The 142,012-nt window shown below is 47.1% G+C and overlaps 7 protein-coding genes across 13 annotated transcripts; 5 read left to right on the top strand and 2 right to left on the bottom strand.

Moving 5' to 3' along the window:
• The first annotated feature begins 4,692 nt into the window (after positions 1–4,692).
• itga6a (integrin, alpha 6a) lies at positions 4,693–22,295 on the top strand. 2 transcript variants are annotated; one of them, XM_084478387.1, is made up of 26 exons: positions 4,693–5,061; positions 11,236–11,363; positions 11,552–11,631; positions 12,055–12,316; positions 12,897–13,028; positions 13,512–13,725; positions 14,855–15,048; positions 15,140–15,234; positions 15,423–15,550; positions 15,636–15,725; positions 15,811–15,872; positions 15,999–16,168; positions 16,561–16,704; positions 17,324–17,442; positions 18,035–18,197; positions 18,386–18,472; positions 18,566–18,645; positions 18,961–19,038; positions 19,167–19,269; positions 19,410–19,583; positions 19,678–19,770; positions 19,878–19,994; positions 20,138–20,236; positions 20,539–20,664; positions 20,968–21,102; positions 21,577–21,703. In XM_084478387.1, exons 1-25 carry the CDS (start codon positions 4,880–4,882, stop codon positions 21,073–21,075), a joined length of 3,228 nt encoding a protein of 1,075 aa, XP_084334513.1. In that variant the 5' UTR covers positions 4,693–4,879; the 3' UTR covers positions 21,076–21,102; positions 21,577–21,703. The 2 variants fall into 2 exon arrangements, with proteins under 2 accessions (XP_084334513.1, XP_084334514.1); XM_084478388.1 differs by lacking the exon at positions 20,968–21,102 and having other exon boundaries at positions 21,577–22,295.
• A 379-nt stretch (positions 22,296–22,674) lies between these two features.
• On the bottom strand, positions 22,675–25,373 carry nup62l (nucleoporin 62 like). The gene is made up of 2 exons (XM_084478360.1): positions 23,530–25,373; positions 22,675–23,257 (listed from the first exon to the last, which is right to left on the bottom strand). Exons 1-2 carry the CDS (start codon positions 25,078–25,080, stop codon positions 23,099–23,101), a joined length of 1,710 nt encoding a protein of 569 aa, XP_084334486.1. The 5' UTR covers positions 25,081–25,373; the 3' UTR covers positions 22,675–23,098.
• A 591-nt stretch (positions 25,374–25,964) lies between these two features.
• Positions 25,965–32,072, top strand: pdk1 (pyruvate dehydrogenase kinase, isozyme 1). Of its 2 annotated transcripts, XR_014637961.1 has the most exons (12): positions 25,965–26,396; positions 26,531–26,672; positions 26,813–26,884; positions 27,004–27,188; positions 27,887–27,982; positions 28,298–28,375; positions 28,494–28,570; positions 28,701–28,799; positions 29,262–29,369; positions 29,971–30,084; positions 30,543–30,904; positions 31,003–32,072. XR_014637961.1 is itself a non-coding variant. In XM_084477963.1 (11 exons), the coding sequence occupies exons 1-11, from the start codon at positions 26,288–26,290 to the stop codon at positions 30,681–30,683; spliced, it is 1,221 nt and encodes a 406-aa protein (XP_084334089.1). In that variant the 5' UTR covers positions 25,965–26,287; the 3' UTR covers positions 30,684–32,072. The 2 variants fall into 2 exon arrangements, 1 of the variants encoding a protein (XP_084334089.1); XM_084477963.1 differs by having other exon boundaries at positions 30,543–32,072.
• Positions 32,073–32,235: 163 nt separating this feature from the next.
• On the bottom strand, positions 32,236–60,458 carry ppp1r9ala (protein phosphatase 1 regulatory subunit 9A-like A). 5 transcript variants are annotated; one of them, XM_084478778.1, is made up of 20 exons: positions 60,320–60,458; positions 57,774–59,844; positions 44,283–44,415; positions 43,692–43,812; positions 43,251–43,355; positions 42,370–42,502; positions 41,551–41,730; positions 41,348–41,401; positions 40,848–41,077; positions 40,185–40,281; positions 39,835–39,964; positions 38,983–39,134; positions 38,423–38,741; positions 37,935–37,992; positions 37,743–37,814; positions 37,274–37,469; positions 36,130–36,174; positions 35,083–35,199; positions 33,935–34,123; positions 32,236–33,561 (listed from the first exon to the last, which is right to left on the bottom strand). In XM_084478778.1, exons 2-20 carry the CDS (start codon positions 59,676–59,678, stop codon positions 33,403–33,405), a joined length of 4,395 nt encoding a protein of 1,464 aa, XP_084334904.1. In that variant the 5' UTR covers positions 59,679–59,844; positions 60,320–60,458; the 3' UTR covers positions 32,236–33,402. The 5 variants fall into 5 exon arrangements, with proteins under 5 accessions (XP_084334904.1, XP_084334900.1, XP_084334902.1 ...); XM_084478774.1 differs by lacking the exon at positions 36,130–36,174; XM_084478776.1 differs by lacking the exon at positions 36,130–36,174 and having other exon boundaries at positions 37,935–37,989.
• A 5,170-nt stretch (positions 60,459–65,628) lies between these two features.
• rapgef4a (Rap guanine nucleotide exchange factor 4a) lies at positions 65,629–99,066 on the top strand (the record flags this gene model as incomplete). The annotated part of the gene is made up of 30 exons (XM_084478944.1): positions 65,629–65,702; positions 67,068–67,210; positions 68,844–68,932; positions 69,870–70,016; positions 81,871–81,943; positions 83,075–83,139; positions 85,127–85,236; positions 85,745–85,863; positions 86,310–86,493; positions 88,028–88,112; positions 88,604–88,664; positions 88,973–89,049; positions 89,290–89,436; positions 90,402–90,511; positions 91,467–91,552; positions 91,872–91,960; positions 92,676–92,839; positions 93,165–93,179; positions 93,742–93,772; positions 93,856–93,934; positions 94,370–94,519; positions 95,797–95,894; positions 96,344–96,469; positions 97,043–97,221; positions 97,669–97,759; positions 97,910–97,960; positions 98,138–98,225; positions 98,435–98,499; positions 98,592–98,646; positions 98,939–99,066. The coding sequence occupies exons 1-30, from the start codon at positions 65,635–65,637 to the stop codon at positions 99,064–99,066; spliced, it is 2,973 nt and encodes a 990-aa protein (XP_084335070.1). The 5' UTR covers positions 65,629–65,634.
• Positions 99,067–100,722: 1,656 nt separating this feature from the next.
• Positions 100,723–119,784, top strand: map3k20a (mitogen-activated protein kinase kinase kinase 20a). The gene is made up of 12 exons (XM_084478421.1): positions 100,723–100,819; positions 104,172–104,420; positions 105,788–105,875; positions 109,064–109,165; positions 109,734–109,799; positions 110,266–110,294; positions 111,451–111,588; positions 112,552–112,638; positions 113,321–113,395; positions 113,615–113,721; positions 116,438–116,573; positions 117,945–119,784. Exons 1-12 carry the CDS (start codon positions 100,787–100,789, stop codon positions 118,335–118,337), a joined length of 1,503 nt encoding a protein of 500 aa, XP_084334547.1. The 5' UTR covers positions 100,723–100,786; the 3' UTR covers positions 118,338–119,784.
• Positions 119,785–127,630: 7,846 nt separating this feature from the next.
• cdca7a (cell division cycle associated 7a) lies at positions 127,631–132,213 on the top strand. The gene is made up of 10 exons (XM_084478090.1): positions 127,631–127,736; positions 128,306–128,467; positions 128,550–128,663; positions 129,021–129,206; positions 129,310–129,387; positions 129,522–129,707; positions 130,201–130,335; positions 130,554–130,703; positions 130,927–131,063; positions 131,639–132,213. The coding sequence occupies exons 1-10, from the start codon at positions 127,716–127,718 to the stop codon at positions 131,670–131,672; spliced, it is 1,203 nt and encodes a 400-aa protein (XP_084334216.1). The 5' UTR covers positions 127,631–127,715; the 3' UTR covers positions 131,673–132,213.
• The last annotated feature ends 9,799 nt before the right edge of the window (positions 132,214–142,012 follow it).

Below are 142,012 nucleotides of genomic sequence, written 5' to 3'. Positions count from 1 at the left end.
AGCTTCCCAGTAACACAGACACCCCTCTGCAGTGCACCCCGCGCTCTGAAACCAGTAGAACTACGTGTGAAGCATAGTGTGTTCACATGGCTCCGTTTAGAACCATGCACTAAGTGTTTGGCATCGCTCCATCATTTCACACTTGCTAAGTTGCTTTCGAGATAATTTCCACTTTACGCAGAGAGAGTGGAACACACCGCATAAGGTTGATTCTAACAGCAATACCGTAGTCCATTCCTAATCGTCTATTGTCTTACCTAATCAGTGGACAGGCTTACATACAGCGGGGTGTGTAGTAGGCCTATCATACATATGTGGAGGAACCCAGCGACTTCCAGCTTAGAATAAACATAGAGTTAAAACACTCTTCCTCCACCGCAGTGTCCACATGATTTGGAGGGCTAATTGTAACACTCAATCACTCACTCTCCATGTGTCCCGTCACGATCTCCTGGCGGTGTGTTCGGCTTCACGCCACTCTACACTGCCGACGGGCATGCATGGAGATACAACCTAACAAACGTGGCCGCCTAGCATTGCTACAGGCCATGAACGTATGTGGGGCTGAGGTGAATAACTCGTCCATGTTGAGATAAAACCGACGCAGTGTCTTAATCTTAATACATTTTTTATAGTTATGCTTTTATATCGAGCGATCTATTGAAACAATGCAAGCGCTTTATTTTTAGTGAGTGGTTAAAGATGGGGAAAATGCAGTCTGTGATTTATTGAGATGGAATGATGATTCAATCGGTTCCTAGTGTGGAAATGTGTGAGAAGGCTGACGGGGTCGGCAGCGAGTTGTCTGCTGGCTCCGTGTTTGCCCACACCCCATGACATCAGAATCACACGTAGGCCTACTGTTGTGTTGCTGAGGACAGAATGAATGGCTTTTCTAACCAGTGGCCACTCAAAGCGCTTTACAATTATGATCTCATAAATGTCATTTCATGAGCACTAACTTAGACAACTTCTATGGATATAAAGTATGGGCAAACCCATGTTGGGCGGGTGATGATGGCAACACACCCACCGATGGCAACACACCCACCGATGGGCAGTCTGTCACTGCCCATCGGTGCTGTGAGACGTCCCCAGCTCCTTATGGAGATTCATCTGCTGTGGGATTCTCCGTGTTGCCGTGGCAACCTGCTTCTGCGTCAAATCGTCGCAGTTTGTCTCAACTGCTGTCAACTACTGTCTGAAGTCGTTTCTTGTGGAGCGAAACCAGTGTAGACCCAAATCAATCATTTGGTGTCTCTGTTTTCTATTCGGTGGTATCGTCAGATAATATTCTCCATTTAAAAAAAGTACTTTAACCGTGATACTACACTACAATATAAACATGTGTCTGTGCAATGTTTTTGTTTGTTTGTGCCAATTCTTGTATGGGACTTCCTGTGATGATGAGGTAAAGATACTGATAACAGTATCTTGTTTGTTTAGGGTTCATATTCTGATCCCCAGTTGTTGTCGCTCAACCGTTCTCTGACTTGCGGCTCCATATTCTGGACACGTGGTCACTAGCAACAACTGTCGTTAGAGGTCATCTCCACAGAGCAGAGGGAAGAGGGAGGGTGCCAGCGTTGTGCTCTGATCCTTAGAGTTCCTTACAGAGGATTACGTGGGTGCCTGTTGCTATCCTCCTAACAAGCCTGTGCTTCCCCAGCATTGGTCACAGTGTTCTCCCACCCGTGGAGTAGATATATTTTAAACTACAAGCCGACAAAAGAGACAATTCAAACCTTGCCACTATTATCGCGTGACAAAGCCGTCCCCATTCGGGGTTTCAGAAGTGGTGAGGCCATCAAATAAATAGTAAATTCCCTCAGTGACTTTGTGTGGATCGCTGCCAGGCTGAGAAGGAATTCCCTGAGGTCCAGCGAGGTCTAACTCTCTCTATTGTTGATTCACAGACCTACCCCCCACCACCCCCACCATCAGCACCCACCCCCACCCAGGGACCATAAAGGGGTGGAGGGGGAGTCCTTTGTGAAAGGGAGCAGGGTAGATTTACTGCGACGGCGCTGCCGACAAAAGAGCTATGCCACTGTCACAACAGGCCAGGGTCCGGTCGCTCTCCCTTTCACTCCGCTGTGATTTAATACCACGCTTCACACACTCACTGGGGCAAACGCAACTCATACAGAGTGACTTGTCATTCATGAGCGTCCACTGTAAAACACACAGGGGGAGAGCAAGACAGAGAGAAAGAGAGAGAGAAAGGCATCCCCCTTACACTAAATAAGGATTACTGCTGGGGCAGTATTTGAATGGTTTAGAAACGGCAGGTTTTACTGCTTAGTGTTTCGGGAGAGACTCTGAGGTTTAGGTAACATGTAAATTATGTGCTTCATTATGGCTCATTATCATCCAAACTGTATGCAGATACTTTTATATGAATACAACTGTATGGTTGCCAGTGTAATTCCTGACATTGCTAGGGTGGGGCAAACAACGTGCTCATGTGATGTGTAACACTAGGATAACACTAGGATTGTGTGTTTCTCGGATTTCAGAGTGAACTTATTTATTGAACCATTATGATCACTGCAATAGATCACTTTAAACTGTGTATTGGAATGCCATCGTACCAAGGAACTTCACCCAACACTCATAACACCAGGGGTGAAACTAATGAAAGGTTTAAGCTTTGCCAACGACGGAGCGTCACCAACGACTAAACAGTTGCTAATGATGAATCACGACCACAGATTAAACTCTGGCCCGTGACCTCGCCAACAGTCTAACGAATCTGGACGACCCAAAAAAAAGGGCGGAACATGCAGGGTTCAGTCGACGGAGGCGCTGGTATGCGTCAGGATGCCTGAGACACAAGTCATCCCAGGAGGGGCCCGAACATCTGTCTCTGTTCGATGGCAGCGCGGCAGTGACTGCTGCGCGGCGTGGGTTAAGTCCTCGCTGCAACAGCTGCGCGCAGTCCTTGCTGCTCCGGGGCACGGAGGTATGATCAGCGGCCTGGGTTCGGGTTCCATCTCGGTTGCCGCTAATGATCGTGTCCTGACCGACCGCAGAACCAAGCGGCCTTAACCGCCATATGGACCGGGCGGACATTTCTCAAGTCAATGTGTGTGATTTTGTTTTTTTTTGTGTCTCCAACAAAAGTGCAGCCAATTAGCGGGAAGGAATGTGTGTGTGTGTGTGTGTGTGTTTGTGGGCATGGCAGTGTGTGTATATGGCAGAGTGTATATGCATGGCAGTGTGTGTGTGTGTGTGTGTGTGTGTGTGTGTGTGTGTGTGTGTGTGTGTGCGTGTGTGTGTGCGTGTGTGTGTGTGTGTGTGTGTGTGTGTGTGTGTCCCCACCTAGGTCCCCCCCCCCAGGTCTCAGGTTTCTGCTGGTCCTCTCCCCTCGACGGGAGACAATACGGGGCCAGACGGACTCACCTTCCCGGGCCGGCTCATGTTGCGGGGCCCTGGGGCCCCACCAGACTGCAGCACTCCAGCACGCTGTATGTGGGGCCCTGAGCACCATGCAGGTTCCTACACTCTAGGTCTTAGTGTGTGTACCAGCGTTGGGTATGTTCACACCTCTGTGTGTGTGTGTGTGTTGTGTTGTGTTGTGTGTGTGTGTTGGGATGTCTAGTGTGTGTGTGTGTGTGTGTGTGTGTTGGGATGTCTAGTGTGTGTGTGTGTGTGTGTGTGTGTATGTATGTGTGTGGTCGTGTTGACTGTTATGTGTGTCTGTGTGTGTGTGTGTGTGTGTGTGTGTGTGTGTGCAAATCCGAACACACTAAGTGCTTGATAGACTAAGTGCTAGATAGAATAGATTGTAGTCCTTAAAGATTGTGTTAACTCCAGACCCACGTTTGTGGGTCCGGAGTTAGCACAATCTTTAAGGACTACAATCTATTCATAACCCAAATAATGCTACCCCCAATATTAAACACTATAGCTCTCTGTGTGATGAAAGGATAATAAGTGACATTAAATGAAGCATCAATCTATTATTGGACTTTAAATGTAGGTAGGCCTACGCTGAAGAAACTGCATGGGCCGTTGAAAGTGTTGGTAACAGGCTACACATGGGATGCTATAAAAAATATTTTTCGAAGGAGGACTTGCCTTTTTTCCCCCCAGATCGTGCATACCGATGCACGCACAAACAATGGCTTTTGTTCTTAGATATCAAGGGATGTAGATGTTTTCCACAGTAAAAGAAACGGAAATCCCTTTCCACAACTCTGTAGGCTAAAGTGAAAAACACACAATGAAAAAACGCCTTGCTGTCAGTGTCCCCACTGTGTTTCTAGAAGATGTTCTTTACTTATTAATAAGCTGGGGTTTCCCCGGGCGTTATTAATGACACGGGTAGGCTATTAATATTTGATTTCGTCAGGGATGAATGATCACGTCAAAACAAATCGACGTTGATGGACACAATTTCGTTTATCTATGAACATAACCGCAACGAACTGGATACACAAGTGACTGAACTGATCGATTCGCAGTAAGGTTTAGCTGAATGGTTGTTTTGTCCGACTTCAGAGAGAAATGTCTCACTCAGTTCTGATAAAGAAGCCTCCGACAAGAAACGCGACTAAAGGAAAAGTCTATAAGAGTATGAATAGCCCAATGAGGTTGGACCACTTCCGAAGAGCCTTCTACAGTGACGTAGGCTGAAGCGCGAGGGTATCCAGGAGGGGCGCTTCTCTTTGAGCAGGACCCCCGTGGAGAGCAGCGGCTGCAGAGCACTGGTCAGTGATCACGACTTCAGTCTGCAGCGAGCAGGTCCCGCCACTCACACTCTCAGTCCCAGTCACCACTCAGCCTGCAGCGACAGAGTAAGCGGGGAGCGGGGAGCGGGGATAGGGTACCCGCACAGCGACAGGATACCTTCATATCGTAGGTTGCAGGGGCCATGGAGCACCGCGGAAGTTTACTGGCACTTTACGTCGCATTCGCTAGTTTTTGGTTGCAGCTGCCCGGTGCACTTGCGTTCAACCTGGACGTCCACAATGTGATCAGGAAACAAGGGGAACCGGGGAGCCTGTTCGGCTTCTCTCTGGCCATGCACCGGCAACTCAACCCGGATAAGAGAATGTAAGTTGGATGTTTTTTGGTTTTCTTACTTTTTATCTTTCCTTCTTCCAACTACATCTTCACTAAAGCGTGCTCCGAGTTAAGAGTGTTTAAGTGCTCGCTGCGGAGCACCTGACCCGACAGGTTCACGATGTTGTTCCTACAGCCGCACACACAACTGTTCTACACGTATTCAACGTTCCCACATGGGTTTCAAATAATTGCTCGAAATGCGTTTTACAATACTTCGACACACATTGCACATATGCATTGTGTGCATTATTCCAGAGAGCATCTCGATAGCTATAGAGGTAGTGTGTGTGTGTGTGTGTGTGTGTGTGTGTGTGTGTGTGTGTGTGTGTGTGTGTGTGTGTGTGCGCGCGCGCGCGTGCCTGTGCGTGTGTACGTGCGCGTGCGTGCGTATGTGTGTGTGTGTGTGTGTGTGTGTGTGTGTGTGTGTATTATTTATTTATATCCGTATATATCCTCTGCCGGCCCCATGTAAGACATCAGTGCGTTCAAACGGAATGCAGCCTTTAGACGACAGTTGAACCAACAATGGTTATAATTGTCATGCAAATACAGTATAGGGCCAGGCGTTTAATAAAAGCACCGCCGGTGACCCCCTTTAACCCCCTTTAACCTTTTTGCCTCCACGACTGGTGACTTTGTTCCTGTAAAGTCAGCAGGATTGTCGTCTTCTTCCCCTTTTGGTTTTGACGCACTGATGGTGAAACGTTTGCAGGGTAAAGTGGAGCCACATCATGCGGTAAAAGCGGTCCTACTGCGATGCCTTCAGGATGTAGTTAGAAATGTGTTGTAACATAGAGTGCTGATGGTATTTATTCATTTAGAAAAGTTAAGATTGAATAATTGGCTCTATTGGTCCACTATGATTCATATTGAGGCGCTGATGATGAAGGAATCCTACATTAATCTGATTAATCTGACAACTTGTTTGAGCTTTTCTTCACTTCAGTCTTCTTCCTCAGGGGTGCTGAGTGGTGGTGGTGGTGGTGAGTGGAGGAGTCGGTGGTGGTGGTGCTACGTGGAGGGGTGGGGGTTTTGCTGTGCAGTGAGCCAATGAGCCATTCTGTGGAGCCCCTCATCCGTCCAGCCTGGCGGTTCAGGACAGTCTATAGTTTCAGGGGGGGAGAGGCGGGGGTAGGTGCTGCTTGTTTAAGCCTGCGAGCCGCTCAGAGGGTGGGGTGGGGCGGGGTGGGGTGGGGTAAATACTAGACCACCGCACATGGGTGCCCCACCCCGCTGGGGTGCCCCGGGAGGAGCAACGCGTGGGGAGCCGATGAGATGGGGGACTCCGATAACGGGGTTGCTAGTTTTACGCCGGCTGAGGAATTTTATCTGTTGTAAGTGTTTTGGCTACAGCAGGGGACGAGAGAGAGAGAGAGAGGGGGGGAGAGAGAGAGGGGGAGAGGGAGAGCGAGAGAGAGGGGGCGAGAGAGGGAGAGAGAGAGAGAGAGAGGGGGGGGGGGGAGAGGAAGAGAGAGAGACGGCTTTTGTTGTCGTATAAACAGGGTTGCTTGTTAACGTGCGTGGCCTTGATTGGAGATGCTTGTTGTCGCCTAAAGCACACTAGCCTTTGGTTATTGTGATGATCCGATGGACCTACATGTGATACACAATCAAAGGCAACCCAAGAGTCTGGAGGGGCTGAGAAGCGTTGCCCGAAAGCGATGACATTTGACAGTGTTTGGCTGTCAAACTGCTTGAATGCTTGGAATTTGACAGTGGTGTGATATGTGGGCTCTGGCCAATAAAGTGGCGAGAGAGTAAAGAAAGCTGGCCTAAATACAGCACAGACGATACACACTTTGTTCTTGGATGTTATGGCAACACACCAACACAAGCGTGTATTTCATTTGCGGCTAACTTTGACAGAGTTAGCAACTTCATTGTAGTTGGCCGAACATGAAGGATGAAGAATAACGATAACATTGTAAAGATGTTGTGTGGTCCCCGACAGCTGTTGGGTCCATCCATCTGCCTTATCACGTCAATCCGACTGACAGGCCTCTTGAGTCCAGATCAACCTCGTGTGCCTAAGCTCTCCATATGGTGCTGGAGGTAAAGTTTCTATTCTTTCTAGAAAACCACCTGATAGTGGGCAAGCTCATTGCAAACCCTCCCACTTCTCCTAAATCCCCACGTGACCCCTGGATAATCAGCTGACCCATTGGAGCCCGGTTGAACGAACACACACACCGCCACACAGCCTCACACACACACACACACACACACACACACACACACACACACACACACACACACACACACACACACACACACACACACACACAGTGACACAGCCACACACACACACACACACACACACACACACACACACACACACACACACACACATTCAGCCACACACACACACACACACACACACACACACACACACACACACACACACACACACACACACTTTCAGCCACAGACACACACACACACACACACACACACACACACACACACACACACACACACACACACACACACACACACATTCAGCCACACACACACACACACACACACACACACACACACACACTTTCAGCCACAGACACACACACACACACACACACACACACACACACACACACACACACACACACACACACACACACACACACACACTTCCAGCCACATTCACATACACACACACACACACACACACACACCTCTCTGGCCTTTTGCTATCTGCGGTACATCAGCCAGGTGACACCCCAGGCAGGTGAACCATGGGGGGGGGGGGGCTCTCCTTTAAAGCCCTAGTGGTGGAGTGGTCCTCAACCTTTTATTCATATACCCCTTTAATGAAATATGATTTAATGTCTATTTTCTTAATTAATATTGATTATGCTATGAGTTGTAGTAGTATTGTTTTTATTAGGAGATAATACCAAACTAGTAATTATAATTTTATTGATCCAGTGAGGATCCCTTTATTTGGTTTACTCAATCGTTTTCATGGAAAGTTTCCATGGTGAGAAGTATTTGTACGGGTCGCCATGTGTTGGTGTGAGGGCAGCGAGTCAGAGACCTTGCGCAAGAGGAATCAAGGCTGAACAACAGAACTGAGAGTAGACTGGCAGACTGATAAAAGCTCCTGTTGTTACATGTCTCCACCGTGGAACTGGAGGAAAGGCTGTTTGGGTGGGCAGGGCACCGCAGGCCATCTGGGCTGTGAGACCATGCAGGAGACTCCTCTGGCCAGGAACTCAATCCAAACTGTTAAATAGGTAGAAGACAACACATTTTACGACATAATAAAGAATTTATGGTTTTTAATTGACGATCACTGCATTTAATAGCTGTAAACATGTGAGTCTTGCGGATATATTTCTCTGATCGTTTTATTAAGATGTAATTGCAATGAGAGTGGCAAGCAATGTGTGTATGTCTTACTCACAGCTGAACATACATGAATTCATGGTATAAATAAATGAATACTAATTCACACCCGTGTATACCACCATATAAGGTAATGCCCAGCCCATGTGTGTGTGTGTGTGTGTTTGAGTTTATCTGTGTGTGTGTGAGAACTCACAACAGTTGGAACAGCTGCAGGGGGTTCTTGTGTCTTGTGAGTGCACAGCTGTGGGGACAGTGAGGCACATCTGTTCACAAACACCAGTGAGGTCACTCACACACTCACAATGCTGCCCGTCCCTCCACGTTTACACCGCAGTGACAGACGCACGGACCGCACCGCAGCCTGGTGGACAACGGCAGATGACTGGCTGCGGTGGACTGACTGTTAGCTGGCGGGGAACAGCTGTGTGTGTGTGTGTGTGTGTGTGTGTGTGTGTGTGTGTGTGTGTGTGTGTGTGTGTGTGTGTGTGTGTGTGTGTGTGTGTGTGTGTGTGTGTGTGTGTGTGTGTGTGTGTGCCGTATTTTGTGTGTTGTGTATTCTTTACGTAACCTTAAAGTAAGTTCTTGAATAAACTGATAATGCATCTTTGCAAAGACAAGACAGGTTCCCCTTATCTCTAGTCTTCTAAGAAGAAGTGCAGTCAAGGGGGGATGAAATGAGGACCTCATTGAAGGCTGTGTGTCCGTCAGACGGCAAAGACAAACACCTGCGGCGTGGCGTGTGAATGTCATGTGTCATGTTGTCATGTGAATGTTAACCGTCGGATGCTCGCTACATTCTACATCTACCCCTGAGGAGCTGCAGGTGTTCTCCTCTTACAGGCTCCCTTTGGACTCCACCGCTGTAGGGGGCTTGTTTTCCCTCGGGTTAGAGTTCTACACTACGCTGGTGTGTGTGTGTGTGTGCGTGGATGTGGTTCCTCTGGTTGTGTTGTCCATGGTTGCGGAGTTGGTGGAGTTGATGGAGTGGACTTAAGTAGCTCAGGAGGTAGAGCAGGTTGACTAGTACCGGAAGGTTGCTAGTTCGATCCCCGGCTCCTCCTAGCTGAGTGTCGAGGTGTCCCTGAGCAAGACACCTCACAAGCAAGACTGCTCCTGACGAGCTGGCAGTCACACTGCGTGGTAGACTCTGCCATCGGTGTGTGAATGTGTGAATGAATTACTTTGGTTGTAAGACGCTTTGGATGAAAGCTTCTGGTTGTGTTTTCCATGGATGTAGTTCTCCTGGTTGTGTTTTCCATGGGTATCGTTGTGTGAAATTGACCTAAAGTCCACATTATGGTTTAAAAATCCCCATGGCTCTTCATCTCCATGTTTGCTGGCTGGCCGAGCATGAAAGGAGGATTATGGCATGAGACCAGTCAGCCTGGGCTGACTCTCTCTCCCCTCTCCACCATTCTGGGTAACCAGAATGGGGGGGTGGGCTAGGGTTTTATTAATCATCTGCCTTAGTGCTTTTCGTGTGTGTGTGTGTGACTGTTTGTGTGTGTGTGTGTGTGTGTGTGTGTGTGTGTGTGTGTGTGTGTGTGTGTGTGTGTGTGTGTGTGTGTGCGTGCACGCACGCACACGCGCGCGCGTTGGGAGAGGAGCAAGGCAATCAGCCAAAGGCCCATCCTAGAGGATCTTAAAACAACTCCCAGCCAGCCGGGCCTGCTGCCCCCTGACAGCGTCTTGGATGGAAACGCCGGAGTCTGCTTCCCTTGTTTAACAACAGGGAAATACAGGAGGCCCCGTGGCCGTCTGCAGAGCCTAAAATAATCCTGACGCATCCCCCCCCGGGAGGATGCAGGCATTGTTTAGCGTGAGGCGGCCGGCGGACACAATGATGTGTGACCCCTCTCTTGGTTTAAAGTCTCCCGTCTTCCCCTGACTCATTGATATTCACACCTACTGAAGGCTTGAAGGGAGTTCTGGGGCTTCAGAGTCGGACCCGTCCAGCAGACTTTGCTGCTGCTGCTGCTGCTCAGCAAACACAGAGCCCCGGTTCTGTCCGGCCGGTCTGGGACACGGTGGATGTGGCCGAGGGTTCATCACCTGCACACCTGTACATCGCTGCAGATGTTGATCCGGTTAGCTTTCCCTAATGTCAGCGTGGAAAGCACAGACCGAGATATAGGCGATATGTCTGTCCTGGTGACTAAACAGGAAGAATTCAGCCGAGATTCGGTTCAGTTGTATTCTGCGTTGTTGTGGAATGCCTGACATCCCTTCCCTACTGGGCCGATGAGAGATTTATTGTTTCCTTGTTTCAAAAACATGTGTTTGAGTTTGTCCATGAACCTCGCCCTGTGAAGCTCCACATGTCCCCACCGGTGGTTTGATGGGAGAGGGTGTGAGAGGGCGTGGCTGCGTGGGGGCCACAAAGCCAGGGTGAATGAGCTGTTATGTTGTACAGAAGAATTATATTATTGGAAATGCTAAATGGGTCCGCTCCAGGGCTCTGTCTGCTGTGAGCGCCAGAACAGTAGTCTGCTGTCCACAGCCCTGCGGAACCATTCAATGTGTCATAGTTTCCTTGTTTCCCCTTCAAAGAGAAATTAAATGCTTTTATGGCCCTTTTCTTTAATTTTGTCAAAGTAAAAAAAATAATTTGAATCACAATCTCAGCCTTGACATGGGTATAATATAATCATCCATTCATTTCTATTCCAAACATCTAAAAGTGGTTTCAAATTTGGTTGATTGTATTGAGGGATTCTATTCAAACCCTGTTTCAACTCTTTCTAATCATTAATCACTACCCATGACACTCTTCACAAAGCGTGTGGATAACCTCCTGACCTCTCCATGTTCCAGGCTACTGATCGGGGCTCCGAGGGCCAGAGCTCTGAGCAACCAGAGAGCCAACATCACCGGGGGCCTGTACAAGTGTGAGCTGACCCTCGCCCCGCAGGACTGCGAGCGCATCCAGTTTGACAACGAAGGTGAGGAACTGATCCAGCTTTCTGTGAGACCCCTGATCACACAATGTAACCGCTGGGGGTGGGGGGGGGGGAGCTAGTCGTTATCAACGGGACCCGAGCGTTTTGCTCACTGCCTCGCTGCGTTGCCGAGTGCCATGGTCCCATACAGGACCTTGCTGATCTGCAGCGCGTCCATTTTCTTTTTTCAGAGGATGTACGCACGGAGAACAAGGAGAACCAGTGGATGGGGGTGACGGTGCAAAGCCAGGGTCCCGGTGGGAAGATCGTGGTACGTGTCAGTCCTGATGCTGGGGTGTCAAACTCCCCCTGGGGAAATCCCTTGTGTCCATGATAATAACATTGAATAACATGGGAATTAAACAATAACATGCTTCTACAACATGGGAATAAAACAATAACATGCTTCTTAATCATGGGAATAAGGCAATAACATACATCCATAACATGGGAATAAAACAATGACATCCTTCTATAACATGGGAATAAAACAATGACATGCTTCTATAACAATAACATGGTTCTATAACATGTGAATAAAACAATAACATGCTTCTATAACATGGGAATAAAACCATTACATACTTCTATAACATGGGGATGCGACCATAACATGATTCTATAACATGGGAATAAAACGATGACATGCCTCCATAACACACAGTAACCTCCCCTCTCGTCTCCGCCCCCCCAGACCTGCGCCCACCGGTACCAGCGGCGTCTGTTCGTCAACACGCTGCAGGAGTCCCGGGACATCACAGGCCGCTGCTACATGCTCAGTCAGGACCTGACCATCGACACGTCCAACGACGAGGATGGGGGCAACTGGAAGTTCTGCGAGGGCCGGGCCCGTGGCCACGAGAGGTTCGGGTCCTGCCAGCAGGGCCTGGCCGCCACCTTTACCAAGGACTACCACTATGTGGTCTTCGGAGCCCCAGGCGCCTACAACTGGAAGGGTAAGGAAGGGCCTCATGTTGAACCCTCTGAGGTTGGGTTCGGTCGGTTGAGTCCAGGTCGTTTTTTTCGTTTGGTGCTAGTTAAAGCTGGGGTAGGTGATTTATTTTTGGGAGAATTTGCTGTCATTTTGTTGAAATTCTCTTTACATCCTGACAATAATCAATGAATTGAATGCTCGGACAAGAATAAAGAAAGAACTCCGGTATCTGTGGCGGTCTCAGGTCTGTAATAAGATCGTCCGGTCAAGCAATCAATTGGAGGCCTGCCTGTCTGTCTATCTGTCTGTCTACCTGTCTGTCTACCTACCTACCTGGCTCCGCACACTCTGCCTGTGCACTCATTGTGCGTGAACAGAGTCTTCCACAAGGCTAGGCTGACCTTCTGCTGAAGCTAGCAAGCTAGTCTTGTGATTTGGGGGAGTGGCTTTGTAGGGAGGTCTGAAGGGAGGGCTGGGATTTTTCCGGTATGATACTATGATAAAACTAGCCTAAGTCTGGTGGTGTCTCCAACTTGCGTACCCTAGCTTTAACATCATCATTATCACTTTGTTTGACCTCTAACCCTAACCCATCTCTCCAGGCATCGTGAGGATGGAGCAGAAGAACAACACTCTGCTGGAGATGGGTGTCTACGACGACGGGCCCTTTGAAGTAGGAGACGAGAACCTGTTGGATCCGGATCTGGTCCCAGTGCCCGCTAACAGCTACCTGGGTGGGTGTCTCTCCAGCGAGCCCAGACGGGGCCTGCTGGTTTCGGTCTTTGTAATGTTAATCAAATCAAGATAGCCAATCAGGACACACCTTGATAGGTTGACCAGTATGTCTTCAAAGACTTGAATCAGTGCAGTTTTTAACATAGTGTGAGTCAACATACAAACTGTTCTACTTTTTATTTACTTTTATTTACTACATGTACATAATGTGCACCATCTATATATTATTATTAAACAAAACCTTCACTATATTATAAATTATATAGTGAGTTTATACTAATTTATTTATTATAAATAAATTAGAATAATACTAATGGCCACTTTTAAGACCACTTATCCGGTTTAATTAACATAGTGATAAATTAATTAATTAATATTACGATTAATTAGTATTAAAGCAATGATCATGTCATATTATCCCATCGGACCGGGTGTGCTGATATCTGACCATCTCCATCCGTCTCGTCTCTCCCGGTCTCTAGGATTCTCCCTGGACTCGGGCCACACCATCACCAAGGGCCCGGGGGTGACCATCGTGGCTGGGGCCCCCAGGGCCCATCACTCCGGGGCCGTGGTCCTGCTGAGGAAGGAGAGTGAGGGGTCCACCCGTCTGTCCCAGGAGTTCACCCTGCAGGGCCCGGGCCTGGCCTCCTCCTTTGGATACGACGTGACGGTGGTGGACCTGAACGGAGACGGGTGAGGAGCCTCTCCTGACCCTTACGTCTTTCACCACAAAGGGACATTTGATACATTTACATTTACTAACATTTACTTTATTGACATTTACATTAGCATTTAGGGCATTTAGCAGATGCTTTCATCCAAAGTGAATTACAATAAGTACATTTGTAGGTTACAGACTAATATACATTTGCGACTTGGTCCGGCGATGTCAGGCTGACCCTTGCTAGTCCTTTATGGACAGTGTTTGGCTAAACCGAGACACAACCAGACAACACATAAAACGTAAAAGTCCCTAAAAGTCCAAGGTCACTTTGCAGTGGAATCTTTGTAGTGTGTTTGCCCTCGCCAGAGATTTCATTCTCACGTACGAGGTTGGCTCTTGTTTAGTACCCTTCACCGATTAGACCTCTAGCCCAGACACTTTTCTACAACAAGACAGTTTCTTTATGTCATGAATGTGCAGTTTGACCCCAGAATGTTCCAGTTTTAGCCACTACTAGACTATCCAGACTATCCGATACTATATATCTCCAAGATATTTATCCATGTTATCCAGTACTAATATATCTCCTAAATATCAATCCAGATCATCTAGTACTCGTATATCTCCTATTTCTTTATCCAAATGTCATATCTCCTATATCTTTACCCAGTACTCAAAAGTCTCCTGTATCTTTACCAGTACTCATAAGTCTCGTATATCTTTATCCAGTACTAATAAGTCTCCTATATATTAATCCAGTACTCATAAGTCTCCTATATATCTATCCAGTATTGTATGTCTCCTATACTTTTATCTAGTACTTATGTCTTGTATATATTGATAATAATAATAGATTAAGCTTATAAAGTGCTTTTCTAAATACTTAAAGTCGCTTAACAGAGTGCACACAGAATAAAATCATTTAATAATAACATATAAATACAAAGATAAAATAGGATAAAAATAGGTTGCTAAAAAACTGAAATAGGTATATAGGACTAGGAATAGTTAAAAGGAGGGAGGGGAGAGAAGGGAAGGTTGAAAGCGATCTTGAAAAGGTGGGTTTTGAGGGCCTGTTTAAATGATGGGAGTGTGCTAGCCTGTGGGATTACTCATGAGTCTCCTATACACCCCTCTCCTTGTCTTGGTGGGCGGCAGGTGGCAGGACATTGTGGTGGGAGCCCCCCAGTTCTTCCTGAAGGACGGAGACGTGGGTGGGGCCGCCTACGTCTACATCAACCAGGCGGGCAAGTGGAACCGCGTCACGCCCGTCCGCCTCAACGGAACCAAGGACTCCATGTTCGGGCTGGCCGTGGAGAACATCGGAGACATCAACCAGGACTTGTACCAAGGTAGGAGAACCTGGAGCTGTCTCTGAAGGTCTTCAGTGGAACGCTGTCTGTGGGACGGTTTGTATTGAACTGCTTCCTGTCTCCATCGTAGACATCGCAGTGGGAGCTCCGTACGACGATGCGGGGGTGGGGAAGGTGTACATCTTCCATGGTGCCGCCCACGGAGTCAACACCAAGCCTGCACAGGTGGGTGGCGTTGGGCCTGGATTACATTGATGGAGACTGAGGATTGTGAGGATGTGATATAGCCTAGATTACATTTAACTGTGTAAGAGGATGTGATTTAGCAAGGATTAAGTGTATTAGTTGTCTGTCTAGAAACCCTGTATAGAATTTTTTTGTTTTGTTTTTAATGATTTTATGCTTTGTTACAGATCCTTTCAGGAAAGCCAAACGACATCCAGTTATTTGGATACTCTCTGGCAGGGAATATGGACCTGGATGGAAACTCCTACCCTGACCTGGCCATTGGTTCGCTCTCTGACACAGCTCTCATCTTTAGGTCTTTAATTTTACTACTAAAAATATATGAACATTTTAACAAAACATCTTTAATTTTGATATTAATGTATCAATCTTTCTTTCAGAGCAAGGCCTGTTGTTAGCATCAAGACTGACCTCAAGATAACACCGAAGGAAATCGACTTTTCAAAGAAAACCTGTGGCAACAATGTTTGGTAGGTTTTATGAGCTAAAGCATTGCCCTTTATCAGTCTGTGATTATAAGTTATTAGTCATGATAACCGTGTCTCTTCTCCACAGTTTCACCATAGAGGCATGCTTCACTTACAAAGCAAACCCGGCCACTTACAGCCCCAAACTAAGTAAGCCACCATTTCAAACACAATTTCTTATATCATTATTATTATAACATTATATCATTTCTTATTTATTTATCCAAGACAGAACCCATCTTCTATGTTTATGAATTTCTGTCTCTCTCCCCACAGCCATCAGCTATGCTATTGAGGCAGAGGGCTATCGGAGGAAGCAGGGCCTGCTGTCCAGGGTGGTGTTCCTGGATCGGTCCCCCTCGGACCAGGACCACCAGTCCTCTGGAACCCTGGACCTCCGCGGCCAGAACAAGAGAACCTGCTTCAAGGCCAAGGTCAAACTCCAGGTAAGCTTCGAGCCAGCAACAGGACACAGCAAACGGGCGGCATTTGACCATTAAAAAAGTTACAAGGCTATGATTAGGGTCAAATTCAACGATCAAAAGTGATATACAAATGAGTCTATATTTTCTCAAGAGAAATTGTGGAAAAGACATTTCAAAGGAAATTCCCCAAAATAAAACTGTCCCAAAATGTGTTAAAACAAACCAACACAGCAGAGGAGATTAACATAATCACATTCCTTTTGTCTTCCTGAACCCGAAATACTAAACATCCTCGTTCCTGTGTGTGTGTGTGTGTGTGCGTGTGTGTGTGTGTGTGTGTGTGTGTGTGTGTGTGTGTCTATGCGTGTGTATGTGTGTGTGTGTGTGTGGGTATGTGTTCTGCTGCTCTCCAGGAGAACATTAAGGACAAGCTCCGAGGGATCCCTGTGGAGGTCTCTGTGGGCGTGGTGGGCACCAAGCGCCACAAGAGACAGCACGAGCTGCCCTCCCTGGTGCCCATCGTGGACCCCTCTCAGCCCAGCAGGGTGGCCTCCGAGGTAAACACTGGTACAGCTAGTGATCATCACTGGATTATTGGTCTTGGATTATTGGTCTCTTTACTTTTGGTATGTTTTTGTGTTTATCACTAATGTGTGTGTTTGAGGTATGATGATGCAACAAAAGCAATGGTCTACATACTGTGTAAACACTGATACACCTAGTGAACACTGGATTATTGATCTTGGATTATTGGGCTGACCTTTGATACTTTTTTGTATTTGTGTTTTTGTAGTATGTAGTCTGTTGCATTGGATGTACAACATGGTCAAGATGTTGTTAATCAAACGCAACGGTCTACATACTATTTATACAATGCTACATTAAGAAAATATTGGATTATTTATCTTGGATTATTGGTCTCCTCACCTTTTTGATACTGTGTTTTTTATCAATAATATGTGTTTTTATAGTATGTAGTCCGTTGCGTTGGATGTATAACATGGTCAAGATGTTGTTTATCGAACGCAACGGTCTACATACTATGTAAATACTTAAACACTTTTCTCATCAGTAATGTGTGTTTTTATAGCTTGTGGCGTTCGATGAACAACAGGGCCACCTATCTGCTAATGAAACACTGACTTGTTTGGATGTGTCCTGTGCTGTGGATGGTAGATTAACTTCCTGAAGGAGGGCTGTGGCCGGGACAACATCTGCCAGAGCAACCTGCAGCTGCACTTCAAGCTCTGCTCCAAGGAGGTCTACAACCAGGAGGTCTTCACACCGCTGCCAATGTAACGTACACACGCAACAACATTTTTAGAAAACGACTCCTGAAATCACAAGTTGTTTCAGAACAAAACTAAATAGGAGCTAATTAGAAAGCAAGGGGCAGGAGAGTGTAGTGGCTACAGGGTGAATGACTACAAGCCAGCAGGTACTGGGTTCGATCCCCAACGTCCACAGCCTACCTGTTGGCCTCCTTGAGCAAGATGCAAGATTAAAAGTAGTACTTAGCATTGTGTAGCATCTTATCCTAGCTATCTTGTTGTATACGGGAATGGGTTAACCTAGTCATTGTTAGTGTTTGGCACTTGGTTCTATGAACATCCTTATTGTACCAACAGGGATATATTGTTTCTCTTTCTTCTGACAAATGTACTTATTGTAAGTCACTTTGGATAAAAGCGTCTGCTTAATGCCCTAAATGTAAATGTAATGTAAAAGTAATGCTTCATAATGACCAGTAATTGAATTCACTGTTGGTCACTTTGGATAATGGCGTCTGCTAACTAGTCATAGTTAATAGCTAACAGATAATGGCGTCTGACTAGTCATAGTTAATAGATAATCTTATGTTTTAAACGGTTTGTCTCCTACTGCCAGTGAGAACGGGACGCCGGTGTTCTCGGTGAGCGAGCAGAGGAAGGACCTGGCTCTGCAGGTGACCGTGAAGAACCGGAACGGAGACGACGCCCACGAGGCCAAGCTGGTGGGGAACTTCCCCGACTCACTCTCCTACTCGGGGTTCCGCTCCCACAAACCCACGGTGAGAGAAGAGGCCGTATGTCTATGTCTGGCGGATGTGGGGGGGGTCCCCAGCTCCTGACGAGTTGGCTGGCGGTGTATGAATATGTGGGTGAATGGGTGAATGTTGGGCAATATTGCAAAGCGCTTTAAGTGGCCAGTGGTTGGGAAAGCGCTGTATAAATGCAGTCCATTTGTTGTCGTTCCCAGAGTGAAAAACAAGTCATCTGCATCGCCAATCAGAATGGCTCCCAGTCAGAGTGTGATCTGGGGAATCCTCTGAAGAGGGACTCTGAGGTACGGATATGAATTTAAAATGTTGGTGCTCTTTGTTCTTGTGTTGTAAGACCTGTTGAATTGACGACATGTTTCCGGTTTATTTCCTCCAAGGCAACGTTCTACATAATCCTGAGCACGGCGGGAATCTCCTTCGACACCACGGAGATTAGCATCGGCCTGCAGCTCCAGACGTTAGTCCCACTGCTGATCATGTTTTAGATGCACTTTGCGTGACCAAGTGGATAACACTGGCATTTGTAACCAAGCCCAAAGTTGTGTGTTATGTCGAATGATTATATAATCGGTTATTAAGTTTTTTTTCCTGTGCAATTTGCAATTCAATTAAGATGATTATCTTTGTAGATTTCCACTTTAATAAAAATAAATCCCAGAGAATCATAATATATTTTGAATATTGGTGAGTCAGTGAGTAAATAAGTAATTGTGTGTGTGTGTGTGTGTGTGTGTGTGTGTGTGTGTGTGGGTGTGTGTGTGTGTGTGTTCAGAACCAGTACACAAGAGGGTATCGCCAAAGTGAGTGCGAAGGCCAAAGTGGTCATTGAGCTGTCGCTGTCAGTCACTGGGTGAGTACTGACCCTCCCACGTACAGCTCTGAGTTTGGTTGGAACCCTTATGAAGTGCAATCTTAAACTCATCCAAGCACAGCGCCTCCATCAGCAGGTCGTAAAGCAGGTGTTGCATTCCTCCCCAGCGTGGCGAGGCCCTCCCAGGTCTACTTTGGGGGCGTGGTGAAAGGAGAGAGTGCCGTAAAGACAGAGGAGGAGATCGGCAGTTTGATCAACTATGAGTTCAGTGTGAGGCAATCAAAACTTTTTTGAAAGTTTAGAAGATTTTTTTCCAAATGCCATTTTAAAATTACAATGTTTTCAAAGATAACTTTGAAATCGAATCACATAAAACAATCTAAAATGGAAACTGAATCCTTCCACATCAGATCACCAATCTGGGAAAGCCTCTGAAGTCCTTTGGCTCGGCCTCGCTCAACATCCAGTGGCCAAAGGAGAACTTTGATGGCAAGTGGCTTCTCTACCTGGTGAAGATCAGCTCCACGGGCCTGGCTGAGGTCCCCTGTTCCCCCAAGACGGAGATCAATGCTCTCCACATTCAGGTAAGGAGCTCTGCTATCGCCTTTCAATTTCACTTTCACTTTCAATTTCACTTTCAGTTTCAATTTGCATTTATGGTTGTCCATGCTCTTCCAGGAGTCCTCTGTATCCAGGGCCAAGCGTTCGACTGGAGAAAGTCCAGGGGGTCAAATTTCTTTATTACTGGACCAGAGAAAGCGTAAAGTTTTGGTAAGTTATTTTCATATATTCCATTATTAGCATCCAAATTTGTTTTATTGTTCACTGAAGCTCATGTGCCTACTAATGCACCTACTGATGTACCTTTTCCATTGTAGATGTGTGGGAATGGCTACGACGCCCGATGTGTGGTGATTAAGTGCCCCCTGCAGGGCTTGGACAGTACTGCAGTGATCTCGCTGAGGTCTCGGTTATGGAACTCGACGTTCCTGGAGGTAAAATACCTACGTGTTTCTGTCTTCTGTCAGTGGTGAATCTTGTTCTCAAGAGTGAAAACCTATTTATGGCAGGTGCGTCTAATTAAAAGGAAGTGTCTTATTGTGGTGTCTTATGTGTGTTGTTGATTTCTTTGAACCAGAACTACGCTTCTCTCAGCTACCTGGACATCATTGTGAAGGCCTCTCTCAAGCTTGACAGTCCTGCTAAGAACATGATCCTGAGAAATGCGGACACCCAGGTAAGATCCATCCATCTCGCCACATCTTTAAAATACTTCTCATGGAAGCCTGGTCATCGCCATCTTAAAGGAAAAAACACATTAACACATTTAACCCATAGAGGGCAATTTGAGCCAATGTTTACATCTTATCCGTTTTTTTTAACTTTGTGCATTTAAGGATAGATTTAGACCAGGATCATCCAAGATAGGTTGCGTGATCGTTTGTTTTTCCTTTAATGTGGCGGTGGGTTTCAGGCGAGGGTGATGGTGTTAAGGTGTGTGATTGTTTGATTTTCCTTTAACGTGGTGGTGTGTTTCAGGTGAGGGTGACGGTGTTTCCAGAGAAGGCGGTGGCCCAGTACGGAGGAGTCCCCTGGTGGATCATACTGGTATCTGTCCTTGCTGGTATTTTGATGCTAGCCTTGCTGGTGTTCCTGCTCTGGAAGGTACGTCCGCACCAGGACTATGAAAAATCAATCACAAAAAAATCTATAACCCTAACCCTCATTTAACAAGAGAATAAATGTACTTTTATCAATCACCTACAGGGAAGGTTGCATTAAGCAACAAGGTAAAGTTAAAATGTGTGATGACAAAGGATCAGGTGTAGAGAAAGTATAAAGTCTATAAAACATTATTTTAATTGACTAGACTATTTTTGGTGAGATGCTGGGGAACCAGGACTAGGGGGATAGACTAGAGATACGGGTGTCTCTGCGTGATATTCAACCCCCCTTGCTCTCCCTCAGTGTGGTTTCTTCAAGAGAGCCCCTAAAGACCAGTACGATGCGGCCTATCACAAGGCACACATCCATGTTCAGCCCTCTGACAAAGACAAGCTCTCCACAGACGCGTAGGGCCACATTTGTGCTCACAGATCCAGGGTAAACACAACCAGAAACAAACAAAATGTTACGGGCATGGTGTGGCTAAGAAAGCGACTAATAATCCAACTTTTCCCCTGTCTGTCACGTAAATTCTTCACAGAACAAACCAGCAGACTCAAAACTAATTCAGTTTGACACATACTGAGTTGAAGCCAATTCAACTCTTTGGAAAATTAATCTGAAACTCTTTCTGTAGTCTTAAACCCTAATCAGTTTAGTCTGAAGTATGTGTCAACAGAATTTTTGCAAGCAACTTTTCTATGCAAACCTGATCCACTTTTTCATCTCTTTCAACAACACCAAATGCTTAAAAGATTTCCCGTCTGCAGTCTGCCTTTGCTTTAAACTGACAACTTTGCCTACTTTATCGCCGTTAAAATGCCGCATTATAATCTGGTGGATATACATGTTGCATTTTACACAGTCATGTTCATACTTCCGTTTGTGGTATCCGATGCGTCCCCTCTCTAGTGTGGATTTTTCAGACGCGCCAAACCTGACGAGAGCGTTCCAAAGTACCATGCCGTGCGCATCAGAAGGGAATCTCTCCCATGCCCGGAGGGGAAGGTCAAGCTGGAGTTCTACGAGCGGAAGCCCTGGATGACGATCTGGAGCGAGAACGAGGGCTATTCGTGAGAGGATTAGGTGAAGTTATTCCTGTGGGAAGAAATTGAAGAAACACTTGTCTCTCAGACCCTTTTTATTGGTTTGAGTAAATCAAAGGTGCTGATTGGCTGCCAGACAGGTGAGGTGTGAGCTGGTGTTGGTTGATGAATTTACCTGTGTAACGGTGGTCAACTCGTCCTTCTGACATTACTGTTGTTCCGTCATTTCCATTTAAGTTATCTTTGTCAAGATTGTGAATATGAAGCATGGTTTCATTCCTTTTTTTTAACCGTCACACTTCCTGAAGATCCAAACTGCTGTTTCATTTCATTTATCGAGTGCACAGGAATACTTGGAAAATATTTTTTACATTTGTAGATAAACATTGTACTCGTACTTGATTCATCAAAAATCCTGTCTGAATATTGAAATGTATAGATGGCCTACTGTAAGTCTTGTAAATATTTCTTTACTGTTACTGTATTTATTGTTTTATTTTCAAACATACATTTAGCCAAAGATTTTTGTTCAGGTCTCAAAGCTGCTTTTAGTTTTAGCTCATTTTTCTGGAGTCGCTATTTTCAATAAAACTGAAAATAAAATTTATAACTGCAACATAAAGCTTCCGTTATTCATGTCTGTGTCCATGTAAGCCCACCAAACTGCCTGTTGTGTATTCAGCCATCGGGATACCTCAGGGTTTACCTTCATTACTGGGGATTGATGGCAAAACGTTTCCATGCTAGAGCCGAACTGTTGGCTGTATGAGTTGTAATGTTTAAGAGGGGAGAGGTGAGAAATTATACATCCAACATATCCCTTCTCTAATAAACATTGCACGATTTTCTCAAGTAATCCAAAGAGAAGAGGCATCAAAAAAAAACAATGTTTCATTAACCAGTGAGTAGAAATCTTGTTCTTGAATAATAAGAAATAAAAAGCGCATGTCTCTTGTATTTTTATTAAATGTCAAGTCTCAAAATGGTTAGTAGTAACCTCATACATCTTTTCGTCTACAATGCACACCAAATAAATTCAATATTACACGTTAATAAAAATACCTGTTTTCGCTCATGGACATTTATTGGTCATGTATAAACACCCATTCTGTCCATGAAACAGTATTATATATTGTCTTTGGGTCGGTTCGTTGCGAACACAAATCGAAGCCACAAATCCCAAAATTGGATTTGGCGTGAAAATATAAACCTGGACAAAAAGGAATAGATCTTATAAGGTGTAGAAATAAGTTTTTAACAAAACAATAGGGAGACAGAAAATGAAGATGAATAAGAGCATTTGAAATCAATTACGATGCTTCAAAACAAAAAAAAAACAACCAAAATCGAATCACGCACCGACACCGGTTAGTTACACAAACAGCGGATCAGTCGAAGGTCAGGCGGAATGTCTTCTCCTGCTCCTTCCGCGTGTTGTCACACAGCTTGGACACGTCCTCCACCCGCCGCTGCAGCAGCACCGAGTTCTGGTCCACCCACTGGAGGGAGTCCATGTGGGCGTTGAGGATCTTGCAGATCTGCTGCAGCTACGATCGGGAAAAACAAGGAGAACTCCAACAGGTTAGTTCAGAAGACAAGACCAGGAGAGGATGCGTTTGGACTAGAGATGTTCTGATACTATTTTTCCTTCCAGATACCAATGCAGATTCCTGAACTTGCGTAATCGCTGATACCCGACACTACATTTCAGAGGCAGTATCTGAAGAATTCCTGATACCATTGTCGGAAGAATTTCCGATACCGGTATCGGTATCGTAACACCTCTCGTCTGGACGGAGAGGAGAGGGTGGATACGTACCGGGTCACTGGTGTCCGAAGGGCCACTGGACGTGTTGAGGTGCTCGATGATCTCCTTCAGGTCCTGGGACATCCTCTTGAGCTGCGCGTCCACGTTCTCCGCCAGCTTGTAGGTCTTCTCGCGCTCCTCGTCAGCGTTCTGCATGTAGATGGTGCCGCTCTGCTCCCGCACGGAGTCCTCCAACGGCGACAGCAGGTCCTCCAGCTCCTTCTGCTGGGACAGGATGAAGTCCAGCTCCTGGTTGAGCCGCCGCTGGTCCAGCTTCACCTTCTCCATCTCCTTGTGCAGCGACGTGATCTTCTCGCCGTTCTCCACCAGCGTGCGGTCCCAGGCATTCACCTGCGTGGCCTGCTGCAGGAAGTGCCGCTCCTGGTCCTCCAGCTCCAGGCTCCACTTGTTGATCAGGGACTCCAGCTGGGCGTACGACATGGCGGGGGGCGTGGCCGCGACGATGGCCGTGGCAGTGGCCAGCGAGGCCGTGCCGCTCGCGATGGACGTCGGCTTGATGCTCCCCAGGGAGAAGCCAGTGGCGATGCCGGTGATGGGTGCAGCGGCAGCGGCTGACGTGGCGACCGGAGTGGTCGCCACTGCTGCCGCCGCCCCGAGGGGCTTCAGCATGACACCCAGGCCCCCTGTGGTGGTGGTCGGGGCCACGCTCGCCGCTGTCGTCGCCACGGCGCCGCCCAAGGTGAAGCCGGTGGCGGCCGGGTTGGGGGTGGACGTGGGGATCGGCATGGAGAAGAGGGAGGAGCTTAGAATGGGAGCGGCTTGGGTGGCGGGGGTGATGGAGACGGGGGCAGGTGTAGATGATGGCTTGATCCCAAAGCTGAACCCTCCTCCACCCTGCATCGGCGCTGCTGCTACTGTAGGGGCCGCTGCTAGGGTGGGCTGGACGCCCATGGAGAGGGTTGGTGCTGCAGCGTTGCCGAAGGAGAAGCCTCCACCGGCCGCAGCAGGGGGCGCTGCCGAGGCGGTGGTCATCTGGACCTTGGCCGAACCAAAGCTGAATCCCCCCAACCCGAGGCCCCCAGGTGCTGCCGCTGCGGGGGCCTGAGCCTGCATTTGAGGCTGCATCTGTGCCTGCATTTGAGGCTGCATCTGTGCCTGCATCTGCGGCTGGACGGCTGCTCCAAAGCTGAAGCCCCCTCCGGCCGGTGCTGCCATGGTGCTCTGAGCTGTGAGACCTCCGCCGAGTGTGAAACCCTGGGCCGGGGCTGCGGTGGTGGTACCCATCGTGAGCCCTGTTGCTGCGGGCTGCGGGGTGGCTGTCAGGCTGAACGCGGGGGTGGGGGTCCCGAACGAGAAGCCTCCGCCGCCGGCAGTGCTCTTCGCAGGGGTGCCGAAGCTGAACCCCCCGGCTGGGTTGGACTGGACTGGCTGAGCGGGGCTGGCGGTCGCGAACGAAAAGCCTCCTCCTCCAGCCGCGGCGGGCGTGGAGGTCGCCATGCCGAACGCCGTGGTGGGAGCCGCTGCCTGCGCGGGTTTCTGGGCTCCGAAAGACCCGAACCCCCCCGCAGGGGGCTGGCCGAAGCTGAACCCACCTCCACTCATTCTCCTCGGCTGGCTGCGCTGTGATGGACCGACAAAGAGGACCGAGGGGGGGGACTTCCTAGTCGTCCCCGCTTAGCTTTTGGCGGGCCACAAAGTGTGTTTGTGTATGGTTCGACTTTAAATGTATTCGCTACGCCGATTTAACCGACTAGACGACGTGGATGAGAAACACCCGAAATCGCGGTGCTGTCTATTCAACCGTCACTATTGGAAAATACAAATAAAAACATCCATTTCAAAACGTGGTTAGCACATAACGATAACAGGTCCTTCAGCAGGCATGTCGGTGGTCGGCTAAAGGAAGTGACGGAATAAAGGACCCCGGTTTGTCAAAGATCATGCAGGAGAAAAAAGCAAGCCGCCGCCAGTGGGTGTGCGTTGCGCATGTCCGGGAGCAGGGAACCACTCAAATATGGCCTTATCTAGCGTACGAAATAAAGATAAGATGAATTAACTCGATAAATACTGCTGAAATGTACTGCTGGAGTAGTAGCAAAACTGAAGGAAGTACAACACAGAAAATATATGTTTAAGTCGTTTGGAGCACCTGTGGTTGTTGTCATATTCACCACAAAATCTATCCTGGGTAATAAACAACCAGAGCGACTCAAAAAAACAAGTTGAGGCATATAACACATATATTATCAGTTTATATATTATCTATATAATTATATATTATTATCATATTATCAATCATTTTTTTAATGTGTTGTTTGTTTACCTATTTCTTTCTTTACACGTGTATTCTCTTGGCTGACAGCAGGTGGTAGTAATGCGCCATACGGTGTAATTCAGCCCAGAAAAAGGATCATAGGAAGAAGACGTGCTGTGATGATTATCTCTACTCTTCTCATCACAGATGATCTCTGAACTGTATACAGTCACAGTGTTTGGCGTGTGTTGAGGAACTGGCATCGTGTGTCAAATCAAGCAGTAACTGCGAAACGGATGACCTTTTAAAGTGTCGCTTGTTTCTCGGAATCCTAATCCTAATAATGGCTGCATTGCTTTTATATTGCATGTGATGACAGAACGGTGGTTAAATCCAAAAGCGTGCGTTGCAGACCATGATTGTAGAGCTTTAACCATTGGCTATTTTGACAACAAGATCCCATAAGGCAACAACATGCATGCATAAGTTCATTCTTAACAGCTGCCAGAATTTTAACCTTTAATAACCAGCCAGACGTCGGGCGTAATCTTCAAAATGAGGATTCTCGGGGTTTTAAGAAGTAGTGCTTCCATTGGGAAGCACATCGACTACTATTCTAAGTTTTCCCCGTCACCGCTTTCAATGAAACAGTTCTTGGATTTTGGTAAGACCCCAGCACTTCATCAAAAGACACAGACACTCACTCACTCAAACACTCGGTGTCTCACACACACACTCACTCACTCACTCAGCTTTTCAATACTGAGCATACTTTGTTTACATTGCACATTTTTTCAGGCTCAGAAAATGCCTGCGAGAGAATGTCGTTCGCCTTCCTCCGACACGAGGTTCCTGTGAGGCTGGCCAACATCATGAAGGAGATCAACCTGTTACCGGACAACCTGCTGGGGACCCCGTCCGTGCGCCTGGTCCAGAGCTGGTAGGTCGACAGAAACCTCAGTCTTGTTTCTCAAATAATCTGATCTTCTGCTTAGATATGTTTCTGTCTTTTAAGGTGTATAAGATGCATGTTTCTGTAATATTAATAATTTGATAAGCTGTATGTTTCTGTCTTTTAAGGTATTTGCGAAGTCTTCAAGATATCATAGAGTTCAAAGATAAAAATGCTGAAGAGGAAAAAACGACCTATGAGTAAGTTGGTTGAGAAGGCTTATCTCATTATATATTCCGGCTAAGATTTAAAGTCCAAATACAAACTCAAGTTCAAGATTCCCACGCCTTGCTATTTAAACCCACCCTCCCGTGTTCAGCTTCACTGACGCCGTCATCAAGATCCTGAACAGACACAACGACGTGGTGCCCACCATGGCCCAGGGGCTGGTGGAGTATAAGGAGGCGTACGGAACAGACCCCATCGTCAGCCAGAACGTCCAGTACTTCCTGGACCGCTTCTACATGAGCAGGATCTCCATCAGGATGCTGCTGAACCAGCACAGTGAGTAGACACCTCTGTTGGGTGCGTCCTCTCCTCCAGGAGAAACACCCGTTGAAATTGGTTTAGTGTCAGGTTAGTCACTATTTCTATCTATTTGCTGCTTTGCTTCACAATAGCACATTCTGTTGCCTTACAGCGTATTGATCGGATAGTTAATTTCATTTACATTGAGGGGCATTTAGCAGACGCTTTTATGCAAAGCGACTTACAATAAGTAGTGTACAGTTGTCAGAAGCAACAGTAACAACAGAAACAACAATATTTCGCTGCCGGTAAAGCAAGGATGTTCATACAACCAAGTGGCAAGCACTAACAATCGCTAGGTTAACCCATTCCCTTTATACAACAAAGATAGCTAGGATAAGACGCTAAGTACTATTTTTAAGTGCCAGGACGTACAACATTAAATAAGTGCGTACATTTAGTGCCAGGACATACAACATACAATAAGTGCATAATAGGGGTGGGATGGTAAGGGGGAGGCTATGTAGGGTCTAGGTGAACTCTGAACAAGTTAATCTAGTGATGGAGCAATTGATACAGAGTGTATGATCATCTCGGTCAATGTTCACTAGTGGTTGTTATTTGCTAAAGACCAAGGATTAGGCCTCATCGGTTATAGTCGGCCACTTCATAGGTTACCTTTCTGAACACCCAAGGCGTTCTGCCTCATCGTGTTGCTCTGCGTTTCCCTGCAGCTCTGCTGTTCGCTGGAAAGGTGAAGGTGAACCCAGCGCACCCCAAGCAGATCGGCAGCATCGACCCCAACTGTCGCGTGAAAGATGTGGTCATGGGTGAGAATCCTTCATTAGAAAGGAGGTCCATGTATCTACATGTTAACATATGATCTACATGGGGATATATTCAACGTTTAAACGGCTATGCACATTTATAGAGCAACCAAAAGATGCATTTGAAAATTGCATTGAAGTAACTATAATGAATGTAATTGCTGCTGAACATGTTTCTAAAATAACTTGACAGTAGATTTAGGAATCAAAAAGACGATGTTTGGAGAATCGATTGGTTACATCTGTAGATGCAATGTCTGAATCTTTGCTGACATTAAGCCTCTTGTTGTATTCCCATTGTCTCTTTCGTCTCCTCAGACGCCTATGAAAACGCCAGAAGCCTGTGTGACCGATATTACATGAACTCCCCAGAGCTGCAGATGGAGGAATTCCATGGTATTCATTCATTCATTCATTCATTCATCCATCCATCTATCCATCCATGGACCACTGGTCTCTTATCTGATCTCCTGCAAACTGTCTCCTTTTTCAATGCTCTTTCGTTCCTAAACAGTTAAAGAAGATGGAAGCCCGGTTACCGTGGTCTATGTCCCCTCTCACCTGTACCATATGGTGTTTGAACTTTTCAAGGTAAAAGTTTTTCGACTTTACCCATCATACATAATAATAATAAATAATCCCATACAATTATAAAAACTGTGCTCTCGTTGCATTGTACCCTTGAATCATGTTGTGAAAGGGTGCACTTTTATTGTTGCAGAACGCCATGAGGGCCACCATGGAGATGTATGGGGATTCTACAGACTACCCTCCCATCCGGGCACAGATCGCCCTCGGATCTGAAGATCTCACCGTGAAGGTAAGTCTGCTGTCGCTGTGGGGTTTTAAACAGCCCCTCAGGAGATATTCACCCTAAATGAGCTGTGATGTGGCTGTCGGGATAAACCAAAAAGTACTGCAAACTAATCTGTAATCTAATGAAAGCAACACCTTTATTACAATGTACTATCTCTTATTTACCTATACATTTATACAATCTCTGACACGTTGTTACGTTGCTGCATTCAGTTTGTGTGACCTTAAATGTTGTTTACAGACGTTTGAATGTCAAAAGGTACACCAGAAAAAACAACGCAAAATGGCAACAACTGCAATACAAACTTGGAACATGAGTGTGTGTTAGTAAAGTCAAGTCATGGTGTGTAGCAGTATTCAATCAAATGATGTAACAGTGAAACGGCCTGGTGTTCTGTTTAATTTAGCAGTATTCAATGTGATGATGTAACGGTAAAGTGGTACGATGTTCTGCTGTGTTCCCCAGGTGAGCGATCGCGGAGGCGGCGTTCCACTGAGGAAGATCGAGCGTCTGTTCACCTACACCTACTCCACCGCCCCCCGGCCCAGCATGGAGGCCCGGGCCGCCCCGCTGGTGAGTCCCCTCTACTCCAGGATAAACAGGCAGAAACACCATGGCAACATCCCCTCCCTGATAAACAGGCAGAAACACCATGACAACATCCCCTCCCTGATAAACAGACAGAAACACCATGACCACATCGCCTCGCCTTCCCTGATAAACAGTCAGAAACGCCATGCCACATCCCCTCGCCTTCCCTAATAAACAGGCAGAAACACCAAGACAACATCCCCTACCCTCCCTGATAAACAGGCAGAAACACCATGACAACATCCCCTACCCTCCCTGATAAACAGGCAGAAACACCATGACCACATCCCCTCGCCTTCCATGATAAACAGTCTGTAAACCCTCCCTGATCAGCAGTCAGTAAACCCTCCCTGATAAACAGTCGGTAAACCCTCCCTGATCAGCAGTCGGTAAACCCTCCCTGATAAACAGTCAGGACCTCAATTGCCGTGCAGACATGAAAACTTTCGCCATGCATCTTATTTATCGCTTACTGTCCTTCGGGCTCACGTTGAGCCTGCCGACAAAGTGGCGGTGTGTTGAGTGATTCAAATGATGAGTGGTGAGTGAGCCTGAGGCCTGAGCTCCACTGTGTCCGTCCCAGGCGGGGTACGGCTACGGCCTGCCCATCTCGCGGCTCTACGCCCGCTACTTCCAGGGGGACCTGAAGCTGTACTCCCTGGAGGGCTACGGCACCGACGCCATCATCTACATCCGGGTGAGCTCGCGTTCACGGGGAGCAAGGCGGTAACACTGCCAGGGTTGGGGGTATACTGCTATATGAATATGTAAATGTTGGGAAATTATCTGATTTGTTTTGTGATTTTGTTATTTAGCTTGGTTTAACGTAAGGGTTCAGATTGTTCAGGTACACCATTGTTTTTAAAATGCATAATTAAGTTGATCCCTGAAGGTGAATACACCATCGCACCGCCTCATTAGCCACAAATTAGCTTGCACTAAGATCATGTTGACATTTACTACGGACATTTACTTATTTAAAAAAAAAAGAAGAGGTTTTTGATTCGACCTGAGGATAGAATCAAATAATTTCAATATGCATTCATCTTTTTTCTCCCTATACATTATACTAAATATTTGTTGTTATAAATGAATTGCATTTGAATGCGTCATTCCTAATGTCCTGTGTCCCCCGCCCCCTGCCTGTGTCCTCAGGCTCTCTCCACAGAGTCCATTGAGAGACTGCCGGTGTACAACAAGTCGGCATGGAAACACTACAAGACCTTCCACGAGGCAGACGACTGGTGTGTGCCCAGCAAGGAGCCCAAAGACATGACCACCTACCGCAGCTCCTAGGGTCAAACGCCTGCTCCGGGGTTCTGGAGAGTTGGGAAAGGGTCAATTTTTAGATCTGGTCAGTGGTCGCTATGCTATGGAGGGGAGGTGTCTTATAACAGATCTATCGGCTTTAAACTGGGTGATTGATATCATGCCACCAGGTGTGGGTGTGATTAGCCAATTACAAGCCGTCTGAAAATCTGCCTCTTCCTGTGTTTTTTTTTTTAGTGACATCACAAGTGGGCGTGTCCACCTAGATGTATGCTGGATAGATCAGTCCACCAGCCTACCTTGTGGACTGTAGCAAATGTTGCTGATCTGTCCATCATACATCTAGGTGGACACTACCATTTGTGATTGAAAACACAGGAAAGGGCAGCTTTTCAAATGGCTTGTAATGGCTAATCACAGAATCAAGGAAAAGTCAAAGCGTCACTTTCAATTTGTTTATGAAAACTAAAATATGTGGCATGTTGCGTAGATCAAATAACTTATTTTATTTGAAAGGTAAGGCTGTACTCTTTACTGTCTTGAGCTTAGTGTTGGAACGCTGTTACAGAAACAAAGTATGTTTTACACCTTTACTTTGTTTGGATGAGTTGGTTGACAACATTGCAATGTAAATGTGTTTGGGGTTACAGTGGGCCTTTTCTGACCATATTAAGCAGCCTTAAGTGGGTTCTTTATGTTTAAAGTATTATGTCTTAATTGAGTTACTTGAGTTCAAAGTATTCTGTATAACGGGTTCAACTCTTATTGTCGTCAAATCACTCGGACTTAAGACTTTATGCAGTGCTATACTACATCTTTATTTCATTATAACAAAGGTGTAGTACACACTATCCACATATCAAGTACATACAAATAAATACAAATACACTCCAAAGTTGTACAGTTGTAAATCGAAAAGGGGCGGAGAAATCTAGAAATATGTATTGGTTGAATTAATCTGTTACGTGTAAGAGATAATGTACAGCACGCCAGTCATTATCGCAGTCATTATCTGTCCAGGACCCCTTATTACACAGCTACTAACTAAATAAATCAATAATTTGATGTAAAATGTAGCAAAGAAGGATTGTATTCCTTTTTATAAAAGATTTTATTACCTCCGCTAAAAAAAAAAAAAAAAATCGACAGTTGGAAAGAGTGTCCATAGCAGCGGTCTTATTCAGAAACGACAGCTGAATGCTGCATTTAACCAATCAGAATCAAGTATTCATTAAAGCTGTGCAACTTGGTTGACTTAAATACTAGACTGGACCGGTTTCTCTCTTCCCTGTCCAGTTGTGTGTGTGCTCTGTGTTGTATGTGTGTGTGATCCAGCCAAATGCAGGGAGGTTGACACTGCAGACATTTTGTGGGATTTATTTGGCCGCACAATAAAAGTTGTATCTTTTGATTAGACTACTGTTGGACGTCTTTATACACACGTTTTAAACAATGTATTTTGTTGTGGACATCCATCAAACTTGAATGTGGAAGAAAAAATTAAATAATTTGTATGCAGCTCAGTCATGGGTTTAAAAAAAGCCAGATAATAGTAAGAAACATCCACAGCACATGAAGTGAAAATGAGTTTATTGATGCCGCTTTACAGTATGTACCAAGGCTTCACAGGGAAGTGGACAACATTCTCGCAGTGCAACATTTTATCTTTTGACTCTATAAAATATACAAAAAACAGTTAACAACAGCTTGAATGGCAACACCATGGTAAAGTATTTCAGTGTGCCCGGGAACGCACAGACTCACAACACCCGCGCACTCTCAACATTCATAGTCACGTGGATCCATATTCAAACTAGAGTTGTATTTAGTAGGCACCCGTTGGGTGAGCCAAGACAGACTAGATTTAAAATGACTGTAACATCCCTGGAATCATTACAGTAACAGGGCCCTGTTCTGATTGGACGACAGAGCAGGGCTCCACCCACTCAGGCACTATTGGAATAGCAGTAGAAACAGCAGCTCTGCCCCTGATGCAAAACAAGTCTCCTTTGCTTTTCTTATTCAGCAAATGTTGTCGCTATTCTACTTAGTAGAAAAAAATGTGTATAGTATAAAATGTTACGGTAGTCAGATTTTCATTGTTTTTAAAATAAGAAGTAAATGCAGTTAATAGGCAGATGTATAAAACTTTTTTATACTCATAAAACATTGTCACCCTAAAGACATTTTTTATAGTGCTTTGAGATCACCTGTACAGCACCTTGCTGAAGGGGGTCACCTGGCCACAGCGGACCAGCCAAAGTGTTTTTAAAAATACAGATTACATTTCATGGTGAAACCTGACGATTATTGGCAAGAAGCACAACGTGACTTTGAATCATAATATCTTCTCGATATTTAGTGGTCAAATAACGCAGGGGCTTATTTTCGGTCACAAATCCAAAATGGGTTTTGTTTCTATCCCCCTATCTCACAGTTGAAATGGTTTGATTCGAGGGGGTCCGTGAGAAAGGGGGTTTCATTAGAGAACGCACATTAAACGCAAAACACAGAAAAAAAAGGGACAAGACCGCAGCACAGAGTTAAATCATGACTGGCATTTGGAAAATAAAATACACCGGTGCAATTCAAGAGCAGACGTGGTCGCCTGCGGTCATTAGTGGCATGGTCGTGTTGCATTAGAGGGAGGGGAGATGGCAGATATACAGTATGTGAGGGGGGGGGGGTCTTTGTAGTGAACGTTCTGCCCTGCGAGGTCCTGGCAGGGGGAGTGCCGCCTGATACCTCAGCACACAGAGTCCGTACTGGCTGGTAGTTTTCCACTGCGTCGCGCCTCCTTCTCCCGTTTCTCCCTCTGCTTCTCCAGCTTCTCCTGGGCCTTGCGCATGTCCTTCACCTTCTTCTTGATGGTCGCCCGGTCGCTCTGGCTGCTCACGCCCAGTGCCTGCGTGGAGGGGGGGGTGGAGAAATAACGCCATGGTTACCAACGTGTGGATGAGGATGGCGGGATCTCGGGAAACTCTTTATACTGATTTTGGCATTTTGTTTCGAGAGAAGTAAGCACAACCAACACTTAACTAATGATGTACCTATTGTAAGTTGCTTTGGATAAAAGCGGCTGCTAAATGCCCTAAATGTTTTATGTTTGGCCACAGGGTGGCAGTAAAGCACTGAAGAATTTTAATGATAAGTGATCTAATTATTCATCTTTTAAGATACAACCATCTCATAACATAATGCTTATTTTCTCAGATTATTAATATTTAATTATTGAAGACGTCAATCCCTTCCACTTCCTTAGGAAACACTTTTCTCACCTTCAACTTGTCGCTGTCCATCTGCATGAGCTGTTGGCCGTCCACGCCCTTGGTTGTGAACTCGGGAGTGTATTGGTCCATGTTCATGCCCATCAGCCAGTGACAGACTTGCTGATTGGTCCATTCAGGAACAGGGCGGTTCTGCCATTGATACTCCTTCCCTGTTGACACCGGTTCGCCGTCGAGTGTCTACAAAACACAAAATCATTGAAATTGAAAAATGTTCAATCAAAATAACAATATAAAGTTGAGAGTCAACAATATAAAGTTGAGAGTCAACAATATAAAATGGGAGTCCAAAATGTGGGGATGGTGACATTTCGGAAGCTTGGTCATTGCAATGTCAAACTTGTTGGCGACAACATGTTGCACTGCAGGTAGTGAACATTTGAAGTGTGAACCATTATAGTTATGAAAACACAAAACAAGGCCAGCTGTATGGATGTCAAAACACAGCGAAGCAGTGATATCCGTGAGGTGACCGCTGAATGAGGAAACATCTGCGTGCAATTACCTACAAAGCCTAAGAAAAAAACATGCATGTGCCCCTGGCAGTCGAGAGAGTTGGCGTTCTACATGCATGTGAACCTCACAGGGAATAAGGCAGCAACAATAATGTCCATTCTACTTGTCGGGGTTGAAAACACACACACACGTTCTACTAATTAAAAACATCCAAAGTCTTTAAAAAAAAGCACATTGTTACAATTAACTATCGCAGTACTGTACTGCGTATTTACAGTAGGTAAATACATAAATACGTTAGCGTAACAGAAAACACAAACATAGGCGTGACGTGCCAAGACAAAACTAAGACGGCGCTAAACCCTTCACCGGTCTAACCAAGCTAGTGAGCAAGGCTAGGTGGTGACGGCACGACTCCGGGTTTTCAGGGCACTGAAGTACAATAACAGCTGACTCACAAGAAAAACAGAGCTAGGCCATAACAATAAGGACAGCACAACACGCAACCACGCCCCCCCTCCACGCACATGCAGCCTTCAACCTGAAGTCAGCCGTTTATTTATAACCCGTGTGGAAGGCGGGAACCCCAGGGGGGAGGGCTGTCATACACACACACCCCCATCTCCCCCCCCCCCCCTCGAGGCGGGAGCTCTGGGGAGGGCCGGGCCGGGACAAACACTCACCTCGTTGGACGAGAAGATTAGGGTGTGCGAGCGGCCAGACAGATTGGGTTCAGCCACTAGCCCCGAGAGCTCTGAGCTAGGGCTGCCCGGGCTACAGTCGTCTACGACTGACACACTCTGGAACAGGTGGAGACAATCAACAGCGCGTTAACCACACAGCCACATAATCAGCGCCACCCCACAACAACAACAACAACAACAACAACAACACCACCGAGTGGGGTGGGGATTTGGGGGGGATGGGGGGATGGGGAACTGTGGTGCATGCTGGGTAAAACACATTTGGGTGGGAATGACGGTGAAGGATTCAAATGGAGTTAGCGTGACCGAGGTCGGTGATTCAGGGTGTGGGAGGCGTCAGTCGACCGCAGCTAATCCATGACTACCATGCTACGCTAAATGCTACATGTCGCTAGGCTACACCGCTCACCACTGGGCGCCGGCGCCGACAGACCGACAGAGCGCAGGTCGTCGGCTCTCGCACGCTCGGCCACGAGGGACGAGAACAAACACCCAGCACTTGTGGAATGCTAAGACAGCCGCGACCACTACGAGGGGCTGGGACCCCACCTCTACTTCTATCAGGGGGAAGCAGATGAGCTAAACGCTAGGTATGTGGTAATGTCCTCCAAAAACAATTGCTAAGCAGTGGCTTTAGTTCAATGTGTACTTTAGGGTGTACTTTAGTTCAATGTGTTCAATGTTGTACTTTCCACACGAAAGTACAACTCGACAGTGCATTCACAATGCACTGCCGGAGTTCAACTTTAATCTGTGTCCTATAAATGTTGTCTCAATCACAGATTAGTCCTAATCCAGGCACTCCAGACAAGGCCAACTCTTAATCTGACTCCCACTGAGACTGCCATCAGTTTCCAAGGAGCTTAATCCACAAATGAGGTAATATTGAGTCGCAGTCACATTACCACATACCTGCAGCTAGTGGAAGACACACACGGAGGGGTTACAAATCACCACACTACTGGTTAGTCATCTAAATCAAATAATTTGAGTTATAATGTGAAGAGAAATGATGATATACTGTACCAAGTCTAATGATCGACTGAATAAAGACGACCAAGAGAGATTTGTCTGTTTTTAAAAACGAAAAAAAAAAAAGGTTTAGAGAGACAATGACGACAATGACGACGTGACGATGCAGACCAGTGACGGAATGAAAAGCAGTCTGAACCTTAGCCTTAAGCTAACTTTACTGTTGACCTCGTCAACCTTAATCTAGAGCAGGCCTTGCGAGAGAACGCCAGGCAGGATTCAGGTGCTGCGTCACCATTCGCAGACTCATTAAGAAGCAGCTGAATCGGTTCCCGCTCCCTCTCTCTCTCTCCCACCCTTTCCTGCTCTAACGAATTACAGAAGGACACGACTATTTTGGTCAAAGTTGGAAGGTGATTTATTTTAAAGAAACAGTTGCTCCGAACGGGGAAACGTCTAGGCTTGGTTAATGAGCCACCATTCAGACTGTTGTTCTTTCTCCCTTTGAGGGGCTGGGGGGGTTATTCTGTAATTAAGGGCGTGTAAACACTGTCTCTCTCACACATGGCTAGCGTTGAGAGGTACGGCAGGGTGGCTAAGAATAGTCCAGCGAGACGCAGAACACAACGGGGTCAACCTGCTCTCTGGAACCTGCTGTTTTCAGACAGCTGCATAAGTACTTCTTCACTGGGGAACCTCTGTCCAGAGCCAGAGCCAATGCCCATTGAACCTTTCATCTGTCTTAACTTAATTTCCGTGTTTGGTTTCCAAACCACGAAGCAGTAACAGTTGATTGGAATAATGTAATCCACTGTCAGTATAATACATACAAACCTTATTTGGCTAGGCTGCTTTAACGTGGCTGTCGGCAAATTAATCCAACGTATTTATTTGACAGGGTTAAAGGATTAATCGATTTAAATCGATCAACTGAGACTATGAGTTAATGACTCCATGAATTGAATCCATGAAATTAACTCCAGAACTTTGTGATTGTTCCCTAGTAATGAATTCAATCCGTTCAGACGGTCATCGACGTCGTCCCGTTTGAACAGAGTTCCACCGTGACACGCACGTGAACGAGCTGACCCCACTTTAAGTGCGCAGTATAACGCGTGTCCTTCCGATTCAGGACGTGGTACAGGCCCCGGTTTCAGGGCCCCGGGTTCAGGGGCGTGGTCCGGCCTGCGGCGCATACCTTGTTCCTGCGCTCCTGGCTCTGCTCGCTGCTGGTCTCGGTGGCAGTGTAGGGCAGGCTACTGCTGGACGAGGACGGCTCCTTGTCCCGCTCCTTGTCGCCGAACCAGGAGAAGGGCATGCAGGTGGGGATGGAGGACATGGACTCGGCGGGGGAGATGGTCCCCCCGGACTGCTCCAGGAGGTCCGCCGAACCCCTGGGAGGAGGGCAGGAGACGCAGGGGTCAGAGGTAGTTAGTCACAGGAAAAGGCCACAACTGAATGAATGAATGAATGAAAACACCATTAAAAAGGATATTAGGACGCCAAGAAAGACGTTTGTAAACATGAGCATACACATGCCAGTGATGAATGAATGAATACACTTTTTTGATTTAATTGAATCCAATAATGTACGATGAGTACATTTGAGTTGTGCTTGTGATTATTGTGACTTTAAGTCCCTCAGTCATGAAGATGCGATGGCTCACCTGCTCCCCATAGACGCTCTCATCGCCTCCTTATCGTGTTTCTTCCCCTTCCCACCAGACTTCCGCAGGCCCCTGTGGGAGCATTAGCATTGACATTAGCCTTAGCATTGACATTAAAGAAGGAAAAATAAAGAATATACATTCATGTGAATTTGGAGCAACAGTGACAAAGAACCAAACTCAGGATCTCACCCAAAGTCCGGAAACCGTCTTTTTGGTTTGGCTGCCGCAGAGCTCTCGTTCAAATCTTCTGGTACACAAGAATAACACAATCACTGATTAGTCATCACTGAATAGTTGATGATTGACTCAACTCAATACTATTGCGTTAACTTTCTTTTTTAACCAGAAACCTCTACATTATCTTAGTGGAAACGCATTACCGGTACCGTCCTGTAGCGGGTGCTAAAGTGCATTGACCTAAAGTCAACTTGCATCCACTGCACTGCACTGCTCGATGTTCATTTAAAATACAAACATTGAACTGCAGAACCGAGCCCCAATGTTAAACATCACAAAAGATAAATAAGAAACCGCTATATCGTATCACAATATTTGCAGAAACGCAATACATATGGTATCTATAACGTGTACGTTGTAATAACGTATTGGAGGTTCCTGTCGAATCCCAACAAAGTCGGTGGTCAACCTCAGGCCCAGACCTGCCGGCCTCCTCTCACCTTTGACCTCCTTTCCCTTGCCTTTGGACTCCCGCTTTTTCACGTTGCGCGGGAACCCGGAGGGGGAGTGTGGCGAGGGGGGCGACAGAGAGGGACTCCCCCCGCTCTCCATGCTGTCCCTGTGGGAGGGGCTACTGGAGAGCTCTGCCTTGTTCCGGTCCCCTGGCTCCTCCCTCTGCCCGTTGCCGGGGTGACCCACGGGCACAGGCAGCGACAGGCTCTCCTGTATGGACCTCCTCCTCCTGGGGGGCTCCTCCTCCTCCTCCTCCTCCTCCCCCCCCTCCTCCTCCTCCTCCTGCTCCTCATCCTCCTCGCTGTCCTGTAGGAAAATGCGATGTCATTTCATAGACACGGTACAAACAGTTCCAGGCGGTTGTTAATGTAATCCTCATTGGAGGAGGAGGAGGCTCTGCAGAGTGGAAAAAACCCAGCAGCTGAGGCTCCACGTGTGGAACGGAAAGCCGGGGAGCAATCCAGGAAAACTCCACTGAAAATGTGACACGACTCAAAGAGAAGCAGAAACTGAAGAAGAAGAAAGTGGAGGCGGTGGGTGGACTGACCGGCGAGTGGCGTGATGTCACGGCCAGGCTCTCCTTCAGCTTGCAACGCGACGGCGGCTGCCGCTTGGCCTTCTGGGCCAGCAGGCCGCGGGCGCGGTGCGCGCTGGTGTCCAGCCGCTCCGTCTCGGGGACCATCTCGGTCCAGTCCGTCCCTGTCAGAATGCGCACACGCGCACACACACACACACACACACACACACACACACACACACACACACACACACACACACACACACACACACACACACACACACACACACACACACACACACACACACACACACACACACACACTGAGTGGAGACCTTCCCTTCATGGGGGTGGGACAGGGGAATATGTAATATGTGGTGAAATAATGCAGTCTGGGGGTCTAAATGATAAATGGACTGCATTTATACCGCGCTTTTCTAACTAGTGGCCACTGAAAGCGCTTTACAATACTGCCTCACATTCACCCATTCGTGCACATTGCACACATTCACACACCGACGGCTATGTCCACCATGCAAGGCGACAGCCAGCTCGTCGGGAGCAGTTAGGGTGAGGTGTCTTGATCAGGGAAAAATCGACACTCAGTTAGGAGGAGCCGGGGATCGAACTAGCAACCTTCCGGTTACCAGCCGACCCGCTCTACCTCCTGAGCCACATGCCGCCAGCCTAGACCTAGGGGGCTTTGTGTTTTACGGACGTTGAAGTGGTCCAATGACGTGACTATGTGTACTGCTGCACAAATTCGAATTTGTCCCGATGAGGATGAGGATGGAGATATGTGTGGACAACGATCCACACATATCTGCAAAGGAAACACGACGTTCAGGGGGCCGGTGCCTCTCTGAAGGTGCGGCCAGCTACCTAGCGAGTCGACAGATTGCGAACTGGTGGCGGTGCCTTGGCTGCAGAGCCCGGCCTCTCCTGCCAGGTCGGCGCTCAGCTGGGCCTCCGCGGGGTCCGCCGGCTTCCCTCTGGCCTCCAGCGCCGCTAGCTGTGGAACCGAGCAGAACCGAACCACCCCCGACTCTCATTTTAGGGTCCTCATTCTCATTTACATTTAGGGCGTTTAGCAGACGCTTTTATCCACTTACAATAAGTACATGTGTCAGAAGAAAGAGAAACAATATATCACTTTCAGTACAGTACAACATACAATAAGTGCGTAAGAGGGGTGTGAGGGGGTTTCGATTAGTTGAGGTTCTTTATCGTACCCTCTCCTGAAGGCTCTCCATCTGCTCTCTGTACCACGCTTCCTTCTCTTCCAGAGCCTTCTTCATCTCTTCCTCCTTCTTCACAAAGTCGATCTCCCTGGAAGAGGACACAAAGGGGGAATGCGGTTCACATCGTGGCCCTTGGCTGCTCTTCCACAAGACAAATGAGTTGCAGAACGTCTCCGTTGAGGGGTTAGGTTAATTGGTCTCCAGGGACGTGCTGTAAATGAGCTTGACCAAGGTCAAGTGTTTTGACCCGCTAAGAACGCTACTTGAAGTACAGCTCTTGACCCATTTCCCCCTGACCACCATCACTGCTCCCCACATATAATGTAAATATTATTATGTAAGTTCAAGCGACGTTAGTGCGAGAACAGCACAGTTAAAACAACACAAGTACGAGACAACAGCACAGTTAAAACAACGTGAGTAAAGCTGACATTCCAAAATGTAGTCCCAGTTCTATTGGAACAAGTCCAATCCTATGTGCGTCGTGATTAAACAAATAAAGGTTTCCGTCATGCCGGCCCTCGATGTGTCACCTGAAACACTTCCCGTCTCCATCTGTGGGAAGGGTGTGACTCACTCCACGAAAGTCAAAGTGAAAGCAAAAGCCTGTGATGACCACACCACTGCCGTCTCAATCACAACACGACCACTCACTTCTGCTGGTAGTCCTTGAGCAGCTTCTTGGCTTTGTTGTACTTCTTGTCAAGGGCGTCGTGCTGGCTCTGGCTGTCGGCCAGGTGCTCGTTGACCGTCTTGCACAGACCCTGGGCCTCCAGCCAGTAGCCCTCCAGCTGCAGGATCTTCTCATTGTTCTGCTCGATCTTCTGCACCAGCGCCGCCTCTCGCTCGCTCCACAGTGATCGGTCCTCCTCGGACTCGCTTAGCTAAATTGGTGGATGGTAAGAAACGGCTTGCTGTTAGGAGTTGATCGATCACTCACTCACATCCCTCACTCACTCACTCCGATCTCTCACTCTCTCCAATCTCTCACTCACTCACTCCGATCTCTCTCTCACTCAATCACTCCAATCTCTCACTCACTCACTCACTCCCATCTCTCACTCACGCACATCTCTCACTCACGCACATCTCTCACTCACACACACACACCAGTCATTGATGATCATGCTTAGAGAACTTATTTTATATCATACCTGCTCTTTTAGTTGGTTTACTTCAGTCATGACCATGCCATGTTTAAGTTGGAGCTGATGTAGAAGGTGGGGACAGAAATATCAATCATTAACACACAACCCAATCAAACAATCTGTGGCTAGCTCCCCCCCCCTCCCAAGAGTAAATGATTGATAAAACAATGGCTACGAATCAAAACACAACGGAAGCATTGAAGTCATACCTCCTTGAACCTGAAGGCCATCTGAGAGGAATCCATGTTGCCGGGCAGGAATGACGCCTCGCTGTCAGGAAGCTCCAGCAACTCCGCGTTCCTCCCCACGCAGAAGCTGGAGCCCAGGATCTCCTCCTCCTCCTCCTCCTCCTCCTCCTCTACGGGCTCTTCCTCCTCGTAGTGCTCCTCCTGGAACCATGATGACATCACCCCCCGTTAGGGAACGGCTCCCTCGCCACACCCCTCGCCAGGCTCAGCGTGAGTCAACAACGCTCTCCCCGCAGGATAAAGTTCACATGTGGTCGGCACTCCGCTGATCATATGCACACATGATAAGAGGATTGGCCAGCAGGGAGCCCCAGCAGGCCGGGGATACTGGTCCATGGATTTGGACGGATGCTCTCTTGACCCCAATCATTGGCCATAATCACCCCATACATTCTGTCCACTTTTGGAAGCCTGTTAGCCAATTGTTAACTACCCATGGCTCAACATATTTTGTAATTTGCTCATACTGAATTGTTCCATCAAGCTCTCCCTGCTCACAGTGGAACATTAACAAAGGCTTGTTCTTGAGGTTTTGCTTTTTAAGCCAGAAAATGTCACCGTCTCCGTCAGTGAGGCTGTGGTCAAACCCACACCCACCACCAGTGTTTAGACTGACTGCCTGGCCTACAACAAACTGCTTCAGTTCCTGGATGGACAGCCATGGGATTCAATGAGAAAGCTAGTTAAGGGCCTATGAGCCCAGGGGCCTAGGTTCACAGAGGCCTAGGTGCCTGGGGGCCTGGGAGCCCGGGGGCCCAGGGGCCCGACCTGTGGACTCACCTCCTCTGTGGACTGCTCATATGTGTCCTCCAGGTGCTGCTGGTGCAGCTGATGCTTCTCCTGCTCCAGGGTCTCACTGATCAGGCGGGCCACCTCGCTCTGCGTTCCCGCCTTCTCCCGGCCTATCAAGAACCTGGTGTGTAGGGACGCGTTGCGTTAGTGAAGGCCGTGTTCCAATGAAGACGCGGCAGGGACGACGAGAGGTCTGCAGCTCGCTTTGCCAGCCAGCAGTGACCATATGAAAGAGCCTGCCCGGTGCACTGTGCCACTGTGTTGGTTTCATTTGCCTACGGTCAATCATTCACATGGGCCACGATTAGTCAGCCCGACCTCCGTCTCAGTTAAGTAACAAACGGGCCATTCACTCTCAGGATGTGGTGTAATATTAAATATTATTATTATTATTAATGTATCACGTATCACTATAACTATGCATCTCTAAATTGGTAAGCAGAACTGTGGGATACTTCGGTCCAATCTGAATCTTATCTAATCTTGTGCTGTGTAATCATTGGTGGTGTCCTGCCATAGACTGGAAAGAATGTGTACACCCATTGAATTACACGCGACTGGAATGAAGCTGTAGATTTCCTGCTACGGGAGCCATAATTGCTTGAGCGCAGCAGTGGAAACAAACCATATTTGGCACATTGAGGGCGTGAATTGAATTACTGCTTCACAATATTCCAAATGGCCGAAACTCAACGACAACAACTCAGGATTTCAGAGCGAGACCTAGGATGGTGGCAGTTAGTTTTTTACCATCCAACCACCACAGAGGGACTACATTTTAGTCTCTTCCACAATGGCTTCACAAACAGGTCCAAAAGATCAATGTGGGTTGTGAACAAGAGAGAGACAGGTATAGACTATGATCTCACCCCACGGTGCCTTGTGTGTTCTTGAGGACCGTGGCCGCAAAGAGCTGAGTGACCCCCACCAGACTGGTCCCGTCCACCTCCACTATCTGGTCATTCACTTGGATCCTGGAGAGAGGCAGGAAAGAGAGATGTTTCAAAACAACGTAATTGTAATACGGGAGGCATCAGCCAGCTGGGAAACACCACAGAGGATGCCTCTCCCTGGGAAACCAACAGTCTGACTGTTGTCTTTTGCTGCTTCAGAAGGTTTAAAAATACAGTTGCTTGTTTTGAAGGCTGTCTCTCTCGGAGCCCGGGGAGAGATAAGCCAAAAGCCCTGCATACATACAAACCGTGGTTATGCATCGCATCTGCTGCCATTGAAGAATGTGGTTTCAGCAGGGAATACAATCATTCTAAACAGCAGTAGTGCGATGTGCGTTAGTTGTGGTAGTGGCTCACCTCCCGTCCCGTTCAGCCGCTCCCTGCTCTGTGATGGTCTTCACAAAGATGCCCAGCTTCTCCAGCCCCTGGTCAGCTCCGACACCCATTCCTATGATGCTGATGCCAAGCCCGTTTTCTCCTGAGAAAGAGGGTGGAACCACAGAGAACCATTTACATTTAGGGCGTTTATCAGATGCTTTTATCCCAAGCAACTTACAACTATTCATACACATTCACACACCAATAGCAGTGTCAGCCATGCAAGGCGACAGCCAGCTCGTCGGCAGCAGAGTGAGGGTGAGGAGCCTTGCTCAGGGACACTTCGACACTGAGCTAGGAGGAGCCGGGGATCGAACTAGCAACCTTCTGGCTACAAGTCAACCCGCTCTACCTCCTGAGCTAAGCCGACCCCAGAACCGGGTCAACCTGCACCAACAAAGGAATCACCCAATGACCGACAAGCTTGTATTGAGTTATTTGAAAATAACTCCTGTACATGGAAACAAATGTTAAAGCAAAACCTTAGACCCTCGTTGCCTATGGCTATGAAAGGTCATGACATTGTTGGAATGGATGCCTTGCACTACGGTGGCATCTCGGCAGACGTACCCTTCTCGATCTCCACAGGGAAGACGTCCATCTTCTCCACCCTCTTCTCCAGCTCGTACTCGGCCGAGGCGGCCACCGGGTCCACGTCATCGTTACGCCGGTCGTAATCCTCGTTGGAGTAAGTGTTGAAGATCTGCCGACGAAGAATTGAAAGTGCATGCATTGAAATCGGTTTCCATTCACATTTACATTCAGGGCATTTAGCAGACGCTTTTATCCAAAGCAACACTTTTAATCCAAACAACCATTCACACACCAACGGCAGTGTCCACCATGCAAGGCGACAGCCAGTTCGTCGGGAGCAGTTAGGGTGCGGTGCCTTGCTCAGGGACACCTCGACACTCCGCTAGGAGGAGCCGTGGACCGAACTAGCAACCTTCTGGTTGCAAGTCAAGTCAACCCGCTCCACCACACCTCCTGAGCTAAGCCCACTCTGTTTCATGCATGCGATGCATACAAGTGTTTTTAATTATAAAGGCGATCATCATTAAATTGTTCCATGCCTTGCTCGGGTCCCAAGGAAGAAATGGAGTAGTAATAGAGATGGAAGGACACATTCCTTAGTGTTGGGTAGTATCACTATGGAGGAATGCAAAGTGGACCACATGGTTCAGCAGTAGTCGCTGAACAGACAACTATCGAATGAAAATCTGATCTGTTATCTGTACCTCCAAGTCTCAAGAGTTCACTGAACTGCAGCATTTCTCTCCTCTCCATGGTTCCCTGATCGTTAGGAATCTGATGCCTTTCAAGATGCTTTACTCTTCTCTGGTACTCCTTCAGAAAACCACCAGCAGACCATTCATCTCTTTCATCACTACTTCGACCCACATCAATGATCTAAGCCGTGTACTTTTGATTCCAAGGTTAAGATTTGTGCTCCGCTTTTGACACCAAAAACGAAACAAAATGCTGTACAGGTGTTGGAGCCGAGGAATGTCAAAACATGAACGTGAAATGCAGCGTTTAATGGGGTGCCTCCAAAGCAGTGCGCTGAGAGGCTGACAGGCCAGGCCTGAGCACTGGAGGAAATCCACAGACCCCATCCTCCTGGATGGCCTTTGACTACAACATCTCACCTCACAGCAGGCAGAAGAAGTAGGCCAACAGCTGGCCAGAGCAACACAGGGCCTGCAGGCTCTGAAATGACGGGTGTGAATCATCGTGGATCACCAAGGAGAAGAAAAGTCTCCAAATAAATAAATAACCATGTCTGCGTATGTTTGCAGACGCATTCTTTCGGAGTGTGTGAAATTGTGAAGCAGGGTCGTAGGGATGTCATATCTTTTCAAAACTCTTTCATGCAACTCAGTCAGTATTATTCGAACCCAGGTCAGCGGTTCTGCTGCCCAGCACCACCATTCTCTTCAAGGACGGCACGCCCGCCTGAGGTTTCCGCAATCATTTTTTTAAATGAAAATAATAAAAGATCTTGAACGATTATTTCATGGACTGCCACCATCAACACTCCCTGAGAGACGGAGACAGTCCAGAACTGAAATGGACTCTAGTCTGTGAACGATCAACGCTGGTTAATGCAGGTTAATGCAGAGCTGTCTCCTGGCATAACAAAGACAGAAAGTATACATTCTTTCTCTCTCTTCATGAAGAGAGAATGACCTCATTGAGGTAGACAAAGTATTTCCATACATGGATAATATTCTGCTGCATGGTTCGCTGTGGATATTCAAGACTACACCCTGTGGTTTCCCTGTTATTCCTGACTCTTTTGTTTTGACCTCATCTACGATTTAGCAAGTTCCCAAAATCAATTTTGAACCAAAACCTGCAAAGCCTCATGTATCAACTTTCAGCATTTCTACCACTTTTGCCTTATTTATCACTGCTAGCGACCCAACCAAAACATTCCATGGAACCTATAAGAAAGATAAATGTTAAATAACAGCAGGGCCGATACCACCACAACAAACCCAGCTCTGACTATCATTGTGGACAGACTTCATTAAAGCGGCGAAAATATGAAACTCGTGGCCGTGGTCAATCATCAACCTCTGATTTTATGAGTGAATCCTGCCATTATTAAAGGGTGCGCCGGCTGCCAGGGCGGACCGGGTCAGTGTGTTATTACATCCGAATGACAAGCTCTGCAGCGGAGGGCCTCATGTGTACAGTAGCGTCAGTGTTCCCGTGGTGAGACTCTCGCAGCTTGCCGTGCAAGGGCTGGGCTTTCGGATCAATGGCGCTGTGTCTTCTTCACTGACGGATCTCTCTTTTAGAAGAGTCACTGCACCAGAAAGTGACCACTCCTACACTGTAGTCCTGTGTTGCACCTGCAGGATTATGTCATGTCTCACATGAGTGGGAAGACATTTTAAGATGTTCATCTGTTTTGTCTTTTTTGTTTCAAAATAGTTTGGCTTGATTTTGTTTGTTGCCTCCAAGCTGGGGCTGGCAACACTGGAATAATAGGGTTGGGTATCGTTTGAAATATTTCGATTCCGGTTCTATTTCGATTCCTGTAAACCGATGCCGGTTCCTAAACGGTTCCGAAATCGATACTTTTATATTTTTTTTTATAGAAATGCCACGCCAACACTGATTCTTTGAAAAGGTAACTATTTGCGTTACTGTAAAAAAAAAAAATGAATTTGAAGTAGTGCTCAGTGTTTCCCACAGACCAGGAAGGAATGTGTGGCGGATTTGTTATGGGGGGGGGGGGGCGAGGCGCGGCTACCGGCTGGCGGAGTTGTTGACGGGGGGGGGGGATCAAATGCGCGGATCATTTTCTTTCTCGCGTCTCGTTTTTCGCCCGTGCCTAAAACCGCCACTGCTTATAATGCTTACGTTATAACCGCGGGTGGAATTGTTGACAGGTGGGGGGGCGATTACGGGCTGGCGGAGTTACATTTAAAAATTCAAGTAAAAATAAATAAGAAAAGCGGAATCAATTTGTGGCGCTCGTTGTTCAATCAGTGGCGCAGCGCCACACATTGGCCTATGTGTGTGAAACACTGAGTGCTTATATCTCCACCTTGACAATGCCAACTTTTCATCGGATTGCTCCGGACTCGCCGTCTCTGGCTCTGCTGCTTCTTCGAATCTGTTTGGTGTGTGTGTGGTGCGCTACTGCGCGTGGCCTGGCTTGTGTGTAAAAACACTGGCCCCGATTGGCTACCATGAAACATGACTCTGCCTTAGCCAATCATAATCGCTTATCTCGTTGTTAACCCACCCGGTCTCCTAGCAGTTTGTGTGTGGAGTAGTGGTGGATTTAAAGCCCATGTTGCAGGTTAACCGGAAGTTTCGATTAATGGGTACATAAAGCACTCAAGATATGTATATAAAGTTAGAAATGTCTCCAAAATGGTGTTAAAGTCCAGTTTTTGTAGTTTTTGGTTAGTAACGGTTATTTTTTTACGCGCTCGGCGATGACGTCACATGAGGTAGTCGTGGTGGAAGGTAGCCTCAGCCTTGAAGCTGCTACTAGAGCACTATGCCGTCTAACTGGGATGAGGAAGAGGCTCAATGGGAAGAGGTGGCAAGACCCACAGTTAACATTTATGATATTTCGAACCGGTTAGACGTGAGAGGGCGAATGAGGAAATACCGAGAGCCGATGGCCGTCAAAGACAAATAAATGCATGGTCAGAGGAGAATGACTGGAGAGTTGGTGAAGTGTCCTGGTGAGCTATTTAGAAACGCAGCAAGGAGCGCTGGAGCTAGTAGTCTATGAACAGCAGTGCATACAATAACAACTTTTTTTTTTTTACTGTCAGTGAATAGCATCGAGTGAAAGTCAACGTTTTCTTTATATCTAGTGACAGTGATTATGTCGTTGGCTTTATTTCTAAGCTTTTACCTCTTTCTCCGGTGAAAATGTTGTTTGCAAACGTAACCGAAGCCAAGTAGGCTGGTCATGTCTTCAGTGTGATTATTTTTGATAGTGCTAACTAGTTTTCCTCGTGATTGATTGTCATTGACACCGTCAGGGTACCGCTTACCGGGACAGGGAGAGAGTAGTAAGCGTGTCTTTGTCGCTGTGTTTGGCAGGTGTCTGTGTGGGCGGTGTCGTCCCATGGAAACTGTGGTGGAGAGATTGTGTTGTAGGGAGGTGAGCGCGTTTTGGTCGCTGGTCGAGGAGCTTACCCCGATGTAAGATGCAGATGTAACGTGCCTAACTGAGCATCCTGGATTTGAGGCATATGCTGCCTGAATCCGTTTGTGCTAAAGATAGCATCAGTGTTTCCCACACATAGGCCAATGTGTGGCGCTGCGCCACAGATTGAACAACGAGCGCCACAAATTGAATACGCTTTTCTTATTATTTTTACTTGAACGCGATTTTTAAATGTAACTCCGCCAGCCCGTAATCGCGCCCCCGAAATGCTGCCAGTACGACAAGTTCCCATTCCGACAGCCCTGTGCGCGTATGCAAATTAGCCATGTGCGCCAAAAAGAAGAAGGGCCCTATCTTGCGCCCGGCGCAATTGACTTTCTACACCGACGCATGTGTCGTTGCTAGTTTGCACCCGGCGCAAAGCTGATCTTCCCCCGCAGCAACCAGGCACCGCTACACTTGCATGTTAAATATTATGATGTCAAAGATTATTCATACGTGTGAAACTGCATAGAAATAGCGTGTGGATTGTGGAAACATTTTTTTTCCATAGGGCTGCATGAATGAACATGAATGAAGTATAGTAGGCTATGCCATGCGTTAAAATAATAATAATACATTCGAGCAAAGTATATTCCAGGCTTCCAAAACAAAATCTAGTTTTAGAGTAAATGATTGGTTAAATTATTTGGGAAAGAACAGCTCATACAACGGTAAGTTGTACTTTTAAATCAATGCATCTGCAAACACCATACAGCGAACATATGTTCTTGACCCAGACATCGTGTACAAGCCCATTACTTAGGATTGAAGAGTATTTGATCGTGAGAAAACTGTTTTACCGCGAGTGAGTATTTAATAGAATGAATGCGGGTGATGCTTGGTGCGCGCCCATCTGTCTAAACACACGCAAATTAAACACATAAGTGTATGAGAAGGAAATCGAGTCAGTCGACCTGCGATAAGCAGCTGATTCTGAACGGACTCGTCTTCGAGATGGACGTGTTCTAACGCATTTTTAATCAATGAAATGTTAACACAACAGTATATATCTGACCATTTAATTTTCGAAATTTTAGGTGAAGCCGAGCTTCCCTTGCAGTCGAGAAGTCGCCACTACGAAAGAATGCAATGTATCCAACTAGCGGGATCTAAACAAACTAAGCTCCAGTGAATTACTACAATGCAGAAGTAGTGGAGAATGGCGAAACACAGCAACTCTAGCCTACTCTCAACCAAAATAAAACTAATCGCCGCCCGGTGCAGCAGTGTGAACTGCCCCGTTTTTAGAACGTCTCAGCCCGTCTCGTCGCAAGGAGTTGCGAGTTGCAAGCAGTTGCGTCGCAAGTTGCTAGCAGCAGTTGCAAGCAGTTGCTACCTGGTCTGTGGGAAACACAGTAGCATACTTATATTTCAGGCAGGATCATGGTCCCCTTCAAGCCAGCAGGCACGAGTATGTTCATTAGGCATGGGCGATTCGCGAACGATTCGGTCAGAACGAAAGAATCCCGAAGGTGAACGACGAGAACTGATTCCCAAAAAGAAGAGAACTGATTCCTTTTTTTTTTTTTTTTTTTTACATAAAATAAAAATATGGTCACGTAAATAAAAGATACAAACGAACAGAGCTTCGTCTCCCCTCGACTTCATATTGATTGAGTCTAAAACGTTCTCAAACCACACGTCATGTTATGTTGTTATTCTATCTATCTATCTATCTATATATATATCTAGGCTATCTCTATCTATATATTTACTTATATAATCTGACACTGTCACTCTCTCACTAGCTGCTACTCGTCTCTCTCAAAGATATCAAGGCGGGTTTTCGGCTGTCGTCCCAAAGCGGAGTACCTCATGTGACGTCATGCAATGCATTGTGGGAGAAATAAGAATCATCGCTAACCTGTTAGCAAACCGCTAACATATCACCTACTTTTCCTTATTATATTTCTTTTTTGTGATACCCTACAACATCAAATACAATGGATAATTGTTTAAATGTTTATTACCAACTAGAAAACTGCCAGAAAAAAAAAAAAACCTGCACATTGGCCTTTAATGATTCGTTTGAATGAATCAGTTTGCGTCGGTCAGTTCGCCAAGAAGAGTCGTTCATTCGTTCGCTCGCATTTCCGGTAGCGGTGAATCATGATTCTTAGTCACTCGGTCAGACTCGGCTCCTCCCTCGTTCTCGTTCAAACGAATCGCGAATGCACAGTTCTCAGCCGAGTCGGTCAGACTCAGCTCCTCCCTCATTCTCATTCTCAAACGAATCACGAATGCACAATGGTGCAAACGGTCAACAATCAACACAACATTAACTAAGTTCCTTTTAGCTGAGGAGTGCTTCATGTTCGGAATCGGAATGTTGTTGCCCGGCTGACTCTCGTGACTTCTCAGTCCTCGAGTCTTCACCGCTAAACACAGTCAGTGAACGAACGGCGACTCGCGACTCAGCGCGACTCAGCGACTAGTGGGTGGAGCTGGGAGTCGAGTCTCGGAGAACGAACGAGACGAACGAGGACGAACGAGAGCGGTGAATCAGGTCGGTTCGTTCGTTTTAAAGAGTTGTTCGTTCGAACTGATTCGTTTGCGAACGAGCCACCACTAGTGTGGAGCCAGGGGTGCTTTCGGATTACAGTTTATTCAATCAATTCATAGTAGCGCACCCCACTTAACGTTCAGTAATGATAACGGCGTTATCATTACTATGAACAGTAATTAGTTTGATTACCCCTTTACTGAAAAAAAAAAATTTAAAAAAAAATAAATAAAAATTATTTTAAACGGCGTTATTCCAAACACTAAGTGTTTCATCAAATTGGAGGTATTTCCCCCCTTATACAAAATAGTTCTATTGCACATGCATGTGCTGTTTATTTTTTGTTTTAGTAAACTAAAGCCATATTTTAGAGTGTTTTACTTTGGACATGATGGCTGCAGCTGGGCAGCCATGATGTCCAGCCATCATGTGCATTTTCTCCGACCACAAGAGGGCGAGAGGATTGTTGCGGCACCGAAACGAGGCACCGAAAGAAATGTAGTCATTCGGTCCGGGTAGAACCGACCATGTTGTTCTCGGTACCCAACCCTAGTGGTTAACGACCCGATGAGCGTGCACCAGTGTTGAGGATTGGATGAAGAACAGAGATGGACCCCTGGTGGTCTAATGATGGAAGGAGGGCCCCGGCTGTGACCCCAATGTGAACCCTTTGGGTGGGATAGTGTAAACAGGGGGCGATGGGAGAGGTTTAAACATCCGCGCTGACAGATGTTGTGTTCGCAGCGAGGTGGCGAGCATGGGGTGCGGGGGTTGTAGGATTAGAAAGGTCAACTTTAGACCCTTTGCAGTGAGTGGGTATGATGTAATAATCATTGAAAAGGTGGAGGGGGGATATAGGATTAGAAAGTTTAACTTTAGACTCTTTGCTGTGGGTGGATATGATGTAATCACAAAGGGGGGGGGCGATAGAATTATAAAGGTTAACTTTAGACCCTTTGCAGTGAGTGGGTATGATGTAATAATCATTGAAAAGGTGGAGGGGGGGCGATAGAATTATAAAGGTTAACTTTAGACCCTTTGCAGTGAGTGGGTATGATGTAATGTTTGTAAGAGGGGGGGGTGTAGGATTAGAAAGGTTAACTTTAGACCCTTTGCAGTGAGTGGATATGATGTAATGATTGTAGACTTCCTGACGGTCTTTACATGCCAGGGGTGGTCTGTTGCCACCCCTGGCAGTCTGTCTCATGTATGCAGACCGTGGTCGAAATCCATGATAGGGCATAAAGAGAACGGCGTCCTGTAAATAAGGTCAGCAAGGTCTGGTGAGTGGGAGAATCCAGTCATTTGTTTCCAGACAAAAGCATGCATGAATATCGGGGAGACTTTCGTCTTTTGACCTGGTCTCCACAGGAGATCGCAAAGACAAAAGACATTAAGGAGAAAATTATCACAGTAACGACTGCTGCTCTGTGGTGAAAGGCAGGAATGCTTTTCACAGATTCCCCTTGCCTCAATCAACCCAACCGATTCCTCCCCCTTTCCTCCGTAACAACAGCTTCCAAACATAAGAACATAGAACCACCGCACTGTTTGCTCTGGATCAGATAGGCCACACTTACAATGAAAGATCACAGCTCTGACTTCCAAAGGTAAAGCCAAGGGCTTCCTGCATAGCTGAACACTCTCGATTGGCAAACAACCAACCCACTACCTAAACCCCTCTACTTGCATTATCATAACATGATGAGGCCTGATAAAGTGTTGACTCCAATGTCAACATGGAGGGGATTCACTTTCCCGTGGCCATGGACTATTCTGAACAATGTCAGTATCATGTAAACAGTCCTTTTGACAAGACAAGCCCATTTTCCTACATGTATACCTCGGCACAAAGTGAATTTCAGTGAGCAGAGGGCTCACTGTGGTTGTTTTCTGTGTGCGTCTCATGCATTTGTAAAAACCTCCAATGGTATCATCTTTGATCCCATGACCAGCTTTCATCTGCCATCTGCCACATTAGTCATGTGCGCACACACACACACACACACACACACACACACACACACACACACACACACACACACACACACACACACACACACACACACACACACACACACACACACACACACACACACACACACACACACACACCCAAGAAGACCCAATCCCTGTTTTCTGCAAGCCTCCCAGAAACACCAGTGTGGGAACTGAGTCAGCAGCAGCAGCAGCAAGCTGAGCCAGTGGAGGCCCCTGGCTGCAGACCAAGGCCTGGGAGACCACCGCTCCATGACAGAGCTCATCATGCACGGTGCCCCATAGTGGTCAGCTCAAGGGATTGGAATCCTCCACCATCGCACCGCTCCAAACCCAACCGCTCCTCGTTTCTCTTGTAGTACAGAGCATGTACTTTACACTGACTGGACCATGTAGTTCTAGTTATATTTACATTTAGTGCATTTAGCAGAAAAATGACTCACAATAAGTACATTTGTCATAAGAAAGAGAAACGATATATCGAACATACATAGAACCAAGTGCCAAGCACTTACAATTGCTAGGTTAAGCCATTATCTGTGTACAACCAAGATAGCTAGGATTAGACGCTACACAATGCCACGTAGAAATTTTAAGTGCCAGGATGTACATCATACAATAATTTTAGTTTATAGGGGGAAACAAACGTCCCTTTCCAACCCTGTCACGCACAAGGCCTATATCGAACACAGGACAGATCAGTGGAGGAAACCTAGAAGAAAACCTTTTGTGTGGCGTTTACCGGTGTGAACTTGAGAGAAAGGAGTGGAATTCGGTCGTGTAATCGGAAACCCAATAAGGGGCGAATGCAGACAGGTTTGGCAAGTTGTGTGTTTGCCAGGCGACCTAGAAAGCCTTTGTTGTTTCCGCGCCAACAAGCCAATGAACAAAGAACGATCCCGGGACCGAGAAGAGCAAAGCAACCCCGTCCACCGAAGAACGAAGCGGGTCCATCATCGCAGTCAGCCCCACCCCCCTGAAACAAAACCCTCCCTGTGCCAAGTTGTTTAGAACCCCAGCATTGAGCAGACTGAGCATTAGTATTCTATGCCAGTGATCCAGAGACACCCCCTTTCTCCCTCTTCCTCCCTCTCTCCCTCCGCCTTCCTATCTCATCCAGGTGTCTGGAGGGAGCCCAGATTCTGCTGGGGCCTCTCTTTGGGCTAGCTGGCTGGGGAGGGCCTGAGGGGGGACCGAGAAAGAGAGGGATCGGGGGGCAGAGAGAGGGGGGCGGGGCTTGGGCAGACGCATTCCTCTCACTGCTATAGTTTCAGCTCCGATAGGAAATGGAAAGCATAACAATCCAAGGGGAGGGCTGCACGGGCCGGCCGCAGACCTGTTTGGCAGCGGCAGAGCAAAGGCAACCAAAACCTTTTCCAACCCTGAACCAGAACCTGATGGATGCACTTCTGCTTTCCAGGATTTACAGGAAACGGGGAAAAAGTGAAGGAGGGGGAGAGAGAGAGTCAGATAGGAGACAACAGACAACAAAGGATTAGGATCCGAGATTATACAACATATTGGAGTAATGAAGTTTGTGGAGGCAGCACTTCAACCAGTGGGAACGGCATTGAAACCAAATCCCCGCCATTTAACAAGGAACCAAACAGTTTCCACTGCAAGCCGTGTGCAGCGTGCACTAATTTTCTAAACTCAAAGCGATTGTCATGGGAGCTGTAAGATTCAGGAGGATTGGAGAGCATACTTTTGCAGTAACGTCACAGAGATCATTAAATGCTTCCTTTTATCCGCTTCAGCAAGCACAAAAAAATAAGACATGCAGTCTCTCACTCGCAATAAACTCTCCCGTGGTCATTAACACATCCGGTTACGTGTCACTTGGGAAGGGGCAATGTCTGTGTTTGCCTGACTCAGACGAGTAAACGCTGGCACTTCCTGTCACAAGCCTCGTGGGGGCGGGGCACAGCAGCAGGTGTAGATCCTGTTGGATTCTGCCATTTTCTTTTTTTCCTTTTGTCACAATGAACTGGTTCAATGGAAGTAAAGTACACATGTGTCAAACCTCCACACACACACACACACACACACACACACACACACACACACACACACACACACACACACACACACACACACACACACACACACACACACACACACACACACACACACACACACACACACACACACAGTAACAGCGTTCCAGGTGAGCTCTAATTCTAGGCTTGGGTGGGACTGTGTGAGCCAAGGTGAGCGGTGAATTCCTGCAGGCACGGAATGCTGTGTGTGCACAAGACGCGTGTGGTTTACAGTGTGGACATATTTGAAGCATCACGCCACTATTTTTCTGTTTTTTCTCCTCTCCAGACCACGCCTGTAGAAAAAACCCACAATATAGTGCAGGTTTTCCTCCACAGCTATAGGGTAAAGCGCGGGCTATGCTGTAGATCAATAACAAGAGATCTTTAGACATCCTACAGTATCTATCTGGCTGTGGAAATCCTTTTGCGACGCCACCATGATAACAAGCTTAAGCATAATTATTTTATAGGCTCAAATAAAGTAGGCCTATAAAACAATCTAGGTCACTTAAAAAAAAATACCTCAAAACTTACTTAGGCACTTACTACAATCATAAATATTATAATCTCATTGAGATGAATCCTAAATCACTGATAAAGAAGATACCAGATGTGTGACCACCCCGACGTCCTAGCATGCCAGCTACCTTGGGGGAGACAGCCCTGCCATTATGCCCTGTGGTACCGGGGGGGAAACCAGTCCACCCACCCACCCAGCGTACCTCCCACTCCCACCAACTCTGTCCATCGGTCAACCCATTCCAGCCATTCAACCCCGATAAGGCTAATGCCCGTTGAGAATTGATGTCTCCTGTGGTTTACAATGAGGACTTTCTCTCCACATGATGGAACCGTTCCCATGTCCAGACTCGGGTTACTGCGGCTTCTGATCCTGCTGGAGGCCCGGGCACAAAGCACTTCCTCTTCCCCGGGACTCAAGAGAGCTGGAGCACAGCGCCGGCTCAGACTAGCAGGCTGCACAGAAATGGGCACGGCTGGACTCCTTTGTCGCCCGGGCCTGGGTTGATTCCTCCCCTATCCCGGGGAGCCCCGGACTAATGCACCTACCACCACCCCCCACCACCGCGCCATGGGTTCAAGGCTCTGGTCGTCGTTGTCACAAAGATGTTTTTCTCTCTCTGGCTCTTTCAGCTGTTGTGTATTTATATGTTAACTTGCGCTTTACAGGTTGGCCCGGCGCTTTGAAACCGGCTTGGTTAAAAGGTTTCCCCTTTTATCCTCCTCCTATCCTCCCCATCTGGAACAGAGAGTCCATGCCCCCTCTCTCGTTCTCTTTCATCAGGAACAGCTCATTAAAAAGAGCCTCAGTGCCCCTGGGAGGCCACGATGTAGGTGAACCCGCGCTGTCCCTGCAGGGGACTTCAGAAACTCAATGGAGTCCGTGTATCTTTAGCACTTTGCACCGATATCTGATCCTTGATTATTAATCACAGTGTATCACGTAGCGAGAATCAGCCCAAGGCCTATACTTTGACCTCCACCCCATTGAACGGAAACACAGTGTCATCGTGTTTTCCACAGCAGGAATGTTTCTTTACATTATACCTAACCCTATACCTGATCCTGGGGGAGGCATGTGGCTCAGGAGGTAGAGCGGGTTGACTGGTCACCAGAAGTTTGCTGGTTCGATCCCCAGCTAGTTTTGAGGTGTCCCTGAGCAAGACGCCTCACCCGAACTCCCCCCGAGGAGCTGGCTGTTGCCTTGCATGGTTGTCACCACCGTCGGTTTGTGAATGTGTGTGTGAATGTGAAGCAATATTGTAAAGCGCTTTGAGTGGCCACTGGTGAGAAAAGCGCTAAATAAATGCAGTCCATTTACCATCCTACATCATTACCCTTTGGTTGCCTTTGCTGATCTGTTCATGATGTACACACATGGGGAACGCAGGCCTACAGGAAGCTGTGAAGCACAGCACTGGGTGTGTATCTCTGCCCCCTCAAACTAACAGCCAGCCAACTGTTGTTGTTATTTGTGTCCCCCCCCCCCCCCCCCCCCCATCCAAGTCGGCCATCCTTGTGACCCCTGACCCAGGACCCCCTGCCAGGCCCCGTAACAGGGCGGGAGGCGGCCCCACACCCTGAGATAACAGCCTGTTTTAGGGCCTGGATCAACATGTGTTGGGGAACGGACTGCAGGGATTAGTCTTGTTTTCCACTGATGTACGAATGTTGATTAGATCTTCTGTGATAACAGGAGGCAGCACCCATCACCCTCTGGTCCCACAAGAACCCCCTTCACCCATCACAAAACCATGTTGATGGGCTGACTGTATGTTCATGTCAACAATGCCAACAAGACTATATATAGAAGAAGGGCTGATGCAGGTTGGCATCCTATTACTTAATACTTAAGCCAAGCTGGGAGCCAGTTAAAGCCATTCTGTCGTGTGTGCTCACTTGCTCACCTGGCCCTGTTTCTTTACAGCAGAGTACAGTCAAAAAGCTTTATCCTCGGCTTAAGTCATCACCCTTGTGCCATGAAAACAACATCTACAGGCCCCTAAATATGTTTCCCTCTATTGGTAATATACTGGAAGGACAGCTTCCACAGACGCTGTCTAAAAGGTCAGCTACCCTACGATTTGGGATTTGAAAAACATGACACTACAGGTGAGACGAGAGCAAAGCAGTTGTTATGACACAATCATTGTTGACGAAAGCAGTCATTAAGAACATCCCAAAGAGCACACAGGGTTGCCTAATGACTTGCTGTACCATGGTATTTTACAGTCACTGGTGCAATCTCTGTTTATCAGGAAGCCACAATTACTTCAAAGCCGCAAACAAACAAGACACCAGCCACTTACCAGTATGGGATTGGTGGAGAACTGGATTTTCCTCCGAAGTGGTGGTTCGTCCTCGTCAGACAGGCCAGGAGCCTCTTCATAGTAATCCTCATATTCCCCTTGATGTCCTTCTTCTCTGTACTCTTCCTCCTCCTCTGGATCTTCCCTGAGGACTTGGTCTACATCCCTGTCGTCATCAAACGCCGCGTTCTCGATCCCGTACACCCCAGGAGAGACCCGGCCCTCGCCCCGCTGCCCCCCCTGCTCTTCCTGTTCGCCCTCTTCCTCACCCCCCTCGTCTTCCTCCTCCACAAGTTCCTCTTCCTGTTCGCCCTCTACCTCATGCTCCTCTTCCGCCCTCTGCCTCGAAGCCTCTCCCCTCAGCTCCTCTGAAACCTTCTTCTCCTGCTCCTCTTCCGCCGACACCCTCCTGATATCTGCTTCCTCCAGTGAGGGTCGCATCTCCTTCCCCTCCTCCCTCATGGCAGTGGCGGGCCCCCCGGGGCCACGGCCGAGGTGATCAGCCGACACAGAGTGAGTGACGGCGTTGACGGTGACGAAGGCTCTCGGACTCTGCGGCGCAGTCACCTCCACAAACACGCTATCTTCATCATCGTTTCCTTCACTGTCTGACGACTCAGCCTGGACCACCACCAGCTCCGCCCGCACCACGCCCCTGGACCCGGGCAGGTGTGCGGTACCGGGGGGCTTGTCCCTGGGGGGGCTCGGTCCCGCAGGTCCCCCCCCGACCCCGCCGTCCGACCGCTTGGTTATGGGGCCTTGGGAGCTGCTGGTGGCCGACGGCGTGGAGTTCTGCTTCTGGTCTCTGGAGGGCAGGGCGGGGGTCCAGCCTTGGAGGACGTCCCCCCTAGCAGGGGATCCTCCGACGCCATCCCTGGAGGAGAGCTTGTAGCCTGACCCGGGTAGCGAGGTCTGCTCTGGGGACACGGACTTGTGCATGGACTCTGTTGTCACAGAGCTGGGTCTGCTGGCTGCGGTTGTGGACGTTAAGGTTGTTTTGAGGGTCGCCGTGACCACGGGGGACGTGACTTTGGTCACCACGTTGGCACTCGGGGATGTGCACTTGTTAGGGGTGTCGCTGACTGGCGAAGAGTGGACGTTGGTTGGTTCTTTCCCAGCGGGGGGCGCCACTACCGTGCAGGCTTTAGCGCTGGTTCTGGTGGAGTCATCACCACCGTCGTTGCTGCCCATGTAGCTGTCCAGGCGTCTGGAGATGGGTCCGGCATTCAGCGAAGCTCGGGCCGCAAGCTTCCCCTTCCCCTCCGCCTCCACCTTCTCATCGGAGTGATGTTTGCTCGCTGGCGTGGAGGTCTGCTCTGGTTTGAGGCTGCTCTCCGATACTCTCCTTGAAGCTTTTCCATCATCGGGAACGCTGCCCAGGGACACTCGGGTCACACTCCTGGTCGTGGACTTCTCGGTGGCGGGCGGGTCTTTGAGTCCTCTTTCAAATAGCTTTCTGGTGGAGGAGAACTTCTGCGCCAGTGCCACTTTGTCAATCTCCACATCTTCTCCCTTGGGTGCTTTATCTAAGTTGTGTGATGGTTCTGGGCTTGTCGCGTTGCTGTAATTTGTTTTTTGTGTGCCCACAGGAAACTGCGCTTTAGTTGGGGATATGGGAGACAGAGGAATCTCAGTTTTTAACGTTGTCTTGACTACTTCTTGAGGCTCTTGTTGGCCATCCATCTGCAGGAATATGTTCTTGATCTTGTTCACCCGATTGCCGAAAGGCCTCCCCCTCGAGTCCTCCCTCGTATCACTTGATCCATTTGCATATGACTTAGTAGCGCCATCCGACTTTGTCCCATCGAAATTGCATTTGATGGCATGGAAGTCCGATTTGTATGCGTTTCTATGGGGCGACGCGCTCCGCAGCGTCCTGTCCCCTTTACTCTCGGCTTTCAGCATTTTCCAATGTAGTTTCCAATCCAATCAGAGATGATGTGCCCGCGGTCAAAGTTAAACCGCGGATATAGTTAAAGTGATGTTGGTATTCCCCGATTTGTTGGTAAAGCTCTTTCCCTCCTTTATGCGAAACCGGGTCCGGCGGAGCCTCGTCGGAGCGTCGTCTCAACTAAAACACACACACACACACACACACACACACACACACACACACACACACACACACACACACACACACACACACACACACACACACACACACACACACACACACACACACAAAAATAAACAAACCTTAGACTTCGATTTGTCTAGTTTACCTCGTCTAATCAATGGTTAAATGCCACACGACAAACTGCACGCAAACTAACAAAAGGTCCCACACTTAAAAAGTTAGACTGGTAAGCCAATACAAATTGTTTTACACACCGAAAACAACGCACTTTAGACTACAGCCTGTGTTTGATTATGGATAACAACAGAGCAGTATAATGATCCACAGAGCCAACAGCGGAACAAAGTCAAACTTACTGGACCAGTTCAATACAGTTCTTCTTCTCATTGTCACGCATTCAAACACCGCGCACACTTCTAATAGAAATACTTCAGTATCCAAGCGCGTATCCAGGCGCACAAGTACTCACCACTGTCCAGCCTCTCACCTCCTATTGGGTTCATCGTGCTGGGCACCGAACGATTGTCCTTTTTGGCGTCCAATGTACACTACAAAAGTTGTCCCTTCTTCTTCACCGCCATCATTCCCGACTCCAATGCTTCCCTGCCTCCTCCTTGTACACTGCAGACCTGTCGCGATGCGTGCGCACTCATGGCCCGGCGCGCCCCCACGGGATCCGACATGTCGGGGACGCGCACACATTCCAGGGCTGTGTTATTGACCCCCCGCCCCCTTTTTCCGAGCATGGCCCAGGAGCGCATGAGAGGAGAGGTAAAATGGCTTGGGATTCGTGGGAAATACATTTATTTAAAGTTTTTGACGATATCAAAGCTGACTGTGTCGCTTTCTTCTACAGAAAAATTCAAAAGTCACACCCAAAATACAAAGTATTTATGTGCTTCAGAAAAATGCTTTTAACATTTTAGATATGCATTGAAAAATATGAAATTACGTGACTGAGGAGATAGGTGGTTGATAAGCATTATTATTAATATTTTATTATAATTATATTATAACCGTATAATATAACTTGTATTTTGTGACATAGTTGTATTATGTCTGGTGGAAAAACTTTGGTAAAGGTTGAATTAGCTCAATCTTTGTAATGAATCTCAGAAAGTAGATTAGATGGGTTGCTACAATTCCTGAAATAACACACATTACCAGGATACTTCTGTAAATCAGACATGTCCACAGAGCGAAGATCATCTACAGAGAATGATAAGGTTGTAAAGAAGAGATTCCACATGATGTATTTCTGTCTCCATGACAATAAAGCCAAAAGCTTGAAATATCTAAACATTATTCGAAAGCCACAGTGCAATTCACTTCCATCCTCCATCTTCCTGCCAAACTGCCTTCAAAGGAGAGTCTTCTGGGAGTGTTATCTGAGGGAACATTTCAATAGGCAATACATGGTGCCAATTCAACATCATTCATGATTTTGTAGAAACATATTTTTATCTGCAAAGTTGTTTTATTATGAGCCCGCTTGAAAAATGAATAGGGGTTTAATAACATTACCATGGCTGAAACCCCACTTTTTAAAAAATATCTCCCCATCTCATTAACCAACTGAATTCAAGTCACAGACAATACAAGTGGATTTGTGAGGTTCTATTTGAGCCCTTGTTTGTAACCGTATGTGTAATGGGGAGGTTGATAACAATGGTCTAACTACTAAAACAGGTTGGACTGGGATTCTTCATTTATCCACATCTTTTGTCCATCCTCGCATGTATGCACAAGTATGCTCATAAAGTGTCAGTCGAGCAGCGTTTAGCGAAAGGATCCTTAAATGACGTGAAGAGAAGAAGGGGTTCAGGTTGTCACAGTGAATCAGACATGAGAGCTCGGACTGGCAGCCAGAGACCTCACCAGATGGTGGTCTATTTATCAAGCACTCCATATTTGTCGAGCGTTGCTATTTTTTTTCTGTAATCTCGTTTGCCTCAAGTGTAATTCCGTTTCAATATTTAACTCCATCCAGCATGAAATATTAAGCACTTTTCACGTCAATAGATAAATTTCCTCTTCCCTTCCTGGCGGATTTGGTTTGTTTGGTAGCAAGGCACTTTAGAACTGCATAGTTTTCTTATGAAAAATAAGAAACCTATGTTTGCTTATTTTCTTGGCACAACTATGTGTAATCTGCCACTGCCACTGCCACTGCTTATTATCCATAGTTGTCCAGGGGGGAATAGTGTTAAACCTTTTTTTTTGTATGTGAAACACTGTGAAACATTGAGCCGAATCATCGAGGCAGTCTGTGTGTCTGTGCTGGAGATCCTTTGGTATTTCCTTGAGAGTTATCTGCCCTCACATTCCATCCGAGACGGGACTATCTGATGTGTGGGCCTTTATGAGCCTCTTCACAGACGCTCTGTGGACCTCCATGCTGTGTTATTTGGTGTTCATTTGTTTTATTTAAATCCCCTGCCTGTCCGACTGCCTATAGGACCACAGAGCTAGGGAGAGAGACAGCAGTACATGATAATCAAAACCATAAACATGCATAGTTCAAAGTGAACCGGTTTTTAAAGAACCGAGCATGTATTCAGTTACAGTGAATTTTAACCATCTCAAAATGATAAAATAGATTCAGTTCAAAAGGGCAAACAGTGACAGAACATGATTTCCAAACTCTGCATTCTACGTTATGCAGTGTGTGCACATAAGGGGGCATATGTGTGGGTGTTTACATCTGAGCCTGTGGATTAGGCCCTAGCAACTGTGTGTACTGAACACCATGCAGGCTACACACCTTACTCACACAGTCCCCGGGACGTTAGTCAGGAGGAACAGGTGAGCCATGGGTCTGACCAACGGTTCCCATGGCAGCCCTTTAAATGGGAACAGGAGCAGGGGAACATGTTTGATCAAATTGCACAATGCAGACTAACATGGAGAGCGTTGTGAACCAGAAACGGCTGGACTTTCAACTTTCGAAAAAGTATTTAACCAAGGTGTACGCATGATGCGTTCCAGATGAACTCCCACACTTGAAAACCATTTTGGCATGGTTTGATATTCGTTCACCGTTCAACATGTTCCGGATATCCTTTTGAGGAGTTGATATGGTGAAGCTATGGTGAAGACACTGACTGCAACGTATATGGTGGCAGATTGTTAACCGTTGCACACGGTCAATATTGACTGTTTCATTCTTTGCGATGGGCGAGTCAGCTGCGGCTGTGTGTTGGTGGTATGCACTATTGGTGGAATGTGTGTTGTGCTCATACAGTGCATGCCCAAGCCTGATCCAGCATGTCTCCGCTTCCTGAACGGCTACCACCGCCAGGGGGCAGGGGGGGGGGGGGGGGGGGGAGATAGTTGTCATTCTATTCTCATGAACTCTATACTATTTATGTACACATTTTTTGTGACACATGCAAGTACATGCGCACTGTCATGCGCACAGAAAAACACACGGATATGCACACAAACGCATACTGACAGGTGCGCACACACACATACATACACACACACACACACACACACACACACACACACACACACACACACACACACACACACACACACACACACACACAACCCACACTGACAGGTGCGCGCACACACACACACACACACACACACACACACACACACACACACACACACACACGCACACACACACTCTCAATTATTAATTACACAAACTGTTTTGGACATGTAGTACGGCGGTTTTAAAGTGTATTTGTTTGGTGTTAAGTGCTCTCATCTTTACAGTAGAGTTTCACTGCTGTCCTCGGCTAGGATATGCTGCCCTCTCTTGACGGGTTATTGACACCACAAGGTCATAACTAAAACATGAACATTAAAGTGTAAAACAACACTCTCCTCAACCTTGATCACATGTCAATCAGATCACATTGATTGAAGACTCAATATATTTACAAATGATTGTAGACATGATATAATCAGGCACTGAAATGACTATCAACCCAAGTGTGTTATCATGAATCGACTCATAGCTGAAAATGTTTTTGTGGTGTTCCCTGACAAAGAGCCAAATGCCCCCATGTATATGCGTACTTGTGACTTGGCGGACACAGAAGGCATTGTGGCAACAAGCTGCTTCACTTTAATGATAGCAGTGCTTTTATTGCTCCATCAGTTTGTTGCCAAGGTAACTCAAACGAGAACAAATGCTGCGTTGTTCTGTGTACCACTTTATGACCGTGGCACACTGTCGTCGCCTCACATCACAGTCACTGCATTCTGTGGCAAAGAATTACAAACCATGTTTTGAGTGTCTGAGGTCAAACCAATATGCCAATTATCCATTAATGATCATGAAGCCTTGTGGTGATTTATACTCCTGACGAGGAATTGCAATGCAGAGATCCCATGCACGGTTTTCCCAACACTGTTGCCCTACATCGTTCTGAGATATTTCAGTGGATAACTCCCTTGTGTGCTGGCGTGTGTGTGTGTGTGTGTGTGTGTGTGTGTGTGTGTGTGTGTGTGTGTGTGTGTGTGTGTGTGTGTGTGTGTGTGTGTGTGTGTGTGTGTGTGTGTGTGTGTGTGTGTGTGTGTGTGGAACATCCCTCTGCAGCTGTCATTTGCTCCCTGGGCAGTGTACACACACTCTCAAACCATCTGGACTGCAGCCGCTGCAGAATACGAAATCTTCTGTTCATAATGAATCTTGATTCATAAAGTTAAAAGAGAGCTGGCAGCTCATGTATCTGCCCTGATTTAAGTAAAAAAAAACATTGTGGACATATGGAGAGTTTTATGAAGAAAATATTGGTGGTTAGGGTTAGCCGTACTAAACGAGCACGTTTCTAAGAAAAATATGTTTCTCATGAGGGCATTCTTGTTCAAACAGACTGGGTAAGGTCTGATTGAATAAATAAATACATAACTTCCAACCATACAGTGCCTTTCATGCGCTGAAATGACATTAAACTGCTGTCCAGTGGCTCATTTCACAATAATCCTATGATCTATCACTACCGCTTGTCACTAAACATAAATCGGTTGTTTCTGCTGCTCCTTGGTGACAAGTGAAGGGACTTGAGTAATGGCTCAATGATTCTTGTTCAGATGTGATTCATCTTAACACAAGCTGCATGTTCAATTCATAGGATAGGCCTACATTATTTACTGAAACGACCCAGCTCTCTCACCTTTTACAACCTGTCGTTTCGACAAAACTAGTAGTTAGGGGTTAATTCGTCTGGCCAGAAGAAAACACGTTAAGACGTTGGTAAACACCAGGTAAGCCCCCGAATTTATTTCCCCAGGGAGCGAGGATATGACAAGGAAGGCGTGTGTGCACCTGCGCAAAAGACACAATGGAGGTCACTGAAGGGAGGTGAACAGCTAACTAACCTCGTTTCTCATCTCACGTCGTATCGCATGGAACGGGATGCTTCAAATTAGCGTTATTGACGAGAGCGAGAGAGAGAGATCGAGAGAGCGAGAGAGAGAGGAGGGGCGGGACTGCAGGGGTTTAGCGGCGAGAGAGGGGGCTGGACTTCCAACAGAGGGAAATTTGCTTACGTTACATCCATTGGATATCTCTTTAACAAACTCTTTGTAAAAATTCCATATCGCCCCTTGTCGTGATTTTTATCCTTGTCTCGTGCATATTCTCGCTCCGGGACCGTTAACTAGCGTTAACAGCTCATAGGTAGTAAACTACCGGAATTTGCGTCACGGTGGACCGGAATAACGCTAAAATCCAGGGTCCTCTCCCAGCCAAGGCGCAAGCCAAGCGCTCCCCTCCAGCATCCAACGCCACAACGTGTCTCTCCTGTGATCTCTCCGACGATGGTTGCCGCGCACACTTCTTCCCACCCGTCTGCGTCCGCCGGTTGGATCATATGTCTAGATAAGAGGTAAATCCTACACTCAAGCATGACACCTAGTGCAGATGTCACTTGTCACTCATAGTTTTCGTATCAGCTACGACACTCGCCATCCAGTCCAGGGATGATGGTGTGTGATTTGTACCTGGACTAACTATGGGGAATCGTCCTAGTTTCGATGTACTGCGCTGTTTTCTGGGTTAAAATACTTCCTAAACTATGATAAATAGGCTTTAGTGTTCGTATGGGCAATATTGAGCTTTGATGTGGTTCCGAAGCGGTTGGGAACTCCTTGCAGAATGGACATGCTGCACAGCGGAGTCAGATGGCTGTAGCCACAGTCAGGAGCCTGCACCGTGCATCAGCACCAAGTGTTCATATCGCTCTAGTCTGGATCAGGATATTAAACTCGTTGAAAGGTGTATGTATTAAGGATGGGAAGTAAATAAAGTACTTTTTGCAATAGTTGACAATGCATTGAGGTGCACACAATTCATGGGATTATTACTATATTAAGACAAAGGCAGGTAAACCTATAGCTTAATTATTGTCGAAGCAATTTAAAACCTGTTAGCGATACTGTTTGAAGAATATAACGTTATAACAGTATTATATATATATATATATATATATATATATATATATATATATATATATATATATATATATATATATATATATATATATATATATATATAGTCTGGGTTATATTCATTTGACAAATCTAGTTTTATTTGTAAAAAATATTCCCATATTGCTGAGACGCTATAGTGTAAATATAGTGACTAACCCAGAAGGCTGTGCCTTGTCTGTCAAATCAATCTTCACATCAAAGGGCAGTCCGACTAACCTCTTTATAGCGTAATTTTTCAATTTGACAATTCTTTAACAATGTTTTAATTCTCACTGTCCATCCGTTGAATAGCCTACTCATCACGTGTTCTAATGTGTTTTAAACGAGGCCTAATAGGCCCTCTATATGTGTCTTTGTGAGAGGGGAGGGAGGGTCTAGATAAGAGGACTAGCCCTCTCACCGGTTCAAAGTACACCACCTTTAAACATTAGGACTGGCCAGGTGTGTTTACACCTTCTGATCTGGCGCTGGAGACTGACGCAGAGGATGAATTGCACCTCTTGACCACACTAAATACCTTTTTTTAATGCAGCATTCATATTTAACATTTACGCCCACACATGTTCCTCGCTGTCCGCCATGGCTTTATATAGCCTACAACAGATTGATGCAAATTGCTTATAGGTGAATTCACTGTAGTGCCCTCTGCTGGACGGTACCATTAATTAGCCTAATACGTATTTTCGAGTCAATCAGATGATAATAATCCCGTTGCTCGCATGGATCCCCCGTCCCAAACATCTTCCTCCCCTTCGCTGTAGGCCCACAGAGCGGTCCAGAGAAGATGTGGACGTCATCCTGGCCCGGCTACAGAACCTCAAGGCCTTTGAGAGGTTCCACCCCAGTGTTCTGCAGCAGATATGTCTGCGGGGGTTCTACGAATACCTGGAGAAAGACATCACATGTAGGTGTTCACTCGTAGGGTTGGGCTGTTATGTCTGTTATGACTTTGCCTGTAACCAATGCCAGCGGGGAACGCTCTTTTTAAAAATGTCCATGGTTCAAAATAGACTGAGATTCACAATGGGCCAAAACAGACTGAATCCCCTTCCTCTGATCTGACCATTGAAAGATATTCTGCGCAATATTCTGGATTTTACCAGCCAGGAGTTCTCTGTCAGAAAAACCTCTAAAGAGTAAGTTATGACTACCCTGCTTTGGCATTATTGCTGTTATTATTTCTTTATTATTTCAGACTCTGGGTCCATAGCAAAAAGAACACAACACAAGACACAATACAGCACAACAACAGACAACACAACACAGACAATAAGAAAAGCTAAAACATAAAAATAGAAATTTACACCACTGATATCAAAAATAGAATGACTATAAAGTTAAAAAGAGACAACTGTACCAGTGTCTCCAGAACAGAGATTGATACCTGATGGAACTACAGTTGATGTGGGTCAGACTGTTGATTATCTGGTTTTCTGAGGCATCAAGCCGACACATAAATCTATACATCAAGTTTCTGAGTACTGCATTAAAGGTGTTGACACGTGCATTTACAAATTTCACTCGCACTTAACCATCGAGGTCTTTTAAGTAGGATTCTTAATGCATCATTATACGCAACCTGTAACTTTTTCATACTTGCTTTTTTGTAGTTAATCCACAGGTATGCGGTGTACAGTGGTGTACAGTACGCTTTAAACAAAGATATTTTAACGTCATCTGTACACGAATGAAATCTGCGAGCAAGAGTATTCGCCTGCGCATACATTTTGCAGCACTGCCTTCTAATATCATCATCATCTGTCATATCCTCTGTAAGAAAATGGCCGAGGTATTTGACCTTTTTACAGGGAACAATATTATGATTAGACAGATTGAAATCAGGAAAAGACATTTTTTGGTCCTCTTTAGTGCGGCAGATTAGACCGTGACTCTTGCTGGCATTATATTTTATGTCATGTTCAGCACCATATACAGAGCAGACATTCAGCAACTGTTGAAAACCAGCACTGCTCGGGGAAAGCACAACCAAATCATCGGCATACATCAGATGGTTTACTTTTTTATCACCAATCATACAACCAGTCCTACATTCTGTGAGTTGCCGTGATAGGTCCATCTCGTGATAGGTCAGGTTATTATGTCCTGCTACTGTGTTTATTGTATTTGAATGGCTTTGTTTTATTTGAGTATTGCACAGCGGTTTGATTTGTGTCTCTGTAAGGATGTTGTGATTTTGCCTCAGTAGAACAGGGTGTTGTGTACTGCTGCTGATGTTATAGGCCTACCTCTTGGGTTAGAAAGCTAAAAGCTGTGACCAGCTTGCAGATGCACTGTGAATGCCTTTTTAGCTCCCTCTATCAATCGGTTTGTAGGTCGGCTGATCCACAGAAGTACGTGATGTTATTTTTTTATCTATTTCTGCCTGTTTATAACAAAGAACAAGACATTATATCAAACAAGAGTAAAAAAAAAAGGACACTTAAATCAGAGTAAATCATAAAAACCTAAATATTCAAAGCCTTGTTAGGTTGTAATATATATGATGTTTTTTGTGTGTTTATGGGTTATTTCCCCAGTGTACCGCCAGGGAGACATCGGTACCAGTTGGTACGCCGTGTTGTCAGGCTCGCTGGATGTAAAGGTGTCGGAAACAGCGAATCACCAGGTAGGACCTGATTTCCCCCGAGGGTTGGAAATCAAAGGGCAACTGGCTCTGCTTCCTGCGTATCAATACCTATGATGGATCTTTTAGCCATCCTGTACATGTTTGCCAAGAAAATGCAGATACTGTGTCGTCAAATTCTTCAGTAGACCTAATAATCTCTTGGATATAAGATTTAAAATAAGATAAGGGTGAGCTGTGTGGAGTGTTCATCCCTTCCATACAGTTAGCATTCCCAAACCACTGATCCATAATTCATAATTCCATAATTTATCCTGATAACACAAATGCTCAGAGTGACGTTCTCTACCCTTGAAGACCTTGAGAGGGAGGGTCACAGCACAAGACCCCCTAAGCTCTAGCAGGGTGCATCAATGTGTCATCAGGGCGGCATGTGGCTCTGGAGGTCGAGGGGATGGGCTGGTAACTGGAAGGTTGCTAGTTCGATCCCCAGCTCCTCCTAGTTGAGTGTCGAGGCGTCCCAGAGTGAGACACCTCCCCCTAACTGCTCCCGACGAGCTGGCTGTCGCCTTGCATGGTTGACACCGCCATCGATGTGTGAATATGTGTATGAATGGCTGAATGTCAGGCTATATTGTAAAGCGCTGAGTGACCACAGGTTAGAAAAGCGTGTCAGCATGTCCTTCTTGATGGTTTCTGGGTCCTGTAAGATGGAGGCAGGGGCCCTCACCTGGTTCTTGGCCCTCATCTGGCTCTGGCCCTCATCTGGTTCTGGCCCTCATCTGGCTCTATCCCTCTCCTGGTTCTGGGCCCTCACCTGGTTCTGGCCCTCTCCTGGTTCTGGGCCCTCACCTGGTTCTGGCCCTCACCTGGTTCTGGCCCTCACCTGGTTCTGGGCCCTCACCTGGTTCTGGCCCTCATCTGGTTCTGGGCCCTCACCTGGTTCTGGCCCTCACCTGGCTCTGGCCCTCTGTCGTAGGATGCGATCACCATCTGCACGCTAGGCGCCGGGACGGCGTTCGGGGAGTCGGTCCTTGACGACCGGCCACGCCACGCCACCATCGTCACCCGGGAGACCAGCGAGCTGCTGCGCCTCGGACAGACGGACTTCAGGTGTCTGTGGGGGGTGAGTGACAGGCTGTTCCTCTATGGGGGGTGAGTGACAGGCTGTTCCTCTATGGGGGGTGAATGACAGGCTGTTCCTCTATGGGGTGTGAGTGACAGGCTGTTCCTCTATGGGGGGGTGAGTGACAGGCTGTTCCTCTATGGGGTGTGAGTGACAGGCTGTTCCTCTATGGGGGGTGAGTGACAGGCTGTTCCTCTATGGGGGGTGAGTGACAGGCTGTTCCTCTATGGGGGGTGAGTGACAGGCTGTTCCTCTATGGGGGGGTGAGTGACAGGCTGTTCCTCTATGGGGGGGTGAGTGACAGGCTGTTCCTCTATGGGGTGTGAGTGACAGGCTGTTCCTCTATGGGGGGTGAATGACAGGCTGTTCCTCTATGGGGTGTGAGTGACAGGCTGTTCCTCTATGGGGGGTGAGTGACAGGCTGTTCCTCTATGGGGGGGTGAGTGACAGGCTGATCACTGCTGGATTCAGGCGCGAACAGACACACCCACCAAGGGATGCCCACACTGACGCTATGACCAAAACTACTTTGGCTACCATCTCAAAAAACTAAATGGAGCAAATGAACCATGGTGATAATACCTCCTTCTAACCCCCTTCTGCCTATAGAACTCTCAGCCCAAAGCAAATTTTCTTTGAATGCCATAGTGTTCATATTTGAGCTGAAACATAGGTTTCAGCTTCAAACGATCCTATATGATTTTCTTTACTTTACCATAATGTTTTTTTTTCCTGCAAGTAGCCTAGTTCACAATGTATACATTATTAAACGCATTAGAAAATATAATACCGTCAAGGTAATAGAATTATGGACAATTGACAGAGGAAATACAGATATTTATATAACTTACAGGGGCTTAACAACTTGAGAGCAATGTGTAAAGTGTAAAGTAAAGTGTGTAATACTGGGTCCTGTTGGTCTTTATTATTCATTCATGTGTTTTCAGCTCTGCTGAGCGGGCTGTTTTGTCTCACTGTGGTCCGTCAGCGCTTTAAACCCTATTGTGATATTGATTATGGGTTGTAAATGTAAATAAGAAGTGCGGGCAGAGCCTTGTTTTATTTAAAGTCTGAACTCTTTAGTTAACTTTTTATTTTCTGTATTGACATTTCGCCAGTTCCTGCCAGCATGAGCCGCGATGCTCCACTAGATGGTGCTGCAGTGTCACAAAATAGATTTTGATTGACGGAACTCTTAATAACGTTAATGATGGTAATAATAATAATAATAAAAGGCGGATACAAGTACATTTAAACAACATTTTGATTAGCATGTGAATGTGGGCTTGTCATTTTTGAATCTCTAAATGTATATATACACTTGGTACTTACCTGAGCCGTGTACATATGAAAACAGTAACACTACCACAGTGTTTACGATTAACGGATGCAGGTCAGTTATGGCTTCTCCCAACGTCCGGGCCACAAACCCATGACTTGAGCTGTAAGTCACACTGTTTAAAGAGCTACTCTCGCTGTTTTACTACTGCAGCCTTTGAGCAGGGCTGTCCTCCTAAATCAGGAGGTCTGGTTCCTGTGAGCCCCAGGGTGTGCTGGGGAGGGTGACTCTGGCCTGGGTCTTAATACCGGGCCATTCTTCATCAGATCAGGGCTAAAGATTACTCAGATATTACGGTTGTCTTACTACTATTTTGGGTTCTCCTCTTGTTGTATTTACTCTTTTATTCAATTTTTTTTTTTTTTTTTTTTATGAACAAACCGTTTTAGTCACATATATTCTACACATATCCCAATATGTTCTATTAACCATATGTATTTCTATTTCTATATGTTCTTTCTTAGAACATTTGTTAAGTTGAATCTATGATGGTAAATCCCTTCCAAGTGTTGTTAGTGAAACAACATAACATCACAGGTCTCTCTCTCTCCTCTCTCTCTCTACGTCAATTAGTGTTTCTATTGGACAGCTGTCCTTAATTAATATATAGGTTACAAGTCAGGTCGATTTCAGCGGCTTGTGTCCGTCTCCTCTTTGCTGACCGTGAGCTGTGTTAACTCATTCAGACGTATCATCTATAATTCACACCACAACATTGACTTTGTTGTTTACGCTACTACTGACCACGCCTCGACCAATGATACTCTGAGGACCGGATCTGTCAAATCGGTACGTCCGCCTCGGCTGTTTTTACACTCAGCTCATGAAACACAACGTATCCCAGCATCGGTCTGTAATGAAACGGACTGATTTACACACTTTCCTGTCACATCTCACACGTCTCCAGTTTGATGTTGAAGACGGCGGTTGTTATGTGAAGAGATTACGCATCATCACACTTCTTACCAGCTGTGTTAATGATTCATGATTCATGAAATATTTAAAACCCTTGAAATATGCCCAATATTTATTGAGTGTTTGGAGGACCGGTCGTAACGTGGGGGGGGGGGAGAGATTTGGACACAGTCTGAACATGGGGTACACAGTCCTACACCTTGTACATCTTCATGTCCACAGTCCTCCTACAGAAGATACTGTCTGGGACCACCAGACCAACCCAGACGGCATGGATCTCTTAACGATAGGCTCGTTACAAGAGAATTATTCAGTTCAAACAAATTTTTTTCCCACATATTTTCATGTCTGGCTCAAATGTTATGTTAAAGGTGTTATTCTTCTACAGTCTTCTACAAGTGTTAAGATAGAGATTACAGGCATAACTTTATAATTTATTGTATTCTTATGCATTACATTGTGGTACATAACAATGCCACGGAGACACAATGTGTGGGAAGCCATTAAAACTGTACTCCATAGTAATCAAAACATCTCTCTATAGATACAGAGACATTTTAACTTTAACTTTGAATCTTTATGCATACATATGAATGTTTTATTCCCAACCTATCAGACCCTTAACTTTCCTATCTGTCCATGACTGCTCACAAATGACTTGGTCAGTGTATGCTTGTGTAACCAATCTAAGCACACATGCGCGCACACGCATACACTCACGCACACACGCACGCACACACAGCCCCAGATCTCCACATCATATCTTTGTTTCCTGTGTCTGGCCGCTGCTAAGATGGAGACTCCCTGGGAGGAGAGCTGTTACAATCACAAGCCTCTAGCCCCATGGTACACACACACACACACACACACACACACACACACACACACACACACACACACACACACACACACACACACACACACACACAGCTCAACTCTCCATGACTTAGCGCAGTGCAACTTGGTTTTGTTCCAGGCACGTCGTGTTTCCATCTAAAAAAGTACCCCTTCGCCGTGGGTGGGTCATAGTAAAGAACCTCTTCGTAGGTGGGTCGTCATTAGGGTTTAATCCTGGGAGACGGGATTCCCGGGAAATCTGATCAAGATTATTTCCTGATTCCCGGGAAAGGTTATGACGGGAAACGGGAAATAAAATAGAATAAAAAAACGCAATGAAAAAAACACAAAAGTACCAGCTCAGCTCGCTTGGAACCTCGACGGAGGTGCTACTAAAAAAAGTACCAGGTACCAGGTATTAGGTACTTTTTTTGGCGATCGAAACACAAAAAAAAGGCGGGCCAAGTTGAGGCGAGTCGAGGCGAGTTGAGCTGGTACAGTCGGTGGAAAAGGGGCAATATACACATTTTCAGTTTCAGAACTAGTGGCTTGTTTCACATAAGGTATCGTATCTGATATAACGTTGTGTCATAAATATTAATAATATATACTTTATAATGCTCTTTTATGAACAAACTCAATCACAAACATTGGAATTATATTAATTAAGACAGCCGTCGCAACATTCAGTTATTTATTTTATGTTGGGTTCCCCATTTACTGTTTTGTCTACCTTGTTCTTGTTTTGGGGAATTGAACCCTCCACCCTTTTTTGTATCTCAGCTCGTGTCTCTCACGCCTGCTTGGTCACCCCTGACAACTCCAGTACACAAACAAACGCGTCGCTAAAAGGTCACATCAGAACAATTGAATGTGAGTGTGAGAAAACGCTACACCTGTACTGCAGCAGGTTGTTCAGAAGCAGGTTCCAGGAGAAAGGGCCTACAGAGGAACGAGGGAGCTCTCTGGGTAGTGTGTGTTCAAACTGGAGGTCTGCCTGTTGATCGGGGGGTGGAGGGGTGACGCGAGGGAAGAGGAGGAGGTTTATGAGGAGGAGGAGGAGGATGAGGTGTATGAGGAGGAGGAGGAGGAGGAGGAGGAGGAGGAGGAGGAGGAGGTGTATGAGGAGGAGGAGGAGGTGTATGAGGAAGAGGAGGAGGATGAGGTGTATAAGGAGGAGGAGGAGGAGGAGGAGGAGGATGAGGTATATGAGGAGGAGGAGGTGTATGAGGAGGAGGAGGAGGATGAGGTGTATGAGGAGGAGGATGAGGAGGAGGAGGAGAAGGATGAGGAGGAGGATGAGGTGTATGAGGAGGAGGAGGTGTATGAGGAGGAGGAGGAGGATGAGGTGTATGAGGAGGAGGAGGTGTATGAGGAGGAGGAGGAGGAGGTGTATGAGGAGGAGGAGGAGGACGAGGTGTATGAGGAGGAGGAGGAGGACGAGGTGTATGAGGAGGATGAGGTGTATGAGGAGGAGGAGGTGTATGAGGAGGAGGAGGAGGACGAGGTGTATGAGGAGGAGGAGGAGAGGGTGAGGTGTATGAGGAGGAGGAGGAGGAGGTGTATGAGGAGGAGGAGGAGAGGGTGAGGTGTATGAGGAGGAGGAGGAGGAGGTGTATGAGGAGGAGGAGGAGGATGAGGTGTATGAGGAGGAGGAGGTGGTGTATGAGGAGGAGGAGGAGGAGGAGGAGTTGTATGAGGAGGACGGGGAGTCGGTGTATGAGAATGAGGAGGAGGTGGTGGAGGGTTGATGACGGGAGAGGAGGAGGTGAAGAAAGTGGAGGAGGTGTATGAGGGGGAGGAGGAGGAGGAATAGTATGAGGAGGAGGAGGGGGAGGTGGAGGGGTGATGTGAGGGGAGAGGAGGAGGTGAAGGAGGTGGAGGAGGGGGAGGTGTATGAGGGGAAGGAGAAGGAGGAGGAGGTGTATGAGGAGGAGCAGTAGGTGTATGAGGGGGAGGAGGTGTAGGAGGAGGAGGAGGTGTAGGAGGAGGAGGGGTCCTGAAGGCTGCCTGCTGGGTCAGTAGAGAGAGAGCTGATGAACAGGAAGTGGCAGAGACTCAGTGTGTGGCCTCTGGGGTCTGAGCGTGTGTGTGTGTGTGTGTGTGTGTGTGTGTGTGTGTGTGTGTGTGGGTGTGTGTGTGTGTGTGAGAGCATGTGTGTGTGTGTGTGTGTGTGAGCATGTGTGTGTGTGTGTGTGTGTGTGTGTGTGTGTGTGTGTGAGCATGTGTGTGTGTGTGTGTGTGTGTGTGTGTGTGTGTGTGCATGTGTGCGCGTGTGTGTGTGCATGTGTGTGTGTGTCTGGGGGGGGGGGCGTTCATAGTTCCGAGCTATAGGCCAAAGCAAACGAGATTCCTTCCCAGTGCACTGCGGATACACACACGCACACATACATACATGCACACGCATGCACTCACACACACACACACACACACACACACACACACACACACACATGCACACACGTGGATGCACACATAAACACACACGCATGGGAAGAGTAGCAAGATTTGCATCAACCGCGCTGCTGTTTATTTCCTTATCTAATCCTCAGAAGCTTGGAATGTAACCAGAAGAAAAAAGGAAAATAAAAACTGTTCAATGAACAAATTGCTGTAACACATTATTAAGACCCTTGTGCACTGCGTTTAGCATTTAGGAGCTCCATAATGTCATGAACTAATGCCAGTGAGTGTGCTGAACATTGTTTCATGGTTAGGTCCGCTGTAGTCAAGTGGACAGCGCTGGGATTCAATCAAGGATGTTGTAATTACATCACTTAGAACAAGAGTTCAATGGGATCTATTACATTATCCGTGAAGCTCCGTGAAGATTGATGGCTTCCATGGGAAACCCGCCAACATATTCCTGGAATACAGAACACAAACGCAGTGCGTATACATTAGCCACCATGTTGTGTCAAGATATCTTGTATCTTCCACAGCCTTTCTCAGTTTATCTCCATACGGAAGACTTCCAATTCATCTCATGGGAGAATGTGTGAATGATGCATATTTAATTGAGGTCACGTCAATTCTTACAGTAATAGACCATTATAAAGTGATTCTGCAATGGAAGTCTTTGTGAACCGACTTGTTTTATTTAATTTTTTGCGCACGTTTACAAAAGAATCCATGTCTCAAAATCCTTGTCTCTGCTTTAAATATGAGTGGTCACATTTAAAGCATGTACGTTTCCCCCTCCAGAGCACAAGCTGTGGTTTCTATGTGCCATTAGTTCCCTTTGCGTTCTGGTAATCAGGCTGTTTGTTGGGTTCAGAGCAGCTGGCTGTGTGCTGCTGAGTGGCTGAGGACGAGGGATTCAGATCCATATTGATCTGCACCTGCTCCCCCCACCCTCCCGATCCCTGGCCCGATGCTATGGCGTCCCACCGGGGGCAGAACCTACTTGATGGATTAGTTACGTCAAGTCGTACGAATCCTTACTTGAGTTCTGAATTTGAGAAATGCTGGTAATTCGTCTTAGTTTGTATATGTTGGAAAAAAAAAAAGATTGCTACGATTTTAAAACGTCCCAAACAGATTAATATGAAAAAGTATGAGCGATTGTATTACAGAGAAAATACATCTGCCATAGAAAGGGCCCATGGCAATGTGTTATGGTGACATCACCATCAAAGTGTATACCCCTCACATGAACAGGAGCTAGGCTACTGTAACTCTGCGTTTCAATGGAAACGGCTAACTGAAGGCAAATGCTAACCCAGGAAACCCCTCTTCTGGAAGCACAATGATGAATTTGAAATTAAGCAACTCATCTGAATCTGGGTAAGACAGGCAAAGGCTAACTTTACCGATATCACTGCATATCCCTTTAAGGACCCAACGAGTTTAGAACGCAGCTGTCCTGTGAGTCTGTGATCACTAACAAGGTCAGAGATAAAAGGCCCTCTACAGAGAGGAGAGGCTTAATGTGGACGGAGCCAGGAGCCCTGGACCTAACACCAGATCACATACAACAGCACAAACAGATCTAACTCCACATCACATACAACAGCACAAACAGATTTAACGCCACATCACATGCAACAGCACATACAGATTTAACGCCACATCACATACGTAACAAACATCGCATTCAGATGTCACCCCAGAGCACATATGTTACCACATCCAGGCGTGTTGGACTAAGAGGAAACAGTAACAGAGGTAGAGGTGGAGAGGGTGAAAAAAGACGAGTGAGAAGTAGAGAGACCGGGGGAGCAGCGAAAGAGAGGGAGACAGAAATACTGTAAATGAAGCAGTAGAGAGAGAGGTAGAGAAAGATAAAGAAAAGGAGAGCAAGAGAGGTAGAGAGATATAGATAGTGTGAGAAGAGAGAGAGAGAGAGAGAGAGAGAGAAGGAGCGCAAGAGAGATGGAGAGAGTGGGACAGAGAGTGAAGAGGGAGAAAGAGGGAGAGAGAGAGAGAGGAGAGAGAGAGAGAGAGAGAGAGACAAACAAAGTTAGAGAGAGTGAAGAGAGAGAGAGGGAGGGGCAGAGCAAGAGAGGTAGAGAGTGTAAAGAGAGAGATAGAGAGAGCAGTAGAGAGGGACAGCCAGAGAGCGAGGGACATAGAGTGAAGAGAGAGAGAGAGGCAGCGCAAGAGAGGTAGAGATTGGAAAGAGAGAGATAGAGAGAGAGCAATAGAGAGGGAGAGCCAGAGAGAGAGAGAGGGCGGGGGGAGGGAATAATCGCCTAGCAACCATGGCTGGGAGGAAGTGAGCTGGGGACTGGCCCTCTGCCGGCCCCGTGTGTCAGTCTACTCTCTCTGGCCTAACAGCAGCATGGAGGCAGGGGCCACAGCGCAGCCCGCCGCACGCTAGACCCCCAGGGGCCACTCCGCAGCCCGCCTCACGCAAGACCCCCAGGGGCCACACCGCAGCCCGCCGCATGCTAGACCCCCAGGGGCCACACCGCAGCCCGCCTCACGCAAGACCCCCAGGGGCCACACCGCAGCCGGCCGCACGCTAGACTCCCAGGTGGACCGAGGGGTCAGGACTGCACGCTAGACCCCCGGGTGGACCGAGGGGTCTGGATTGTGCGCTAGATACCCACGTGGACCTAGTCAGGACGTCAGGACCGTGTGCTAGACCCCAGGAGGGCCGAGGGGTCAGGACTTAACGGTAGACCCCAGGTGGGCCTCGCCAACACCTGGACAGAGGAGGTGTGGGGAATCAGAACGGTCGGTGGCAGACCTGGAGGAGGGGCCTTGGCTGTCATCAGCACTCGGTAAGACAGGCGTTGTCAAACTTGTCAACATTGCAATGTTTTTCTTTTTCTTCTTACACCAGGGATGTCTTTTTACGATGAAATGCCGGCCAAATTACACTTAATAGTTTCCGCTTTGGATTTGTGGAAATAAGTAATGAGTAGCATGAAGCAAATCGTTTTCAGCAATAGTTGAAAACGGACCTCCGAATACGTCCTGGAATAATTGTGTGAGTGTGTTGGAGAACGTGGAGAACATGCACACGTTATGTAATCCGGGTGAATAATTCAATATACACAAGTGTGCACCCATGCAGAGCGATGCTCAGAGGGAGAGGAGGCGTGCACAAGCATGGCCCTCTGGAGAAGCATGGGACCACTGCACACGCGACGACCAGGTCTGGGCGTGTGTGTGTGTGTGTGTGTGTGTGTGTGTGTGGCCGGGGATCCTCAGCTAGTAGTGGGTCCAGGAGATCTGGGGGGTGGGGAGGAGAGCTGAGGTCAGGGTCTGGACTCTAGATGGACAGCAGGAGAGGGGGTATGTATCTCTGCGTGTTTGGAGCATGTCCAGAAGAACCTTTTCAGGATTATAGTTAGTTTAATTATTCATGGTTAGTGAATTATAGTTGGTATAGTATAAATATAGTATGGAGTTGTTCTGTTATGCATGCTCACTATCAGCCGGTTCAGTCCGCTGCGTTTATCACAGCCAGGGGAAGCAGGGCGACAGTCATGGTTAAAGTCAGTGTTTTTTACATGGATGATGCATGCTTTCCTGTTAAAAAAAGCTTATCTTTTATTAAGATGGCTACCCTGTTTGAATGTCCATATGTCCATATATTTCTGTGTATTTCAATTGATTTTGAAAAGGGACTAAGTACTAATAGTTAATTTAAATATGTGCTAGATTTTTACTGTTTAATATGCTGTTCATCCATGGTTATGCCTTGATATAATGTGAGGAAAAACTTGATCTACAAAGTAACTTTTATTGATCTGAATTACAAATGAACAAATGATAAAATGTACATCTTTGCGTGAATGTACATCTTAAAATAGTTTGCATCCCATTCCTACCTTCATGATTTGATTTACTATTGATTTGAACAACGTCCTTAAACAGTATTTATGTGTGTTGGCTGCAGCCGTTGTTACTGTTAAAGTTCTGACGGTTACTTGGACAGTGTGGCGGTACTTTACAGCACCATTAAAACCGTTTCATGCATTGCCCCTTGTGTGGAGGAGCAGGCTATGATGATGATGATCATCATCATAGATCTATTATTACCATTGTAACTCCATCACCTACCATTGAGCACTTAATACGGAGCTGTAATCAGGCCAAATTCCTTCTTGGCACTCTGCCTCTGAGTACTGATGATAAAAAGGAAGAGCATAAAACGATTTATGTTTTATTGTTGTTGTGTTTAATGTAGAAGGTCAGGGTGGTGGAATACTAATGTTATGTAACTGTCTGCCAAAAGTCTTAATGTTTATGTTGCCGTTGGCGCAGCAGTGACGTAATGCATTGTCCAAATAAAGTCCATTCTTGTGGCGGGAGGCAGGAAGGAAGGAGGATAAACTCATATTAAGATACATCATCTTTATGGATTCCTGAAGGAGATGAACTACATCCCGCTCTGCATAGGAAACAATACAATACAAATGTACTATTTTATCAGGCTGATGGGGATTTTAGCTTTACTTTAAGCCATAGTCCTTATGAATTATTAGTAGTAAGGTACAATTAAGATATTTTACACATAGTGTAATCTGTAATGTCATACTATAAGGTAGAGATAGGAAAACTGTTTCATGAAAACAAAATCAGTCAAATTTCCTTGTCGCTTTCCCAATTTCGTTCATGGAAAGCCTCCCACTCTATTGTTGTGAAGCGACACTTAACGCTAAAATGCTTTGCTGGTAGTTTTTCTGTTGCCATGAGCGATTGTTCCGTAACATTCCCTCTTCCCTGACTTCCAAGCAGGAGTCAAAGCGAGTGCAGCACGGGCTGCGACGTCATCGCTAACAAAATAAACACAGAGTGGTTTTACACACCCCGCAATACTCCTAATCCCCCACTAATCCAATCTTAAAAAAACATCCCCACCCTAGCTGCAGTCTCCACCCACACCAGCCAGCGGGCCACTCCTCCGTCTCCAGCTCCCCACGGACCCAGCACTCTCCCACACCACCAGTTCAAAGTGGTTCTCTGTCGACACGAGGTGTCACTCCATTAGCTTCATTTTTTGTCCCACTAATGTCATCGCGTGCTTCTTTAGTCCCCTGAAAGAAGCCGTTCACGTCGGAGCCGAAAGGTTCTGGGTTGGAAGCCCGGTGACCGCAGACTTCCTGTAGGGGTCCTCGAGCAAGATGCTCCCTAACCCCCCCCCCCCACACACACACACACACCTGCTCCTTATTGAGATGTGTAAGAATGATGTATTTCAGTGCATGTCGCTTTGGATAAAAGTGTCTGCTAAATGATGTTAATAGAATCTGGCATGTAGGTTGATGAAGGCCATTGTGAATCTGGAATGGTGATGTTTATCTCTATACGGTTCGGATATTCCCAAGTCGATTTCACAGCTTTTCATGAAGATTAGTGAGAAAGCATTTTTTCTTTTTAATGAGGTCATTATGGGATTTTAAATGGCTTCTGTAGGAGGAGAGAGGGGAGAGTGGGGAGAGGGGAGAGAGGGGAGAGGGGGATTCTAATGTTCTTAATGCGGTTAAGCGACCTCAGAGGTTAGAATTTAATTCAAAGCGCGACCTCTGAGAGCACTTTGTCATAATGTATCAAATGACTCCCGATTCCTGCCTTTCAGCGGGTCTCTGGCGACCTTGTTGAGCTCTGCTGCCGAGCGGACCACAATAAGCTATTCTATCAGACCTCGTTCAGAGGGCTCACACACTTTACCTCCATATGTAACCTGGAAACCGGTTGACCCCAGCTTCATTACATCCATCGAATGCATTCAATAACACAGACGCTTACACTGTACTCATATTACTCAAAGTACTTATATTGTTAAGCTTTAGTAGGGTTAAGTTAGATAGATGTATGTTTGCGATATACAAAGCCTAGAGCTATTTAATTATACTATTGTTTGCTGAAAAAAATGCATTTGACCCCAGTCTCTGATTTGATCGCTTCTGGGCTGTCACAAAGAGAAAGACGTGACATTTATGTGAACAAATGGGCAGAGGGAAATTACATATTACATAACGCAGGGCTGCCTGGCCCAGTGGCTGTAAGAGTTCCTTACAGCCACTGTTATGCCCTGATTAATCTGCCTGTGACCGCAGCCCTGGCAGCCTGACGTCTACGCTGCACTCTTACTCTGAAACACACAGACCGTGCAAAACAGGCCTCATATTCTGCATGTGCACACACTCACACATGCATGCACGTCATTCGTTTGTCATTTTAACTTTAACTTCCACGCTGATGATGTCGCTCAACGTAGTATTTTTGGCTTGTGAGACGAAAGACAGTGTGCGACGGAAGAAATGTGATTATTGTTTTTGACTGTGGTGTTTCCTGTCTTTACAGAATTATCACCAGTACATGGCCGGCCTGCTGCCCCCGCCTTACGGTGTCATGGAAAACAGCCGCAGTAACGACCGTAAGTCTGCTGTAGATGCAGAATGAACCAAAGCATTTCATTCATCATTTTATGTACATTAACATTTACATTTACATTTAGGGCATTTAGAAGACACTTTTATCCAAAGCAACTAACAATAAGTACATTTGTCAGAAGAAACAACAATATATCGCTGTCGGTACAGTAAGTAAGCAAGTAAGATGTTCATGGAAACAAGCACTAACAATTGCTAGGTTAAGCCATTCCCTGTATATAACACAGCTAGCTAGGATAAGATGCTACACAATGCTAAGTACAACTTTTAAGTGCAAGGACGTACATTTTGAACTTCAATTGCCCTGTTTTGTAGAAATGAAATAGAAATTACTTGTATCAAGTAATGTGGAATTGTACTGAAAATCAATACAAATTGGTGCAAATTAATACAAATAGGTGCAACTTTCTCTTACGTTGAACATCAGAACAACATGCGTCCTGATGTAACTGATGTGACTTTATAAAACACAACAAACCCCCCTGCATCGAATCAAAGTCTTTCTCCACACTAATCAGGAAATCAGCAACAGTCATCGGCTGCACTCGCTAAATAACCTTTCTCAAATAGGCGGATATAAGCGTCCCCCTCATGACGTCAGCCGCTGCCCACCTTTCCTGTCATTTGGGGTTTCAGTCTTTGTTTTGCTGTTATCGGAAAACTACAAGTTCAGTCTAAGAATAGCCGGGCTATTCCCCCCCCCCCCCCCCCACCCCCCACGGACAACTTTTGGCCGGAGCAGGCTTGGCTGGGTAGGAGGCTTGGTGCTGGAGGGCTTGGAGCCATAAGTACTCATCTCTCCAGACCCTGGCATGACAGAGCTGAACACGAACACAGTATGAGCGTAATAATGCTGTTTCATAATCCGCTCTTTAGATTTTCAAATGAGCATTTGGTTAACAAGTTGAAGAGCAAACCATGCATGCGAAATGTGTTGCTCATTGTGCGTCTGTCCGTGTAAAGTACAAGCAGGTCTCTAGTTTTTGCATAAAATGACTGCATGCATTAAGATTTTGTTTCTCGCAGTATTATGCACCCAGGTATTTTAATGATTTCGCTTCATCAATTCGTCGGGGTCCATTTTTGTGACAGATTCATGTATTTTTCCCGTTCAGAAACGCCGGACAAAGAGAACATCAGCAACAACACCGCAGGGCCACTCGCCAAACATCTGAATAAGGTAATCCTTCACGTGTCACCACGGCCTCACGTTCACACCACTTTATTCACCACACTTATTCATGATCCATTCAGCAGCATTCGTGGGCGGCATGCAGCTCAGGCGGTAGCACAGCCAGGCTGGTAACTGGAAAATGGCTAGTTCGATACCTTGCTCCTCCTAGCTGAGGGTGAGGTTTCCCTGAGCAAGACACCTCACCCTAACTGCTCCTGACGAGCTGGCTGTCGCCTTGCATGGTTGACACCGCCATTGTTGTGTAAATGCATGAATATGTGCATGAATTGGTGAATGTCAGGCAATATTGTAAAGCGCCCTGAGTGGCCACTGGTTAGAAAAGCGCTGTATAAATGCAGTCCATTTAACACAACCGTTGGTGTGGTCCATCCTTCAGCCAGTCAGACCGGGCCGGGTCTCTGACATGTTTGTGTGGGCTGTGGGGTTTGTGTAGGGAGTCTAAATATAATATGGAGGTCCTGCTTACCGGTCGCACTTCTTCCTGTTCCAGCTTGGCCTGGCACTCGTTTCCCGCTCAAATGATAACACGGAGACCCCTCCTGATTTATGGACGCTTGTGCATTGTGTCTTCAGGGCGTTGAGAGAGGGAGGGAGGGAGGGAGGGAGAGAGAGAGGGGGAGAGAGAGAGAGAGAGAGAGAGAGAGAGAGAGAGAGAGAGAGAGAGAGAGAGAGAGAGAGAGAGAGAGAGAGAGAGAGAGAGAGAGAGAGAGAGAGAGTGTTTTCTCCCCCCCACTCTCTTTTCCCTTTTGTTTTTATCTCTCTTGGTTTTCTGTCTCCCATCCTCCCACTCTCTCCCTCTCGTTTTTTGTTTTCCCTCTTGTTTATTGTCCATCTCTTTGTATCTTTTTATCACTTTTTTCTCTCTATTTCCCTATCTACCGTCCTTTCTTCATCATGCTTCATCTCTCTCTCTCTCTCTCCCTCCCTCTCTCTCTCCGCCCCCCCCCTTCTCTCTATCCATTCTATGAATCATATCTACTATAATCTCTGTGTTCAACATGGCTCAACATTACATAAGTACATATGTCAACATTTGTAATCATTTAAAGCCCATTTTATGTCTTGCGTTTAAAATAAAACAAATCTGGGCTTATTTACTGTTGTAGAAACAACAATGTCAATAAATAATGCTAAAGCTGTACTTAAAGGAATCGCTGAGCACATATGTGAGTAGTAGCCATGTTTACTGGAGCATGAAGTTAGCCTTTTAAATGTCACTGCCCACCCACCCACACACACACATGCTCACACACACACACACACACACAGACACACGCACACACACACATACACACACACACACACACACACACACACACACACACACACACACACACACACACATGCACACACACACACACACACACACACACACACACACACACACACACACACACTGCCATGCACACACACTGCCATGCACGCATGCACAAACACACACACACACACACACACAGACACACATCACAAAATGGTAATCCTTATGGGAGAGTAGGAGAGAGATGCCCAGTGCTGTATTTGGTTTCATGTTGACCCGAAAGGCAATGAACTTTCCTCCTAACGTGATCCAGAACCAATCAAACGCTTCCCAACCGGGGTCGGGAACAGGAATGTGTCCTCACTACAATGTGAACATAAAATCCAGATCCACTTTTAACTCCACTGGTCCAACTTTTTTTGCATTTAGGTTTCCATTTCATTAATGACTTTTCCTTTCCTTTTTCATCCTATGATTTTATTATTTTCTTTTGTCTTGTTTTCCAGAAGCCACTCATTCAAAGTCCAGCCAAAGCCCATCCTATATCATTTTCCCAGGTATTGCAACACCCCATTCCCACCAATAGAGGGCAGTGTTTGTCCTGTCTGCTTTCCATCACATCACAACACACATCATTATCAGCATGCTTTTCAAATACAACTTTATTTATTATCTTCACTCTGTGTTCCGTGTCCCTCTCCCTGTATCCCCCAGAAGGTTCCGTCTGAGAACGTCTTGTGGGCTGGGAAGGTTCTCCATAAGGCCATCCTGGCCAGGGTACCACACATGATCCGAGACCGGAAGTACCATCTGAAGACCTACAGGTGGGCTCACATCACCTACTGGTGACGTGCATGAAGCGCTGGATTAGCTGTGTTGAAAAGTGTGCCCCGGGTCTCTCTCTCTCTCTCTCTCTCTCTCTCTCTCTCTCTCTCTCTCTCTCTCTCTCTCTCTCTCTCTCTCTGTCTGTCTCTGTGTTACAGTGTCTCTGTGTTACAGTGCTGTTTCTCTGCATTACAGGCGGTGCTGTATCTCCATGTGTTACAGTGCTTTGTCTCTATGTGTTACAGTGCTGTGTCTCTTTGTGTTACAGTGTCTCTGTGTTACAGTGTCTCTGTGTTACAGTGCTGTGTCTATTTGTGTTACAGTGTCTCTGTGTTACAGTGCTGTGTCTTTATGTGTTGCAGTGCTGTGTCTATTTGTGTTACAGTGTCTCTGTGTTACAGTGCTGTGTCTCTCTGTGTTGCAGTGCTGTGTCTATTTGTGTTACAGTGTCTCAGTGTTACAGTGCTGTGTCTCTAAGTGTTACAGCGCTGTGTCTTTGTGTTCCAGGAGGTGCTGTGTGGGGATAGAGCTGGTCGACTGGCAGATGCAGCAGAGCTGCGTCCACTCCCGGGGCCAGGCGGTCGGCATGTGGCAGGCCCTCCTGGAGGAAGGGGTCCTCAACCATGGTGAGGCTCACTGTGTGTGTGTATGTATGTATGTATATATATATATATGTATGTATGTATGTATGTATGTATGTATGTATGTATGTATGTATGTATGTATGTATGTATGTGTGTGTGTGTGTGTGTGTTGTGTGTGTGAAGATTATGTATGTGTTTGACCTGTGTGTATGTGTGTGTGTGTGTGTGAGACAATTATGTATGTGTTTGATGGGTGTTTCTGTGTGTGTGTGTGTGTGTGTGTGTGTGTGTGTGTGTGCATTTGTGTGTTTGATGGGTGTTAATGTGTGTATGTGTGTTTGTTTGTGTTTTACAGGTGTGTGTGTGTGTGCGTGTGTGTGTGTGCGTGTATGCCTCATACGTGTATGCTTGGTGCGTCTCGACGTTAACACCCAAACCCCCCCCCCCCTGTTCCCTGATCCTTCCCTCCGCTGCGCGGCGGCTCTCAGTGGACCAGGAGCTCAGCTTCCAGGACAAGTACGTCTTCTACCGCTTCCTCTGCGACGAGCAGGAGGAGCCGGCCCCGCCCGGCGACGAGGACCAGAAGGAGGGCCCCGACGAGCTGCAGGAGGCCCTGGTGCTCCTGTCCCAGCTCGGCCCCGACGCCCACCTCCGCATGGTCCTCAGGAAACGGTGAGGCCCGGGTCAGAGGAGGGCAGAGGCCGGGGCAGACCGTAGCGCCATCTGAAGATGAACTCAAACCGCATAACACACTCATTGTATGTTGTACGTCCTGGCACTTAATGTACACACTTTTGCCGCTTTTCCACTGCCAGTACCAGCTCGACTCGACTCGCCACGCCTTTTTTGCGTTTCCATTGGCCAAAAAAGTACCCGGTACCTAGTACCGGGTACTTTTTTTTAGTACTACCTCCGTCGAGGTTCCAAGCGAGAGGAGTAGGTACTTTTGTGTGACGTAAACAGGCTGCTGGTAACTGATTGGCCAGCGGCTGTAAATGGGAATAATCACTCAAAGTTAAGTTGTGTCCGGCGTGGTTGGAGTCCACGAACCCGCTCCCGAGGGGGACACTGATCAGCGTTTCGCCGTGTGTGTCGCTCCTTTCCCGGGGCTAGAGTTAGGCTGCGCGTCGTTATGTGTGTCGGGCGTGGTTGTGTGTGTCCGGCGTGGCTGGAGTCCACGGACCGGCTCCGGAGGATCAGCATTTCGCTGTTTCGTTTCAGTGTCGTTCCTTTCCTCGAGTTTCGCCTCTATCAACGTTACCGTATGACAACAATAGACGCGCAGTCATTGCGCTTTTTATTTTATTTTATTTCCCATCATAACCTTTCCCGGGAATCAGGAAATAGTCTTGATCAGATTCAGATTTCCCGGGAATCGCGTCTCCCGTTATTAAAACCTAATGACGACCCGCCCATGGTGGAGAGGTTCTTTTCTACGACCCGCCCACATTGAAGAGGTACTTTTTTAGATGGAAACGCAACCAAACCGAGTTGAGTCGAGGCGAGTCGAGTCGAGTTGAGTTGGTACTGGCGGTGGAAAAGCGGCATTATTGTATGTTGTACGTCCTGGCACTTAATGTACGCACTTATTGTATGTTGTACGTCCGGGCACTTAATGTACGCACTTATTGTATGACAGCGATGTATTGTTGTTTCTCTTTCTTCTGGCAAATGTACTTATTGTAAGTCGCTTTGGATAAAAGCGTGTGCTAAATACCCTAAATGTAAATGTAAATGTATTGTTTTAACGGAGCAAGGCACATGGGCCGTGAGTATAGCGGGGCTGGGTTTATTCACTCGCTGCGGATAGGAGTCAAGTCTATTTTGGACACGGAAATTCAATAAAAGTGTTTTGCGTCTCTACTAACAAGACTGTTAGCTTTGGGGTGAAGACGCAGACTCCAACTCTTGGCTGCCTGGGGCGATAAGAAACACAGGAACTCGACGTGGGTGCGTCCATTAAACTAGACAGGACAATGTACAACTGATGGACAAAACAAAGACTGCCAACAATGAATAGCAATCAATAGTTTAATTTGTACAAAATACCAATTAACGGTTGAATTAATTGGTCTTCTGTTGCAGGGTCTGAATATTCTGCCCTCATTTTAAGGACTCCAAACAAATCTGATGTTCTTTTTGTTTGACTGCGTTGAGGTTTTCAGAGGGTTTTTTAATTGAACTGATTGTTATTTATGTCTCGCAGCCCGTCAGAGAGGACAGCAGATGATTTGGAGATCATCTATGAAGAGTTGCTGCATATTAAAGCCTTATCCCATTTATCCATCACTGTGAGTACGGCGACCAGTGATGACTGAAATCAGCACCCTGTCACCTCTGTCCATTAGAGAGACGCCATAATGTTCAATGTGTGTGTCAAACTGTCCAAGTAAACATTATGGAGATGTGCACCCTGAAATGCCCCCTTGCAAAGACATTTGGCACAATTGATTACACTGAATGAACATGTCCTGCTTAGAAGAACTGTGTTTAAAATGTTCTAGTTGATAATGTTTGTATATTCATTTAAACATTGCTTTCTAGCTGTTTAATATAGGACCAGCACATGCATACACAGTGGAGAAATCATGTGCTATGATGTGATATGATGTGGCTGCTTTCTTTCTGACTACATTGGAAGAAGTCTGCCCTTAAAGCATAAAGAGGTTCCAGGTTAAGAGGTCTAGATTCCTGCTCTTCTGTGTGTTCCAGGTCTAGAATCATAATATTCTGTGTGTTCCAGGTTAAGAGGTCTAGATTCATGCTCTTCTGTGTGTTCCAGGTAAAAAGGGAGCTGTCAGGGGTGCTGATCTTTGAGTCTCATGCCAACGCCGGAACAGTGTGTAAGTAACTACAAACCAACAGGAGGACACACTGAATAAATATACACTTTTGCAAAACCTACGAGCAGATGCACTTACAGCCAAACAATATATAATTTACATTTCCTTGTATATGTTAAGCATTGATGCATATTGTGTAAAATTTTGAATGATGCATGCATCACAAAGCACAATGCTTTTTAAAGCTATGTGAGGATTTGTTCATGAGACACATCCATGTTTATATTAATAACCACCGTGGATGAAGCTTGAACAGGAGATGGCGAGATGGCGAGCTAACACTGGCTGTTTGATGCTGTTGTCCCCAGTGTTCAGTCAGGGGGAGGAGGGGACGTCGTGGTACATCATCCTGAAGGGCTCCGTCAATGTGGTCATCTACGGAAAGGTGGGTGTTTCCTTCACTCAGTGTTAAATGTGACAATAAAGGTGACATATTATACCACTGGGTGTGACTGTGATTAGCCGTTACAAGCCGTTTTGAAAATCGGCCTCTTCTGACATGTGGGCTTGTCCACCTAGATGTATGACGGATAGATGAGATGAACGTTTGCCACAGTCCACTGGGTAGGTGATCCTGGGTCAGTCCATCGCTCCAACGGTGTGTCGGGCGTGTTGCTCTCCACAGGGGGTCGTGTGCACGCTGCACGAGGGCGATGACTTCGGGAAGCTGGCGCTGGTCAACGACTCGCCGCGCGCCGCGTCCATCGTGCTGCGCGAGGACAACTGTCACTTCCTGAGGGTGGACAAGGAGGACTTCAACCGGATCCTGCGGGTGAGCCTGGTGGTTCGGTTATCTCCAGCGTTGTCCAAATTGGGGGACAGATATCCTTCCCAATCTGGCAACGCTGGTTAACTCCTGTATGCATCCGCAAACAAACAGTCACAGCACTGTAGCCCTCTACAGGTTGTAAGATAAGATAAGATAATCCTTTATTAGTCCCACAGTGGGAAAATTTGTAGCTCTCTCAAGTCCACTTCAGCAGGTGTCACACTCTTGAAACTAGGTGTACACATATACACATCCCACACATCCCATGTACACATCCCACTTAAGATATTGTATTCGTACAACTGGTTATTTAAAACTCACTACGCTAAAATCAATTGAAAAGTTGATGTTTTGTTAAATCCAGTTGAGTGTCTGTTTAATGTCGGCTTGTACAGTTTCCCCTGGTCTTTATTGTATAAAGCACGTCAATTACATCATTTATTGAATTGGAACATGCATAGATGATCGTGTGTCTGTGTGTGTGTGTGCAATCATGTGTTTATCTTACACATTTCATGCCTAGAATGGTCAGAAAGACCCCCCATAGTGACCTTCCGGTGGTCCGAGGCCAGCCATCAGACCGCTGACGGGGGGGTCTCTATCTGTCTGGGGGGCCGACCCCGTAATCCAGCGGGCTTAGGGGGCGTGTTGATGAGGTCATGTTGCTGCCTGACGTTAGGCAGCAGCACAGAGCACATGATCTCAATGATCTGGGCATGATGGAGTGTTGTTTCAAGTCAAGTCTGTTATGTTTGTAGAGCCACAGGCTCAAACCGACCCCATGTAAATACACATTTAAGCATTGCAGTCAGTGTACTGCAGTCTAGCATTCATTTTAAAGAGCAGATAGACATAATGTATTCATCTGCCTGATGTAATGAATGCATTACTGCACCTGATGGTGGTGGATACAGTATACAGTATTGAGTGAGTGCATTACCTTGTGGTGAATGCATGAATGTGTGCAGGGGGTGGAGGCGAACACGGTGCGGCTGAAGGAGCACCACCAGGACGTCCTGGTCCTGGAGAAGAGCCTCAGCCGGACCCCCCCACACGGGACCCCCCCCTCCCACCACAAGTACGACCTCTGACCTCTCGCAGCCTGCTGGGTACCAGCATGCATAGTGGTGTGTTGTGGTTGAGTCGATGAGGCAAGAGGTGAGGGAGAGGGGGAGAGAGAGGGGAAAGGGGCGAAAGAGGGAGGAGGAGAAGGGGGAGGGAGAGAGAGGGGAAAGGATGGGAGGGAGGGAGGTGGTGGAGAGAGACAGGAAAGGGGGGGAGGGAAGGATGGAGAAAAAGGGAGAGAGAGGAAAAGGGGAGAGAAAGACTGAAAGGGAGAGAAAGTGGGGGCGAGACAATTATTTTAATACTTTTCCTTTTTTTTCCTTTTTTTTGTTTTTGGGGAAAAATTAAGATTATTAAGGGTTAAGATAAGGAAAAGTCATATTAAGGGCACACAGTAGCCTCTTTTTAATATAAATAGAAAATGGAATCCTTCAATTATTAAACATCTCCCTAGTGATGTCTGGCAAAGAGCACTTTGGTCAAATAAAGAACCAGACATACCAGTGAGCACACAGAGGAAGTGGCTATGCTGGTTTTTATTATTCACATGGCTACAGATGTGTATGAGTATGTTTTAACATGGTGGGATTCTGAATGTAGGAATCCTTTAGAAATGTAGGAAGCATGGCTCATGAGGACTCACAGGGCAGGACTTAGTGAGTGCTTGCCCTAATAGACGGATCTCTACCACTTATTTCTAATTTCCATAGTGTAACAGAAACATCAGTGCAGCGATAATGATATGGCAGTTTGAATCTCCATTCGTCTTCTTTGTCTCCATCTCCAATTCATTACTTGTTCCAAGCTAAAGAAAACACAACTATTCTTATGTTCATTGGATTATACATTTATTAAAACCTGCTACAGGTACCGGCCCCAGTTAAGGGCCCCAGGTACCGGCCCCAGGTTTGATATACGGCCAGGTGCACCTTCATGAGTGAGGGTCTCTCCTCTGTGGTCTCCTGCAGATACACCATCATGTCAGGGACTCCAGAGAAGATCCTGGAGCATCTCCTGGAGATGATGCGGCTGGATGCCCAGTTCACCGAGTCAGGTACCAGCACCCAAGGTCACCTTACATAGAGTAAAAAGCATAAAATAACAACAACAAAGCATAAAATAACAGCATCAAACATTATTAAAACCAAACATAGTGCACAGTGACCAGTCATAGTGAGTATGCCAGTTTGAACAGGTGGGGTTTGAGTTTGTAACAGGTTTATTATATATAACAGCTACACTCTCAAGCCTGTTTGGACACCTGTCTCCGTAATTCCAATGTTATCCCGATCACTTTTCCCCAGCGATTGTTTTGGTACCGTCCATGATCCTCTGTGATAACCTTTGACCTCTGTGATGTTTTCGTTCCCCAGACCCCTCCCTGGATGACTTTGTGCTCATGCACTGCGTCTTCATCCCCAACGCCAGGCTGTGTCCCGTACTGATGGCCCAATATCCTTTGGCCGCTACATCTTGGAACGATAACAATGAACGCTTTCAGTTAGGTCTATAAATACTGTGCACATGATGGCATATTCTCACTCTAGAGTCTGAGAGTCTTCTGTTATTATTTGGTCTTTCTCATTCTCTCTCTCTCTCTCTCTCTCTCTCTCTGTCTCTCTCGCTGCCTCTCCCTCTCTCTCTCTCTCCCTCTCTCTCTCTCTCTCCCACTCCCCATCCCTCCCTCTCTCCCCTCCCCCTCCTTCTCCCTCTCTCCCTCTCCCTCCCCCCCTCTCTCTCTCTCTCTCGCTCCCTCTCCCTCTCCCTCCCCCTCTCTCTCTCTCTCCCTCCCTCTCTCTCTCCCTACCCCTCGCTCTCTCTCCTTCTCCCTCCCTCTCGCTCTCTTTCTCCCTCCATCTCCCTCTCTCTCTCTCCCTCTCTCCCCCTCCCTCTACCTCTCTCTCTCTCCCTCCCTCTCTCTCTCCCTACCTCTCTCTCTCTCTCCCTCTCTCCCTCTCTCCCCATCCTTCCCTCCCTCTCTCCCCATCCCTCCCTCCCTCTCCCCCTCTCTCTCTCTCTCCCTCCCACTCTCCCTCTCTCTCTCCCTCCCTCCCTCCCTCCCTCCCCCTCTGATTGATAGTTGTGTCTATAATCCCTCTCCACCCCCACACCCCACCTGGGTCCCCCGTGTGTCGAGTGGTGGTCCTTAACCGGGGCGGACCACCTACCGGGCCCAGGCATCTCAGGGCTCGGAGCAGGAGCAGCTGGACTACACCCTGAACAACAAGCGGAGGGTGGTGCGGCTGGTGCTGCGCTGGGCCGCCGTGCATGGACACCACCTGCAGGAGGAGGACGCCTCCCTCGCCTTCCTCCAGGTAGCCCCCCCGCCCCCCATGGAGAGGTCCACCCCCTCCTGAAGATTGCCTTACATTTACATTTACATTGAGGGCATTTAGCAGACGCTTTTATCCAAAGCGACTTTCAAGTACATTTGTCAGAAGAAGGAGAGACAAAAATATATCTCTGTCGGTACAGTAAAGTAAACTTTGAATTCCCCCTGGGGATCAATAAAGTATACATCTATCGATCTAAAGATCAAGTACCATTCACTAACATTACTTAGGTTAACCCATAAAACAAAGATAGCTAGGATAAGACCATACACAATGCTAAGTACTAGTTTTAAGTGGCAGGTATAAATTCAATAAACTTGTCTTGTCTTGTAGGCCAATCCCCTTCTGGTACACCACCCGGTCATAACCTAACGTGATGGAGTTATAAACAAGGAAGTGTAAAATGGATGGTTACTGATTCAACGATTTGGGGAACATTTTAGTTTTGTTTTTTAAATTAGATAAAATCTGCTACTAGTCACTTCCACTCAAAGCATCTTAGTTTTAGATTAAGATGCATGTCCTGAGTGAGCAGGTAGGGGTGAGGCATCTTGCTCAGAGATCCTACAGGTAGACCCACCTTTAGACCATGTGCCCCCCACTAGGCATACCATACATAAACACCACCACCCAGGCTGGGGTGCACTGCTCTGCTTGAGTATATTAATGTGCATATTGCATTACTTTCTTTGATGCTAAGTTCTCATTGCAGGAGTTTCTGAGGTGTGTAACAGCTGATGCCAGAGTCCTCCCTCTCAAAGACCAACTCCCAGACCTGCAGAAAATCGTCAATAGCAAGTAAGTGCTTCCTTTATTTGGTCTGTAAAGTGGCCTTGATACAGGACATGTATTTAGTTTATTTGGCAAACTATTCTTGTGTGTTGATCTTAATTATTTTATTTTTTATCAGCACTGAAGACGCGAGAGCCTCCAAGAAAAAGGTATGCTGTCGACCGTTGTGTTGTGGAATAAAGTTCAATAAAGCTGTGAAGGTTTTGAATGTACCGGTTTGAATCTCTCTCAGCACAAGATCCTCCTGAGACAGTTCAGCATGGGGGACGAGAAGCTGCAGAAACGTCAGCCAATCAAAGGCACAGATGAAAGTGGGTTGCTTTGTAAATTGTGTACATTGACAACTGGTATCTTAAGCATTAGGGATGTTATCTCTCTCTTCTCTCTATAGTAGGCATTGGTTGAAACTAGAAAATTGTCCTCAAATTCATATATTGAATGAACACAAATATATATTTGTTTATGTTTTTGTAAAGCTTTTATCATGCATGTTTTAGCTTAGCATTCCTTAATAACATTGGCAAAACATTTAATATATAATGTATTACATCCTTTAGATATATATAATATAAAGAATATGAATTAAATATTTAGAGTATATATTTACTCTTAACACAATTTTTACCTTTCTCTTCCCTCCCTTCTCTCTCCCCCCCATCTCTCACATCTCTCTCTCCCCCCATCTCTCCCTCCTCTCTCCTTCCCCCATCTCTCCCCCTTTCTCTCTCTCTCTCCTCCCGCCTCAGTCCTGTTCAAGGTGTACTGCTGCGACCACACCTACACCACCATCCGGGTGGAGGTGGGGGCCTCCGTCCGCGAGGTGGTGGAGGCCGTGGCAGACAAGCTGGGGTCAGCTGCCCAGGACCTCCTGCTGGTCAGCCTGAGTTCGGCTGGAGGTGAGAAGAGCCGCGGCCGCCCGCGAATCAGATGATGGGAATCAGCCGGCGCTCCGGGACGCAGGAATCTGGAGCGGGGGGCGCCCAGCCATCACAGGCTGATTTACTGGGGGCTAAATGGGCTTGGGTGCGAGGCTATAGAATGTGGATGGGGATGATAAGCTTCCAGGAAGGAAAACTAATGCTCAGCTCAGTGATTCTCTCTCTCCTCTCCTGTCTGTCTCTGTCTCTTTCTCTGTCTCTGTCGCTTTATCCTCTCTCTATCTCTGTCTGCCTCTCTATTCTCTCCTCTCTCTCTCTCTCTCCCTCACACTCTATCTCCCTTTCTCTACTATTTTTCTCTCTGTCTCTCTATATCCACTCTCTATCTCTCACTCTTTCTGTCTCTATCTATCTCCCACTCTCTCTGCATCTCTCGCTCTCTGTCTCTCTATCCTCTCTCTCTCTCTCTCTCTCTCTCTCTCTCTCTCTCTCTCTCTCTCTCTACTTCTCTCTCTCCCTCTCTCTCTCTGTAATAACATTCAACATGGGGCTGTCGCGGCTGTCTGCCTGTTGTTTTATGCTGTTTGAACTCTCTGCTTTGTTGACCCCATTTGGCTCACTTCACTTCGCTGCTCCGCTGTTCTCAAGGCTATTGTCAAGCTAATTCAATTCATTAGAGAACAGGCATACCTCTGCACTCTCGTCGACTTTGGATGAATCAGTTGAAACGTTGAATATACAAATACTGATTATACACAAACACCAAATTATATAATACAAAGCATTTATTCAGTTTTATACTATATCACTATATCGTTCTTTATCTTACCTCATGGCTGCCGCGTGATCCCAGGTTCCATGTTGCCCGGGATATGGATGTGTTATGTAATAATAACAACAGGAGGAGGATCCTGAGGCCAAAGACTGGGTGTGTTCGGTTCATCACGCCAGGAGGAGCTATTCTAGGAGCTATTTGAGCCAGGAGGAGAACAATAATTGGCTTACTGGCATAACTGGTTTCAAGGCATGTGGTTGTTGTTGTGAACATGCAGCATGCTACTTTCCCTGCCTTGAGACAAGACAATATAACTGAATATTGAACGTTTATATCTTCTATAGATAAAGTCCTCCAGAGTCCAGGGGATGTGTCTGTGTTCTGATCTATATAATGTATATCGATATCTATAGCTCTATCTCTACATGTGTCTCTTCTATAGATAAGGTCCTCCAGAGTCCGGGGGTTGTGTCTGTGTTCTGATCCTTATATTGTACATCTACATGTGCCTCTTCTATAGATAAGGTCCTCCAGAGTCCAGGCGATGTGTCTGTGTTCTCCGCACTGCCTGTGAACGGGCGTCTGTTCGCCTGTACCAGGGATCAGCTGGACTCTCTGGTGCGTTCCCGGCCGCTCTCAGTGTACATCCACACACTGTCCCACATTCTGTCACATCTGTGACCTCCTGTACAGTGGCTCTTCATACTCTGTTAGTTTATTTATTCATGTATCTAATTGTTTTAGCGCTGTGGATGACGTACAAGTTGACGTGTTTTTATCTACTGATTTGAACAGCTCACTTCTGCGCCTTTTCCAGTTTATTTTATTTTTCTTTGACTTTGGTTGAATTGTTTAAAACTATGAAAGTGCGAACCCTGGGTTCATAAGGGGAATGTCCCACATCTGTAAAAAATCAAAATCCTCAGGGTTTTTTTGTTTGTTTCATTGCAATCAGAGTGTGAGTTCTAAACAAATCCCATTGACCTCACAAGTCTCACATGTAAATGATGTAATGATGTCAATGATGCTGTTGCTAAGCAACCGTATTGCCTCCCCCTGCCCTCCAGGTGCCCTTACCCGAGCAGGAGGGCCCCTCAGCCGGCTCGCTGGCCACCTTTGAGCTGATGAGCTCCAAGGACGTGGCATACCACCTGAGCGTGTACGACTGGGAGCTGTTCCACTGCGTCCACGAGGTTAGACCACGGCCCGCCCCGACAGGGCGGATGTTACGACCACGGGACCGGGTGGGGGGGCAGGGTAGTGGAGCAGGGCAGGTGGTCGACGGCCAACGGAAAGGGTCTGGGTTCGATCCAGCATCCCCTGAAACAACCTACCTAGGCATCCTTGAGCAAGATGCTCCATTATATAAATCCACACTGACTGAGTTTGTGTCTTTGAATGAAAACGCCTGCTAAATGTCTAAATATTCATGATAAATATGGAAGGTCCTCTCTGACGCACTTATTATATGTTGTACGTCCTTGCACTTAAAAATAGTATTTGGAAGGGGTTAACCTAACAATTGTTAGTGCTTGGCACTTGGTTCTATGAACATCCCTACTGTTGTTTCTCCTTCTTCTGACAAATTAACTTATTGTAAGTCTCTTTGGATAAAAGCTTCCGCTAAATGCCCTAAATGTTAATGTGAGGTGCTACGGAGTCATGATGTGAACTGTGAGTGATATTCCCGTTCGCTCGCGGTCTAAATGAGTGCGATTCAGAAACGGTGACTCAGGTTCCTTTGTTCTGGGGTCTCTCCCTGACAGCACGAGCTGATTTACCACACGTTCGGGAAGCAGCGCTTCAAGAAGACCACGGCCAACCTGGACCTGTTCCTGAGGAGGTTCAACGAGACCCAGCTGTGGGTGGTCACCGAGGTGTGTCTGTGCACCCCGCTCAACAAGAGGGTGCAGCTCTTCAAGAAGTTCATCAAGATCGCCGCTCAGTGAGTGCTCCTCCTCTTCCTCTCGCCCCGGACCCCGTAGTGCTCCGTTGAGCTAGACCTTCGCCAGTCTGGTCTCAGTCCCCACTCAGCACCAGACTGCAGGGCAGATTCACTGAACAGAGTCTGAATAGTCCATGAAGTGGTTAGGTTTAGGAATCCCAGCTATAAAGGATCTGAGTCGAGCCTGTCCGATAGATCGTTTGGCCGATTTATCGGACGATATTGGCCGAGGACAGATGTATCGGTAATCCGGGTATATGTTTACGATATGAAAACTTTAGAAATGGTTATTACGGTTATTACCTCTTTATAAATCATATGCGTTGGTGGTTGACTCTCCAAATGCTTTAACTGAGCATATCCATGCTAACCCTCCCAACACCACTAGTTTGACATCCTGTTCTGTGTGAAGGTTAGTAGCTCTGTGCTCCTGTCTTCCCTCCGCAGCTGTAAAGAGTACGGGAACCTGAACTCCTTCTTCGCGGTCATCATGGGGATGAGCAACCCAGCGGTGTGCAGGCTCAGCCAGACATGGGAGGTGGGCGTCTGTACTATTATATACTACTACTTCTCTCATGTCATGTTATGTACTGTAATGCTATTCATTATTAATGCATAGATCATTATTTAAATGATTGTACACACATATCCCAATTAAACACGTGCCTGTTTGAATGTTTCTTCACAGAAACTTCCCAGCAAGTTCAAGAAGTTTTACGGGGAATTCGAAAACCTGATGGTAAGGCTGATGGTACCTCATCTTTTCCAGGTCACATGACCCTACCGAATCCGAGAGCTGATAGGGTAGTTGAGGCAGGTTTAGTTGAGTCATGCTGTGGAGGGACCTGCTCCCCTGTGACGGATCTATTTGACATTGCGGCGTCAGATGTGAGAGCCGTGTGCTGTGTTTCCACAGGACCCGTCCAGGAACCACCGGGCGTACCGGCTGACAGTGGGCCAGCTGCGACCGCCCGTCATCCCCTTCATGCCCCTGCTGATCAAAGGTTCAAACCGGCCCCACCGCGCCCTCTCTCGTTGCCCCCGGCAACCTCCGCCCTGACCAATCACCATCCTCCATGAGTCCTCGTGCCGTGTGTCTTTCCATCCTGTTGTATCTCGATGTGTCTCTGATGTCCTTTCTGCTGTTGGAACCTTTTGACGTGACGCTCGCGCTCTGACACATGCTCTCCTCGTTCCTTCTGCTGCCCCTCAGACATGACCTTCACCCACGAGGGCAACAAGACCTTTGTCGACAATCTGGTTAATTTTGAGAAAATGGTAAGTCTGCCGTGTTCCAACCACAGAACGCTCCAAACCTGGTTGTCCTTACGACCACTACTCTGATTGGCTTTTTGTTTCCTGCCCTGCAGAGGATGATCGCCAACACGCTGCGGACCGTGCGACACTGCCGCAGCCTTCCTTTCAGTAAGACATTTTAAAACCCTCTGAACGTTAGCCACACCTCATTCACATTCAATTCAATTGTATTGTATTTGTATACCCCTTAATCACAGGTACAGTCTCAAAGGGCTTAACAGGCCGTATATTTATGACACACCCCCTGACTCTAGCCCCCAAGAGGGCAGAAAACAACTCCCTTATAACACATCCACTCCCGGGGCGGGGGGTGCAGGGTTCAGAGGGACCGCTGGGCTCTAACCTGCTCCCTTTCTGTCCCCCTGCCCCGTCCCCCCCCGTCCCCCCCGTCCTGCGTTAGGTCCGGACTCGGCCCAGTCCGGCCGGAGCCACCCGGAGGTCCGCAGCTACGTGCGGCAACTCAACGTAATCGACAACCAAAGAACCCTGACACGGCTGTCCCTGGGGCTGGAGCCGCGCCGCGCCTGACCCCTGACCGGCTGTCCCTGACCCCTGACCGGCTGTCCCTGACCGGCTGTCCCTGACCCCTGACCGGCTGTCCCTGACCCCTGACCCACTGTCCCTGACCCCTGACCCACTGTCCCTGACCCCTGACCGGCTGTCCCTGACCCCTGACCCGCTGTCCCTGACCCCTGACCCACTGTCCCTGACCCCTGACCGGCTGTCCCTGACCCCTGACCCGCTGTCCCTGACCCCTGACCGGCTGTCCCTGACCCGCTGTCCCTGACCCCTGACCCGCTGTCCCTGACCCCTGACCCGCTGTCCCTGACCTGGCTGTTCCTGGGGCTGGAGGTGCCCCGGGTCTGACCAATGACCCCGCACCGGGTCTGACCCCTGACCCTGAACCTTGACCCCTGACCCTGGGCCTGGAGCCGCGCCTGACCCCTGAACCCTGACCCGGCTGTCCCTGGGCCTGGAGCCATGCCAGAACCCTGACCCCTGACCGACGGTCCCTGAACCTTGACCCCTGACCGGCGGTCCCTGAACCTTGACCCCTGAACCCTGACCCCTGACCCTGGGCCTGGAGCCAACCCTGACCCCTGACCCCTGACGCCTGACCCCGCTGTCCCGGAACCCAGGACCAGAGCAGGGACCGCCATGGACTGCTTCTGCGTGTGTTTTTAATGTGAGCTTGCTGTATAGGAACACACACACACACATACACATACACGCATGCACACATACACACATAAACATACACGCACACACACACACACACACACATACACACACAAACATACACACATACACACATAAGGATACCCACACACACACACACACACACACAAACACATACACACACACACACACACACACATACACACGCACACACAGACATACATAAACACACACATAAACACACACACACACAAACACGCACACATAAAAATACACATGATCACACACATATACAGACAGACAGACAGACCGACTACAACATTTCAAAGCGCTGCAAGTCTGATTCACTACTGTCAAAGTTGCTGTGATAGCCAATATCTTTGACGATAGGACGCAAGAATGCGTCTTGTCTTGTCAAATGTGCCACGTTTCCATTGGATGTTTCACGGCTGTGAGCGGGAAAGACAATCCAGGAACCTCATCCCTCAGATGATTGCATTCTTCTTCACCATAAATCCCATGTGATTCCAATTCCTGAAAGTGGAGATCATTCATGTTTCTTATATACTGTTATTTACAATATTTTGTATGGAATTATATTTATAAATATTTATGTGTACGGCTTCATCATGTGTTGTAAAAACAGATATTTATTTTGACTGCAGCATGAAAAATAATGATGTATGCATTGTATATTCGTGTCAACACTGTCCTCTTTGAAAAGTCCACTTAAAGTGCTGGAATATTTTTACCCGCGTCTACTCTGTAAATGTATATATATATAAAAAAAACTCTTAATAGCCTGATTAATTTCTTTAATTACCAAATTGTTAATAATTATTCTGTTTCAATCAAAGCATTTCACAATTCTACCTGCTGAATGTTGTTTCGTTTTTCCCCGACAAGTGTCGCTGTTGTCAACAGAATGGGAGTCCATCGCCCCAGCCCTCTGTGCTCACACTGCGTTGTCCACACGGAAATCCCGTACTATTAAGCAACTTGTATCGTAACAGCTCAGAGGAAGGTTCATATTAAACGTCATACTCCAACTGATCCCCGGAAACCGGTAATGGGTAGGCCTTCTACCCGCCTACCGGCCCAGGTTAGTGCGTAAAGTTTCGCCAAAGATTATTCTGCGGAAACTAATCTCACTAGTTTAGAGGAATCTGCAGACTGCACCGCTGGCTCTGAAATCCACATTGGCTGTTGGTACGTATATCGGTATGCGCGTATGTTTGGACGTCTTGTTTAGAAGGGATATATGACGTTGCAGATGTTTCATGGACATAACATCGATTTGATGGCTGTGTCTGCATGAATCCATGCTGCAGAATCCACGCAAGTCAAAACAACCAGTGTGCGAATTAAGGGGAAGCAGGGGGAGCTATAGCTCCCCTAGTGGTGATTTGAGCTCCCCTGGAAACATCGTTTGTGAAATTTTGGGGGAGCTCTAAAATATTGATAACATAGCCAAATAAATGCTATTTTGGGCATGGTTTTTCTCAAATGTGTAAAATAAGTTAAATCAAATTATATTTTGAGTTTATGATTCATGAAAAAACGTAGCCTAATGCTTGTCATTACCGCGCTAGAGTGAAAGACTGAAAACAACTAAACTAAACTAAACAAGCAAAACTGGTCAAACCCCCTGAGCAGAACGGTTATTCATTGTAGTATTAGTAGTAAGTAGTACTGTAATAGTATTGTTAGATCTAACGAAGTAAATGGACAACGAGCTAAAGCATGGTTTATCCCCAGGGATTACGTGTGAAAGTTAAAGCTCCTCCATGCAGAAACTAGTCGAAAGCGTGCTCCAACAGGCGCTATATACTACCATCCCATGATGTGTAGCCAATCTTAACATCACAATGTCCAATATACCCTAACAATATAAGAGGAAGAAGTGATATACGAGTCATAGTCATGATATTCCTGTTAAGTTCCTCCCTCTGCAAAACTCTAAGCAGGATGGGGAGGAAACGATACCGTGTGGTCGGCCTGCATCAGGTCCTGACAGCCCCCTCCCCCGCCCCGCCCCCATCGATTCATCTGTGTTATATTGACTCTCCTAAGTGGCCGTGCGCCTATCGGGTTTTATCATTCAGAGAGCGTCAGTGTTTGCCCTGAAGTGAGAACAAGCGGGAACCAACGAGCCAGAATATCCCCGCAACCGTGGCTGCTCGAAAAGATGCACAATGCGTGTGTGTGTGTGTGTGTGTGTGTGTGTGTGTGTGTGTGTGTGTGTGTGTGTGTGTGTGTGTGTGTGTGTGTGTGTGTGTGTGTGTGTCAGCCAATAAGTATAGCGAGGGGACACGAGTGTGCCAACAAAGAGCTCTCTGGCTCCCCTCCGTGACAATGGAGGCGCGTCCCGCGGGGCGGCGTGTCCCGGCGTGATCCCGGCCCGGGTAACCGCTCAGGTGCCGGCGGCTAAACGCCGCGCTAGCTGCGGTGGTAAAGTGGGACGCCCGTGAACAAGATCGCAGCTAGCGTTTCCTCGTAATGCCGTAATGATCAAATCATTATATTTACTTTTGATGCAGTTATGCGCAATCAAAAGGAAAAGACGCGCCAAGCGAATAGTTCCAATCCCTTTATTACACACAGTGTATGTAAGTGTAGTAGGAGTCAGGGGGTCACACACACCGAGAGGCCGTTACACACGCTGATAGAGGGGTACGCTGAGATCATCACAAAGTATCTCTTTACAGCCTCCTTTCTGTTCGGAAACCAGTCTATTTTCTGAATGACTTTGTCAGACTCTAGTCTCCACACAAACAACAACGGTATACTGAATTGTACTGTAGAACATGCTAGAACGATGTACAGTACTGGACTGTACTGTATAACAGTGTAAAGAACTGCTAGAACGTTGTAAAGAACTGTAGGCCTACTGTAGACCATGCTAGAATGGTGTACATAACTGTACTCTTGACTGATCTAGCAGTGTATAGAACTGTGTATAGAACTGCTATACACAGTTCTATACACACCATCGTTCTAGCATGTTCTTCAGTGTAGACCATGCTAGCATGGTCTACATGCAAGCAGCCCGGACACATGCTAGCATGGTCTACAGTGAAGAGCACTTTATAACAGTGTAAGGAACTGTAGGCCTACTGTAGACCACGCTAGTACACAGTACAGAACTGTTCTGTAGACCATGGTAGAACCCTACAGAACGGTTCTGTAGACCCCGCTAGAATGGTGGCCGCGTGCGCTCTGTGCACAAGGTAGTGATCCCGGCGGTGACAGAACGCATACCGGGCATGCCTCAGTCCTTATACAAGCAGCCCGGACACAGGCCCACTGCTCACTGCTCTGCCAGCGCTCACCAGCTACTGTAGGAGGCAGTGGAGCTGGGGGAGAGAGAGAGAGAGCGAGAGAGAGAGAGAGAGAGAGAGAGAGAGAGAGAGAGAGAGAGAGAGAGAGAGAGAGAGAGAGAGAGAGAGAGAGAGAGAGAGAGAGAGAGAGAGAGAGAGAGAGAGAGAGAGAGAGAGAGAGAGAGAGAGAGAGAGAGAGATTAGTCCCAGGAAGGGACCAGTGGCCACTCCCTGCCCTGCCAGCCAGCGCCCCAGTGGCCTCCCCAGGGTTGGGTTATCCTCTCACAGACGGTACTGGGAGTACTGGGAGTTTAACGCCGCTCAGGCCAACGAGAGGATTGTAAAGCTCCCTAAACGTGTTCAGAGACACGGGAGAGACTCGGAGAGCTGGATCATACGCCGATTCCATCCGGTAATCACTGTGTGTGTGTGTGTGTGCGTGCTTGTGTGTGCATGTGCCTTTGTGTGTGTGCCTGTGTGCCTGTGTGTGCGTTCATGTGTGTGTGTGTTGGACAGGCCTCTCGCCGCGCAGCGTGGGCGACTCTCCTCCTGAGGTTGACAGGTTGCTGTGCGTGTGTGTGTGTGTTTACATGTGGCGTGAATGATGCATGTGTGTGCGTGTGGGTGGGCCCCCGCGTACATACCTGTGTGTGCGTGTGGGTTGGACAAAACTTCTCCCCGCGTGGCGTGGGCGACTCCTCCTGAGGTTGACAGGTTGTTGTGTGTGTGGGCGCGTGTCCTTACGTGTGTGCCTGTCTGTGTTTACGTGTGTGTGTGTGTGTGTGTGTATGTGTGTGCGTGCGCCTGTGTGTGTGTCTGTGTGTGTGTGTGTCTGTGTGTGTGTGGTGACCAGGCCTCCCCCCCACGTGGCGTGGGCGACTCCTGAGGTTGACAGGTTGTTGTGCGTGTGTGTGTGCGTGCCTGTGTTTACGTGTGTGCGTGTGTTTACATGCATGTGTGTGTGTGTGTGTGTGTCGAACAGGCCTACCCCCCCCCCCCCCCCCCCCCCGTGCGGCGTGGGTCCCTCCTCCTGAGGCTTAGCGGTTGTTGTGCGTGTGTGTGTGTTCATGCCTGTGTTTATGTGTGTGTGTGTGCCTGTATTAACGTGTGTGTGTGTGTGTGTGTGTCGTACAGGCCTCCCCCCGCGCGACGCGGGCCCCTCCTCCTGAGGCTGTTGTCCACTCCGCCTCGCCGCCTCCTCGCTCGGCGGGGCCGCGGGCCAAGATGGCGTCCCCCGGCGCGTCCTTCGTCCAGATCCGCTTCGACGAGGTGGTGTTCCACGAGCACTGCGGCGGCGGCAGCTTCGGCAGCGTGTACCGCGCCTGCTGGGTCCCGCGGGACAAAGAGGTGGCCGTGAAAAAGCTGCTCAAGATCGAGAACGAGGTAGGAGTCATAATTGCCCGGAGCTTTTCATATACTTTTTAATTGTCGGTGTGGTAATGATTTTAATTGCGCCTCCATTTAGTGGGTTGTGTTGACTTCTGGAGCCACTCAGTCATTATCCACCCCCACTCGCTCTCTCTCGCGCTCTCTCTCTCTCTCTCTCTATCCTCCCCCACTCGCTCTCTCTCTCTCTCTCTCTCTATCCACCCCCACTCGCTCTCTCTCTCTCGCTCCCTCTCTCTCTATCCACCCCCACTTCATCTCTCTCTCTCTCTCTCTCTATCTACCCCCACTTTATCTCTCTCTCTCTCGCTCACTCACTCTCAATCCACCCCCTCTCTCTCTCTCTCTCTCCCTCTCTCTCTCTCTCTCACTCTCTCTCTCTGCCTATAGTGGGCCTTATATAAAAAAAGATTATTGCCAAATGAGAGATTGTAGCCCAATTACAGCTGGGAGGGCTTCTTGGATAACTTAGACGTGACAACTTCATTGTCTTACAGCACAAAAAGATTCATCTTTTAAAACCTCTCCAGGGAAATTCTGTTATATTTGTTGGTCTATGACAGCTTGTTCAGGAGATCAAATATCTTCATCAGAAAGAAAAGAAATATTATATATATATATATATATATATATATATATATCCAGAGATCCCCCGACCGTTTTTTCCCTCAGCAAATGTTTGAGTGGTTCTTTCATATTTCCCATTCATAGGAAAACACATTAATGTAATTAGTTCACATAAAACCAATTGTTTGGTTAATTATAGTGATTAGGTGTGAATAAGAATCCTTCTGTTTCTGTTGATTCTGAAAGCAGCCAGGCATACTTTTCTCTAAGCTACTACACACACACACACACACACACACACACACCCTAACGGGTGCTAACACATTACCCTATTATTTTGCATTCATCCATTCAAGATGGCTGCCAGGTATGTTCTTTGGCTGCTGAGTTTCCTTTTCATCCTGAAGGCGTTTCATGCATGTCTCACCTTCCGGTGTGTGTGTGTGTGTGTATGCGTGTGTGTGTGTGTGTGTGTGTGTGTGTGTGTGTGTGTGTGATTGTGTGTGTGTGTGTGTGTGTGTGTGTGTGTGTGATTGTGTGTGTGTGTGTGTGTGTGTGTGTGTGTGTGTGCATCCATGTGTGTGTGTGTGTGCGCGCGCGTGCATGTATCTGTGCGTGCGTGTGTGTGTGTGTGTGCTTGTGCGTATTCTTGTTTCTGTGCGTGTGTGTGTGTGTGCTTGTGTGTATTCTTGTTTCTGTGCATTCACATGCACGTGTGTATGTCTGTGCGTGTTCATGGGTGTGTGTGTGTGTGTGTGTGTGCGTGCGCCCACATGTGCATGTGTGTGTGTTCACAGGCAGAAATTCTCAGCGTTCTGAGCCACCGGAACATCATCCAGTTCTACGGAGCCATCGTGGAGGCTCCCAACTTCGGCATCGTCACCGGTGAGTTCTTAAAGAATGAAGTCAGCGAAGTACTGAAGACACAGTATTTATCTCTGCACGGCCCATGAGGCCAGCGCTCAGCTATGTGCTGCTTCGTGAACCCCCCCCCCGTCCACGTGGGTTAGGCTTTAATGGAAAAGCCAGCACCGTCGACTGGTAGTGACAGTTTGTTTGGAGGATAAATGGTGGAGAGGTGACGAGGGTCATCCTGAGCCCGTGAGGTGCTGTGGACGAACACGCTCTGAAACACTGTTGTGATCTCCCCCTCTCTGTTGTCAGGCTAATTGACTATGAAGAGCAAAGCAAAAGGAAAAGGGCACGGCAAGGTAATCATTGGCTAAAGGCTATAGGGCTAAAATCTGGGGCTGAAGGCTAAATGCTATGGAGATAAATAATAAAGGGCTAAAGGCTACAGGGCGAGAGGCTAAAGAGCTGAAGGCTATAGAGATAAATGCTATAAGGCTAAATGCTTTAGAGTTAAATGCTATTGGGCTGAAGGTAGGTGGGCCTTAAAGTGCAATTATAATGTGGACAAAAAGAAATTGCAAATATTTCCTCCTTTCCCCCTTTCAGAAATTGTGCCATGTTTGTGTGGTCCTCACTGGAAAAAGATTTAGGGTACTCTCTGTCTTCATAACCCAGCCCTGCACTGTGTAGTGTTCATCTATTCTAAATCCTCCTCACACTACAACACATCACATACCAGGAAGTACTGTATATCTCCAATGATCTCCACTCTTTTCCAGCCATTGTTTTGCTGGAGCGCTGCGGTATGTCACTGATCAACATATTTGATCTAAATACCCTCCTGTGGTTGCCACCGAAAAAAGTTGCACTCTTCCTTATGGCAATCGGGGGGAAACCGTCCTGCCTCGAGTTTGTGTCTCTCTGTCACCAGCAGAGCTCACACCCTACGCACACATCATTTATCACCAGCATTGACCGGGACAATGGAACAAACTCCCTGCCGCAGGGTTTTGACGTCCCAGAGTGCTTTTCCATCTGGTTCTAGAATCCCTCCCAGACAATACTGAGCCCAGCAGGGTTCTGCTGTGGGCTAGCTGGGCTGTTGTTGAGGACTGGGGCGGTGTTACTATGGCACCGGAGTCCCCATCCATCATATCACGTGCCATTAGCACAAGATAAACAAGGAATATCTGCTTACAGATTACATTTCCACATTACTCAGCAGTACCCGCAGCGAGGAATATTATTTCTATGGTTGTTTGTGATGATGATGAAAATTTGATATTTTTATATATATATATATATATATATATTTTATGTCTATATTATAGCTTTCTTTTTTTATCCCTTACGTTTTTAATTTGGTTTTAATATGACTGCTCTTTGTAATAATTCCCAGCTCTTTCAGACTCCTTATACAGTAGTATACTCTGTATACGACCACACTATGTTTATAACACTGCTTGTGTCTGGTGCTGATCTCCGGGCATACTGCGGGCTCCTTCCCAGCCTGTGAATGAGCGTTATGCGGGTGAGGGCCACAGGGAAGTCTACTGAAGAAGCCCTGGAAATATCCACTGTATTATCTGTGGAATCGTGATTTAGGGTGGAAAGGTCAAAGTACAGACAGGTTTGGTGCTGATTTACGAGCAGGTGTTTGCTTTTTCGTAACAATATTAAAATTACAATAATAAAACAGAGGAAATTAAGGATCACCTTAGCCATGAGAAAATAAATATTTATATTGCGTGAAATGATATTGAAACAGATAAATGTGAACAACATTGTTTACAACATGATGAGGGTCATAGCCTTTCCTATTCTAGTCGTGTGTTATATATATATAATATAATATCATTATATGGCTATAACATAACTTTGGTATTTGAATTGCCAATCAAGTCGTTATTGAATTTATTAATGCCCCACACACATGAAGCGCCTGCATGTTGTCAGGCTGATACGAGACACTAGAGAGCAGTGTGTCTCTGCCTGCGTCTCTTGAAAACAAAAACAGATTTATCCCCTAATCAGTGGTTGTCATTCAGGACATGATTTCATGTGAGGATTTGATTGAGATTTGCGTCTACATGGTTATCAAGTTCCATAAGCGCCCAGAAGCCTTCTTACGCTGCCAAATAGTGGGGCAGTTGAAATGCCATTTGTAGAAATGTTTTTGAAAAAAATAGGAAAATATGGTTTAGAAGCTGCAGAATTTGAAAGACGCTGATAGTTTTTAACATTCTTCTCTCGTGGGGTGTGTGTGTGTGTGTGTGTGTGTGTGTGTGTGTGTGTGTGTGTGTGTCTGTGTGTGTGTGTGTGTGTGTGTGTGTGTGTGTGTGTGTGTGTGTGAGAGAGAGAGAGAGTGTGCATGTCAGTGTGTGTGCTTGAGTGCATGTCAGCTTGTGTGTGTGTGTGTGTGCGTGTGTGTCTGTGTGTATATGTGTATGCGAGCATTACAGCGCACGCGCACGTGTATGTGTGTGTATGTGTTGGCGAGCATGTCAGCTTGTGTGTGTGTGTGTGTGTGTGTGTGTGTGTGTGTGTGTGAGAGTGCGCATGTCAGTGTGTGTGCTTGAGTGCATGTCAGCTTGTGTGTGTGTGTGCATGTCAGCTTGTGTGTGTGTGTGTGCATGTCAGCTCTTGTGTGTGCGTGCATGTCAGCTTGTGTGTGTGTGTGTGTGCGTGTGTGTCTGTGTGTATATGTATATGCGAGCATTACAGCGCACGCGCGCGTGTGTGTGTGTGTGTGTATGTGTTGGCGAGCATGTCAGCTTGTGTGTGTGTGTCTGTGTGTGTGTGTGCGTGTGTCTGCGTGTGTGTGTGGGTTGAGGTGGGGGAGGGGTGCTAAACTGAGCCAACATCTCCTCAAAGCTTTGGACAAACGAGCTCATCTGTGGTGACAGGGCGTTGACGGGAGCAATTTGTAAACAACACACTGTCAGCCGCCTCGCGTCGCTTCTGTCGGCGATTCGCCCGGCGGCCGTTATTAGATAATGCCGGCGGAACTCGCGCTCCTGTATTGCGGGCACTCAAAGAGTACATCGCTGACACCCAAAATGATAGCCGTGTAATTATATGGCCATCTACAATTTGTTTTCCCAATTCTATTAAAGCTTTTCTTTTTGTTGTTGTTGTTGTTGTTGTTGTCGTGTCGTGGAGCCTGCCGTTGCCGTGACGCCGGAGGACTTATTAATCAGATTGTGGTTATGCTGTTGCAGAGTACGCCAGCGGGGGGTCCCTGTACGACTTCCTGTCCAGCGAGGCCAGCTGGGCAATGGACATGCAGCACGTGATGACCTGGGCCAGCGACATCGCCAAAGGTACGGTGATCACATGGTTCATCGCCTCACCATTGATGTAATGGTTCCTGCAGGGATTGAATGTGTTTTATCTGAGGCTGCAACTTGTTTTTGTCTGTGCGTGTCCAGGATGTTTTGGGTGCATTTTATGATTTTTGCCCAAACCACATTTCCACAAAAGCATAATAAAGATCTCATCAGTTTTATTCCACAGTAGGCTGGAGGCAAAGTGTCGTTGCCTTAGATGTGTCTGTTATTTACTGTGCATTAAGGCCTGCTATGCTGCTCTCCCCCGATTCCCGCCACCCTCTGCTTGTTTTCGCATTGACCACAGGGAGACCGTTCGTACTCGTTCCTAACTAAGGGGAATACATTCCGACTTAAGTTGTAGGCGAGATGTCTCTCAGAACCTTGTTGTTATCGTCATTACCGTGTTGTCTGTACGAGGACTCGCTGGGACGCGGGCCCCTCATTAGGCGGTCTCTCCGTGGAGATGAAGGGGCAGAGAGCCCCTCACACACACAGGATGACACAGCTGCAGGGTGGACCGTCTGTAGTCCAACTGATCACTCTCACTTTCCCTCGTTAGGAATGCACTACTTACACGCCGAGGCGCCCGTCAAGGTCATCCACCGAGACCTCAAGTCCCGCAACGGTGAGCGCTTACAAACACTTTTATTATGCATGGTGACAGATGTGTGTGTTTGGGAGTGTTTGTCTGCTCAAAATAACTAGGAGATACCCACGCACACACACTGGCATATCCCACTTAACTCCACCTACCAGCCAATTCAATGAATATTTTGCATTGTTTGTGTTGTTTGTTTTAACTATATTCACCCGTTTTAAATTGTTTGATTGTCTTAACTGTAAGGCGACTTTGAGAGTTTTGAAAGGCGCCCTGAAATAGGCGTAAAATTGATTATGATTATTATTATTATATATCTATATCGATATCTATCTTTTTCTAAAGCTATCTCTATCCATCTCTATCTGTCTAGCTATAGATATAGCTCTAGCTCTATTTCTGGATTTTTTTCTAAATTAGGTTTATATTTGAGAAGGTGGTATGAAGTGATATTTGTCTTGTACTGATGGTGAAATGTGACCATTTTTTGCAGTTGTTATTGGAGCAGATCAAGTTCTCAAGGTATGTTGAAGTCCCTCTCACATTGATGAATCTAGAAGATAGTCCCTCTACTGCCACATGAAGTAGTACTACATCAAACAAATCAATAGACATCACTACCTATTTTAGAATGAAATATGGAATGCACAAAAAATTAAAGACACTATACATTAACTGACAGCGGTTATAAAGAGACTCAAGAATACCTTATTCAGAGTTCACCTGGACTCTGCATAGCCTCCCCTCCCCCTCCCCTCTCCCATCCCCCCCCTTCTCCTCCCTTACTCTTCTAAACCACCCCTCTTATGCACTTATTGTATGTTGTACGTCCTGGCACTTAAAAAAAGTACTTAGCATTGTGTAGCGTCTTATCCTAGCTATGTTTGTTATATACGGGGCATGGGTTAACTATGAACATCCTTACTGAACCGACAGTGATATATTGTTGTTTCTCTTCCTTCTGACAAATGTGATTATTGTAAGTCGCTTTGGATAAAAGCGTCTGCCAAAAGCCCTAAATGTAAATGTATATCTAAAAGAACCACTAATAAATCAATATTGTTGAAGGAGACATTTTTCTCTCTGTTCATAATGTAAGTTGTAAATGGAAAGCAGGTTGGTTAAATGCCCCTCCATTTGACCGTATTACTCACACTTACACTTGGTAACAATCATGGGGTAATGGCTTTCCACTAAGATGTTCTTCTAAAACACTATCACTTAACTTCATCCTCCTCCCCCCTCCCCTACTCCTCCTTCTCTCCCCTACTCCTCCTCCTCTCCCCCTCCCCTACTCCTCCTTTACCCATCCTCCCCTCTGTCTCCTTCCCCCTCCCCCTACTCCTCCTCTCCCCCTCCCCCTAACTCCACCTCCTCCCTCCCCCTACTCCACCTCCACCTCCCTCCCCCTACTACCCCTCGACTAATCCTCCGTTCCACCAACTCCCCTCTCCCTCCTTCTCCTCCCCCCCTACTTCTCCCTGTTCCCTCCCCCTGCTCATCCTCTCCGCCTCCTCCTCCTGCCCCCCTACTCCTCCCCCTCCACTCCCCCTACTAATCCTCCCTCCCCCTACTCCTCCTCTTCCTCCCTTCTCCTCCTCCTCCACCCCTCTCACCCCTCCTCCAACTCCTCCACCTCCTGCTCCTCCCTCTCCTCCTCCCCCTCCCCCTCCTCCAGATCTGTGACTTCGGGGCCTCCAGGTTCCTGTCCCACACCACCCACGTGTCGTTGGTGGGCACCTTCCCCTGGATGGCCCCAGAGGTCATCCAGAGCCTGCCCGTGTCCGAGACATGTGACACCTACTCCTACGGCGTGGTGAGTGACTGAAAACGCACGCGTCTCATTAGGGGACTTGACAAGGGACGATTCAAAGCCCTTTGGGTCGTCTTGAAAGAGACAGAAAATGTATCTAAAGAGTCCTGCTCCTGGTACTTTGGTCGGTAGGCTGGTGGAGGAGGAGTAAAATGGCTTTCTTTTTACTCTTGTCAAACTGTATGGTTAAGAAAGTGAAGTGTCAATCAGGCACTTCCTCCCGTACTGGAAAGGACAGACTTTCAAAAATGACATTTCCATTCAGGCTTTTGGCTTTTTTTTTTTTATAACGTAAAGTGGAGTAAAGCTGTGGTTTTGACCTTTGCAGAAGCAATGCTCCTCAGGAACTTTGTGTCCTTCTTGTTCTGCCATTCCAAAGTGTTTAAGAATTGGGCTTAAGTTTGTCTTGGATTCACTTAATGAACTAATTTTAGTAGCGATGATGTGAACTGAATCTGGAGAGGTGTTTAATCACCTGACATATACTGTCTTTAATCTCATGATTATGAGAGGAACCCAAGTTAGAATATATTGTACCCCAATATGTATCACATGTTTTATGTTATGTTTTTCAATCACATTTTGTGTGTGTGTGCGATTATGCATATGCGTGTGTTTTGCGGCTGTGTGAATCAGCACTAAAGTCGATACAGCCGAGGATGAATAATATAAACACACATTCACACTAGGCATTAATACTTATTTACGTCAGTGCTCAGGATGTGTTTGCTTGTGTCAACACACAAGCTGCGTAATCTGTTTGTGTATCTCGTGGCAGCGATGTGTCTGTTAACGCATGCCACTGAGCTACTCTCCACCTGTGCACGTGGTTTCAGGTGTGTGTGTGTGTCTGTTAACGCTTGCCACTGAGCTACCCTCCACCTGTGCGCGTGGTTTCAGGTGTGTGTGTGTGTGTGTGTTAACGCAGGCCACTGAGCTGCCCTCCACCTGTGCGCGTGGTTTCAGGTGCTGTGGGAGATGCTGACCAGAGAGATACCCTTCAAAGGCCTAGAAGGTCTACAGGTGGCCTGGCTGGTGGTGGAGAAGAACGAGGTATTGGTCCAGACTCCCAGCATCAGCATCACAGCTCTCTCTATGCTTCCTCATCTTCATCACTGTAATGGCATCCATGATGTGGGAAATTATAATCATGTACTTAATATCTGTATTATTAATGTTATGATATGGTTGGGCATCCAGCGCATTTTTTGTTATTTAGTCTGCACTTTTATCTAAAGCGACCTGCTCCGGGGCAGATTCATGAAGGAGCAGGTAGGGCTGAGGGCTGTGGTGGTCCAGGATGGACCACATGTCTACAGGTAGAATGATGACACCTTGGGGATCGAACCCAGGACCTTTCGGCTGGCACCTGTTGGACTACCTGCCCCCCATACACCTGATAAATTGAAATGACTGATACTGTATCGCAAAAACATGATTATGTTCAGTAATATACTACCCATATATATATATATATACAATTCTTTTTTTGTGTGTATGGGTGACATGTCATGAGAATGTCATCGCCCAGTGTGCTGTGTGCGTCTGACAATAAAACACATGACCTTGAAACAAATAATAATTCATAATTACAACAAATTGCATTAACACCGCCAGATACCTAAATTAATCATAATATCGGTTCAGAATCCTGTGAATTCCACTATAACGTCAAAATACGAAGCAAAGTCTGCTTCAAACCCCAAACTTGTGTCCGTGCGTCCGTCTTTTCCAGAGGCTGACCATCCCCACCAGCTGCCCAGCTAGCTTTGCGGAGCTCATGAGGACGTGCTGGATAACGGAGGCCCGGGTGAGTAACCGCCCACGCTTGTACGATCCATCCTCCTCTCTCCTCCTCCCCCTCGCTCCTCCTCTTCTGCCTCCCCCTCTTCTTCCTCCTTCACCTTCTCCTCCACCTCCCATCTCCCCCTCCTTCTTCTCCTCCTCCTCCTCCTCCTCTACTCTCCTCCTCTTCCGGTACCGAGCGGGCTAACATGCTAACGTGCGGTGCGTGTTGTGGTCCGTGCAGGAGCGGCCCGGGTTCAAGCAGATCCTGACCAAGCTGGAGGCCATGTGCCACGACAGTCAGCTGCCCCAGCAGTGCAACTCCTTCCTCAACAACAAGGCTGAATGGAGGTACAGTAGCATCTATTAGCTGCCAGCCTCCCTTCCTTCCTTTCTCTGGGCGACGGAGAGAGAGAGAGAGAGAGAGAGAGAGAGAGAGAGAGAGAGAGAGAGAGAGAGAGAGAGAGAGAGAGAGAGAGAGAGAGAGAGAGAGAGAGAGAGAGAGAGAGAGAGAGAGAGAGAGAGAGAGAGAGAGAGAGAGAGAGAGAGAGAGAGAGAGAGAAGGGGAGGGAAAGTTAGATCAACTTGCTCAAAGAAAAAAATAGGAAATGGCGCGGATGGCGTATAGAGAGTAAAAAACCCAGTTAAAAAAGCGTGTTAAGAGTGTGCATATAGATTGTTAATAATTATACTGATAGCGACATAAAGGCACGGAGAACTCCAAAAGAATCCTCCTCCATCTGGATATACTTCCTCGCCTTACCCCATACGGCCGCCTAAAATAATCACCATCTTCTTCATGTCAGAAGTGCTTAATTGGCCCGCGGCAGCAGCTGGAGGTCTGGCGCTGTACGGCGACGCCTGATACTCAGCTGCCACTTTATTCTTCCTCTCCTGCCTCTTTTTCCTCCTTCGCCTCTCACTCTTCCTCTCTCTCTCTCCCGCTCTCTACCCCGATCTCTCTCTCTACCCTGATCTCTCTCCCTCTCTCATACTCTCTCCCTCTCGCCCCCCCTCTCTCTCTCGCTCCCTCTCTCTCTTCCTCCCTCTCTACCCCGATCTCTCTCCCTCTCTCCCTTCCTCTCTCTCTTCTCTCTCACTCTCTCCCTTTCCCTCTCCCTCTCCCTCTGGGATGCCGTCGTGGTCTGTGGTATCTGTGGCGTCTGTGGTGTTTGAGTGTGTTCCCCTTCAGATCCCCAGACTGTGATGTCTGGTGGTGTTGTGGTGTTGTTGTGGCCAGGCCATCTGCAGGTACATCAGGTGGAGGAACTACAGAGGGTCATTGTTGTGAGGAGGGTTATGATGTGGGGGACACCTCATGTGAGTGACACCTTTTACAGGCCCCAACAGGCTTTCCCAAGGACAAGTAGATTGTTAGTCAGTTTAGTACTTTGTTAGTTTGTTAGTGAGCAGGAAAGTCGGCGAGGGAAATGGTGAGCCAATAGAGACCATCTTCTGAGGGTTTTAAGGACAAAGTCTTCTAGTTTGGTCAGTGCTTAATTGCAGTCCTAGCGATCATGTAATCAGTATGTAATCAGTATGAGTTATAGGTCCACTATCTGTGTCTAGGTCAATGTTGTTGTGCAGTCACTGGTAATGCAGTGGAATCGAGTGGCTGTTTAAAGTGATAGCTTATCAGGAACTCAAAAGCAATGGTTAATCTTGAACGTTCAACCCCACAGCCTCTTACTGCCACGTGAGCGATCGTTTACTTATTTTCAAGTTGCCTTTTTTACTCTGAATGCAATACCAGACAGGCAACTAGTAAAAAAAGATTAGGATCCTCATCATTTACATTTACATTTAGGCCATATATCAGACGCTTTTATCTAGAGCAATTTACAAGTACATTAGTCAGAAGAAAGAGAGACAATATATCGCAGTCAAGATGTTCATAGAACCAAGTGCAAAGCACTAACAACCGCTAGGTTAACCCATTCCCCATACAACAATGATAGCTAGGATAAGACACTACACAATGCTAAGTACACAATAAGTGTATACATTAAATGCCAGCGTAATCATTATCAGTCATAATAGTCCAGATGATAGACAGTCGTTTTTTTCCTGCTGGTCGCTGAGCGGGGAAGGGAAGCCGGTTACAAGAGGAGAAGGCGGGATGACTCGGTTGGGCTGGGCCTTCCTGCTTGCGTCACAGTGTTTATGTCCTTTAGAAGTGGGAGGAAGGACTGAGACGTCCCAGCAGTGGTTCCCAGTGTACTGTGCAGCCCCACCTGCTGGGCAGAAGTGTCCAGAACAAAATAACAAGCCGTCTTAACCGATCCAAACTTTCCAAACTATTCCTCCTTTATTCCTATGTTCACCGTTGTGATATTCATATTTCTTTATAGGCCTACCACATATTTTTTTAAATCCCAAAGCTGTGTTTAAACATATTTTCTAAGAATTTGTGCTAGATGATGTTGTCCAATCACTTGATTTAAAACAATGGTATACTTGTGTTTCAACACACATTTTTCCCTGCATAGAGGAAATATTTGAGAAATGCTGTCAACTTTTCAAGTGCCATTGTTGTATTTTTTTCATTTCACATTCATTAAATACTGAACGTTTGTGCTAGATCATGTTGTCAGATGACTTAATTTAAAACACTGGTATCCATTGTGTTCAACACACATTTTTCACTGCATAGAGGTGTAGAGAAGATTCCTCTATGCGGAGGAGAATATTTGAGAATACATGAAATACAATCTCAGTATTTTCATATATTTTTCAGAACCAAACAACGTGAAAAACCATAATTTACATTTTCATTGAGGGCATTGAGCAGACACTTTTATCCAAAGCGACTTACAATAATTACAATAAGTACATTTGTCTAAATAAAGAGAAACCACAATATATCACTGTCGGTACAGTAAGGATGTTCATAGAAACAAGTGCCAAGCACTAAAAATTGTGAGGTTGTGATGTAATGCTAACCCTGATGTTGATGGTACCAGTATGTAGCGTGATGGTGGTGATGTTATGCTAACCCTGATGTTGATGGTACCAGTATGTAGCGTGATGGTGGTGATGTTATGCTAACCCTGGGTATGATGGACAGGTGTGAGATAGAAGCCACGCTGGAGCGACTGAAGAAGCTGGAGCGAGACCTGAGCTCCAAGGAGCAGGCGCTGAAGGAGAGGGAGAAACACCTCAAGATGTGGGAACGAAAGCTCATCGAACAGTCCAACACACCAGTGAGTCCCCACTCACTCCCTGCTCTCTCACTCTCTCTCTATATATATCTCCCTATCTCTGATGTTCTCCCACTCTCTCGCTCTCTCACTCACTCACTCACTCTCTCTATAAATCTCTCTTGCTCTCGGTCGCTTTCTACCTTGCTGTCCCCTACATCCTATATAAGAAACCAGTCACACACACGCAGACACGCACACACACACACAGTCCAGTGTGCGTGGCCCCATCACCTACGGGGTTCACACCCTGGCTCCGCCCGGAGGAGGAATGTGGAGCACCTGATTCCAAACGGTGGTTGTTGTGCTCCCTCTCCTCCCCGCCACTACGGGGCTTGTGTTGATTGATCTGTTTTCTGGAACGCGGAGTCCAGGTCCGGGGTAATGGCGCTGTAGGTTGAGTAGATAGAATCACAAGGTTGTTGGTTGGCTGTGAAGTGCACGTCGAGCCAAAGGGAAACACGATGTAAAGCGGCACACACACACACACACACACCCATTATGGTTCACCGATGGGCACCTGTGCTGATAGCATGTGAACACAGCTGCTCTCCCTCTCTCTCGGAAAGAAAATAAGGTTGTGCAAAAACTGGATTCTCTTCCTTGAAAGGATGCACGCTGTAGTGGTTTGGATGAAGGGCAGTTTGCATGCGTTTGTGGTTTTAAGACACAGAGGTGGACACACAGTGGACCCTACCGCACTGCTCCACACAGCACTCGGATTGGATCACTTGCTTTTCTGTCCTAGAGCTGCAGAGATACACCTTAATGTTTCCTCCCCTGTCACATCTCTTGTTGTGGTTTCTCTTTTTCCTCCTTAAACTCTCTGTGCTTGTTCCTTGGTTCTCTTGTCTGTAAATAAGATCAAAACCTCTTCCCTTATGAAGATAAAACATGTATTTTCCTCTTTCTGCTTGTGGTGCGTTTGTGGTCTCAAACTAATTTCCCTTCTTTCTTTTTCTTTCTTTTCTATGTCTGTTCCTTTCTCTTCTTCTTATCATTTACCTCCCCCCATGTTCTCCCATCTGTCTCCCCCCTCCCTCTGTCTCTCCCTTGCCCCTGTCTCCCCTCCTCCTCTGCATCCCCCATGTTCCCTCCCCCCTCCCACTGTTTAACCTCTCTGTCCCCCCCTCCCTCTGTCTCCCCCCTGCCTCTCTGTCTCCCCCCTCTTTCTCCCCCCTGCCGCTGTCTCCCCCCCCCCATGTCTCCCTCTCTGTCTCCCCCCTGCCTCTGTCTCCCCTGCCTCCCCCCCTCCTTCTGTCTCCCCTCTGTCTCCCCCCTGTCTCTCTGTCTCCCATGTCCCCCCCTCTGTCTCCCCCTTCTTTCTCCCCCCTCCCTCTGTATCCCCCATGTCTCCCCCCCTCTGCCTCTCAGCTCCTCTTGCCTGTGTCGATCAGTTCCAAGTCATTCTATGAGTCAAAGACGGAGGAGAGCAACACCTCCCAGATGTCCTGCCACGTCTCCACCTCCACCTCCGGCGGCGTCGTCGGGAGGGAGGAAGAGGAGCCGGGGGCGGGGGTGGGGTTGGGAGCAGGAGGCAGGGCGAGCCTACGGTCCAGGATGAGGAGGGGTCTGCCGGACGTGTTCCCCCCACTGGCCCCGCAGCACCCCGGGGTGCAGCGGGTGACGGTGCAGGCCGGTGCCACTCGCTCCGACTCGTCCGCGTCCAGCCGTGTGGTCAGAGAGGGCCGCCAGGTTAAGATCAACGCCGTGGCGACGGCCCTGGGGCCCGGGCGCCTCGCCGGGTCGGGGCCCGGTGGCGAATAGGAGCGGCTCAGTGGAAGTGGGGCGAGGGGGGGTTGTTGGACCACAGCCGGTTCTGTGGCGTTTGAAAGGGATCTTGTGCTCCGCTAAACAAACGTAGCTCTTGACGCTAGGCTCTTAACGGTCACTTAGCGCCCATAGCGTCGGTGTCATTTAGCACCCATAGGTTTGGTGTCACTTAGCGCCCATAGCGTCTGTGTCACTTAGCGCCCATAGCGTCTATGTCACTTAGCGCCCATAGCTTTGGCGTCATTCAGCACCCTTAGCTTTGGATTCATTTAGCACCCCTAGCTTCGCCGTCACTTAGCGCCCATAGCACCTGCGTCACATAGCCCATAGCGTTGTGTGCACCACTCTACTTCCCGCTCGCTGAGCCTCTTGTTCGTCACGCTGCCCTAATGAGTCACCGCATGCGTAGCCAGCGGGCCGCGGACTAACCGGTCGCGGCGGCGGCGGGGGACGTCAGCGCGGCCGCCGGGCTACCTGCCCGCGGCGGCCCTATGGAAGTCGTTTACGCCTAATGTACTGGATGTATAGTGGCGTGCTGTGTGGAGAGAGCGCCGTGGGAGCCGGCGCCCGGGGAGCGGGGCGAAGCTTTTATGATGAAGTGACATTCTGCTGACATTAAGATTGGCCAATTTGTTCTGGATGTGGCGAAGCGAAGTCGCGGCGGCGGCGGCGGCGCCGGAGTCTCTATGAGTCGGACCAAAAGGCGCTCTCCGCTCTCTTTTTTCACCCTCCGCACGCAGGGTCAGAACCACCGGAGCCGCTCACTCAGCCGCTCAGATCTGAGGGCCGCGCTGGGAGTCACTCATAAACCATGGTTATAAGCACTAGGCCTATACCACGACGTGAACGAATACTAGCACTGCTATTGTTGTTGTTGCTGTTATTAGGTCTACCTGTTAATGCTAGTAATAATAATAATAATAATATTAATAATTATAATAATAATACGTATATTGTGTCGACGTATTGTTTCCTATGGAGAGATTTTTAGATTGTAACTTCACCGAGTGCAGAGGTACTCGTAGTATTGTAATGGTATTGATTCAGGAAGGGAGGGAGGAAGGACCCGGGCTTCGGCTCAGATCACGGTCCGATTGCCGTCTTCTGCTTGAACTCACCTGTGACGTCCTCCTCGCTGGTCACATCCTCAGCCTAGACCTCAGCCTGTTTGTACCCCCCACGCACGCCTCTCTGCCACTTCAAGAGCCTCCAAACGTCTCGCTCCCAAGACAACCGAGACGTGTTCTTGTTCAAAGTTTGTTTCCCCCCACCCCCCTAAATAAACTGCATTTATGCATCGTGGTTCTTTCTAGTGCTGTTGTCGCCTTTCTTCTTCTTCCTTTCCAATAACGCATCAGGGAACTCTCTGGCCACTCCAATCTGAGGCCAATAATCGGTCGTCCGAGAGGGGTGGTTCCTTTTGGTTTGGGTTTATCGTGTCTCGTATCTTCCTTCTCTGCCTCCCTTTAGGGTATTTTGTGTACACTTAGAATACCACATGGGGGCAGGATTGTGTGTGTGTGTTGAACTCAAATTCCGATCCTTCCCTTCAGATCAGACTTCAGGTTGTGTGTGTCTGTACCCGCCCCCGACTCTGACTCCTGTATGATTAGGAGTTTACTTAAAATACGTTTATTGAAATACGTTATCTATTGTCCAAACACGACGTCCCGGTCTGGGTTTGAACCTCCTCTTCCACAGTCTACGGCTCCTTGAGCATGATGCCAACGCCTACCTGCTCATTAATGATCTGAGCAGGTAGGCTCATCACTCATCTGAGTGAAAGTCACCGTCAGTCACGTTTAATTAAAGCTTCTCCTAATCAATAAATAGTCAGCAAATAGAGGTCACTTCAATGAGGCTGCTAGGATCTGTGGAAGGAGATGAAGGGTTAGAGGACTAGAGTATAGGAGCATAGGGTAGAGGACTAGAGAGTATAGGACCACATAGGGTAGAGGACTTAAGGGTTAAGAACTACGGGGTAGTGGACTAGGGACTAGGTAGAGGATCCTAGGTTTCGAGGGAGAGGATCATAGGTTTAGGGGACTGCAGGGTCCAGTGAGGTCAGAGGACTCTGCAGGGTTAAGGGGTTCATCAGACCGCAGGCACAGGAATTTGACTGGATGGTTTCTGAAACATGATCCATGATCTATTGTAACTGGAATGCACTTCATAGGCCTGTTAGGACATGCCGTGGGAGGAAGAGCCAACAGGAAGGAGATCACTCATTAGCTTCTACAGCCTTTCTTCTCCTTGGGATGGCCAGGAGTGCTTGAGGAAAAAAGTGTTTCTGACATTTCAAAACCCTGTGACTTATGTTGATCATGATTTCATCTTTCTTTTGGCTGGAAAAGTTTCCGCCTGATTACATTTAACAAGCTTTATTATATATATGATTTATTGTTGGAATAATCATCCCTCGGATGGACACCAGACCCGTCTCAGTTTGACAACCATCACATCATCGCCGTCCGAACGGCACAACACAATTATTGGAAAAAGTAATTGCTGCGTAAACATGCAAAACATACCGGCGTTTATTTCAATTTGTGGACGTTTCTTGTCCGTGCTTAAAAGGTCTGTCACACAGTCAAATGGAAGACACACACACACACACACACACACACACACACACACACACACACACACACACACACACACACACACACACACACACACACACACACACACACACACACACACACACACACACACAATTTCCCATTTTTCTGCTGCCATGTTTGTGATAATGATATTCTCTGGTTTCCTGTGTGTTTGGTGCACAGCTCTTGCCCACCCTGGACATCTACACCTGGACCGAAGAACATGTGGTTAGTATCAATGTCTTTCCACCCCAGTACAATTCCCCCATCCCTGGCTTTCCTGGGTTATTATAAAGCTAATATATGTCCCCTCCTTTGTGCCTGCAGTATTTCTGGATGCAGCAAATATCCGGACCAGGTTTGTGCATCGTAGCTCTGTGCGTTCAGGGTCATTACTACCAGGATATATCACTTGATGTTTCCAGCGCATTGACTCCATGCTGTAGATGTTGTTGTTTGTGACCGAGGCGTGTGGAATGTGGTGCTCTGCTGTTGTCTGCCCCAGGAGACGGAGCATCTGGCATGCAGCTGTATGCCGAGCTGTTCAAGGAGAACCACATCACAGGGAAGAGACTGCTGCTTCTCACCGAGACAGACATGAGGGAGCTGGGGGTCAAGTCCAAGGGTCACATCATGCACCTCAAGGCAAGGAGCGACAGAGGAAACCAGAGCTGAGCGGCCATCTTCCTCGTTGTCGCTGTTGTTGTGGATGCTGCATGTTCACCGCCTAAGAGATGCATTATCTTTGTTGTATAGGGGGAAAGGGTTAACCATCAACAATTGTTAGTGCTTGGCACTTGGTTCTATGAACATTCTTACTGTAACGACAGCGATATATTTTTTCTCCTTCTTCTGACTAAGGTACTTATTGTAAGTCGCTTTGGATAAAAGTGTCTCCTAAATGCCCTCAATGTAAAATGTAAATGCATGATGTCTTGTGCTAAGAACATGTTGTCTTCTGCAGGAGGAGATAGTGAAGCTCACCAATGACTACCTGGGGCTCCTGCACTTCCCACCGCTGTTCAAGGTCATTCTCCCCTCCTCTTTTACGTGTTGTACAACTGATTCTTCTTCCCTGTACATTCAATCTGAATCCCATTCCGGATTCTCTCTATGGTTGGCCCCGAATCCGTTACTGGTCTTGTTGACTTCCGGAACCCGTGTGTTTTATATGCAGGATGAGCTGGAGGAGAAGGTGGAGGGCAGGAAGACGGTGTACCTGGAGCTGGTGTTTGGGAACCACTTCAAAGCAGGAACAGGGAACACCGTGAGTTGGTAGAGCTAGGTCACATCCTGCCACCACTAGAGGCCCTTCCAGGACGACACATAAACTCCTCTTGTCTCTATGATGACAGATGCGTGGGGGGGGGGGGGGGGGGGGGGGTCGGGGGGAACCTATTACCTATTATAGGTAACAACCAATCAGTATTCAATTAGAAATATTGTTGACAATTAATAATTTAGATGGAATGTTATCTATTATAATAAATGTATTATTATTATTTTTATTTATTTATTTATTTATTATTATTTATATTATTATTATTAATAATAATAATAATCATAATCATAATCATAATAATAGTAGCAGTAGTATTAGTAGTGTTATTATTGTTTAGTACTACTATTAGTATATTGATAATATAATAAATAGCAGTAATAGTAGTAGTAGTATTATTGATATTATTATAAATAGCTGAAGTAGTAATTGTAGTAGTATTATTGATATTATTACAATAAATAGCAGTAGCAGTAGTAGTTTTATTATTATACTTAATAGCCATAGTATTAAAAGTAGCAGTAGTATTATTATTATAATAAATAGCCATAGTATTAATAGTAGTAGTAGTGTTATTATAATAAATAGCCATAGTATTAATAGTAGTAGTAGTGTTATTATTATAATAAATAGCCATAGTAGTAATAGTAATAGTAGTATTATTATTATTATAATAAACGGACGGAGCATGCCTACTCTAAAAGAGAAGCCCAGGCTTCTGTCCTTCATGTTGGATGACATCTCCCTCCATCATGGCTGACCAGGGATTTACTCGACACACACTTAAAACAACAACAGATGAATAAGTGTTTCATCTCCAGTCATGCACACCTCGTCCGCCGCCGCAGCCCGGAGCCCCGCGAGCCCCCCTTTGTGTCGGGTGGGGGGGGGGGGGGGGGCTCACGCCGCAACGCGCCGCTCTCGCTCTCCACTTCCCCCCGTTTGAATTCATCGAGAAATGGCCCCCATTTAGCCACAAGTCATTTTCGTTTTTTAAAAAGGCAAATGTTATTTAATCTTTCAGCTGTTCATTGTCCCATCATAAATAGTCCTCTTTCAATGTGTTCGGCGGGGCTGAAACGCGCCAGCTAATTGCCTCCCATTTCTCCTGACATGTGGTGGTTTAGTGGGTAGAAAACACAGCGGGGAGAAGGAAACAGGAGGCTGAGAAAATGAGAGCTAATTATTTTCCCCTGCCTGGTGTCAGGTTCCGTGTCAGCCTTGTTTTTACAAACTGGAAGGGCTTTTTTTTTATTTATTTTTTTTCTCGCTTTGCACTAAATAAAACAAACCCTGCACTATGTTTAGTCGCTTTCCCCCCGCCACCCCCACCCCACAGTACCCCCGTCCCCGTCCCCCCCTTCTTCCTCTTCTTCTTCTTCTTCCTCCTCCTCCTCTTCTTCGTTCGCCCCTCTTCGCTGGCGATGTCACGGAAGCAGCTGCACGTCTCAAAGACAAAATGAGGACCTGCGATTGTGCGGCCGCCATCTGACAGCCACCGAGGGTCCCCTGGCTAATGAGGATATCACCGCACCGCCAAGTGAACGCTCCTGCATTATGTATGAGGCTCGTCATTAGGCGCCGCTCACCCGGGCCCCGGGCCCCGGAGCATCATTACCACACATTGTTTCTGTTGGAGTGATTAGAGACCCGTCGCGGACCCCTGGGGACCCCAGGCCGCCGCCGCCATCCAGGCCGGGGCCAACGCGGGGGGGGAGGGGGGGGATGGGGTGGTGAGTGGTGTGGCCCCTCCGCCGGTATGTTTGCTTTTGGAGCCAGAGCCTCATCCATGCCCTCGCACCCCCCCCCCCGCTCTCCCTTCACTGTGAGCTAGATTCAGCCCCCGGGGACCGTGGCTAGAGAGGGGCCAGGGACTCCTCACACGAGTGTCTTAGTGCCACTAGTCCTCTGATGTGTTCCTCTGTGATCCTTCCTCTCTCTCACACACACACACACACACACACACACACACACACACACACACACACACACACACACTAACGCACACGGACAGAATGGGTCGGTGTGAGCCGTGACCCCACTGTGTTTGAGGCTCTGACCTGTGGCGCCCAGGCTGCTGTGTGGGTGATTGGGGGACTGGGGGTGTGGGGGGCAGAGGGGGGGGGTACTGCTTGCTCAGCATTCAGTATGCAGAAGGAGGAGGTGGATGTTACGTTGGGATTTGCGGGTCCTGGCGAGGCGTGTGAGGCGTGTCACGTCGCCACCACAACTCATGGAAAAACGGGTGCGCTTAGCACTTTTGGGTAAATAATCTGTTTTACACAATTTAGTGCCCGTGTCAATATGATTTCAACTGAGAGGAGACCATGACATTACATCTCAATGGTCCTCTTTGGTGATTTGTGATATCCGTTCCCCTGTGATGTGGCTGATATAAAACAGAGATGGGACTGCCCTCTATCTGCCTCTGGGTTGTGCTGTTGGTTTATGAACAAGAGATACCCATTCCTCAAAACAGTTGAATTAGGAACTCTATTTGTTTGTGTATTCAATGTACAACAGCATTACCAATTTAACTCGAAGCAGTTGAATTGCAAACTATATTGGTTTTATTCAATGTACAACCCAATTACCAATTCAACACGGAGCAGTTTAATTAGGAACTCTATTTGTTTTATACCACACCTCTAGTGTCCTGCTTTTGTCTCCCCTCACAGGACTGCAAGTGGAAGATGTACATGGAGCTGGACGGGGACGACATCGCCGTCACGTACATCAAAGACGTCAGCTTCAACACCAACCGCCCGGACGTGGACGTTCTAAAGATGACAAAAGTAAGAGAAGGAAAATTTTATTTTTTTTATTTTGTTTTATTCATGCAGTAAAAACTCCTCTGTGTTTTTAAAAGAGGGTCTAACGTTACGCTGAACCACGGGAACACACTGCAACAGTTGCAACAGCGTCGATGCTTCATTGTTTCAGCCTCCGTTCGTGATGGACAAGTGGATCATCGGAATGGACCAGAAGCAGACTGTGGATTGTGTCATCAACTTTGAGGTGAGGGATCATCTCGCGAACATCAGCGAGCGGTCTGGTCATTAGAAGGGTGCTCTGTGGGGTAAATGGCAAATGGACTGCATTTATATAGCGCTTTTCTAACCAGTGGCCACTCAAAGCACTTTACAAAATTGCCTAACATTCACCCATTCATGCACACATTCACACATTCACACACCGACGGCAGTGTCAGCCATGCAAGGTGACAGCCAGCTCGTCAGGAGCAGTAAGGGCGAGGTGTCTCGCTCAGGAACACCTCGACACTCGGCTAGAAGGAGCCGGGGATCGAACTAGCAACCTTCCGGTTACGAGCCAACCCGCTCGATCAGGGTCTATCTGGTTCTCGGGTCTGATACATCTGATGGAAGTCATCCCTGTATCATCTGTCTGGCGTTGTACCCCAGAACGATGTGAAGTCGCCCCGGTCCACCCGCTACACCCATCAGGTGACACGAGCCGCCGGCCTGGATGAGATCAAGGGGGTGGAGCTGGTGGTGGGGACGCTGTGCCCCGGGACGGGGTCCTGGGACCCCAGGAGCCGCTCCAACTCTGGTGAGGATCAAGGTTCATGTTATCGATGTCATTAGAAGATAATATGAAGAGTTAAGTTCAGGTCATGCGTCGGCTAATAGTAAGACTACAACTAATTTATTTTACAACCAGTGTTTGTTACTTTTCTGTTCTTCTACTTGTTACTATTATTATATTATTACTATTATTATAGATATTATACTATATACGGTGATATTAGCAGCTACAAAATGATCAAAGCGGATTATGGGAGCTCATCTTATATTTGTAGACACATGTCATTATTTAGCAGGTAGAGAGTAGGTCCCTTGCTCAAGGGTGCACACCAGGGTCCAAACCGAGAACCTTTCAGCTGGGACCACTACAGTACCCTGCCCCTCCGTCTAAGATCTGACCGGGTATCCTAACGGCACCTTATCCTCTCCTCCCTCCCCTCCCTCCCCTCTGTCCCCTCAGACGTGGATCCGAGATGGATGCAACAGCTGCGCTCCAAGCAGGTGAGGACCCAGCTGGCGCAGGAACCCAAGGTCGCCGCGGAGACGCCCGGCCACGCCCGCACCCTGCCCCGCTTCCTGTCAGTGTACGGTGACGAGGCGTCCACCTACGCGGCGGCCGTGCGGCGCAGCCCCAGCCGCAGCGACGGCTGCCCCTGGTCGGGGGGGGACTCCCGGGGGCCCTCCCCCACAGCCGGCCTGGCCCCCGCGCTCCGCTCGCTGCACCTGGGGTCCCGCGGCAGCAGCCCCTCCAGCACCGTGTCGGAGAGCACCTGGGAGCGGGAGAGGGACACGCGGCGCCGCCTCAGCGCCGGGGCCGTGCACGACTACCGCCGACAGACCGGCTACTGCGGCTGGAGGGGCGGGGCCGGGGAGAGACGGGGCAGCGGCGGAGGGGGGCGAGGCGAGGGCGCGGGCGCTGGGGGCGTGGCCAAACCGGGGCGGCCACGGGCCAACAGCTACACACAGGCCCGCGCGCAGAAGGCCATCCCGGGGATCCAGTCTGTGATGGAGGCCCTGGGGAAGGAGAGGGAGGAGGGGAAGGCCGGGGAGGGAGGGTGGACCAAGGTGGGACGGCCCAAACGGACAGCCAGGCCGGAGGAGAAGCAGGTCAGAGGTCGGGGGAAGAGGGGGGGAGGGGGGCGTGGGGTAGGTGGAGGCGGTCGTGGAGGAGGTGGGCGTGGCGGTGGTCGGACTTTGTCGTGAGGATGACAGTTGTGAGTCGCACGTGGATTGTCGCACAAGAATGAGCCGATGGCATTGTGCGTTGGGGATAAAGAAATGCACAGTGTTGTTTTTAAAATGTGATTGATCTATATAAGAGCTGGTCCGGAATTTTAAAGAAAAAAGAAATGCTCCATAAAGATTGGGCAATGAACGTTTTTAGCCCATATATCTTTATGATGTATATTTTTAGTTTTTAAAAGTTTGTATTATTAAAAACAAAAAAATAACGTTGTCGTGCTTGAGTCGCTCTGTCTCCCGTGTATTTTTTTTTATCGGCATTACTACTTTGATATTGCTTAATATGAATGATAACACAAACGGGTTCCTTACTGGCCAAGATAAGAAAGCGGATGTAGCCAGCAGAAGTTTACGCGCGCTCTATGTTAATATTCAAGCAAAAACTTGGCGCCATTTGCCGAGAACCTGGAAGAGTGTGTAAAAAACGTATAAACACCACACAGAAACATGTCTTTTAATTTTCAAGAAACAAGTCGTGTCTAGTCAAACTGTTTTTTTTAAAGCGTGTAAGTATATTCAACGTCGTAACGTCTTTAAATAATTAATTTTAGATCGCATTCCAGAAACTATTTTATACAGCTTCCAGGACAGTCCTGGCGCGGGAAATTGGTCGCTCTTTCAGGACCCAGCCGTCTGCAGGAGTTGCATTGTAGTGTTCTGCTCCTCACTTGTTTCTGCTCACTTTAAGAAGCTGTGCATCAATATGCCCTCTACTCGTTCTATGGTAAGAACATTTTAAATCTACTCAATTTCGCTGATTTCGCTGGAGACATTGAATTGGCATTTCGGTCGTTAAACAGCATTTAAAAAGTAATAACTTGTTTGTTGAGTGGCATTCATTTAGATGTACATCCACCATGTAGGCAAACCTAAAAAGTTCATTTTCAACGCTCACTAAGCTTATTTGTTAAATCATGCACAGAAAATGATATGCAAGTTGATTTTTTAAATAATTAAAGCAACTTAATTTAGTCATTGTCGAATGTATTGTTCTGGATTCGCTATCCCATTCCATGTGAAACAGCTATGTGGTTGTGAATATTTTAATAATAATAAACATTTTATAAGGTTTTAATTACACTTTAGAGTGTGTTAATGTTACAGTATTCTTAATATAGTATTATTACACTTCCTTGGGCGCCACATGAGTATTCAACTTCCGTGTGTGTGCACAACGTTTGTCCATTACCACATGCTGTGTGTTCCCGGTGCAGTGATTCACCCTTTTAACCTACTATTTATTAGTTATTACATGTGCATTATGTGTGTTTCTCATTCCGTGTTTGATTGTAGAGGTCTGCGGCCCAGCCACCATCCAGCAGGATGAGTCTGAGAAGCTTCCGCAGCGTTTCCCTGGTCTCCTGCTCCTCCTCCTCCTCCTCCTCCTCCTCCTCTGCCTCCGCCTCCGATGATAGCTGTGACAGCTTCGGATCCGATGGAGGTTTCGCAAGCACGGTAAAAGCAACCCTCAAGCCACTTCAGTTAAAGCGTTAAGTACATTCATGAAACAAGGAGTAAACATTTTAAACTGTTCCAGAGGACCAACCTGAGACCAGCGAAGAGGATGACCCCCCCAAAGGTGTTCCAGTCCCCCGCTGAGGAGGCGTGCAGCGCGTTCGAGACCGCCATCAGCACCAGTATGGGAGCCATGGTGCGTTCCCAACTCTACTCATTTTATATTGGTCGTATTTCACCCCAGGCGGCCTGGCTGGTAACCAGAAGGTTGCTAGTTCAAGCCCCGGCTCCTCCTAGCTATGAGAGTCGAGGTGTCCCTGAGCCAGACACCTCACCCTAACTTCTCCCGACGAGCTGACTGTCGCCTGGCGTGGCTGACACTGCCGTCTGTGTGTGAATGTGTGCATTAATGGGTGAATATTAGGGGATATTGTCAAGCGTTTTGATTGGCCACTGGTTAGAATAGTGTGGTATAAATGCAGTCCATTTACCATTCATATCTTAAAACAAAACCGTAGCTGTATTTTAAGACGGTTGTGTCCTCCGGTTTCAGAAGGTCCAGTCGGAGCCGCGGAGAGCAGGTCGCAAGGCCGCACCCCTCAAGGTTGCCATGGTGTTCCCGACCCGGAAGACCGCCCCCAAGAGAGCGGCCATGGAACCACTGGCCGGCCGGGAGGAGGGGGAGGGGGAGAACTTCCTCGACAAACGGGCCATCAACATCAAGGAGAACAAGGAGATGGTACGAGAATGCCTGACTGTTGATCGTTTATCCATAGTGATGCTCAGGCATGACTAGCGGAGCCAGAGCTTGTGAATGATCCACCTGATTTCTTCTCTTTCAGCTCGCCAAGCTAATGGCGGAGATAAACAAAGTGCCCGGTCTGTTTCCCCGGAGAATGGCCATGTCCCTCCCATCAACAGTAAGACCAGAAGACCAGCTTGTCCCCCTGTTGATGATTCCCCTCACATCAGATCAGAGGTTGTAGCTTAGTTGCTACCAGGGCGCCATTTTGGCTCTTGAATCTTATGCTCTCTCTTCTCTTCTTTATTTCAGCCACGACGTGCACACAGAGCCCAAGGGGCCCGTTGGAGACAGCAGGGATTGTCCCGACCTCAGACACGCTCCAGGGCCCGGGCGGATGGGCCCTCGACCCCCACCCCTGACAACGATGAGGAGGAGGACGACGAAGAGGCGGAGGACCAGTTCAGTCTGGTGCGCCGCTCCCGTTACTACGAGCCGGTACGTACGACGGCCATTTTGGCCATTTTATTCAACCAGGCGAGTCATTCAGAACCACGACTTGTTTACAATGCCGGTCTGGCGAGGGACGGCAGCCGCAGAAGGGGGGAAAGAAGAGTTATGAATAGAATTAATAATAATAATACAAGGGATTTATAAAGCGCTTACCTAGGACTCAAAAGTTGCCTTACACGGAGGGGTGTGGTGGTAAAACAGACAACAGACATACAGCACTGACACACGGGTGGATGGGGTGGCGGTATTGGAAAACTGCGAGGGACACTGAGTCTCTGAATTACCCAGAAGACATCAGTAGACCCTTAAGGTCAAGCACAGGCATGAAAAACACCCACATTAACGACAGGAGACATGCACGGAGAACATAATCGCGGTAACACAGGGTGAACAAACCAGCCTAGCCATGTGCCAACATGTCCGACACACACCTTTTGATAACCATGATAACCAACGACAAGGCACGGTTGTGTTCCAGGCCCCGGCTCGCCGGTCGCTGTACACGGGGTCGCTGACCACCGCCCACGTGGTGCGGCCCGTGGAGGACATCACAGAGTCGGAGCTGCGCCGCATCTGCACGAATGTGAAGGAGAAGGTCTACAACAGCTCCACCGTGAGTCTCCCTCTCTCTCACACAATGTAGTCTTTGTTTTATACAGCGTTGTTAAGAAAAAGCTCTGAAAAATAATATGAAGAAAAGTTTATTAAGGAATGAAATTAAGGGACTCAAACAACTTATTTAAGTTTATAATTTTTTTAGCACCCTTAAAAAATAAAGAAAAGTGTATCATTTCTGGATTCTGACATTTAGTTTCTGTTCCTCTCATCCAGGGAACCACATGCCACCAGTGTCGCCAGAAGACGACTGACACCAAGACCTGCTGCCGTAACCCTGAGTGTGTGGGGGTGAGGGGACAGTTCTGTGGCCCCTGTATGAGGAACCGCTACGGGGAGGAGGTCCGGGTGGCCCTGCTGGACTCGGTGAGTCTAAAGAAAAGGATAGTGTCCTGGGTAGTTGATTCGAGTCCCAGTGGAAAGTACCGGGTTCATAAAATGTGCCAGGCTCCGGCCAGTTTGGTCCTTCTCGAAGCAAGATGCCGAGAGTATCTGGATCCTCTGCGAGTGAACACTAAATGATTAGACGGTACTTCCAGAGCCGTCCTCTGTTTGTGGGCTGGTCTAACCCATGTCCCCCTCTCCTCAGGAGTGGCACTGTCCTCCCTGCCGAGGGATCTGCAACTGCAGCTTCTGCCGGGCGAGAGAGGGCCGCTGCGCCACCGGGGTGCTGGTGTACCTGGCCCAGTTCCACGGCTTCGACAACGCTCACGCCTACCTGAAAAGGTAGAGTCACATGTCCTACACTCATACACATTCGCTCTGTCTAAACTAGAGTTGTTCCGATAGTACGCAAGTCTATGTGTCCATCCGATACCGTCACATGACTACAACCCTAACCCTAACCCTAACCCTACAGGCAAAGAACATCATAAACACTTGCGCTGTTATGCTACATTCGTTAACGGCCAGAGGTGAAAAGTCAGAGTGGGAAACACGTTATCTCTGACTTACGTGCGTTCGAGCTACCAAGATAGAAAAACATGGATGCTCGCGCTTAACTACAAGAATACAAATGTATTATTATAATTATAGATTATAAATGATGTAGTCGACAGTAAGTGAACCAACTATACATTGCTGTCATCCTAAGAGAACCCTTCAATAAGAATAGTATCATAAGTAGTTGCAATGCTAGATGCTGTATCGGTATATACTCTGTATCGGCCGATACTCAAGTTCAGGGATCGGAATCTGTATCGGGAATTATTATTTTTTTTCTGTACATCTAGTCTAAACCCAATCTGTGTGCGCGTCTGAGTGTTAACGTGGGTCCTCTGTTGTTCTGTGTGCGTTTGCAGTCTGAAGAAGAAACTGGAGGAGGACTCTGAGTAGATCCCTGGGTGTCCTGCTCCCTGCGTGGCTGACATGTCCTCAACCCAGTGGTTATCCCTTCAAGGCAGTACTTAGGACAACACGTTTATGTGGCGCGTTAATGCAGTTTCAAGTACCACGTCTGGGTGTCCTTGTTCGTTGCTTGAATGTTGTATATTTTGTTCCGTTGTGTTCTGTTCACGTCACGACTCTTTATAGAGGGCCACGACCGACGCAAACAAGATATTTTAGAGAGAGGTTTAATTCCTCAAGCTATGTTGGCAAAGTGTATTCACCAAAGTTCTCAGATTGCAGAAGCCAAGCTGATTTTTAACTTTTTTTTTAAAATCGCTACTGTAAAATGCCTCTACGCACTAATTGCATTACTAATTCAAATAGCTGGCATCTTTTCCCTTTAGTGTCTGCCGTCTTTTTTTTCAGAGATCGGTACAATTCTTTACATTGTTTTAAATGTAACACATTTGACACAGGCGGATTGGCCTCCAATAAAATGCTCCGTATGCCTTTTTAAAAAAATATATAAACCGGAAGTGTCATTATACTGTGTCTCATTCGTTGCCCTTTTCTGTGGAGTTGAATTGCTTGTATTTTCTCTCGCCCTGAGATCAAACCCGCTCAATGTCACACAGTCCTTGTTGGACGGCCATTCTGCCAGCGCTGCCAGTGAACTAGAGAAGGACATACGCACTTGGCTCCATCTCCCTCCGTCTCCCACTGTGATATACTGTGGTACCTAGTTAAATATCCTTCATTAGATAACTGTCACTAATGGTGTGGAAACAATTAGCAGAGTCTAATGGGGATCTCATACCTGTAAATCATTTTGTCCTATTAAAGTACATTTCCGCTCGTCTCTCCCATCTTTTTTTTTCTCCCCCCGTTTCTTGCAATGCTTCAGTGTTAAGTCAGAAAGGTTTCCAAGTGGCACTCATGTGGCAAAATACCTATGGGCTTTATTTTCTGTTCAGAAGTGTGATAATGACACAGAATTAGTTGTGGATGGTTCACAGCCCTCAGACGCACTAGGTTTGACCCGTTCCTCTTCCGCATGCGTCATAACACTTAGAGCTTTTCTTCTTGGGACTTTATCACCCATACATCTCGGCGGAGGCTTTCAAAATTTAGATTTTGATCATATCCGTGCTTCTAATTTGAGATTGAGCTTGTTATCTTGGGATGTTTGTTATGAATGCATATGCTTTTGATGAATGCATCACCTGATCGGTGATTCGTTTTTGTATTTACATTTACATTTAGGGCATTTAGCAACGGCTAATGCACACATGACACATCGACGGCGGAGTCAACCGTGCAAGGCCAGCTCGTCATCAGTAGTTAGGGTTAAGTGTCTTGCTCAGGGGCGCATCGACACTCAAGTGAACCTGCTCTGCCTCCTGAGCTAAGCCGACCCCAGTTTTATTTAGTGTTATTTATTGACGACCAAACAACATAATCCGCCAGTTGGGTTGAACTGCATCGGCGGTGTGATATAGTGTGACGTTCTGACGTTTTTATTTTCCTTTAGTTCCCCGTTTGAATCCAATGACTGTTGAATGGACTTGTGCATTCAGAAGTAAATCTCTCCTTAATGTTTAATGGTAGTTCACTCAAGCAGTCAGTCAACACTAGTCAATCATTACGCTTTGCTTGACTGATTGGAAATTGTTGTTCTGATTAGCAAACCCATAAAATTACCTTTTCTCCAAGTGTTTTTCTCTCTTCCATCACCCTTCATAACCCCTTTAGATGAAGAGAAACTTGTATTTCACAATATTCATGCCTGATGGGATTCATCATAAATTATCCCAAACCGCCTCCTCGAAACAATACGAAAACAACTCGCCAAAAAGAGCCAAATATAATTATTCTAAAGATTGAAACAAATGATTAGTATGCAAGTATAAAGGGGCATCAGACAACGTTTTACATTTGTGCATAGTGTTAAAAAGTCTGCCTCAAAATGTCTGGATTATATTGTCTAAGGTCATACAAAAAATCTATATTGAAATATATACATATATAAATGTTATTTCAAGATTAGATATTCCTTATTTCGGTCCCCAAAAAGGAACATTTCAAAAACTATTATTAGCATAATAAAGATGCACTTGAAAATAGCGCTACTGTATTAAATACCAATGATCATCCACTTTGGGATGATGAATATTTAGGGGAAATAATTGTTTACGACGCTCAAGCATTCGGCTGATCTGGTAATCAGGCTATGAAATACAATATTTATTCATTAGAGCAGATTTAATGAGGCCTTGCGGCGCTAATTATGAAAACCAGTGTAGCAGTAAATGAGTAGCATGCAGCGGCGGTGGGGGGGGGGGGGGGGGGGTACCTGTAAAGAGGGTGTGTGGGGGGGGGGGTTAAGTGCCCTGAGTGCCTTGCCACACTGAGCAGCATCACGGAGCATGAGACCGGCCCGCCCGGCCCCCCGTCCATACATCACCAGACCTATAGACAGGCCACAGATGGGCCCACCCAGCCCGGCCCCGCCATGGTCTCTGTCCTTCTGGTAGACAGGACCATAAAGGCTGCGATGCTACTGGTTAGCATTCAGTCATCAATCTGATGCTTGTCTCCAAGCAACTTACACTGAATTGTATTCATTTGTTTATACTTTTTTTCAAATACATGTTGTTTTGGAGTACAAATTACCTTAGTCCAGCGTGCCTCCAGTTAGAGTGTGGACACCGGGGTTCGAACCCAGACCCCTTTGAGTGCTAGGAGGCACCCCAACCACCGGTCTGTCCCACTATAGAGCTGAGGGTATCCCAGCACACAACAGACCCTAGCTCATCCCATCACTGCAGCGATTCTATGGAGATGCACCATGCAGGGGGCTGGGTTTGGAATAACTATTCTAACAAGAGGTATGGGAGTTATATTGCAGGTCCAGGTCCATGTAGCGTCTAACAAGTCAAGGTCCAGGTACAGTAGGATCTCACTGGTCCAGGTACGGTAGGATCTCACTGGTCCAGGTACGGTAGGATCTCACTGGTCCAGGTACAGTAGGATCTCACTGGACCAAGTTTGTACGGTAGGGTTAGGGTTACTTCACTTGCGGCTGTATGGTTTTTGATTGAGCGATATTTTCCTCGAGGCCACAGGGTGGCGGGGAGGCAGTTCATTTGTGTCCTGCCGGTCCACAGTGGAGCTGTAGCAACAGATGAAAAGCAGCCGTTACTATGGGCACAGTCGCAATGCGGCTCAATATCAACTGATTAATTATAATTTACCCCAAGAATCTGACAGATCTTTGCAATGAACCAGCTTGCTGCTTATTAATAACAATCCTGCGATGTGGCTGTGGTTAAGGAAAGAAAGAATCAAGGTTTCTAATATCCAAAGTATCAAACCAAACATGTAATTATTAATAAATACAATTAGGCCTACATAATCCCGGAATCATGTTGCTATCCAACATTCACCAAAACCATTTCAAAAATGGAGCCAAACAACAACATTTCCTCGGAGGAGAGCGGAGGGAGACAGCTCCTTCACTTCAGGGTGTTTTTGTCCCCGTCTGCCTGAAAGACAAGTTTCCACATAGCATCTCCCTCGGTGCTGACCCCCGGGTCCGGGAAAGTGAAGTGAAGAGAGTGCTGCTAAATAGCGGTGGCAGGGTCCACGGCTGGCAGCAGTCACATATGACATGTTTCTGTCCTCATGTTCTCCCCAGGCTGCTGATTGAAACAGCAGTTTGTGTCCAGGTGTCAGGGACATTATCAAACAAAAAACCAGAGCAAGGAGAGAGAGAGAGAGAGAGAGAGAGAGAGAGAGAGAGAGAGAGAGAGAGAGAGAGAGAGAGAGAGAGAGAGAGCAGGAGAGAGAGAGAGAGATAGGGGGGAAGGAGAGAGGGGGGGGGGGGGGGAGGGCAGGGGAGAGAGAGGGGGGAGAGCGAGAGAAAGAGAGAGAGAGAGGGAGAAAGAGAGTGGGAGAGAGAGGGCCGCTTGCAGTTGCTCCATCTCAGGAAATTGCCAACTCACCCTAACAAAGGAAGGCATAAGTGCACTTGCGGCTGCCTTCAAGGAGAGGGTGATAAGATGACATTATAAATAGAGAATCGTTCATGGAGGTGGAGAGGTAGGCAGAAGCCTGAACTTGACAATATTTTTTGTATGTGTACTTCTTCCAAAGCCTGTGTGGATATATCTACGCCAAATCTGTACTTAGAATAAAATATTTGAAGACAAAGCGTTTTACATTGTTGTTTTTTTTGTATTTGAGGTAGACAAGGTTCATCCTCACCTCATCTTTATTCAGTTTACATTTTGTTTTAATCTTCTGTAGTGTGTTGAGGTAGACTACATCAGCCTCCACTGAATTGTAGGCCTACAATAACATCATTACAGGAGGTAATGAACATATAAATGTGTACATATGTACACAAAACTTTACACATAAAACGTGTGATACCGTGTATTATATCATTTGATCAAAGACAGGAACGGCATCAGACTAACATATCTGAGTCTGTCATGCATTTCTCTCTATACGTCTCAGCCACAGACCGCAGACCTTAGTTGGATGCTCTCAGCTGCTGGGCCACAAAACATTATTCCCCTCATCGCCTGAAGGGGGAGCTCTAATACAGGCGACTCTGCCTGTCAGCCTTCACGCTTTTACAGTCTGGCTTCAACTTTCAACAAGTCTTCGGAATTCTTCAAGTTGGAGGTAAAACAACATGATATTGTTCTCTTGCAGTCCATATGTATGCATGGGCTTTGTAAAAAAAAAAAAGCCTTATCACCAGCTGCTTTTAAAGCCTTTGCAATCGGTGAGTGACATTGTGCACCATGTTGCGATCCTTCAAATTAAAAGCCCCAAAGAGTCTGCGAGCACTCTTTAGCTCCGTGGAGGAAGGGAGGGGGGTAATTATATCCAAGGGAATGCAGGGTTGTAATCTGTAAATCTAATCTTACCTTAAGTGAGTACTGGTACATTGGATTGATTTTATTGAGATCATACATTACAAATGGGGCATGGAAGAGACTTGAGATGGTGGCGCTCTTGTGCTTCATTAATTTTTACTTCATTAGCGCTCTGCTTAAGACCCTTCACCACGCAATTCATTGCTGGCCATGAATCCAGACTTGGTGGCAGTGGACACCCATACAACTTTCAACACAGAGGGCAGACACACACTCTCTTACACACACACGCACGCACGCACGCACGCACGCACACACACACACACACACACACACACACACACACACACACACACACACACACACACACACACACACACACACACACACACACACACACACACACACACACACACACACAATGTGTAACACCGTCAAACCAAGTTGTTAAACATGCCATATGCATCACCTCAGACCTGACCTGGAATAAGAAGGCCTACTTCCAGCAGGCCTCAGTCTCCATATACGGTTTATGATAGTCTATGTGATTATAGCATTCAATTATGGTCTGCATTTACAGGGACGTTTGAAGGATGGACTTAGTTAAAATAGATATGTATTTAGGTTACTTAAACAGGCAAATTATTTAGCTTTAGTGTTTGGGGTGTAAAAATGTCTCTAATAGGTAGCCTGTGTAGGACTTCTAACTCTTCAAACAAAACATGAAAGACAAAAAAGGCTTTAGGCTTAATTAGCTAAATCTGCCCATTAAAGGCTCGTATAAACATTGCCTGTAGGAATTAATCTTGTGGTAAACGTCAACTTCTCTAAAAGGTAATTAACCACATTGTTGTCAGGGTCTCTGGCTGAGTTTGGGAAGGGGAGCTAACTAGGTTAACCCTGGTTTACAAAGGCATTCCCATGGATCGTTACACGATGTGATGTGTTTTACCACACATACTGAAATAACGTCTCCTTCATTCCAGTCGGCTGTCACAAACAATATCACCACAGTTGACAATATACAGCCGAAACATTCGTGGTAGCTTCTCAGAGCAAGAATTAATGGGGGCCAAAGAAAAACAGCTCTCAGACAATTAGCACCAAAGACCACTCTATAATCTTACGATTATTTTCACCACTTCAAAGCGGCACACATGGTTTGTGTTATTGTGGTGGAGGCTGGGGTGGATTTGTTTGGCCCGGGCTAATCTGCATTTCCTTTAACATGCCTTTCTTCTATTCCCAAATGTCAGCGCTGATCAACCACAGCTGGCACCAGCCCATGGTGTGTGTCATCCCAGTTACAGCATCCTCCAGCTCCTGGTTCCCAGGGGGAGAGACGGTGGTGTCTGAGCGCTCGCTGTGCTGTTGGCTTATCTCCTTACGGTACCGTAAAGATCCTTCATCCTAGCTGTTCCCCTCTCTCTCTCTCTCTCTCTCTCTCTATCTCGATGGATACGTTGTACGATACCAAAGCATATTTCATTTTTCCTTCAGGTTTTTGTTCCAATACGTTTAGCACATTTGGACACATTTGGATGTGTTTACTTCTTAGGGAAGGTGAGAGTCTTGTAGATTTGTTTAGGCTTCCTGGGTTCATTTATTGCTGCTAATGTAGTCTAGAACACAAGAATATATTTTACACAATCCAACATGGAGGCCTTACTGTTTTTATAGAGCAGCTCTAAATAGTCATCAAACCCAATCCAGCTAAATATATATTTAGATGTATGTTTTGACCCCATAACGGATGGACAGATTTGTGTGTCTTATCCTATTGTACTTGAATCACCCAAGGACCCGCGTGCAGAGTCCCCCAGGACACAGCAACCAGAGCAATCGTTTCAGATATTTAACAAAAATATCCCAAAGCTATGTTCATTTAAATAACACATTAGTTTTTTTTTGTTCTTGGAAGAAGAAGAAGAGGTGGGGGGGGAAGGAAAAAAAACTGTAATTGCAAAATATGAAATTTGAGCCCGGAGCAGGCTGCTTAAGCAAACATGCATTGGCTGGTTGGGCTTAGTCACAGAGGAAATGTCTGGCGCACAGATTAAATTTGTTCTCTCTGGAGTCAAAGGCACGAAAACAATTAAGTGTCTGCCGAACATTTCACTCTGTGCCACTTGACACAGTTTTTCACATCACTGGGGCAATTGTCTGTAGAGAGGAACACGACAAAGTCATAATTTCCAATGTCCTACGTGACAGCATTGTCACTTTCTTTCAGCTTTTTCCCGAACAATTCAATTAAACCTCTAATAGAGACAATAAACATAATGGCGTGTATCTTCCTGTGCTGCTCTCCTGTCAGAGCGTGGGTAGACAAGACGCAGGCGTACGTACACACCGCTACCCCTAGACGTCCCCCTACCCCCCCACAACCCCCCCCACCCCCTATCCCCGTCCCTTCAAAGACCCCCACGCCACCCCTCCTCTGCTCCAGCCTCGTGACTGCTGCTCCAGTGTCTCTCTTTCAAAACAAGGTGAAGTTCAGCAAAGTTTCTGTGCAGAAATGATCAAACAGTCCCATCAGTAATGGTGATGGGTGACAGGGCCAGTGAATACAGATCGGCTTTAATTGTGCCGGGTCTTGCTGCCTCTGTCTGTCAATCTGGGCCTTTGAATTGGGAGGGGGGGGGGTGAAATTTGCTCCGTTCATTCTGTTAAATGATGTATCCAATTAAATGCAGCAGAATTCATGATCTTCAGTCAAGGTTAAATGAAAGCAGTTACTGGTGTCGCTAAGGTGATTAAATGCCGGCGAGATCGGGCACATTTAGCACAAAAAAAATGTAAATTTGAGGTCTGAAGCAGGTATCGTAATTCATTATCTAGTACATCAATGCCCGGTACCTTTTGCTCTAATCACCATATTCATTTATAAATTCCACCCGATTATTTTTTTTGGGGTGTAATTAAAAGGCGACTTCGATCCACAAAAGATATGTTTTGCATAACTTTATGAACAGCATAGTCACTTTTAAGAGAAAGTTCCCTTCATGTGTGCCTCTTGTTGAAGACATAGCAGGACTCTCAGGGGGGAAATAAATGTATCTGTTGGTTCGCCGGTATCTTCCACACCAGCCCATTCGCCACATGATTGATTGAAGGCCAAAGACCGCACACACACACACGCACGCACGCACGCACGCACGCACGCACGCACGCACGCACACACGCACACACACACACACACACACACACACACGCTCGCACGCGCGCGGCCGGGCTGTTGACAGTTGTCTAAAATGAACAAGTATCCAACGGGAAGGAAATTAATCTAACTCCCTTAAGATGAATGGTGTGGCCGGTTATTAATGATTATATAATATGCTTCGGCTGCTTGTGTGTGGAGAAGTTCTCGTCGTCACGGTGATGAATGTGGTGACGGCGTCTGGTAGCGTGTTGACTAATGAGTATCGTCGGGTGCAGGGGGGGGGGGGGGGGAATCTGATCCCAGTGCCCTCTGGGAAAAGACCCAGCGGTGTCTGGATTTCACACTCCGCCTGACGTTAATACCTCATGGTCCACCAGTCAAGCTGCTTGTTAGAAGACGTGTTCGCCGTGGCCTCCTGTCTCTGCCTCGTCTTAAGGGCCATCTTCCCTCTGACAACGCTGGTCTTCCGGGCGTCTGTCTCATTGTCACCCTGTGGGTTTACATGAGGTTTAACTGGCTTCAGTCGCCGTGTCACGTCCAGAGTTCCCTGCTAGGATGAATAATCAGGGAAGTGAGCATCCACAGCGGTGATGGAAAGTCACTTCATGACATTTTAGGGGGGGCAGAAAGGAAGCAATTGGAACCAGGAGGGTTTGCGGTGAACTGAACCGGCGTTTGAATATGTTCTTTCACTATAGATTCTATTATTCTCGTATTAGGTGAGTTGATTTTGACCTAGCGTGAGAAAAGAACATTATAAGTACAGGTCATATGATTGGACTGTGATGGAGGAACATGCCCTCACACATCAGCATTGACTCCTAGTATAGAGCCACAGCATGCTGGGAGTCTGGGACTGTAACCCTGTATCTGCTGGAACAGATTCAAGTCTGGTTTGAGTTCACGTTTCGCTCGCAGCACACCAACACACACCGGATCCACTCTGGGTGAAACAGGGACGTTTCTGAGGAGCGTTTGTGGGGTCCCTCAAGGGTCCACCAGGAAATAAATAAGACTGAGGATCACATGCCGGCCCCCCGGATCGGCATGCCACCCCACGGTGACGAGACCGACCCCGCTTCCGGAAGGGGAGCACAACACCAGCGGTCGGTCCCGTTTAAACAAGTCGGAGGAAAGTAGGAAAATAAATAAAGCCCCCGGCACTCATTTTTGGTTAACGTATTCAATTAGCCGGGGTCCCTCTCTAGAGAACTCCGGCGCTGGCTGGGATGAGGAGAGAGGGAACGCCGACGCCCGGGGGATGAATACACAGAATGCGCCGGTTCTGGCGCCCGTGATTGGAAATGTTCCTCAACAGGTCTCCAACTTAATTAAACCGGATTCGTATCGCTTTCGGTTCACTTTCTTCCAGGATCTTTTTTTAGGGTAGTGGTGGTGGGGTGGGTGAGGGGGGGGGGGGGAGTAGTACATAAGTCACATTGAAAACCTTTTTCGGGGAGATTCTCATTGCATTTTGTTTACAGCGGCATTCAGTGAAATCCACATTGGCTTTCTGCGGTAACTTCCACCACTGTCACCCCTGGCAAAGCAAATAGGGACGGGAGCGAGAAAGGGAGAAGCAGGCAAAATGGCCAATTCAATCATGGACAATTATGTTATGAAACGAGACGAATGCAACCGCTGGCAAGACTGAGTTGTGGGGGGGTGGCGGGGGGGGTGGTGGTAATCATCTGACAGTCATTACGGCTTCCATAATAGCATCATTTAATGGTATTCATATACAGTGTGAACCTATTGCGCTTGTTCACTGCAGCAAAGAAAGTCTGTGTTGAAAATAATCAATCCAATACCATGCCGAGAAACCGTTAAAGGAAAAATATAAAAAAAATCATACCATATTCATGCTATGCCTGCCTGCCGCTAGGTAGGGGCGCCATAGGAAATTCATCTAATTGTCTAAAACGTGTCTGTGCCGAGAATCTATTTAATATTCCTTTGTATCCCACTCTTCCACCTTTTCCCCTTCCCAGTCTCATTGTGCATCAGAACTTGTGGCAGAATCTTCCCCTATCTATTAAAATCAATGTCTCATTATCGCCTACATCCACCCCTGGCTTCACGTTTTTTTGCCCCTCTTGTAACAAATCAACTTAATCAAGCTCATTAAGTGTCATTATTAGCTATTTATTGTTATCTTTTTCAAAGGCCCTTCGACAGGCCGGGCCCCGCCCACCCGTGTCCCCCTCTGACATCCCGGGGCCCTCGCTTGTCACATGGCACCTCTGCTGCGTTCTAATTGGCCCCCTTTGTGTCCCCGCTCTGGTAAAAACAAA

This window comes from Micromesistius poutassou (genome assembly GCF_964030765.1).
Source record: "Micromesistius poutassou genome assembly, chromosome: 14".
Taxonomy (NCBI): Eukaryota; Metazoa; Chordata; class Actinopteri; order Gadiformes; family Gadidae; genus Micromesistius; species Micromesistius poutassou.
The sequence above is the reverse complement of the archived record's forward strand: the minus strand, read 5'-3'. Positions and strand labels throughout refer to the sequence as shown.

Coding starts and splice junctions, on each gene's coding strand:
- itga6a (XM_084478388.1), top strand. CDS start 4,880: ATGGAGCACCGCGGAAGTTTACTGGCACTTTACGTCGCATTCGCTAGT. Junction 11,364..11,551: donor CATCCAGTTTGACAACGAAG/GTGAGGAACTGA, acceptor TTCTTTTTTCAG/AGGATGTACGCACGGAGAAC. Junction 19,584..19,677: donor TCAATGCTCTCCACATTCAG/GTAAGGAGCTCT, acceptor ATGCTCTTCCAG/GAGTCCTCTGTATCCAGGGC.
- nup62l (XM_084478360.1), bottom strand. CDS start 25,080: ATGAGTGGAGGTGGGTTCAGCTTCGGCCAGCCCCCTGCGGGGGGGTTC. Junction 23,258..23,529: donor CTTCGGACACCAGTGACCCG/GTACGTATCCAC, acceptor TCCCGATCGTAG/CTGCAGCAGATCTGCAAGAT.
- pdk1 (XM_084477963.1), top strand. CDS start 26,288: ATGAGGATTCTCGGGGTTTTAAGAAGTAGTGCTTCCATTGGGAAGCAC. Junction 27,189..27,886: donor GATGCTGCTGAACCAGCACA/GTGAGTAGACAC, acceptor GTTTCCCTGCAG/CTCTGCTGTTCGCTGGAAAG. Junction 27,983..28,297: donor CGTGAAAGATGTGGTCATGG/GTGAGAATCCTT, acceptor TCGTCTCCTCAG/ACGCCTATGAAAACGCCAGA.
- ppp1r9ala (XM_084478778.1), bottom strand. CDS start 59,678: ATGCTGAAAGCCGAGAGTAAAGGGGACAGGACGCTGCGGAGCGCGTCG. Junction 40,282..40,847: donor CTCAAGGACTACCAGCAGAA/GTGAGTGGTCGT, acceptor GTCCTCTTCCAG/GGAGATCGACTTTGTGAAGA. Junction 37,993..38,422: donor CAAGGGAAAGGAGGTCAAAG/GTGAGAGGAGGC, acceptor CTTGTGTACCAG/AAGATTTGAACGAGAGCTCT.
- map3k20a (XM_084478421.1), top strand. CDS start 100,787: ATGGGTAGGCCTTCTACCCGCCTACCGGCCCAG. Junction 109,800..110,265: donor AGACCTCAAGTCCCGCAACG/GTGAGCGCTTAC, acceptor CATTTTTTGCAG/TTGTTATTGGAGCAGATCAA. Junction 113,396..113,614: donor GCTGGATAACGGAGGCCCGG/GTGAGTAACCGC, acceptor TGGTCCGTGCAG/GAGCGGCCCGGGTTCAAGCA.
- cdca7a (XM_084478090.1), top strand. CDS start 127,716: ATGCCCTCTACTCGTTCTATG. Junction 127,737..128,305: donor TGCCCTCTACTCGTTCTATG/GTAAGAACATTT, acceptor GTTTGATTGTAG/AGGTCTGCGGCCCAGCCACC. Junction 128,468..128,549: donor ATGGAGGTTTCGCAAGCACG/GTAAAAGCAACC, acceptor AAACTGTTCCAG/AGGACCAACCTGAGACCAGC.